This window comes from Tenrec ecaudatus, unplaced genomic scaffold, assembly GCF_050624435.1.
Source record: "Tenrec ecaudatus isolate mTenEca1 unplaced genomic scaffold, mTenEca1.hap1 Scaffold_251, whole genome shotgun sequence".
Lineage (NCBI taxonomy): Eukaryota > Metazoa > Chordata > Mammalia > Afrosoricida > Tenrecidae > Tenrec > Tenrec ecaudatus.
This window is the reverse complement of record NW_027458689.1, coordinates 221,680-365,858: the sequence shown is the minus strand read 5'-3', so window position 1 is coordinate 365,858 and position 144,179 is coordinate 221,680. Positions and strand designations below refer to the sequence as shown.

At 41.9% G+C, this 144,179-nt stretch overlaps 1 protein-coding gene across 5 annotated transcripts; it reads right to left on the bottom strand.

The window, feature by feature from the left end:
- Positions 1–56,590: 56,590 nt before the first annotated feature.
- LOC142436381 (uncharacterized) lies at positions 56,591–124,470 on the bottom strand. 5 transcript variants are annotated; one of them, XM_075540071.1, is made up of 7 exons: positions 124,313–124,470; positions 123,976–124,018; positions 79,095–79,295; positions 72,986–73,131; positions 67,849–67,960; positions 64,015–64,141; positions 56,591–60,043 (listed from the first exon to the last, which is right to left on the bottom strand). In XM_075540071.1, the coding sequence occupies exon 7, from the start codon at positions 59,776–59,778 to the stop codon at positions 58,681–58,683; it is 1,098 nt and encodes a 365-aa protein (XP_075396186.1). In that variant the 5' UTR covers positions 59,779–60,043; positions 64,015–64,141; positions 67,849–67,960; positions 72,986–73,131; positions 79,095–79,295; positions 123,976–124,018; positions 124,313–124,470; the 3' UTR covers positions 56,591–58,680. The 5 variants fall into 5 exon arrangements, with proteins under 5 accessions (XP_075396186.1, XP_075396187.1, XP_075396185.1 ...); XM_075540072.1 differs by having other exon boundaries at positions 79,095–79,221; XM_075540070.1 differs by lacking the exon at positions 79,095–79,295.
- Between the last annotated feature and the right edge of the window lie 19,709 nt (positions 124,471–144,179).

Sequence of the window (144,179 nt, the reverse complement as noted above, 5' to 3'; positions counted from 1 at the left end):
ATTAGTACTGTTGCTATCGCATATTATGTAGATTCCGTGAAGGCTGGTGTACCATCTCTAGAAACATTGCCAAGAACACACTGTATCAGCGAATGGACAGTCTAAAAGTCAATCACAATTCCATGTATTACGGTGGGTAAGACACACGGAGGAAAGTCAGTGTGAGTACAGATACGAACCGGCCATGCAGGGAGGGAGCTGTGTATTGTAGGGTGCTGTAAGGGCCTGAAAAGAAGGAAGCATTCTGACTCTGGAGCATTTGGAGAGGGAGTTTCAAGTCAGGTTTCTTACTTTGATCCAGGGTTCTTCATCTCATAGTTTCCCACTTGGAATCTATATTGTTTATGATTCAGTGCCTACCCTTAATGTTTGTGGATTCAAAGTTGTAAGAAGAGAAAACATTCTGTTGGAGAGGAAAACAAACAAATGAGCTTGTTCTACAGGGAGTGTATATTACTCTGTCAGGGGTGATCAGCATATGTCTTGAGGTCAGTATGTTAGTCTGGGTGGATTGTAGAAATCAATTCATAGGCACTTCTATGTGTATAGAAAGAGCTTTATAGAAGCAGCAATTGTAAATTGAGAAAGCATACCAGCCCAGGACAGATCAAACTTATAAGTCCAATAGTAGTCCATATGTCTGACACCAATCTGTAAATTCCTCTTGATTCATGCAACATATGCAACAACGCTGAGTACAGGCAGATCACAGGCTAGTTAGTGGGTGGAAGGTCTTGTGGATCCAGTGGCCTTGAAAGCATCTTAGTGCTAACATGGGTTTCCATGGGACTCCTCCAGCTCCAAGGCTCTGGCTGCTATTTGCGTAGCTCCATGTGACTTGTGAACAGGAATGCCTCGCATGGAGAGAATGTATGTGGCCTCTAGTGAGATGTTTATCTTATTTGCACCTCCAAATTAGGTCATTTAGCTGCAAACTGATTGACAGGCTAGAGTTCATTCCTTTGCAAGTTGACAGGAAATCACTTAACTGCCACAGTCGAATAGCTTTCAGGCAGACTCAGTGAAGTTCCTGGGTAGTGCTAACTGTTAAGGACTCAACTAATGGCTGTAAAGTTGGTGGTTTGAAAATTGGTGTCATTTATTCAAGTATAATATATTGAAAAAAGTTGCTTTTCACCCAAACTAAAAGTCTGCTAAAACTGATCATTTCCAACTCCTAGTAATCCTATAGGACAGATGAGAACTTCTCATATAAGAATACCAAGCCTGTAGTTCCTTATGAGGTTATTCTACCAAAAATTTCTCCCACAGAGCAGTTGCTGGGTCTGAATGATTGACTTTTCATTTAACTACTGGGCAAGTCACCACTGTACAACCATGGTAGGTAGTTCTTACCTATCCATTCAAGTGAAAATTTTAAAATATTATATTCTGTCAAATAATCATTATAGTTTAAAATTATATATTTCCGAAAGTCTTGCTGTTTTTCTTCCTGACTCTTCCCCTAGATCAAGGATCAGCAAATTTCTTTTTTGAAAAAGGCCTGAAAATCATACTTTATGATTCCACTGGTCATATACTCTTGGAGACTATTACTGAACCCAACTGACGGAGTGTGAAAATAGCAGCAAGCAGTAGAGAAGGACATAGCCGTGTGCTGATAGAATTTTATTCACAAAGAGAGACTCTTGGCCATGAGCCTGTTAACCAAAGCCCTATCTGAAGGTCTGCATAAGTAACAGACAACATTCTTCCTTAAAACAATTTTATTGGAACTTCATGTACATATGCTTCAATTCAATAATTCAGTCATATCAAGAATAGGTGTAGAGCTGTCTATCTTCTCTGCACCAAGAGCAACTCCCCTGACACTACTCCTCATCCCCTAAAAATGTATGCCTGCACCAAATTCATCTCCACCCTTTCCCTGGTCAGGAACACCTCCCAGTTGTTGACTCGACCCTTGTCTGTGTAGGTGCCGAAATAACTGGAGACACTGACAGATGAGCACTTCATCAGCTCGAGAGTCCCACATTCCCTGACCTCACTGATCCCTTGTCGAAGCTTCTAGTCAGCACCATCTCAAGGGACATTGACACAGCAGCCAAGCTCATTGGAGCCGGGACTGGAACAGTTGGAGTGGTGTCTCTGGAGCCGGCATTGGGACTGGGTTTGGGAGCCTCATCCTTGGTTATGCAGGAACCCCTCTCTGAAGCAGCAGCTATTCTACATCATCCTGGGCTTTGCCTTATTGATGGCTTTTAATGTAGGGGTTTTTAATATAATATTCACATGTAATACACTTACATAGTTAAATCACTTTTTAAAAGAATTGTAAATATATATATATACCTATATCATAACAAATTCTTATGTTCCCTCCCCCTCTTGCATTCATTGCTTGCTCCCCAAATCCCCTCACCCTCCTGACTCCTTTGCTCCCCACATGCCCCAGACCAATGTATCAGTTATTGTCTCTAAGTATCCACTCCTTCTGTGCTTAACACACTTGGAAACCCAATAGAAACAATAAAACACATAGAAACAATAAAACACAAAAACAAAACAGCAGGAAGAGAATAAAAACATTATAAAAATGAAAGTAAAGAGTAAGAAAGGAAAGTTCACCTTCAGTATTTTAAAGTCCAGAGGTGGGTGGGGATCTGTTGTAGAACAAGTGAGAAATACTTGACCCTAGAGCAAATTCAGGTTGGGTCAAGAGGTAGGTCAACTGACCAAGTATCATATTATGCCATGGTCTGATCCACTATGATCAAGTTTGCAGTCATCTCTGTCTGATAATAAAGCTTGTCAAGAGGATCTGCCAAAGGCCTAATATGACTAGATATTCTCCAGATGGACTTTGAGTTCCCACTGTCCACTTAGCCTTTAACAAAGTGGAGGTTCACAATTGTAGCTCTGAAACTTTTCCCTTCATCATATTTGTATTTTGTTGTCACCATCTTTGGATCACACAGGCTGATGTGCTTCTTCAGTGTGGACTTACTTGACGCCTCACTTAGACTGGTGCTTGTTTGATGACAAGACCTTTAAGACCCCAGATAATCGATAGCCTTGCGCCATTTGCTTTCTTCACCACACTTTGCTCTAATGCCCTTATCTTTAGTGATCTCCCCATGAAGGCGAGGATTGTGCAGAGCCATGTTATAAGATCCTGTCCTCAGAATAAGATCACCTAGAGCACTGATCTAGCTAAATCTTGTCACAAACCATGGGCACTTCTATCGAGTACCTGGAAAGTGACAGGTGAGACTCCACAACCACCAAGGTAGATGAGGAGGACGAAATGAGAAGTGGGTGCTCCCCCCTTTTTTGTATGCTTTATTTATTTATTTTTAAAATATTTTATTAGGGGCTCATACAACTCTTATCACAACCCATGCATATACATACATCAATTGTATAAAGTACATCTGTATATTCTTTGCCCTAATCATTTTCTTTCTTTTTGGTACATTTTATTAGGGGCTCATACAACTCTTATCTCAATCCACACATATACATGCATCAATTGTATAAAGCACATCCGTACTTTCTTTTCCCTGATCACTCTCAAAGCATTTGCTCTCCACTTAAGCCCTCTGCATCAGGTCCTCTTTTTCTTCCCCTCCGTCCCTGCTCCCCCCTCCCTCATGAGCCCTTGATAATCCACAGATTGTTATTTTGTTATATCTTGCCCTATCCGGAGTCTCCCTTCCCCGCCTTCTCTGCAGTCCATCTCTCAGGGAGGAGGTCACATGTGGATCCTTTTAATCAGTTCCCCCTTTCCAACCCACTCACCCTCCACTCTCCCAGCCTCGCCCCTCACGCCCCTGGTCCTGAAGGTATCGTTCACCCTGGATTCCCTGAGCCTCCAGCGCTATTATTCTATCTTTCTGTATTTGTTTATAGTTTCTGTTATTTGTTTCCTGTTTGGAGCACAGAAGAAGTGGATACATAAAGACAACCACTGAGGCAATGGTTTATCTGGAAGGGGAGGGAGAAGGTAATTGGGGAGTGATCAGAGGGTGCGGGAGGCAGGAGGAAACATTAGAGCTGATTGTGATGATGCATACGGAACTCTTTTTAGGTCTGGTTTAACAAGGGAAGTGTGAAAATTATATCAAGAAAATTATTTTTAAAAAGAAACCAAACATTTTACTGTGCGTGAAGGAGGAAGAATTTTTGCTTAGGGGACAGTGAATTCATTTTAATGGGTGTGTAGCAATTCACAGAAGAATAAAAATAATAGTTGTACAACATAAAAAGAATGGTCAGTGGCACCGAAGCACACATGTAGAAGTTGTTGAATTGGTAACTGCTTTCTTGAGTATATTTTTGCAAAATAAAAAGTTACATAAATGATAATGATTATGGGGGAGAAAATAATGTAAAATTGATTGTGGTAAGGATTATACAACCCTTTTGATATGGTTGAATTACTGAATTGTATATTATGTGGATAAATTATCAATAAAATGTCATTTTGTTATTTTTTAAGAGAAGTGGATGCTCAGAAATAGTCATCATTTTACCCTCACTTTACCCAATAGCCTGAATCTCTCATAGACTAACCTTGTCCTTAGGATAGGATGGAGCTACCAAGAAAGAAGGTCACCAAGGAAAATGGCATCCTCGGGAATTTCCTTCATTGTGGCTCACAGCTCAGGCCAACCACGTGCATTTCTACCAAACTGCCCATGGTTTTCAGGGAGGACTTGTTTGTCCACAGTCAGTGTGAATGATGAAGAGGAGAGATTGAATCACAGAACGCGGGTCAGGAACATCCCCTCCAGGGGCCATTGCTCAGCCTTTCCTACTCAGAGCCAACCTTCTGCTTCCACAAACACAGCACACGTGGATCACCTGCAGTGTAAAATATGGCAGCACAACTCAAACTCATATTCTTCCCATGTTGATCAGAGATACCTGTGGCGGTGACACCCTTCTGGATTCTTCTTGGTGATATGGATGTCTTACCCTGTGAGCACCTTGAACATCAAACACAGTGCTTTTCATCTTAGAACTCTTTTAAATTAGATCTCCTCTGTACTCCTAGGTGTAATGGTGCAGGTAGAGCTGCTACAGACCAGTGATGGGCTCAGAAAGCTTTCTCAGAGGGCTATGTCTCACTGCCATGTCTGCAGATAGCAAGTTTCTAGATCTATCAGGCTCTGGGAAACAAAGCGTGTGTTATGTGGCAAAGAAGCCTAGTGATGACAATTTTAGCAACAGCCCCGTCTTCAAAATCAACACACTGCAACCATGATAGCTCAGCCAGCTAAGCATGTTTTAGCAATAATCTGAAACCTGGAGACACTGGCATGTATTATGTGGGAAAAGTACCAGGAGGCACGGTGAAAGGAACGTGGACAAACATCTCAAGCGTCAGGAGACCAAGAGGGCAGCAGAAGGAGCTCAGGGTACAGGGGACACAGTTTTTGCCATGGGAGCAAGGACAGGGGTGCTGAGTGCTTGTTTCCTCTTGTGTCTAGACTTTCCCAATTTACCCAAGCCGAGAGCCTCTCCGGGAACTCCTCCGGAAGGGCAGTTCAAATATCTCTTATTTTCCTGCCCTGAAAATGAAAATCCATCGTTCTTCCTGAGAAGACAGGGAGAAACACATCAAACTTGGGATAAGTTGAAATCAATCCCAGAAGGCCCAGTGTTCTCTCAATGTCATTAAATTCTGCCCTCAATGTGCTTCTTTCAACACATTCCGTTTCTCTCCACTGTTGTATTTTTCCCCAAATGCCAGTTGGTTGAAACTGTATGTGTGCACATCTGACGCCAAATATCTTTTGAAGAGAAAACAATTCAAAACAAAGCATGATTTTACAATTCCTGAAATAATTTATACTTAAATTATTAAGTGCCGGGAGGCACTGAACTGCAGAGTGTCTGCTGGGAGAGAGGCGTAGTCTCAAAGTTTTTGGCATTTTCAGGGCCCCAGTTGGGAGGCGTGGTCGACCATACTGGTTAAACCCATTGGCTGAATCAAGCCCATCTGACCTAGATGGCGTCTCAACCAGGTGTGCCGGCTTCCTCTCACAAAGACCTGAATGTGAGCATGCCCTTTAGCCTTAAGCAGCTTCCAACTTCCTGTAAGGGTCGAGAGAGGCTTTGGCACGTAGAGTGACAGCCCATAGTTCTGCCTCACAGCATCAGTGTCTAAAGAAGACATGGGTGTTGGAGAGTGTGGGGCAATGATGATACTCTCGGGTGGACCTGATGGTTTCAAGGAACTCCATACTGCCCAGTCCTTGACACACAGGATAATTCCATACTGTCCAGTCCTCGACACACAGGATATACGGGAGCCTCAGTCAGGGCAGGAGCAATGAAGGCTGGAGGGAGAGAACACTGGGCTCAGAAATGCTGGGTTTTCCTTTGGCCATTCACACACACCTCTTAGGAAAAGAGATCTCTCATTGCAGCCTAACACACAAATAAGTTCAAAAGAAGAATTACCCTACAATGGCCTCAGAAGAAACAAAAGAACCTCTATTGATAAACACAGGGTTCCCTCCTATGCAAATCATTCTGCAGGCACTAGGTTAAAATCCCAGCCTTGGGTACTGAAAGCTATCAGTTCTCTTCTGACAGGGCTGTGGGTCCCTTGGGAAAGCAGAACTGTGGTCTAAAGATGCCATTTCTGTGAGTTCTGTGCCTGGTGACAGTTCCTCAACCTGAGGGTCTCATATATCAGTGTTGATTCTATGGGGATGGTTGTAACTGCAAGTGACTGACATATTCCAATTATTTTTATTTACAGGCGTCCTGTCCCAGGTGCCGCCTCAGGAGTCAGGGCCAGCACTGGTGAAACTCTCCCAGAAGCTGTCCCTCACCTGCACTGTCTCTGGTGTCTCCATCACCAGCATTGGTTACGACTGGAACTGGATCTGCCAGACCTGAGAGAAAGGACTGTGGTGGATGAGATACAGAGATTATGATGGTGGTACAGATTATAACCCGTCATTCCTGAGCCGACTTTCCATCACCAGAGACACATGGAGGAATCAGTTCTCCCTGCAGCTGAGCTCCGTGACTGCTAAGGACACCGCCATGTATTACTGTGCAAGGAACAGTGAGGGAAGTCAGTGTGAGCCGACACAAGCCTCCCCTGCAGGGAACACATTGGGCAGCAGGGGGCGTGCAGGACCCACTGAACACACACACCCAGTCCTAGACAGACACATGAATGACAGGGAGGATTTCCTGTTGAATGAGGGTTTCCTCTCTTACCTCTCAGCCACACCAGGGACAATTTTTTTTCTCTCCACTCACCTCTAAATTTTAATTTCCTCCCTGCATACTTGAACGGAGGAACAAATATTAAAGTTACTCTGATGCTTCATACTCATCTTGTATGACCGAGTTTCCTTCTCTACAAACTGATTATCATGGTCATTCTCATCCTAGCTGTTACTCAAAATCTGTTGACAATGAAATACAGGCATGCACAGATTCATGAGTGCAAAGCATGATTTCAAATGTCCTGAGCTCGCTGATCTATTACAGCCCGGGCAGGCCTCTGGAGTTCTTTCTACAATGCTCCCTGTGCACTGTGTGTGATAATTGACTAAAGATCTCTAAGTCTGAGAAAATAAATGGGTGACTTCTGGGGCTAAACTTGTGGCATATCCTTCATAATGCTTGCTCTCCACTGTCTCCCTTGATGCAAAAACAAGTGTTCCAGGCACAGAGGGGAACAGGTGAACTGGAATGAGCTGTCTGGTTCGCGGACTCCTTTGTAAGATTACTCATTGGAGTCCCAAGGAAGTGAACGCTTGTTGGAATGAAAACTTTGATTTCCAAAAGAAAGCAAATGTGTCATAAGAGGAGGACATTCCACACTCATATCTCAGAATGCTTTTTAGAACTGAGAATAGTGTGACTTCACACGTATTTTGAATCTGTGATCAGGGGAACTGGTTCCTAGAGAAAGGACATCCTGTTTGGTAGAGTGTCAGCAAAACAGAGGAAAACGCTCAGTTAGAAGCACAGACAGAGTGGCTGCAAAAATGGTATCAAACTTAAGAGCAAGTGAGGATGGTTCAGGACTTGGAAGTTTACTTATTTGCTGTAAGTCTTCATGAGTAAAAGTGACTCTAAAACACCCAGCATCTTTGATGGCCTGAGGTGCAGAATGGTCAGCTAAGTGTAATTACCTAAAATAATCTGAAACCATTTTTTAAAATTTTAAATGTTAAATAATTTTAAAATTATTTAACATTTAAAATTTAATAAATGTACCAGTCCTAATTAAATTACAGCTATATGTTTTTCAATCAGGAGAACAAAGTATAATAAATAACTAATATATAATATATGCAAATAAAGGTTATTTACAACTCCACTACCCTGGTGGCATAGTGGATTTCACATTGGGATGCTAAGTACAAGGTAAGCAGTTCAAAAGCATCAGCCACTCCAAGGGAGACAGATGAGGCTTTAAAAAGATTTACAAGGAATGTAAATTATATAATCCAAATCCAAAGAAGCCAATAGTATCAGAGCTTAAAAAACAAAACCAAAAATTTTTAAATAGTATCAGAGCTTAACTTGTGAGATTCTGGCATGCAGAAGGCCATGGATGACAGTGGAAGCTCAAAATACACTTGCAGGATCTCCACAGGGAATACACCTCCTGTGATTTCCCTCTGACCGTAACTGAGGGGTGGAAAAAGCTGGTGATCAGAGAGTATTGGAGAGATGACTATAGAATTTCAGAGTGACACATCTGACTTTGATGGTTAAAACTTTTCACTTGATCTCTCCTTTTATGAATTTTGTGCTGAATCTGGGTTTTAACATTTTATGTGATTTTTTACAAATTTAAGGGATTAATTCTGCTGTGTTTTGTTATTGTTGGTAGCACTTTTGATCCTCATATATTTTTATATGTTTCTTAATGTATGAAGCACAGGGTGGGTGACTCTACAGAATAAGGGTTCCTGGGGGTTTCAGCAAGAGAGATGGGGGAGTTAATAGGAGTTGAAGAAGGAAAAAACACGTTTTCTAACTCTAAAACACTGCTGGATACAATTTAACTGTAGAATGGGATGATGTCTGGATTAGGTCTTAATAAAAGGGTTTTTGTTTGAAAGAAATAAAATGTTAAAACATATTAGTTTTGAAAAAATGTTTTAAAATATTTTTATTTTGAATACTTTCAAAAATTATTTTAACAAAATAATATTGAAAATTAAATAAGAAATCTAACATCGATATAATATTATCTATTATATATTTCATAATAAAATTGCCAATTTCTCAATTAAAAAAGTTTTACAGTGCCTAAAACTCTAAGAGGCAGATTTACTCTACTCTAGACAGTCACTGCGAGTCAGTGCCAGTGAGTTACGTTAATTGTGTTTCCAATTTGAATCTTATTTTGGTTGCTTATGTCCATTAGTTTATTTTCTGTATTTTGTTTAAACATATTTAATACTATTGTCAGGAATTGTTTTTTTTCCCATTACCATGGTCTTCCTAGAATTTCCTACATTGTGTTTTTAGGTTAATAATCTCATCTTTTCTGTGACATCATTTATGATATTGTTTATATTTATTAACATGTTAATGGTTTTCCTTTTAAAGATATTTTTTCTGGTTGTGCTTCAATTTACAAAGTAGCTTGATAAAAATAACCTTATTCTTCCATCCATTTGCATTTTCCCCTTCTTTTATAGTGTAAGGACGACTTAACAGAATATTTCCGTTCAACCAATGTCTGAGGTCACCAGAAAAAGCACACCTTATTCACAGGCATTGGATGCAATAGTTTTCTCCCAGAGAGAAGAGACAGAGCCGGCTCATCATCAGGAATGGGCACCAGTCTCCACAGCCAGTGGTTTCACACTGTGGCCAGTGCAGGAATGGAGGTTTGCAAGCATCCCTCCTTTGTGCTGAAAGTGAAGAACAGTGTTCCCTCCTCAACAGCAGAGATAGAGAAATAAGGTTGTGCTATAAGTTGGAATCTACTGGAAGGCTGTGCTATAAGGTGGAATCTACTGGAAGGCAGTGATATGGTTTTGTTGTTTTGTATATTCCATGTAATGTATGTAACAATCAGTTTGGGGAAAGTTAGCTTATGTTCAGAAGAAGGTAGGTGTGTTGTAGGATGCCAGCTACTAAAGAGTAATTTTAGATCCAGAAGCCTTGGGAAAGGCAGTCAGACAGCAAGGTCATCACATTCCAGTAGCCAGCCTGACACATTTGGTCCTAAGCACACCTGGGTCTGTGATGGACTCTGGGGAAGGGCAGCAGACTGCACTTGGACTGCCTGCTTCTTCAATTTCCAATTCCTATTTGGGTTTATCTCAGATGTATTTTTGTCATGGGCGGTAACATTCTTGAATTTTTGTTCTTTGTTTATCTGTTTTACATTAGATGACACCCAGAATTGATGAACACATCGAGATAGCAAAGAGAATAAGAGATTCTGGGGCCTACAGTAGGGGGTGGCGGGGATAAAAGGGAGCTAATGCCAAGGAGTTCAAGAAGGAAGGGGGTGTTTTGAAACTGATTCTGGTAACAATTGTTCAATGCTGCCTGATGCACTTAAACTAAGAATTGATATGATTATAAGCACCAAATAAAATGGTTTTGGAGAAAAAAATGAGAAAATAATTAAATATTAAATAAAGACTATTCCATTGCTAACAATTTTTTAATTTCAAATTTCTGGCTTATATCATAATCTCTTTTCCAGTTCAATATTTTAGCTAGTGTTTTGAAGTGTTGTACCAGCAAGACTTTCCATCAGTTTCTGATTATGCATGAAGAAATTATCTTTCATTTTTAATTTATTTTTCTCATGGTACATGTATAGGCAACAAAATAAATTTTCAACAATTCTTTTCATGAATGATTCAGTGGCCTTAGATTATCATCATGTTCAACAATTGCCAACAGCTGTAAGCTTTCCTATCACACACATCACAGACACCCATCAAAAAGAATTCTGACTTGACAATTCCCTCCTTTACATGGGACAAATAACTTTTACTTTCTTGCTTCAATTATTTTGAATAGAAGTCTGCTTTAAGTATCTTTCTCTTCATGTGGAAAGAGTGAAGCCTACACTCTGTTCAATACCTTCATTGTCTTTCAGGCAGATTTCTTTCTTAATCAGTATTTTATTGCGGAATATATCTCAATGTAATATCTATATAATTATCTATATCTATAGATCATACTTCCTTCCACTGTACCCAATTCAGATTGTCTTCAAGTTGTAGCAATCTCTACCTCCAAAGTTTTTTACAGTGAGGGAGAGTCAGTGTGAGTCCAGACATAAAACTAACCTCAGGGAGAAAGCTGACCTGCAGGAATGCTAAGGACCCATCAGCTCTGGACCAAGTGAAGAAAGAAGTGAGGACAGGAGCCTGGATAAGGACTGCAGTGCCTGGTCAGCGAGAACTGCTGTGCTGACCACTGTGGTAGCTCTACTGCCCATGGCAGGAAACCTGCTGAGACAACTCCAGGTAACACTCCTGACCAATATCAAGAATACCTGGGACCAGAAAAAATGTTGCTGTGGTACCCACAGAAGTTGGAGGACAGTATGAGCCCAGGAAACACTCTCTTGTATGTGATGGGATGCTGCCAGCAGGGGACTCTCTGAAGACACTGAGCCCAACACCCACCCCCGGTACTAATTCATGGGAGGATAAATGAGCTTCTTCTTATTTCTTTGGTTTCTTTTAACCTCACAAATAAACCTGTTGTTAGGAAACAATTTCATTCCAACTCTAAATATTGCATACAACATTTAAGTGTCTTTTACTTTGTTCCAAATATTGTGAAATGTAATAGGGGAAGGAAGAATTTGGGATGATATTCACTTTTTTGTGTTCAGAGGTATGAGAATTTCAGGTTGATCTGATCTTGATTCCAAACATGGTGAGGATAGAGATTGTCTTTAATTTCAATATATCATTTGGGTACTTTTGATGGGAATGCACATAAAGTTACATTGAACATGAAATCTGCACCGATATGCACACAATTGGTAAAGTGGAGACATCAGAGGACTGTGTTCTCCCAAGGACTCCACCAGCATCGCTTTTCTAGTCTGAGTCCCAGAGCTACGGGCTCCATTTAGCCCTTTCCACCTTTAGATACAAGTGCACCTCCCACATGCAAATACCAGTCCCATGAAACCACAGCATGCATGTACTTAAATTCATATTTCTTCTTGCCCTGGAGAGCATTTTCTGGATGTCACAAATCTTATCCACATGAACATGAATTTTGTGTGGGTGTTCCTCTTTCTGGTGGCGACTCCGGGAGGTGAGTGCTTCAGAGATTCCTACATGAAGTCTGGAGATGCAGCATCTGAGCGCATGACTCCCTGTGTTTCTCTTTATCCCCAGGTGTCCTGGCCCAGGTGCAGCTACAAGAGTCAGGCCCTGGACTGGTGAAGCCCTCACAGACCCTGTCTCTCACCTGTGCTGTCTCTGGATTCTCTTTAACCAGCAATCATGTTACCTGGATCCGCCAGGCTCTAGGAAAGGGTCTGGAGTGGATTGGGGTAATATGGCATAATGGGGGCACAAAGTATAATCCAGCTCTCCAATCCCGGGTCAGCATCACCAGGGACACCTCCAAGGGTGAAGTTTATTTAAAACTGAGCTCCATGAATCCTGAGGACACAGCCATGTATTATTGTGCTAGAGACACAGTGATGGGAAGTCAGTGTGAGCCCAAACACAAACCTTAGTACATCAGGTCATGGTTTCAGCAGATGTGAAAGAGACAAGTCAACGATGTTTCCCATCAAAAGCTGTGGTTTCCCCACCTTGTCAGCACCTCTCTAGGGACCACCAAGCACAGACTCTAGGGAACCTTCATGTGTCTGAACTTGCCTTCTTTTGAGTGGAATGGGTTTTGTCTGTGTTTCACCGTTTATGCAAAGGCAGACTTCAAAGTAACAGGTATCGATGAAATCTCAGTTTACATTCAGGGTATTAACTAGTGCTATTTGTTGTCAAAGTTAGAAATATAAAACAAAACAAAAACAAACTCACTGTCGTCCAGTTGATGACAATTTACAGTGACGCCCTGTGGGTTTCTGAAATTTTAACTGCTTATGGGAGTAGAAAGCCCTGTCTTTCTTCTTTGCAGTGGGCACTTGCATACAGATCTCAGACCAACACATGACCACTATGCCACCAGCCTTGTTATAAAAATATTAGTGCAGGAAAAATTCTCATGTGAGCTTCAAATTTTCTCCAAGCCATCAGGTGGATGTTCAATGTTTTCATTCCAGTGAACACTCACAAGTCTACATTTATGTAGTAATTTTAACTCAGAATGACCTAAATAATATTGAACATGTTGAATTGTTGTTACCCTGGAATTGGCTTCAACTCCCAGAGATCCCATGTAGAACAGGATGAAATACTGCTCGGAACTGCACTCTGCTTACAATCATTCCTCCATTTGGACTCATCATTGCAACCTTTGTGACAATCCACCTCCTTGAAAGACTCTCTATTTTTCATTGACAGTCTACTTTACCAAGCACAGGACCAATCTCGGGGTTGTGGTGCTCCTAATGACATGCTCAAATAAAGGAAATAAAGGCTTACTTGAATGCTTCCAAGAAGCAGCCAATCGGAAGGACCTTGGGCCTCTACTCAAGCACTCCCTCAATGCATGAATACTTTCTTCTATTAAATTGGCATTCTATGATGCTCACCCTCCAGACACAACCGCTGAAGCCAAAGTGGGTGAACAAGCAAATGTGGTGAAGAAAGCTGATGGTGCCCGGCTATCACAAGAGATAGTGTCTGGGGTCTTAAAGGCTTGAAGGTGAACAAGCGGCCATCTAGCTCAGAAGCACCAAAGCCCACATGGAAGAAGCACCACCAGCCTGTGCGATCACGGGGTGTCAAAGGGATCAGGTATAAGGCATCATCAGAAAAAAAATGTCTTACCATAGTGAATGAAAGGGGAAGTGCAGAGTGGAAACTCAAAGCCCATTTGTCGGCTGCTGGAGATCCCCTCGCAGAGGGGTCTAGGGGAGGAAATGTAGCACCGATGAAGAATATAGCTTTCCTCCAGTTCCTAAATGTTTCCTCCCTCCCCCGCCCCTCCCCCCCCCAACTATCATGATCCGAATTCTACCTTGAAAGTCTGGATAGAACAGAGGATGTACACTGATGCAGATAGGAGCTGGAGGCACAGTGAATCCAGGGTGGATGATACCTTTAGGAGCAGGGGTGTGAGGGGCAATACTGGGAGGGTAGAGGGTGAGTGGGTCGGAAAGGGGGAACCGATTACAAGGATCTACATGTGACCTCCTCCCTGTGGGACGGACAACAGAAAAGGAGGTGAAGGGAGATGCCACACAGGGAAAGATATGACAAAATAATAATTTATAAATTATCAAGGGCTCATGAGGGAGGGGGGAGCGGAGAGGGGGGGAGGACTTGATGCAAAGGGCTTAAGTGGAGAGCAAATGCTTTGAAAACAATGAGGGCAAAGAATGTACAGATGTGCTTTATACAATTGATGTATGTATGGATTGTGATAACAGTTGTATGAGTCCCTAATAAAATATTTTTTTAAAAAAAGCAGCCAAGATGTGCTTATTCCAAGACAGACCTGCTTGTCCTTCAGGCAGCCCGTGATATATTTAATATTATTCTCTAACACCATAACCCAAGTACATCAATTCATCTTGGATATTTCTCATAGGGTATTTGACCTTTACTAGAGTCGCTCTTAGTTATCACAACTGTGGCAGCTGTTTCTGACACTACAGATAGTGTCCAGGGTTGCTACGGAAAACACACAATATATAGGACAGCATATTCTACATATACTACAGTGAATACTCACGGAACAAAAAATAGCAGTAGCACTGACGTTGAAGAAATCTATATGACGTCTTAACAATGGTCACCATGAAGAGAAATGTTAATCTTCAGAATGTAAAGGTAGATTCATGCAAGTTATACTCAGGAGAACTTGGACCACAAAGGTATGTGGCACAATGATTAAATGCTCAATTTTAGCAAAAAGATTGGCAGTTCAAAACCACTCAGTGATTCCGTTGGTTAAAGAACTGATAACTTTCTCCAATCAGTATTTCAGAAAAGAAAATCTATTCAGACGGTTCTCTTTCATGTTGGAGACTTCATTAGGAGTCTCTAACAACAATCCTGCGCTCATATAACCTTGGATGCATAAAGTTCGATTGATATGCAGACAAGACATGTGCTGCCAATAATTATCCAAGACACAGTGAACGTCAACATAAGAGCACTTATAAAGACAATGTATTCTGTTACATATTTCCCTTTGCTAGATGTGCTTTTCTGCATAAATCATATACCATTTCCCTAGCACTGTTATTCAACCCAGGAAGAATGTTGTGTATTTTTATTTCTTTTTTATTATGTTAAGTACCAAAGAGTCAGTTCCAATTCACAGTGATTGAAAATACAATAGAACTAAAAAACGTCTCCCTCAACACCATAATCACAATGAATATTTTTAGCTCATTGTTACAGCCACTGTGTCAATCTATCTCATCATGTACCTTGTTCTTCATTGATCTCCTACTTTATCATGGATGATGTCTTTCTCAAGGGACAGGAATCATAACTTTACATGAAACAAAGTCGCCCCATCCTTGATTCTGAGGAACTCTCTCACTGTACTCCCTTCAAAACAGATCCATTTGTTATGTTGCCAGTCTGCCCCACAGTACTTTCATCATTCTTTTTCAACATCACAAGTTGAAGGCCATCATTTTTTCTATGACCTTCCTTATTTATAGTCCAGGGTTAATATTTATATAATAATATTGAAAATGTCATGACTTGGTTTCTAAAAGGGACCTTTAAGAAACCCTGTAACATGTGCCTGTTGGTGCAGAGATATGAAGGGATATGGTGGTGCTGAGGGATAGGATATGGTTGCTCACCACAAGGTCAGGGATTCAAACCAGATAAGGAATCCTCCTGAGTAAGAAGTTGTCTATTCCTGTAAGTAATTACAGTCACAGAAAAGCCTAAGGAGCAGTTCTAACAAGTCTTATAGCGTTCCTATTAGAACAGATGCACTCACAGGGGGTTTGGTTTTGGAGGAAGAGCTTGTTCGTTTCCTAAAGCAGCTGCTTGCTTTCTTGGTTTTCCTTCAGTGTAGAAGAAGATCTGGTATGTTTCTAGCTCTCAGACCTAACAAAAAATAAATTAATTAATGAAATAGTAGAAGTATATGTTCACATCAAACAATACTGTACACTGGAACTCTGATAATTTTATAGTTGCAAATATTGGAATCTAAGGAGCCTACTGGTTTAAGGCATGCCTGTGGGTCACATCACTCCCATCTCTGTCATCCAACTTGTTTCAGCAACCAGCTCTGGAGACACTTTGTTGTGGAGCTGTGGTGCCTGTGAATTATCACTCTGATCATAGTCCCCACCTCTTATAACAGCCAGGAATACTCCTAGGGAAATGCCTGTTGTGGTTTCTTTCATAACGAGACCACCACCATCACCGCCCTGTGATAAGAGGATTCCAGAGCCTTCTGAGTAAGGGAGCTTTTGATATAGAAACGTCAGTCTCCTTTCTCTTCCGCCTGATAGTACTAGTTCTCCCATCAGGTCAGTGGCTGGGAGATGCAGAGGGTCACAGCAGATTCAAAGACCCATTGGTCCTTTAATGCTTGTTCCGAAGACTCCAGTGGTCCTGTACGAAACACAGGTTGGGTTGGGAAGACAGCATTGGGGTTCACACTGACTCTTCTTTACTGTTTATCTTGCACACTCATACAAAGTTGTGTCCTCAATTTCAATCCATTAATTTTCACAGGAAAAATATTTTTGAAATAATTTCTTTAAAAAAATCATTTCATTGTGGGCTCATATACTTCTTATCACAATCCATACATACATCCATTGTGTCAAAAAACATATGTACATTTGTTGCCATCATCCTCAAAACATTTGTCTTCTACTTGAGTCCTTAGTATCTGCTGCTCATTTTCCTCCTCCCTCGCCACTCCCCCCTACCTCATGAACTCTTCATCATTCATAAATTTTTATTTTGTCATATATTACACTGTCTGACATCTTCCCCCGCCTTCTTCTCTGCTGTCCATCCCCCAGGGAGGAGGCTATAGGTAGATTCTTGTAATCAGTTCCCTCTCTCTACCCCACATTCTCTCCAACCTTCAGGTATTGCAATTCTCACCACTGGTCCTGAAGGAGTCATCTGTCTAAGATTCCCTGTGTTTCCAGTTGCTATCTGTACCTATGTACATCCTCTGGTCTTGCCAGATTTGTAAGGTAGGATTGGGATCATGATAGTGGTGGGAGGAAGCATTCAAGAAGTAGAGGAAAGTTATATGTTTCATTGTTGCTACTGTGCACCCTGACTGGCTCATCTCCTCCCCACCACCCTTCAGTAAGGGGTGTCCGGTTGGCTACCAATGGACTTTGAGTATCCACTCTGCACTCACCCACATTTTCAATGATATGATTTTTTGTTCCTTGATGCTTGATACCTGATCCTTTTGACAGCTCGTGGTCACACAGGCTGGTGTGTTTCTTCCATGTGGGCTTTGTTGCTTCTGAACTAGATGGCCACTTATTTATCTTAGAGTCCTTAAGACACCACATGCTATATCTTTTGATAGCTGGGCACCATCAGCTTTCTTCGCCACATTTGCTTATGCACACATTTGTCTTCATTGATTGTATCAGGGAAGTGGGCACCCACTGATATGATTTTTAGTTCTTTGATGTCTGATAACTGGTACCTTCTGTACTTCGTGGTCAGCCAAGCTGGTGTGCATCTTCCATGTGGGCTTTGATGCTTCTCAGCTAGATGGCCGCTTGTTTATCTTCAAACTTTTAACACTGCAGATGCTATATCTTTTGATAGCCAGGCACCATCAGCTTTCTTCACCACATTTGCTTATGCACATGTTGTTCTTCAGCAATCGTGTTGGGAAGGTGTGCATCCTGGAATGCCAATTTAATAGAACAAAGTGTTTTTCCATTGAGTAAGTGCTTGAGTGGAGGCCCAACGTCCATCTGCTGCCTTAATACTAAACCTATAAATATATGCACATACATCTGTTTCCCTCTACTCATATAAAATATTTACATATGTACATTCCAGTCTTTAGACCTCTATAAATACCCTTTGTCACCTAGTTCTTTCCTCTATTTTCTTTTACTTTCCTCTGTCCCACTATCATGCTCAGCCTTCATTTGGGTTTCAGTAATTTCGGTTACCTTGCCCTTGCTGAATCCCTACCAGGTCACTCACACTCTCCTTGCTACTGAGTTTGGATCACTTATTGCTCCCCTGTCCCTGGGTTGGTTAGCACCACCTCCTTTCCCCCTCCTACTTCTCTCCAATGTCCCTCCAGAACCATTGGTCCCGTAGTTTTCTCTTCCAGACTGTTTATCCAGTCTATCATATTTAGATAGATCTGTAGAGATAATAATATGCACCAAAATCAAGTCATAGCAAGATAGGCGATGAGTGAGAAGACAGCTAGGACAACAAAAAAAGGAATCCAATTACCCATGCAAGAGTAAATTAATTAAAAGAAAAAAATTTTTAAAGGAGAGAAAAACCTGTAAATAGATCAAGGTCTGATTTTTTATCTCTAGGTATGTCCCCCAGTCAGGTCCAATGGGGTACCATGCTTTGGACCCGAGTCTGTCCTTTGTACTCCCTCGGGGGCTCCCTGCTCTGCTTCTACAGTTGCTCTGCAGCACACTTTTAGTGGTTTGTCACAGAGTCAGTCTTAGCCAGTCCTGGCCCTGAGTCTGCAGTGTTGACCCCTTAGGGCCCGGGCCATCAAGGGATGCTGTGTCTCTTAGTGGGATCAGCCATATTGTCCACTCAGTCCATTGGCTGCTCAGAGTGGGGATATCGTCCTCCAGGCATGATGGGCCAGGATGTGCTCCATTGTCTCTTCCTCCCCATTCTTTGCTCCCATTTGCTCTCATCAAAAATGCCCCTCTCCCCTAGGTGCAGCTTCAATACCGTCCTCTCAAGTAATTGAAATAATTTCTTCAGGTAATTAATCTGCCTGGATTAGTGAAACATTCTGCTGTGTGACCTTGGGCTTTATATATGCACCAATTTGTTCGAGTATCTTCTCTAGATTCTACCTAATTCACATCCAGAAAACCTGAAACACGAGTGTGTGTGTTTTTTGTTTTTCTTTTACTGGTGGACATTTCCAGAGAAGAGTGTCCTAGGGATTCGGAGACAAGTCTAGCAGTAGTCCACTTGAACTGTGATTGTCCTTTTTCCCTCAGGCCAATCTCAGGTGCAGTTGTAGGGATTGCCCCCCCCCCAAGAAAAAACAACAACACCGAATTTACTGCTGTTGAATCAATTAAGACTCATAGAAACTGTAAAGGACAAAACATCATTGCTCTTTTGAACTTCTGAGACTCTGAAACCTTCTATGATCAGAAAGTTTTATCTTTCTCCTGAGGATTAGATGGTGGTCTTGAACTGCAGAACTTGTAATTAATAGTCTATTGTGTAATTCACACCACCACTGGATTTCCTAAGTTTGGTTTGTGTGTGTGTAGCTTTGGCCTTTGTTATGACAGATATATTTCATTTTTTTAAATTAATGAGTAATTTCTTTAAAATTTGATCAGTAATAGATGCTTGGATCTTGTTCAGAAGTTAATTATAATGATAATAAAATTATAATTATAGATTAGTTAGAGTGTGTTGTTTTCACAAAGTTGAGTCTTCCTCTTCATAAACATGGTCTATTATTCTAATTATTTGCATTTCTTTTGGTATCTTGGAGTAGTGTTTTTCTTATAGTTTTCTTTATACAAGAATTTTGTTTCTCTGCTTAGGTTTATTCCATTTATTTTATCTTTTAGGTAGCTATTATAAATTGTATTATTTTCTGATTTAATTTGTAGAGATTTCAATATTATTCTTCTAGGGCTTTTGCATTTTCTATGTTTAGAAAATCATCAGCAATTATAGAGAGTTATCAGCAATTATAGAGTGTTTTATTTCTTTGATGCCATTTTGGATGCATTTGTTTTACATTTGTTGATTGATAGCTATTGTTCAGAGTTTGTGTTAGTCAGGATTAACTAGAGAAACAAATTCATAGACACTCAAATCTGTTTAAGAAAGACCTTTATATAAAAGAGCAGTTGTATATTGAGAAAACATCCCAACCAAATCCAGATCAAGTCCATAAGTCCTATATTAACCCATATGTCCGATATCAATCTACAAATTCTTCTTCAGACTCATGCAACACATGCAATGACCACAGGTCAGTAGGTGGAAAGACGTGGATCCAGTGGCAATGGAAGCATCTCAACACTGGCAGGGGTCTCTACAGGCTCCTCCAGCTGCAGGACTCTAGTGTAGCTCCATGTGTCTTATCAGTAGGAATGTCTCGCGGGGAGTGTGGAGGAAAAGCCATTCCCCCACAATGAATCACGGGTTTGATAGGCACAATCGTACAGTTGAAGTATATAATGATTATAATAATGTCATAGAGAATAAGGAGAGATAGAAGAGAGATTTAAATAATGGAATCAGACACGTTTCATGATAGCATGCTCACCTCAGTCCAGATTGATGGTCCACGTGGAGATGGTAGACATGAGGGCAGGAGGGAGGGGGAGGGGAAGGGGGACAAGGGGAAAGGAAACAGGGGAGCAAGGATGGTGGGATGGGGAGAGAGCCAGAGAGCGAAGAGAGAGAGCTTTTTACTGCTAACCCAGGCGTATATATCTTTTTTTTGGGGGGTGGTGGGCGCGGCGTGCAAGCCCCTAATTACAGATTAATACATAGAGGAAAAGGTTGTGCTATAGGTTATACAGTAATGGGAGGGCAGTGATCTAAGGGTACATACCTAAAGGAATAGGAGGGATTAAGGGTATATATGTGACAAGATGGGCAGATCCTAGGTTCAGGATGGCAGCCTAACTTTGCATGTCACCAAGCGGATTTGACCTGTTCTCTGGCTCTCCATGGAAACATTATCAGTAGGATGTGAACCCCACCTACAGTGGACCAGATTTCCTCACGGAGAATATCTCTAAACATATGACCTCCCACCATGTGCTGGAATATAGCCTCTAATGTTTGGCATATCTTTGGGGGAGACAAAGCTGGGAAGGCATTTGTATCCTACAAGGGAGTGAGTGTGGATCCCATCTCCAGCAAGCTATTTATTTCCATAGTGTTACCAAATGAGGTCATCAAGCTATCACCTGATTGACAGGCTAAATTCCACCCCATTCGCTATCAAAATTCTCAAGTTGACACCAGATTATGTAACTACCACAGAGTTTCAGCACAATATGAACTAAGATTGGTATTTAATGGTAGCCTTATCTAGTTCCAATTTGAAAGGAGAATGCCTTCACTTACTCTCCATTGAGTTCAATGTTTGTCATTGACTTTGCATTTTAGGGCCTATCAAATCAGTTTGGACTCACAGCAACATGAGAGAAAACAGAATGAAGCACGGGTCTTGCTTCATCCTCACAGCTGTGATTCATGAGGCCTTTGTTGCAGTTACTGTGCCAATGTATTGTGTTAAAGGTCAGCTTTTTAAAAATTACTTTATGCTTTATAAAGCATTAGGTCCTTATTCAAGCTCTGATTTTCCTGACATATGTCCAAAGTACTTGAGATGAAGTAATCACCTCACTTATTTCTATTAAGCATTAAACATCATCCAATATACAATTGTTTGTTGTTCTGGTGGTCCACCCTACCATCAAATTATTCACCAGTACCACAATTCAAGTACATCGTTTGATTTTCTATCTTTTTCATTAATTGTCTGACTTGCACGTGTATATGAGACAATTGGAAACCGCATAGTTTGGGCCAGGTACATCTCAGTCCTCAAAGTGTCATCCTTGCTCTTCAACCTGTAAGGAGGTCTGTGCAGCAGGTTTGCTCAACGAACTGCATCATTTAATTGACTGTGGCTTCCATGAGTATTGATTGCAGATCCAAGCGAGATGAACTCCTTCACGGCTTCAATATTATCTCCATTTATCTGATATTTTCCATTGGTCACATAGTGGAGAGTTTAATTTCTTTACATTGAATTTTAAACTAAAGGGAAAGCAGCAGTCCCGCTCTTTATCAGTAAGTTTTACAAGCCATGCTGCCTTACAATATGTAGTTTTGTGTCATTTGTAAATGACAGATCATTAACATGACTTCCTACAATCTTGATGTCGTAGTTTTCAGTTAGTACAGCTTCTCAGGTTATTTGCTGAGTATAGCATGTTTCTCAGAGAAACTACTGAAGTTTTCAATGATTCTATATTACTGTGATGTACACTGAAAATCCATGGAAACAGAAAAATACACCACAGATTGCATTGAAGGTATGTGTTTAAAAGAAGAAGAAAAAAGATTCCATGAAAGTACTAACAATGTTATCTGGGAAATATGGCCAGGTCCTCTCTAACTATTCCACGAAAAGATCTGAAAAACAAAATCAACCAAATAATAACAACACCAATGAGTAATGGAAGTTAACATATTTGTATGTGTATCTTTGCAACGTGAATGCCTCCTTTAGTCATGTATCTATTCATTTCTTTTGCCCATTTTGTGTCTCGAAACTGTACATGTACATTGTCTCAACTGGGCTGATTTAGATGTTAGAAAAAATAAAGAGGATTAAATTCTCAAGAGAATATTCAGAGAAACGAGGAAACACAGTAGAATTAATATCCACTGTCAATTGGGGGTTTTAATGAAATCAGAATTTCTTAACACTCTCTATGCTTTCTGTGTCCAGACATTTTCTCTGCTCTTCAGCTTAAGGACCTTGAGTTCTCAATAAATGGAGGCCAATCCCAGAGAAGATGAAGACATTACACTTTCTCTTTTCGGTTTTTGAGAAAAGACTGAAAGCTTCTCTACTTTTTCCTCCTGAGACTCTAACACGCAGATCACACCTTCAATTTTTGGGTTAAATTTCAAAACATGATGAAAGACATGACACTGTGGTCAGAGATCTCTACGAACTACCTAACTTGTCCATAAGTTTTTATTTTCTTTCGGATATTCTTTGGCCTGGTGGTTATGTATTTCTCACAATATCAAGATATTTTAAAATGGTTGATATAAAAGAGGCTCATATTAGTAGTCATCATGGATTTTTCTCCCTGTCCTGGGTGCCCTGTGACAGGTACACCATCAGGATTTGAGCCCAGGAGTGATGAATCCCTCACAAATTCTCCCCCTAAGATTTTCTGTCTCTTGTGGTTCCATATTTCTGGAGCTAAATCTACCACAACCTGCAGAAAAGTTTGCAGTGGTTGTAATCAATATGTTGATCAGCAGAAAACAATTACCCACCTCAAAGGAGTTGACTATCAAGCTCCAGAAGAACATCCACCAAGTCGTTCACCCCGCAATACTGAGCTCAATGACCACTGAGGGACACAGCTGTCCATTACTGTGTGAGAGGAACAGTGAGAGGACTCAGTGCCATCCCAGGCGCAACCTTCCCTGCAATAATGACCTCAGTCTATAGGGATCACATGGGCTGCACAGAGCATAGGAGCCAGACTTCTGGGCAAGGGCAATGGGGGAGGCAGAGGAGCAAGGAGCTTCCTCTTAGTATCTAGGGTTTCCTTTCCCTCCCAAATAGTTTCTCCAATAATCTTTGCTTCCTTAATATTTATTACAAAATCACACATCAATTTCAATGTTAATTCATTTATAAGTTGTATGCATAAACACAATTAAATATATGTACGCATGCACACATGAATCGTGAGGGTATAGTGGTTGCTCATTAAGCTGAGACTTCAAATTTCAGGAGATCTGAACCACCAGCTGTTCCACAGTAGAGAAATGGGTCTTGCTGTTCCCATAAAGAGTTACAGCTTCAGAAATGCTCACGGGCAGTTCTATCCTGTCCCCGTGAGTCACTGTGAGTCTGCACTGACTCATGGCAGTGAGTGAGTGTGAGTGACGAATACATGGATGTATACTATATTATTTGTATCATTAACATGAATGGTTGTACTGGGTTAAATGAAAATGAAATCACAATACAACAAACTGTGGGGTTTATCTGAAGAGAACCTAGAAGGCAGTTCATAACCACACACATTTGAATAGTGTGGAAGCAAAACTCTGAAATTGATTACCTCCATTTCCAATTAATGGACCTAGAAAAAGATGAGTATGCATAGGTAGTATCCATAGAATAGGTAGCAGAGGGGAGGAGGCAATATAAAAGGAACCAAGATAAATGAAATTATAGGAACACCATCAGTAAGCCAATGATATGAAAACTGACTCTTTTAGAAAATAAAGAAAAGTGAAAATTAGCCAGGTTTCCTGATCATGACAAAAGAAGGGGGACTTGAATCTCCCAGATCAGAAACCAGAGAGACACCATTCTGCATGTTTTGTGGACATGCCTTATGAACAGCTTCCTGTCCACGGGGTACAAATGTCACTGAAATGTGGGAATGCCTTGGAAGGCAAGAAAATCAGTAAGATTCCCACACAAGAAACATATAATTGAATGGCCACTATGATCATGTGTATCCACATCTTAAGGGGAATGAGAGAGGATGCATTGTGAGCGTTCATACCACAAAGTTAAAAAGTTTGTTTTGTATGTAATATAAAGTTTACAAATAGAAAACTACTTTATAAAATGTTGATAATATAGAACAATTAAAGCAATGCTTGATAAACAGTTTGTTAAAGTGCAGTTTTTCTTTGATAGTGTTTGTATTTCTCTGGGTCCGAGGGAGAATTATTGCCTAAATTTTCTACTCATCTGCTTCTAAATATCAGGGGATATGCAAATGCAACTGTCTGCTGATAAACCAGCCATAGTCCCTGATGTGGGCCTTCTCAGAAGACAGTCTGTCTCCGGGGTCTTAGTTACTATTTTGAACACAGGAACTAGTACAGAGGACACATAATGAATTTTATACCAAAGTTGGCTTTCATTTTGACAATTTTACATGGCAATTACTGAGAGCTTGCTGTATGTGTGTATAATTGCGATTGTCTGTGATTTTATGTGTGTCGTCTAATCACAGTGACTCTATGTTTAGAGGTGTCCAGTGTGAGGTGCAACTGGTGGAGTCTGGGGGTGACCTAAGAAAGCCTGGGGGTTCACTGAGACTCTCCTGTGCAGCCTCTGGATTCACCTTCAGTGACTATGGCATGAACTGGGTACGCCAGGTTTCAGGGAAAGGCCTGCAGTGGGGGGCAACCATAAGCTATGATGGTGGTAGTACATACTACACAGACTCTGTAAAAGGACGATTCACCATCTCCAGAGACAACTCCAAGAACACGCTGTATCTTCAAATGAACAACCTGAAAGCTGAGGACACAGCCATGTATTACTGTGCAAGTGACACAGTGAGGGGAAGTCAGTGTGTGCCCAGACACAAACCCCACTTGCAGGGAGGAGACTGGTCCCCAGGAGGCACTCAGGACCCTCAGAGCACAGGACTCAGACCCAGGAGTAGGTGCAGCGCGAGCTTCAACGCTAGTTTCCTGTTGTCATGTGTGGATTCTCTAAATTTTAGAGTTCCCTCGGGGAATCTCCGTCTAATTTAAAAATAATAATTCTGTGCCTACTCCTGTTATCTATATTAAAAAATTATATTGTAACAGGAAAAGATATTCTGTCCTACAGCAACAATCAACTTGTTAACCTTTAAGGACAAGAAATGACTCTGCCAGGGGTCCCTGCATCAGAGTTCTCATGACTTTCAGATAAATACTTTCCAATCAGACTCTAGAAACATTGTAGCTGGCAAAGTTGAATCTTAAGTGTTTGACTATTTGCTGAAAATTTCACAGCATGTTCTTCCAACACAATTTGTGAGGCATTCTGACAATCATCTAGCTAATGATGTAGTTAAAATCTAGGCAGTCAGCATGTTTTATGTTGAAATTATTCTTCACATGACACAGGTTTTGTTGCTGCTGTTGTTTGGTTTGGTTGTTTTCCTAATCTGGATGGTAGCCTACGTGTGTGTGTGTCTTTTCTGGAGCCCCATATGAAAACACACAAGCTCATCCATTGCATTTTATTATCTGTGTGCTAATATCTTGTGTTGATCTATCCTTCAGAACCTTCAACCCGTGATAATCCAGAGAGACACGAACTTATCTGTGCAAATTCAGTATTCAGGGAGATCTCTAGGGCCAAAAGGGATCATTCAGTTCTTCATGCTGGATGCTGTATCTTCACCTTCACAGCCCCACAGAATGTTGGCCACTCTTTCTTGTTTCACCCAGAGAGTCCATACCTGTCACTCTCCTTCTGGTGGCTTTGCTACTATTTTGTATTGGGATACCAGTAACATTCCCAGTATCAAGTGACATGCAACTTTACGTGAGGATTTTCGGATATTTCAGTATAAGAATCTGTATTAAATGTAAAATTAGGTGTGAATGACATTATTAACGATGACATTTTGTATGAGAAATATCTTCCTGTGACAAAGGTAAATTGCTTTACAGTGATATGTACTCTTTCCACAGTAGAATGACTCTTAAGTAGACATAGCAGTGTAGTTGTTGAAGAAAAGCTCTTTCTCTTTAGTGACTTACAAAAGCCATTCCTATTTACAGCAATCATTGAATTGGAGCCACTTTGGGAAGAATTCACTAAGATTGCTAGATTTAGCTGATCTTCTAACTTTTGAATAATTCTACCATAATCTAATGGAGAAGAGAAAATGTATATCTGACAGTTTAAATGTTCTTGGTTTTGTTATGTGTGTCTGATAAATATATAAGTTCCCGATAGTAGAGGACTACTGACTTTATTCCTAAAGTCATCCTCAATGCTAAGCCAAGTCTACCTCCTCAGCCATCTTCCCCATCACTTTCTGTGTTCTGGAAGAATGGGACCTTCGTCTTGGTGAATGGAAAAGTCATGGACAGGATTGTGTTCTCTGAGGATACAGTCAACAATCTCAACCCAGATGAACCCATTTTAAAATATATTAGAAAGCTACCAATGATATGCAAATCTCCAACCAGATATAGTTTCATGATGTATTTATTTAAATTTAGGTCTCATTCACTCTTTATAATATATCTCAGAACCATGGACCTCATTCCCAAGAATATGTCGGATTCGTCATATTGGGGCAGCTCTCAGAGGTGAGTAGGTCAGAGACTGAAACGAGAAGGTTTGGCAATACTTCATCTGAGCACCTGGATCTCTGTCTCCAGGCCAATGTGCTGGGGTTGGACCAATGTATAAAGTGTATACATTTTGTCTCACTATTCTGTCTCCTGATTCTCTTACATCAGCTACGAGTCAGCATATTATGGAGTGGTGTGTGCAGACTATACTCCTCCTCCCATATATCAAGTACACATCCCCAGTGACCCTGTTCATAGTCACATTCATTGAACACTGAGCTCCATTGCTGCGCAGGCCATTGCCGTGCATCCCTGTGAAAGGAGGTGGGGGAGAAGGCAATGTGACTCCTGAAGTCCAGGAGAAGAAAGGCGTATGAGCTGCATAATGCTACATGATCTCCGTTTCTGTGTATTCTTGTTTTTTCTTACACGTAATGTACATTATTGGATAGAATGTTCTTTATTTTCTATAGTAATAGTCTCCAAAAATAAATACCCACTTTATGTTTTTCTTTGTATCAGGTCATCTTTGTGACCTTGTTAACGATACTATTTATACCACATTTATTGACATTTTCCTGTAGATTTTTTATCATAATTTTAGAGTTTCATATTTAATTTTATAATACCCATCTCTGTGTCAATCATGTATCCCAAATTGATGTGTATCACTTACAACCGTTTCTTACTATTTTGTATTACCCATAATATTTGTGGATAGATGGGCATGTTCAATATGTCCATATATATCAGCATATTATGTTCTGTATGATGTTTTCTATTGAGGACTGATTATGACCAAAGTTCTGCTAGGCTTTAATTGTCAGAGTTTGTTAAAATATAGTCATGGATCCATTTGTAGTTAACTACAAACAATGTACATCACTGCTAACCTTGGTTTTTATTTAAAATACTAAAGGACTCAAATTCCTCTATAAAACTCTTTTTAAAATGTGTTTGCTTTGTGTTCACTTGCTCTATCACTAGAGAGAATCTCGATATTAACTTCCCTGATGCACCCTGCTGTTATTTTTACTGAGTGCGGGTCACTGTTGTGGCAGGGTGTGGGCCATGAGCATTTCTCTGGTCTTTTGACTGAGCCTCATTCCAAGGGGGTCCTCCTGGACCGGGCTCTGAGATGTGGTTTCTACCTGTTCCTTTTAGTCTGCGAAGGTTCTACGGATCTGCACATTCTGCCTACCCTTTCCCATTGGGCAGAGAACTTTTCTTCCAAGTTGTTCATTCCGTTGGTGCAAAGGTTTTCCCCAGTGCCTTCAGCTACTAATCATTAAGCTCTTCCTCTTCAGATGGAAGACTTCATGCCTAAATAGAGAGGTGGTCTGGGGCATGACTTTAGACTTGCCCTTTTAAAGATAGATTATTTTTTTTTGTCTTACGGTGGCTTTTATTATTATTTTTTTGACACTGTTTTTTAATTTTAACAATTTATTAGGGGCTCATACAACACTTATCACAATCCATACATAAACATACATCAATTGTATAAAGCACATCTGTACATTCTTTGCCCTAATCATTTCCTTTTTTTTTTTCCTTTTCTTTTTTTACATTTTATTCGGGGCTCATACAACTCTTATCACAATACATACATATAAAAACATCAATTGTATAAAGCACATCGCACATTCCCTGCCCCAATCATTCTCAAAGCATTTGCTCTCCACTTAAGCCCTTTGCATCAGGTCCTCTTTTTTTTCCCTCCCTCCCCGCTCCCCACTCCCTCATGTGTCCTTGGTAATATATACATTGTTATTTTGTCATATCTTGCCCTATCTGGAGTCTCCCTTCCCCCCCTTCTCTGCCGTCCATCTCCCAGGGAGGAGGTCACTTGTGGATCCTTGTAATCAGTTCCCCATTTCCAACCCACTCACCCTACACTCTCCCAGCATCACCCCTAACACCCTTGGTCCTGAAGGTATCATCCACCCTGGATTCCCTGTGCCTCCAGCCCCCATATGCGCCAGTGTACAACCTCTGCCCTATCCAGGCCTGCAAGGTAGAATTCGGATCATGGTAGTTGGGGGAGGAAGCATCCAGGATCTGGGGGAAAGCTGTGTTCTTCATCGGTACTACCTCAAACCCTGACTGACCCATCTCCTCTCCTAAACCCCTCTATGAGGGGATCTCCAGTGGCCGACACTTGAGCCTTGGGTCTCCACTCTGCTCATCCCCCTTCATTCAATATGGTATATATATATATATATATATATATATATATATATATATATATATATATATATATATATATATATACACACACACATATACATACACACACATATATATACATATATATCTTTTTTTTTTCATGATGCCTTATACCTGGTCCCTTTGGCACCTCATGATCGCACTGGCTCGTGTGCTTCTTCCATGTGGGCTTTTTTGCTTCTGAGCTAGATGGCCGCTTGTTCATCTTCAAGCCTTTAAGACCCCAGACACTATCTCTTTTGATAGCCGGGCACCATCAGCTTTCTTCGCCACATTTGCTTATGCACCCATTTGTCTTCAGCGATCCTATCATGGAGGTGTTCAGCCAATGATATGATTTTTTTGTTCTTTGATGCCTGATAACTGATCCTTTCGGGACCACTCAATCACACAGGCTGGTATGTTCTTCCAGGTGGGCTTTGTTTCTTCTGAGCTAGATGGCCGCTTGTTTAAAAGATAGATTTTTACCAATTGGTATTGAGCCTTAAAGTCATTTTGTTCTTCTCAGAGTCAGGAGTGGTGGATCTTGGTGCATGGGGCAGTGACTCTTCATCTGTTACTGTAGCCATGATCAAGGGATATAAGGAAATAAGGTTTTGTTTATTATCTGCAGCGTAAGGGATTTTTCTGCAAGAAAACAGTATTTTTTTAAGTCTGTGTTCCAGGGAGATGCTATTTACTTTAACCCAAGGAACATTTAACTGTTTCTTAAATGTTTCAGCCTAATCTTATTGAGTTTAAATATCATCCAAGACATCTTCTCCAGAGAAGGTAAGAACTTGCTCCTTTTCCTTCCTGATAGCAGCTCTCTCTCTCAAAATACGATGTTTGTTGTTTTAAGTGTAATGATCAAGGACCTAATATGAATCCCAGCGCTATGAAGACCATTTATAAGGAAGCAGGGACACATGTTAGTGCCCCATTTCAGGGCGTTCATACGCTGTCAAACACAGCAAAGGAAGTACACACAAAGAAGGCAACATAGATGAGAGTGATCTAAAAATCAGACATTTATGTGCATCAAAAGAGTTAAAAGGGAAATCAAGCAACAAATAAAAAGCAAAAAGCTCTTTCAATTTTAAGCTGCAATGTATATCTATTCCTTGTACAACAATAGACAACTGGAGCAAATATTATTGCATTTTCCTTAAGCCATATTTTCTATTATTTCCATCTTTCAGAATTTTGAGAGATGCAGTGCACCTTGATTAAGTGACTGACCAAGCCCAACCTCATGAGATAGGGGACTGCAAAAGAAACCCAGACATCTGAGTCTAGAAGAGTTCGATGTGTTGCTCCTTCAGAGTACAGGGAGATAGGAGATCATTGAGAACATGTGTACCAAACCTGTTAGGATAGTGATGTGTACATGAATAATGTCATGTGGTTGACACTTAAGAAGACCCCTACTAATCACTGCTATGAAATTATGATATGATCATGGCAGTGACCTGAACTAGTGTGCAGCTATGTGGTAGTCACCTAATCTGGTGTCAATTTAAGGACTGAGAGTGTAAGGGTGGAGTCTAGGTTGTCAATCTGAAGATAGCCAAAGGGACCTCTGTTGGCATGACCTTCTGAGAATTCCGATACTTCCTCTTTGGAGGAAGAAGACACCTCTCTCTCTCTGCTACTCCCTGGGAGACATTCCAGAAGACAAGCCACATGGACAGAACCAGACCACAGAAGCCAGAGAAGCCACAGAGACTTCTGCCAGGGCTAAGATATTCCTAATGATACTGGATCCAAAGACTTCCTACCCACTGGCCTGTGATCTTCTGCATTTGGCATCATTGCATGTGTTGTGTGAATCTCAAGAGGACTTTGCAGATTGATATCAGAAATATGGGCTAATATCGGATGTATGGACTTGATCTGGACTTTGCTGAGATGTTTTTCAATGTTCAATTGCTCTTGTATATAAATATCTTTTTTATACACATATGTGTGTCCATGGATTTCTTTCTCTAGTCTACCCAGATTAACACAAGCTACATCACGGTCTCAAGCTTGAATCGGTTAGACAAGCACCAAGAGCAAAGAGTGAGATGGGGGTTTGATGAAATGAACAGGATCAAGTGATGCTCTGCCAGTGTGCATATGAAAAGTGAACCAACTCAATGATCTCCAAATGAAAAATGCTAGAGTGTCCTGTGCTTTCACCCCTGGATTGTAGTGAGTACAATGTGTCTTCACTTTAAAGTAATTGATTATGCCCTTCAGCAAATTCTGGCACAAAGAAGTCCAGGTGACCAACACGTAGTGCTTGGATTTCCCCACCGTAAAAAGAAACATTAATTTGGAGGTGTACAGATTCTAATTAATCAGCAAATGAGTGTTGTCAACCCTCAGTCTGAGGAAAATATTTAAACTTTATGAGGAAAGAATCTATAAACTACATGTTTATAGATGTCACAGCTTCTATAGCCAATAATATGTACCATTTTCCAAAATTAGACAATCTTTGAGTTTAGGGAATAAATGTCAGGTGAGACCCATGAGCAGTTGTGATGTGGCTGTGCCCAGAGCACAAATGGAGAGGCTGTCTGTGGTTGGAGATGCTCACATTTCAATGGAACCAGAGTCCCAGGGCAAGGGACATTTACAAGAGTGTCTGTTTAATCTCTAAATGTCGAGGATCAGTTGGATGGATAGACCTAATTATAATGACGAGTGCCTCGTGGGTTTCAGGAAAAGGTCTTTGGTTTCAAAGTCGACAATATTGTACTTGACTCTTACTCTGAGCCTTTTCTTAAATGATTAGTTTTCATTTACTGGTTTTCTCCATCTTTGTACTTGAAATCATGACTCGACTGATTTTTCACTATTCCGGATATTCTAGCAAACAAGGGAGTGGTTTTCTATTCAGAATCTTGCATTTCTTAGAGGCTACTGAATTAAAATATTGTCTTGCCTGGGGCCCAACTTTTCCAGGTGTCACGTTCTTCCCTGAGACCCAGTAACACTTGAATCACTTTACTTACACTGAGGTTGACCTCGATCATTGGGCTCTGGGATGTAGTGTGGGTATTACAGGTAAGAGTAGTGGGGTTGGTGATGACCATGGCCCAAGTTTGGGAAATCCTGGCTGCAACAGATTAGCAGAGGGACAATGTTGACTGGAAACATTCTGCCTGAGGCTTCAGGTCAGATGTGTGCAAATAAACTGCAAAGCTGGGAGTGGAGCTTGTCCTTTGGGCACAGCATCTGGTTTACCCTTTCCTGAGTGTCAGAATTTGGACTGAACAGAACCCACCGCCACGTGATTCCTTTCCTCAAAATTTCATTAATTTCTTTTGGATTTTTCATTGATTCACAGAATCCAGAAACATAAGGGAATCTCCTCAAGAGTGGAGTAGGTGGAAATTGGAACTGAATGGCTTCATAGAAGAGTTGGACCTTTGGGATCTTATCAACCACAACTCCTTGGGACTAACGTGATATTCATGCTTCTCAAAGATGTCACTCCCACACAAGGAAAACTATTAAGGCTCTGAGGAGGTTAATTAAGAAGTTTCAGGGTATACAGGAAAAAAAGGACCTTGGAAATTGTGAGGTCTGAAGATGACTTGGGGTCCAATTGATGGTTTTAACAAACTATATTCTGCCCACTCTCTGGGGCACAGGATATACAGGAGCCCAAGGCAGGGCAGGAGCAATGAGGACCGGGAAGGAAAGAACACTGGGCTCAGAAATTCTGGGCACTCTTTGACCTCTCCCACACACCTCTTGGTAAAAACTTCTTCTGTTATAGACTAATATGCATATGAGTTCAAACATTTACCCTACCATGAGCTCAGAAGATAGAGGGGGTCTGGTCTCTATCACTTTCTGTTTATAAGGACAGGACATCCTCATATGCAAATTATATTTCAGGCACTAGGGTACAATTTCACCCTTGGGGTGGGAAAGCTATCAGTTCTCTTCAGACGGGGCTGTAGGTCTCTTGGGAAAGCAGAGGTGTGGTGTTAAGATGCTATTGTTATGTGTTCTCCTATGCTTGGTGACAGTTCCCCAAGGTGAGAGATACAGATATCTGACCTGGGTCTATGGGGATAGTTATGACTTCAAGTGACTGACATGGAATATTTGTTTTTGTTTTCAGGGGTCCTGTCCCAGGTGCAGCTTCAGGAGTCAGGTCCAGGACTGGTGAAGCCGTCCCAGAAGCTGTCCCTCACCTGCATTGTCTCTGGTTTCTCCATCACAAGCAGTGGTTACTGCTGGCACTGGATTCGCCAGACTTCTGGAAAGGGGCTGCAGTGGATGGGAGAGCTATGCTCAATTGGTAATACATATTATAACCCGTCTTTTCAAAGCCGACTCTCCATCACCAGAAACACATCGAAGAATCAGTTCTCCCTGCAGCTGAACCCCGTGACTGCTGAGGACGCGGCCATGTATTACTGTGCAAGGGAAACACACAGTGAGGGGAAGTCTGTGTGAACCCAGACACAAATCTCCCCTGCAGGGGAGACACTGGGCAGCAGGGGGCACGCAGGATTCATGAGCACAGACACCCAGTCCTAGACAGGCACAGATAGATGACAGGGAGGATTTCCTGTTGGAATTAGGGCTTTCTCACTTAACTCTTAGCCTCCCCTGGGACAGTTTTTTTTTTAATTTTGCCATCTTTTTTGTTTATTTTATATTGGGATGCAAAGTGCAAGGTCAGTAGTTTGAAACCACCAGTTCCTCCAAGGGAGAAAGATGAGGCTGTTTGCTCCTCCAAAAGATTAACAGTGTCTGAAACCCTACGGAGCAGTTCTACTCTGTCCGAGAGTCACTGTGATTTGGGATTCACTTGGTGCCAATGGCTTACAGTTATCAAATTTCTGAATTTGTATCTTGTTTTGTTTGTTTATGTCCATTAATTGCTTTCTGTGTATTCTGTATTTTGTTTAATCGTATTTGATATTATCAGGAATTGTTCTATTTTTTCCATCATCCTGGTCTCCATAGAACTTCATACATCGTGTTTTCATTTTAATTATATCATCCTTTTCTGTGACACCTTTTATGATATTATTTATAAAATTATTATTAACATGTTAATGGTTCCCTTTTACATATATTTTGCTGGTTGTGCTTCAATTTACAAGGTACTTTTATAAAAATAACCTTAGTCTCCCTTCAAGTTGAATTACTCCCCTTCTTGTGTACTGCACAAAATATAACTGTTGATTTCGGTAAAACCAGTGTGTGAGGTCACTGACAAAAGCTCAGCTCACACACAGGCTCTGTGTGCAACAGTAGTTTGCTCGCACAGAGAAGAGACAGGGCCGGCTCATCATCAAAGTAGGCAGCAGTCCTCACAGCCAGTGGCTTCACCTGTGGCCAGTGCAGGAATGGAGGTTTGCAAGCATGTCTTGTTTGTGCTGCAGTTGTAGAATAGTGTTCCTTCCTCAACAGCAAACATAGAGAAATAGGGTTGTGCTGTGAGCTGAAACCTCCTGGAAGGCAGGGAGTTGGTTGTGTTGTTTTTGTTGTTGTTGCTTGGTGTATTTAATGTCATGTGAAGGACAAGCCGTTTGCTTGTTCAGCATGAGCCACAGGGTGTGTTGCAGGATACCAGCTACTAAAGAGTGCTTTTGGTTCCAGAAAATCCTGAGAAAGGCGGTCAACTGGCAAGATCCTCACATTCCAGTAGCCAGACTGACACATCTGAAACACACCTAGGTCTGTTATGGATTCCGGGCAAGGGCCGCAGACTATACTTGGACTGCCTACTTCCTCAATTTTAAATTCCTATTAGAGTTTATCTCATGTGTTTTGTCATTGGGGGATAGCATTATTGAATTTCTGTGATATGTTTTTCTGTTTGACTGTAGATGAAAGCCAGAATTGATGTACATAAAGAGACAGCAAGTAGAATAAGGGCTTCTGGGGCTACAGTGGGGGGTAGGGGAGTGGAATAAAGGAAGATGATGCCATTAGTTGAAGAAGGAAGATGATGTTTTGAAGCTAATTGTGGTAGCAGTCATACAATACTGCTTGATGCACTTGAACTACTGATGAACATGACACCTGTATTTGCTCCCCAAAAAATGGTTTTGGAGGGGGAAAAAAGTGAGAAAATAATTAAAATATTAAATAAAGACTATTCCATTGCTAACAATTTTTACAAATTCAAATTTTGGGCTTATATCATAATCTCTTTTTGGGTTCAATGTTTTAGCTGGCTTTTTGAAGTGTTGCTGTACCAGCAATACTTTCCGTCAGTTTCTGATTGTGGTTGAAAAACTATGTCATATTTTAAAAGTTATTTTTCTCATACACGTGCAACAAACTAATATTTTCATCACTCTTCTCATGCATAATTCAATGGAGAGGGAGGTGGTTTATTGTACCAACCTGGTAGATAAACACATGTGGGGTCAATTGAGGGGCGGAGGGATAAATGACTCGGTGAGCCTTGCCTTTCTAGTTTTGGGGTCTCTTGCTTTCTGATGGTTGGAGCAGATTGCACATCCCTTACCCAGTGCCATGCTTGATCTGGCAAGGCTCACTTCCTGCAAGAACATCCCCAAGGACACACCGCATGTACCTACCCCAATGCAGCCCTGGGTGCTGGAATAGCTCTGTGGATACCCCTGCCAGCGCTGAGATGCATACACTGCTCACCGATCCAGTTTTCCTCCTGCAATCGGCCTCATTGCATGTGTTTTGTGACATGGAGGAGGACTTTGTGCATTAGTGTCAGACATATGGGCTAATGTTGGACTTGTGGACTTGGGTAGTACTTGGTTGTGATATTTTCCTGATGTAAACTTACCATTTATATAAAACTTTCTCTTATTCAAATGAGTTTCTGTGGACTCGTTTCTCTAATATACCCACACTAACACAAATGGAATTAGATTATCACTGTGTTCAACAATTATCAACAGCTGAAAATTTTCCTATCACACGTCACTGAAACCCATAAAAAGAATTCTGACTTGTCAATTTCCTCCTTAACGTGGAATAAATAACTCTATAACTCTCTTGCTTTAATTAATTTGAATAGAAATCTTCTTTAAGTACGTTTCCTCTTCCTGTGGAAAGAATGAAGCCTAACCGGTGTTCAATATTTGATTGTTTTTCAGGCAAATTTCTTTCTTGATCGGTATTTTATTGTGGTATATATCTCAATCTCAAAATCTAGATAAATATCTACATGTATATATCGTACTTCCTTTCACTGCAACCAATTCAGAGTGCTTGCAACTTGTATCACACTCTATGTCCAAAGTATTTTATAGTGAGGGAGAGTCAGTGGGAGTCCAGACATAAAACTAACCTCAGGGGGTGGGCTGACTTGCAAGGATGCTAAGAACCCACCCACTCTGGACCAAGTGAAGAAAGAGGTGAGCACGGGAGCCTGGATAAGGACTGCAGTGCCCGGTCAGCTAGAACTGCTGTGCTGACCACTATGGTAGCTCTATGTGGACTCATCGTTGCAGCCTTTGTGACAATCCATCTCATTGAGAGTCTCTCCCATTTTAATTGACATTCTACTTTACCAAGCACAAGACCATTCTCTGGGTTCTTGTTCCTCCTAATGTAATGCCCAAATAAGTGAGATAAAATCTTACTTGAAAACTTACAAGAATTAAACAAGATGTGCTTACTCTAAGACAGAACTTCAGGCAGCCCATGACAAATTTAACATTATTCTCTAACACCATGTGTTAGTCCAGGCAGACTAGAGAAGCAAATCCAGGGAGACACTCACATGTGTATAGGAAAGAGCTTTATATCAAAGAGTAACTGTATATTAAGAAAACATCCCAGCTCTGATCACATCTATAAGTCCAATATTAGCCCATATGTCTGACACCAATCTATAAATTCTTCTTCAGACTCACACAACACATGTAGTGACAAAGATCACAGGCTAGTGGGTGGAAAGTCTTGTGGATCTGGTGGTGCTGGAAGCATCTCAGCACTGGCATGGGTCTTCACATTGCCAGGGCTCCAGTGCCAGGGCTCTGGCTATTATCAGTGGAGCACCATGTTGCTTTGTAAACAGGAATATTTCAACAGGTAGAGATTCTATCTGGGTCTGGCTTCCAGTGAGCTATTTATCTCCTTTGCACCTCCAAATGAATTCATCAAGCTGTGACCTCATTGATAGGCTAGACTCCATCCCTTCCCAAGTTGTCAAGAGATTATGAAACTGCCACACCATATCCCAAATGCGCCAATTCCTTGATATGTTTTATGGGGTATTTGGCTATTATAGTAGTCACTCTTAGTTTGCACAACTCTGGGAGGTGTTTCTGGCACTGAAGATGGTGCCCAGGGTTACTATTAAAATCACACAATGCCTAGGACAGAATCCCATAGTAAATACTCAAGGAACACATAATAGTAACAGTACTTGCATTGAAGAACTCTACATAATGTCTTAAGACCAGCCATCATGCACAGAAATGTTCACCTGTAGAAAGTAAAAATAGATGCATATGAATTGTACATAGGTGAACCTGAAACACAGAACTATGTGAGCATAATTAAATGCTCAACTTCTAGCCAAAAGGTAGACAGTTCAAAACCTTGGCAATTCAGTTGGTTAAAGACCTGATATGGTTATCCAATTATTATTACAGAAAAGAAAATCCTTTCAGACAGTTCTCTTTCATGTAGGGTCAATACGAGTCTTTAACTGATTTTGCACCCAAACAACCTTGGATGCTTAATGTTCTATAAATATGTAGACAAGACTTTTGCAACCAATAACTAACGAAGGCACGGGGAACTTCAACATAAAAACAGTTATAAAGAGTGTATTCTGTTACATATTTCCTTTTCTAAGGAAAAGAAAACATATACCCATTCCCCCAGCACTGTCATTCAATCTGGGAAGAACATTGTGTCTTTTCATTTGTTTTGATGATGTTACGTGCCACAGAGACAATTGCAACGCTAAGTGATTCAATGTAAAACTGAACTAAATCATGCCTAGTTCAGTACCATAACCATAACGAATATTTTTAAGCTTATTGTTAGAGTCACTGTGTCAATCCATCACCTCCTCCTTCACTGATCCCATGCTTTATCGTGGATGATGTCTTTCTCAACAGACTGGTGTCATGATAGCCTGTCCAAATTACATGAAACAAAGTCTCATCATCCTTCCTTCTAAGGTATTCCTTGGCTGTATTTCCCTCAAAACAGATGTTTGTTATATTGATAGCCCAGTTTGTGGTGCTTTCAACATTCTTTTCCAAAAGGTAAGTGAATGGCCATAATTTTGGATATGGCCCCCCTTATTCATAGCCCAGAGCTCATAGTCACATAATAGTATTAAAAAATCACCACTTGGCTTCTCAATGTGACATTTATACAGCCCTTTATACGGGTTTCTTGGTGTAGAGATATATGAAGATATGGTGACACAGTGGGATAAGTATTGGATTGCTCACTGCAAACCAGCCCACTGTGCCTCCCGAGTAAGATGAGGTTGTCTTTTCCTGTAAGTATTTATGGTCAAAGAAGTTCTCAGGAACATTTATAATCAGTCTTATAAGGTTCCCATGAGACAGGATAGGTGCACTTGCAGTGGGCTTAGTTTGAGGACGAAATCATTCGTTTCTTAGCTCATTCGTTTCTTGCTTGGTTTACTGATTTTCCCTCCGTGCAGAAGACTGTCTGGTGTCTTCATAGCTCTCAGAACTCACAATGAATACAGTAATGCATACATTAGTGGATGCGTGTGTTCAAATCAAACAATTCATATACAATGGAACCCTGATAATTTTGTGATTGCAAATATTGGGATCTGGGCAGGGTAAAAATTCAGTGTATGCCTGTGGGCCACCTCACTCACATTTCTGACATATTTTTGCCATCCAACTTGCTTCAAGGCCCAGCTCTGGAGAAGCTTCCTTGTGGAGCTGTGACCCCTGTCCATTAGCACAAGCAGAAGACTGGTGTGGTTTATTTTCTCAAATGATATGAACACCCACCTTCACTCCCCTCAAGATTCTCCTCTGGAACCAGAATTCCAGAGCCTGCTGAGCCAGGGAGACTTTGATACAGAAATGTCTGTCTCCATCCGCTTGCTCGTTTTGATGGTCCTAGGTCTCCCATCGGGTCAATGGCAGGGAGATGCACTAGGTCACAGCAGATTTATGGACAGATGGGATATTCAAAGCTTGTTTCCTAAGACTCCTGGTGTCCTGTCCCAGGTGCAGTTTTAGTAGTCAGGCCCTGAGGTGGTGAGACCATCACAGTACCTCACTCTCATCTGCACCATTACTGGGGACTCAGTCTCCAGCACCAGTGCCACATGGGAGCAGATCAGGCAGCCCTGAGAGAGGCTGTGAGTGGATGGGAAGGAGCTTCTACAGGTCAGAGTGGTTTAGCGAATACACACCAAATCTCAGAGATCTAGTCAGCAACCCAGACACATCCAAGAACCAGTTCTCCCTGCACCTGAGTTCTGTGACCACTGAGGATCCAGCTGTGTATGGCTGTGCAAGAAGACAAAGAGAGAGAAGTCAATGTGAATTCCCACACAAACCACTCTGCAGCACAGGGGTGGGGTTGGACTGAAGGGAATTTGGGGCAATGGGTGTGCTCAGGCCCAAATAGCACAGGCCCAGGTTCCAGGAGCAGGTACAAGTGAGAGCACAAATAGGATGGTCTGCTGTGTTCTTTAGTTTATTTTGTTAAAACAAAATTTGGATTTTAGCAACAGATTTAGCAGGAATTTCAGTAGGAATCATTCTATTTTCTCTTAACTTAAAAAAAAAGATGACGCAGCAGCAGTAGTAGTAGTGGTAGTAGTAGTAGTAGTAGTAGTAGTAGTAGTAGTAGTAGTAGTAGTAGTAGTAGTCGTAGTCGTAGTCGTAGTAGTAGTAGTAGAACAAGAAGAAGAAGAAGAAGAAGAAGAAGAAGAAGAAGAAGAAGAAGAAGAAGAAGAAGAAGAAGAAGAAGAAGAAGAAGAAGAAGAAAAAGAAGAGGATTGCTGTAAAGCTTTAGAAAGGAAATAGTAGAGTAAGGTAAAAAGTTGTGAAAAGAGGAAAACAATTATATTCCATGAAATAAGTGCTAAAAAGTGGTGAGGTGGAAAACTGGAAAGACCAGGGGTAGAGTGTAGGGATGGCCTCATTGGAGTGGACAATGATTTCTCTTCACTACAGTTTGCTGGGTCATTCATGTCTGTGCCCTCAGGTTTCAATCCATTAATTTCAAAGGGAAACTGTTTTCAAATCTCTCTTGAGTGGTTCACCTGCCTTTGCTTTATGAAGCATTTTATGTTGTGTGACCATTGGCTTATATAGAAATACATCCTTTCCAGCCTCTTCCCTAATATCTGGTTGATTTACATTTAGAAAAATCAAAACACAGTGAGTCTATTCTGAGACGTTTCCAGAGGAGAGCGCCTGAGTGATTCAGACATGATAGTGTGTAGATGCTTCTCTTGATCACATGGCTCATTGTGATTGTCCTTGTTTCCTTGGGTCTATCTCAGTTGCAGGTATAGAGGCTGGACCCCAAACACCCAACTCACTGCTGTCCAGTCACTTAAGAATATTAGAAACCCTATAAGGCTCTGGTTCTCAACCTATGGTTCGAGACCACTTGCTGGGGGGGGGGGGGCAGGGGGATGAGCAAACGACATTTGAGGTATTTACTCGTGCCAACATGGCTGGTAAACACATGTGGGGTTAAATGAGGGCCTGAAGGATAAATGGCTCGATGATCCTCACCTTTCTAGTTCTTGGGTCTCTTGCTTTGCGATAGTCGGACTAGGGTGCAGCTGCCTTGGCCAGTTCCCTGTTTCAGCTGTCAAGGCTCACTTCCTGCAAGACATCCCCAAGGAGAAGCCACATAGACCTACTGCAGTGCAGCCCTGGGTGCTGGAGCAGCCGTGTGGAGACCCCCGCCAGCTCTGAGATGCTTACAGGTTCACTGATTTGGCTTTCCTCCTTCAGTCAGTGTTATTGCCTGTCTTTTGTGAGATATAGGAGGACTTTATGGATTGGTGTCAGACATATGGGTTAATCTTGGACTTGTGAGCTTGGGTAGCACTGGATTGGGATGTTTTCTTGCTGTGCACTTAACCTTTATATAAAACTCTCTCTTATACATGAATTTCTGTAGATTTGTTTCTCTAAAGTGCCCAGACTAGCACAACCCTTTCACAGTGATCACCTAAGATCATCAGAAAACACATTTTTCCAATGGTCTTAGAAATCAAGACACCACTCCTCCATCCATCTCCAGGTGGGTATGCACTCGTGCAGATACACCCACATATGGGTAACTGGTGTGATGACATCATCGCGCCTACCCCATACAAATACAAGTGTATGTGAACGGGTTGGCACCATAATGTGCTTAAGCGGACCAGTAACACATGTGTAGAGAGCAGCTACTCTGTAGAGATCAGTTGCTTTGTTGAAAGCAGTTAGCTACTCTGCTAAAAGCAGCTACTGTGTTGAAAGCAGTAGTATTGGAGGTAAAACGACACTTCATGAATTATAATTATTGGGTAAATGTAAAATCCTGTACCGTGAAATCATCAACTACTGCAAAAATATGGGATATCTGTACCATGGCAACTTAATCCTGATGCTGATTGGTCTTGTTAAATTCAGCTATGGTTGATATGAATACTACTCCCTTGTGAGAGTAACAGGTATGTAAAAAAACACAAACAAACCAAAACCACAGAATGGTAAATCACAGGAAACTTTAACGAACTCTATTGACTGAACTGTGCCATGTATCACCTTTTGTATTATTGAAGCGATTGTTTTATATTATTTTCATTAGAAAACCATGCCATGACAATGAATCATGTAGAGAAGAATGTTAACAAAATAAAATATAGCGAGGATTTTTTACAGTATGTATTTATCTCAATATTTACAGCAGGAATTGAGGAATCACAATGTGTTATTTGTTGTGAAGTTCTATCAGCTGAATATATGAAGCCAAAGAAACTATAACGCCATTTTGTTAGCAAGCATCTGTGTTTGCCAACAATTATACCAACTATTTTAGAAGCAAAGCTCATGGACTCAAGAAAGCCAGACTTGACACTGGTGGCAAAACCACAAACCAAACGTTAACAGCCAATGAAGCTTCATACTTGGTGGCACTCAGAGTTGCCAGAGCTATGAAACCTCACACCATTGCTGAGGATTTATTGTTGCAAGTGACCAAAGTCATTGTTTGAGTTATGATTGGACACAAACTTGTTATGAAATTGAGTCAATTTCCTTATCTAATGATACTGTCCGCAGAAGAATAGGTGACAAGTTTGCTGATATCCTTTATCAGGTCATCCCGGAAATTAAATCTGCTCCACTTCCAATATTTAGCATCCAGTCACTTCCAATATTTAGCATCCAGTTTGATGAATCTACAGACATTGCAACCTGGTCCCAGTTACTGGTTTACCTGAGGTATATTAATGATGGCAACTTTAAAGAAGAGTTTCTTTTTTGCAAACCTCTTGAAACAACAACTACTGCAGATGATGTATTTGACACAGTAGGTTCATTTCTGAAAGAGCATAAGATCTCTTGGGAAAAGTTTATGGAGTTTACTCAGATGGTGCTCCAGCTATGCTAGGATGCCTACCTGCATTTCAACGTTTGGTACTGAATGAGTCACTAAAAGTCAACGGACTTCACTGTATGATTCATCGGCAAATATTAGCAATGAGATGCTTCCACAAGAGTTACAAGAAATAATGAATAGTGTCATAAGTTCTGTCAATTTTGTAAAGGTGAGCACTTTAAACAGTTGACTGCAACTGCAGAACGAGATGGATGAGCACAATAATGCTCTGCTATTTAACACGGAAGTAAGATGGTTGTTAAGAGTAAACGTTTTAAAACGTGTTTTTGAGCTTTGTGATGAACTCAAAGCATTTTAAAATCAGAAGGCAACAACGCAGTTCAAAGCACTTTTCAGCGATCAAAGTAAACTACAGAAAATAGCTTACTTGGTTGACACATTTTCCATCTTGAATGAGTTAAATTGATCACTGTGAGGAACAAATGCAACATGACTTGATTTTCTGAAAAGATCTGATCATTCCAAATGAAACTTTAGCTTTGGCACAAAAAAAGGATGAAAATAAAATTTATATGTTGTATCTGCTTTTTTTGAGGAACATGACATTGAACCATACAAAAGAATGACGATGGTCATTCCTATGAAAGAACACTTGCACATGCTTGCAGATAAAATTTCATTGTACTTTCCAAATCTACCTGACATTCCATTTGCACTTGCTAGACACCCATTCACAGTCAAAGATGAAGATGCTCCGGAGACAGTTCAAGAAGTGTTCATTGAACTCATTAACAGTGAGTCAGCACAAACTGATTTCGCTACAATGCCAGTTACAAAATTCTGGATCAAGTGTTGGCAGTCATATACCTATCTGAGACCATCTTCTTCCATTTCCAACAACATATCTGTGAAACAGGGCTTTCCAGCTTTTTGGTTATCAAGTCTAAATACCAAAGTAGACTTCGTTGTGCTCTTGCAAAGACTGAGAACTTCTGATCTGGTGAGAAGGAAGGTTTCTCAGCATTTGCACGCACGCTGGCTTTTTATGCATACAGTCGCAAAAAGTAGCAATGCAGTTTATTATCATTATATTAAAGACTGTTAACCATGCTACACCATGCTTCAAGACAAAATTTCATTTATTTGTAATCAGAAATAAATATTTCACAATACATAATTACATATTGTTTTTGTGATTAATCACTATGCTTTCATTATGTTCAATTTGTAACAAAGAAAATGCATCCTGCATATCAGATATTTATATTACAATTCTTAACAGTAGCAAAATTACATTCATGAAGTAGCAAAGAAAATAATTTTATGGTGTGGGTTCTCCACAACATAACATGAGGAACTGTATGAAAGGGTCATGGCATTTGAAAGGCTGAGAACCACTACTATTGGACAAGGGCTAACTGGCCGTTTTGGATTTCTGAGATCATAAAACTTTTCAGGATCATCTTACTCCGAAAGAGTAGCTGGCAGTTTTTAACTGAGGACCATGCAGCTAGTAGCCCATTGTATAATCCACTACACCATCAGAGCTTCTAGGTATAGAATCTCTTCCCTTTCTTTTTCAACTTTTCAGAAAGATGCTGGGATCTGAATCAGAATTGCATTATAATTATAGATCACTTGTGGTGTGTTTGATATTTTCACAAAGTAAAATTCCCTATTAAAGAGTATGGCTAATTTTTCACTTTATGTCTTATGGTATCCTGTAGTACTGTTTTTAAGGTTTTCTTTGTACAGATGTTTGTTTTTCTGCCCAGGTTTTTTCCATTTTATCTTATAGGTGGCTCTTGTAAATGGTATTATTTTCTTGAATTCCTTTCCAGAGCGTTCTCTGTTGGTACACGGAATCCAAATGGACTTTTCTATATTGACCTATGGCCTGTGAAATTGCTGAACATTTCATTTGGATGCAATGATTTTCTTGTAGGGCCTTGGATTGTCCATGTTTAGAGTGATACCATCTCCAATTACAGTTTTACATCTTTGCTACCATTGTCAGCTTTTATTAGACACTTGTTGATCAATAACTGCCATAAAGACTTGCAGCATATTATTAAATAAAAGTGGTATTAAATGGTATCCTTATCAGGTGCCAATATGTAAAGGGAAAAATTTAATTAACTATGCATCAAGCAAAATGTTTGTCATTGGCATTGCATTTTGCTGTTTAAGTCAAATTAAATCATGTCACTCTCATAGAAATGTTAGAGAAAAAAAAGAATGAAACACATATGGGTCCTGCTTCCTTCTCACAGTTGTCAAGTTTGAGCTTAGTTGCAGTTACTGTGATGTTCTATGTTGTTGAAGTTCATCCTTTTTTCAATGATATTTTGCTTTATCGAGCATGATGTCCTTTAATGGACAGATCTCTCAACAAATTTCTAATATACTTAAAATGAAATTTTCATAGTATCCATTTATGACAAGCATTATAATTGTACAACTTCTAAGCTACAATTGACAGTGCATCAAACTATCAAGTTCTTCACTAGCACTATAATTAAAATGCATCATTTTACTTTTAAACAGCCTCATTCATTTTTCAACTTTCAGTGGCATATGAGACAATTAAAAATAAAATAGCTTGGATCTGGTAAATATTAGTTCTCAAATAGACACTGCTTTTTAAATGTTTAAAGAGGTCCTGGGAAACAAATATGCCCAGGGAAACACATCACTTGTCTATGGCTTCTGTGTATATTGATTGAGGTCCAAGTGAAATGAAATCCTTGACAACTTCAATGATATCTCCATTTTTCATGGTAATTTGTATTGGTCCTATAGTGAGGATTTTGGTTGTCTTTCATCGAGCTGTATTCTGTAGTTAAGGCACCAGTCTCTGATCTTCATCAGTACGTTTTTCAAGTCAGACTACCTTATGGCATGCAGTATTAAGGCATCTTCACACTACAGGGAATTAATAAGGCTTTCATAAATATTATTTCCGTGCTCTTCTATATTTAGGACAACTTCTTAGATTACTTTCTTTTTTTAACATTTTATTACTCATACAACTCTTATCACAATTCATACGTATACATACATCAATTGTATAAAGCACATCTGTACATTCTTTGTCCTCATCATTTTCAAAGCATTTGCTCTCCATTTAAGCCCTTTGCATCAGATCCTCTTTTTTCCCCTCCCTCCCTGCTACCCCTACCTCATGAGCCCTTAATAATTTTTAAATTATTATTTTGTCATATCTTGCCCTATCCAGCGTCTCCCTTCACCCCTTTTCTGTTGTCTGTCCCTCAGGGAGGAGGTCACATTTAGATCCTTGTAATCGGTTTCCCCTTTCCAGCCCACTCACCCTCTACCCTCCCAGTATCGCACCTCACACTCCTGGTCCTGAAGGTATCATCCACCCTGGATTCCCTGTGCCTCCAGCTCCTATATGCACCAGTGTACAACCTCTGCTCTATCAAGGTAGATTTCAGATCATGATAGTTGGGGGGTGGGGTGGAGGAAGCATTTAGGAACTGGAGGAAAGTTGTATACTTCATTGGTGCTACATCGCACCCTGACTGACTCATCTCCTCCCCTAGACTCCTCTGTGAGGGGATCTCCAGTGGCCGACAAATGGGCTTTGGGTCTCCACTCTACACTTCCTCCTTCATTCACGATGTTAAGTTTTTGGGTTTTTTTTTTGATGATGCCTTATTCCTGATCCCTTTGGCACCTCGTGATCACACAAGCTGGTGTGCTTCTTCCGTGTGGGCTTTATTGCTTCTGAGCTAGATGGCCGCTTGCTCACCTTCAAGGCTTTAAGACCCCAGACACTATCTCTTTTGATAGCCGGGCATCATCAGATTCCTTCGCCACGTTTGCTTATGCACCCGTTTGTCCTCGACAATCGTATCATGGAGCTGTGCAGCCAATGATATGATTTTTTGCTCTTTGATACCTGAAAACTGATCCCTTCGGGACCACGTGATCACACAAGCTGATGTGCTCTTCCATGTGGGCTTTGTTGCTTCTGAGCTAGATGGCCACTTGTGCACCTTCAAGGCTTTAATACCCCAGACGCTATCTCTTTTGATAGCCGGGCACCATCAACTTTCTTCATATTTACTTGTTCAAATGCTTTGGCTTCAGCAATTGTGTCGGGAGGGTGAGGATCATAGAATGACAATTTAATAGAAGAAACTATTCATGTATTGAGGGAGTGCTTCAGTAGAGGCCCAAGGTCCTTCTGCCACCTTAATACTAAACCTATAAATATAGACACATAGATCTATTTCCCCATCCTCATATATATATTTGCATGTACATGTCTTTGTCTAGACCTCTATAAATGCACTTTGCCTCCTAGTTCTTTCCTCTATTTCCCTTGACTTTCCTCCTGCCCCACTATCATGCTCCATCCCCACCTGGCTTACAGCTATACCTCTTCTTTAAGTAACCTTGCCCTTATCATTCCCTACCAGGCCAGCCACTCCCCACCTCGCCACCAATTTGAATCCCATGTTGCTCCCTTGTCCCTGGGTTTGTTAACACCACTTCTTTACGCCCAATCTCCCCCTATCCCAGGTACCCCCAGAACTGTCGGTCCCTTTGTTTTTCCTCCAGATAGTTCATCCAGCCTGTCTCATGTAGACAAACCTGTGGAGATAATAACATGCACAAAAATAAGACAGAGGAAAACAAAGCAACAGTATACAGCCAGACAACAAAACAACAACAAACCACTGACAAAGAACAAAACAAAACACATCAAGATAGAAAAGCTTGTAGTTAGTTCAAGGTTCGTTTGTTGGCCTTTAGGAGTGTTTTCCAGTCCAGTCTGTATGGGCACCACGCCCTGGCCCCAAATCCACTTTCAGCATTCCCTGGGGACCTTGCCACTCCATTCCCTTGCTGTTCCGCTGAACTCTCCCAGTGATTTGCCTCAGTGTGGTCGGATCAGGTCAGGTGCAATCTGCACACTGTGTCTCTGATGCTTTCTCCGGTAGTGCCATTGGTCACTGAGGGGTATCATGTCTTATAGTGGGGGCCATGTTGTCCTCTCTGTGGACTGGCTGCTCTAATCAGGAACATCATCCTCACGGCCTGGTGGGCAAGTCTGTGCTCCACTCTCTCCTCCTCCCCTTCATCTGCGCCCGTGTGCTCTGATCCGATATATCCTTCTGCCCGAGCTGTAGAATCAATGTCGTCCTTTGAAACAAATTCTTCTTGGGGGAGGGGCAGGAATCCACTTAATTTTTGGTGTTGGGGCCAGCCTCCCAGACCTCTTCACTGGTTCCCTACTCCACTCCGGAATGCTGCATTCACACCTCGCGGCACTGGGTGGAAGTCTGGTCCCACTTTCCCTGTGGAGATATAAACAATACCCTCCCCTTGGGTGGGTTAGTGCCCCATGCCCCAGCTCACCTTTTCTTCCTTATATTCATCCTTTTATTTTTCTTTCCCCACCTCCTCCCCAGTTGTCTACTATGTGCATCCCTGGTTTTGATCTGGTCTCTGCCATACTACACAGTCTTCAACCCAAAAATGTTAGTATATAGTAACTTTTTCCCCTATGCCACATTAGCATTTTTTTTAATATTTGCCTCAGCAGGATCATGTTTTACTTTTCCTTTTGTACCTGACTTACTTCACTTAGCATGATTTCCTCCAGTTCCTCCCAAGCCGGTATGTGCATCATAGTTGAGTTTCTTTCCCTGTGATCTATCTTTCTCAGAGTGGTGTGTTGAAGTCACCCACTATAATTGTCGGGTCTGTGATTTTTTCTTAATCTTTTGGAGTGTTTGGTTGACATATTCAGCTGGTCTCTCATTCAGGGAATATATGTTTACAATGCTTAGTGGTTCATTGTCTATGATTCCCTTGAGCATTAGATAGTATCCTTCCTTATCTCTTTTTATGGTTTGTACTTTGAGGTCAATTTATTCCGAGATTAGGATTGCAACCCCTGCTTTTTTTGTATTGCTGTGTACTTGGTAGGTCCTTCTCCAGCCTTTGATTCTCAGCCTATTTTTGTCTGTAGCCTTGAGATGTGTCTCCTGTAGGCAGCAAATGGATGGGTTGTGTTTTCTAAGCCATTCTGCTAGTCTCAGTCTTTTAATGCCTGCGTTCAGGCCACTGATTTCAGGGTTATTATCTCCATCTGTGGACTCTGTGATGCCATTTTATACCTTTTGTGTTGGGAGTTTTCCTACTTTCCTTTCTCATTAGTGTGTGTTTTTTGTGTGTATCATTCTTGACTTCTTTCCATCCTTAAACCAATGCTATCTTGGGGTCTCTTTTCTCCTTGTTGTGCTCTGGGTGAAGTTGTTCTATGTATTGGTCTCTTATTTGTGCTTGGTGAGTGTTGTTCATCTGCCCATACTGAGTCGGCGAGGATCTTTTGTAAGGCTGGGTTTGTTGTAATGTAATTTTTGAGTTTTTCCTTGTCTGGGAAGACTTTTACTTCTCCATCGATCTTGATCGATAATTTGGCTGGGTAGATATTCTTGGATTTGCGTTGTTTTCCTTCAATTTTTGGAGTAATGTTACTCCACTCTCTCCTTTTTTTCATAGTTTCTGCTGATAGGTCTGAGCATATCCTTATGTGGGAACCTTTATATGTGACTGCTTGTTTTTCCCTGGCTGCTGTCATGATTTTCTCCTTTTCCTCAAAGTTGGATAGTTTAACTATTATGTGCCTTGGTGATTTCATCTTGGGGTCCTGTCATGCTGGTGTTCTTTCAGCCTCCTGGATGGTTGCCTGGTTTTCATTCATTAGGCTGGGCAAGTTTTCCTCCAAGAATTCTCTCGCTATTGTAGCAGATGATTCTTTGTTGTGTCTTCCTCTGGTAGGCCAATAATTCTAATGTTCTGCTTCATAGCATCAGACATAGCTCTTAGGTTTTCTTCAGCTTCTCTGATGCTCCTGTTAGATTTTTGTTCACGTTTATTAAAGTCTGCTTGGCTGTCCTCCAAGACACTGATAGGGTTCTCTGATTCCTCCAATCAATTTTCAATGAACATGATTGTGCTATTGTTTTTCATTATCTCCTCGCTAAGCTCCTGTATCCTTTCATCCTTTTTCTGTATTGTTTCCCTCATATCCTGCATGGCTCCAAGCAGCATTCTGAGTTTCTTTGAGTGGCACCTCAATGTCTGCTTCTTCTATGTATGTTGTTATGTTCAGGATATCTTCTGCCTTTGTCTTTTTTTCTCCTGTTTTTTTCGTTGAAGTCGTTAGGGGTGATGGCTTTTTGCGTTGAGTTATTTTAGAGGGACCAGGTGCCATTTTCTAGTCTCTCTCTGGAAGACTTACAGGAATGCTTCTTCGAACTGCCTACAGCTGATTTTGCTATGGTATTAACCTACCACTTTATCTTCCTGTGGCTTCCCTATCAGGGGAGTACCCCAGATGGCAGGTCGGCTGCCTGCCCCAGTGTTGCACAGGCTGGGCTGATGTTCCTGTTATTGGTTTGAATGTTGAAAAGTGTTGGCTGAGCTGCCTTATGTCCCCAGGTACTCAGGCAGGAACTCCCTGGTGAGAAGTCTGAGGAGTATCCCCTAGAGAGCAAGCAGGCCTTTCCCTAGCCTTTGGCTATCTAAGCAGGGTGGAGCTCACCTAGCTGGGTGTGGCCAAGGCGCAAATGCCCTAGGGCAATGGGAGTGCCCCATATGTCTGCAATGGAGCATGAGAGAGCAGGGTAGGAATAAAGAGCAGGGGGAGAAAAATTAAAATGTTAGACTAGACTCTGCAGGGGTATAGGGAAGTGAGGGAAGCAAAAGCAACTATGTAGCTGAGTCCCACTCCCTGCCTGTGGAGCTACAAGGGCTTACTCCCTGCCCCAAGCCCCAGCTGCTATCCACAGCTGAGCCCCAAGAGTCGCAAGAAAGCTGCTGAGCAGCCCCCAAAGAAGTGGGGGGACACAGAGCAGAGATGTTAACAGATGCAGCAGTGTAGCTGAACCCTGATCCCTGCCTGTTGGGCTGTGGGGTGTTGGGTTTAGTCCCTGCTCAGACCACGTAGGCACCGCAAGCTGTGGCCATGACATGAAAAAGCTCCTGTGCAGCCCTCCACGGCTGTGTTGGAATAGAGAGCAGAGATATAAACAGAAGCAACAATGTAGCTGAACCCTGATCCCTGCTGGTGGAGCTGCCAGGGTCCTGTCCCTGCCCTGAGGCAGGCAGGGGAAAACTGTGGCTGTGTTTAGACCAAGCCCTGCTACAGGCTCCAAATGGCCCCGGCTCCGGCAGATACATTGGCTGGGCTCCAAATGGTCCCGGCTCCAGCAGTTACAGCGGCTGGGCTAAGGTCAAGCCCCCGGCGGCTTCCAGTGATGTAAGCCAAAACCCACAGCCCTTCAAAACCCAGTGGATATGCGCCTACTTATCTTTATGATGCACCTCCTGCGATCCAGCAGCGTTGAATTTCCCTCTAAGCAACTCTCCTGGGCTGGATTCTGCAGAGTCCCCCTGGCATGTGTCACTACGTTGCCATCGTCCTGTGGGCTCGAACTGATAGTCCTTAAATTGGGGATAGGATTTAGTGCAAGCCCCAAACCCATTCCTTGATCTATTACTTTATTACCTTTTATTTGATAAAATTAAAATTATTTAACTTGGCAACCACTGTATAGGTCATATTGTTCCATAGTTCAATTCTGTCCAAACGAATTGTGCAATTTCTTGCATACTCATACATGTTTTCCAAATGATAGGGTTCCTTCCTAGACTTCTTGAAATCATCTCCCTTTTTTCTCCTCCACCCTTCAAGCACCCTAAAACCTTGTTATGCTTTCTTTCCCTGTGGGCACAACATCCCTAGGTTTCATTTTCTGAAAAATAACCAAACAAATTACACTGCTTCAAGACGGTGAGCTCCAATGGCGGCACACCTGTGAGAAACAGCCTAATGTAGATGAGTATAAGCAGACTGCAACAGAACAGCCACACAGTTGCCAGGATAATACGTCTTAACACAGCACACTTGCCAAACCAAGACTTGTTTGTTAGACAACCAATAGTAGACAGCTCTTGGTACAGCTATTTTCTTCAACCCCAGACACCATGTGTTTTCCAGCTTAATTCCTCAGGTTACAGTGAGTCTGGGGTAGAATCCAGTTCCCCCAGTGGAGTTCCCATTTGGGGATCCCACAGAAGCAGCTCTGCAGCATGACTTGTACTCTGAGAGTCAGGATTCAGTTTCCCACTGTTCTGTGACATCTGACCTGGCTTCCCAGGTAACCCCAGAGTCCTAAGTCAGCTCTGCTCTCCGAGTGCAAGTCATGAAATACCCTCCCTACCTGTTGATCCGAAGAGCACCTGCAGTCTCTCCTTACTCCACTTGGCTGTCAGCTCTCCTTTCCCACACCCGAGCAGACACGCACTTACGTTCACCCAAAATTGACTGTTCCATCTCCCCTCTTCAGTGCTGCCCACGCCCTACCATCACTAAGCCTCACCCCTTTGAGAGGGCCACCACTCTCTCCAGGGGACCTCACCCCAGATCCATATTGCTACTACTCAGCATCCTGCCCCCTTTCCCCCACCAATGGATCCCAGCTATCAGGAGATCAGGAAGTGTCCTCTGGCCAAATGACCTCCACTATACTTACCTTGACCAGAGGATTTGTGGTTCATGGCACTGGTCCAGCTCTTTCCCAGGCGATCTAGCTCCTAGCCAGAGGGCCTGATGACGTGCAAACTTGAGCTTGTGCCCTTTCTGCGACTTTTTCCAAGTGGAGTGAACTTAAATAGCATTTGTCCTTTTGTGCTTGACTAACTTCACTAAGCATGTCTTCCAGATCCTTCCACGACTTGAAGTGTTTCAATGCTGCTTTTTAGGGATTCATATTATTTGTGTGTTTACATCAGAGTTGTTTTTTTAATGTATCCACTTTTCTCTTGATGGGAATTTAGGCTGTTTCCAGCTTCGTGCTATTGTGAACTGTGCTGCAATGATCATGGGGGAACACATGTCTGTTCGTCATCTCTTTCTTATTTCTTTGGGGTATATACCCAGTAATGGTATTGGTGAGTCAGATGGTAGTTCAATTTCCATATGTTTTAGGTATCGCCATATCTCCTTCTATAGTGGCTGTACATATTTACATGACTACTAGCAGTTGTACAAAAGTCCTTATCCCACCAGACCCTGTCCACCCTTTATTGTTCTGTTATGTTTTGTTTTTAAATTGGGATACATTACTGGGCTTTAGTTGGTATCACATTGTTGTTTTGATTTCCAATTCCTGAATGACTACAGACCTAGAACATTTCCACATGTGTTTATTAGCCATTTATCTATCATCTTGTATGAATTGTTTGTTCAGGTCTTTAGCCCATCTTATCAAAAGTTTTTTTCTTGCTATAACCTTGTAAAATTCTGTGGATCTTAATCATTAGTCTTTTATATGATGTGTCATTACTAAATATCCTTTTCCAGTCTGTGGGCTCTCTTTTTACTCTTTTATTAAATAAACTCTATTGATTTACACAAGTGTTTTCTTTTTCATAGGTCCCATTCATCTATGTTACCTTCTATGGAGTATGTTTCTTTTGTTAATTCTGCCAACCCATGTATTCCCTGGACTAATGATCCTGCTAGCTCTGGATTTTACATGTAGGTGTTTAATCCACCTGGAGTTATTTTAGTACATAGAATGAGATATTTCATTTCATTCTTCTGCAGGTGGTTATCCAGAGTTTCCAGCACCATTTATTGAGGAGGGCACCTGCTTCCCATTTAATGTCTTTTGGGCCAATGTAAAAATCAATTATATGTGGATGTTTTTATTGTTGGGTTTTCTGTCCTGATTCATTGACCTGAGAATATTGGTCTTTTAAAATAAATTTATATGCTGTTGGATTCTATTGACCAGGGCTTTGTTGAGGATTTGGGCATCTATATTCATGAGAGATACCAGTCTGTATTTCCAGAGGTTATTGTGGTTTGGGGCAAGGGAGGAGTATAACCAATCCACTACAGTCCCTTATGTACCCTGTGAATTATTTTTAGAAGAGTGCACTTTTATTGTGCTTATAACAGTGGTTTCCTAAACAGCTCAGAATTATCCGCTGTTTATGCGTGGTCCTGGGGTGTCAATTTTCTATTACAATGAATGGCCCAGGGAGGAGTGTACATTCAGAAGTGGATCAGGCTACAGTCTGGGCACCAGTTCTGAAAGGTACCTGGCCTGTGCAGGACAAGTGCCGGAAAGCTGGAAATACCAGGTCCTATTTCTACTAGCACGGTGAGGCATTTTGTGATTCCTTTCTCAAAGCAATATAGAAACACCTCCACCGACACCTAGCCCTGCACCTGGCAGATTCCAAGCACTCCTGTTTCCCCAGTGCTGAGACTCTCTCCACGTGGCTTGATCTAATCATCTGCAGGAAGGAGCTGGGCATAGCTAGGGATTATCACCAGTGGGAGCTCTCCTCCCTCTGCAGACCTTGTGGTTCACCATCAAGCCTCCAGTTGTCTCTGCAGGCTTCTGTGGGATGATCCTGAAGTATCAACAGTTCGGCCGGGAGTTGCCACAGCACCTGCAAGGGAAGCAAAGCACAGGAAGGTGCTGTGAACTCCGACGGCATGATTGAGAGCACAGCTGTGCTCTCTGTGGATAAACCAATTTAAAGGACACCTGGTATTATATCCCAGGCCCCAACCCAGCTACCTACCTGCAAATTTGGCAATCCCACAGCAGTGAGCTGTTCACAGGGCCGATCCAACACTTAGCTTTCCTTTTAAATATATTTTTTCACTTGCTTTGCTTCAATTTAAAGGTAGATGTACAAAAATAGCCTTATTCTTCCTTCCAATAGTATCCCCCTCTATTGTAATGTAAGGTCAACTTAACAGCATGAATCTGTTAAACCATTGTCTGCGGTCCCCAGCAAAAGCACAGTTTACCAACAAATACTGCATGCAACAGTACTTTGCACACACAGAGAAGAGATGGAGCTGGCTCATCAGTAACGGGTCTCACTACCCCCAGCCAGCAGTCTCACTTTGCGGCCAGTGCAGGGATGTTGTTTTGTAAGCATCCTTCGTTTGAGCTGCTAAAAGAACAGTGTTCCCTCCTCACCAGCAAAGATGACAAAATAGGGCTGTGCTATGAGGGAGAATCTACTGGAAGGCAGGGAGTTAGTTTTGTCGTCGTCGTTTGTATTCCTTGTAATATATTTAACAATCAGTTTGGGGAATGTTAGCATGTGTTCAACCAAAGGTAGAAGGGGCAGGCTGTAGGACACCAGACCTAAAGAGTATGTTTGAACACAGAAGCCCCTGGAAAGGCAGTGATCCAGCAAGGTCACCACATCCCAGGAGCCAGACTGACATAATTGATCCTAAACACAACTGGTTCAGTCCTGGACTCCAGGGAAGGACAGAAGAGTACACTTGGACTGCCTTCTTCCTCAACTTGCAATTCCTTTTGGGTTCACCTCAGATGTATTTTGCAATTGGGGGTAATTCTCTTGAGTTTTGTTATGTGTCTTTCTGTTTAACAGTATACGAACCCAGAATTGATAAATGTATAGAGGCAGCAAGACAAACAAGGATTTCTTGGAGATACAGTGGGGCAATGGGTGGGGTAAAAGGGAGCCGATATTAAAAAGTTCAAGAAAGATGTTTTCCTCCTGCTTGATGTGATGGAACGGTGGGATGATATGATATCTATGTTACTATGGGTAGACTAGAGAAACAAATTCATAGACACTCACGTCCTTGAGAAATAGCTTTATGTACAAGAGAACTCAAATATCAAGAAAACATCCCAGCCCAGTCCAGATCAATTCCTTAAGTCCAATCTTAGACCATATGTCCGATACGTATTTTTAAAGTCTTCTTCAGACTCACAAAACACATGCAATGATGCCAAATGCAGCAAGAGCACAGGCCAGTGGGTGGGAAGTCTTCTGGATCTGGTGGCATTGTAAGCATCTCAGCGCTCGCATGGGTCCACGTGATTTCTCCAGCTGAGAGCACTCACATAGTTCCACATGTCTTGTCAGCTGCAATGTCTCCCAGGAAGTCAACAGAAAGAGACAGAGAGAGACAGACTCCTACATTCAAGGAGGAATGAAGGAGTTCCCAGAATCCTCAGGAAGCCACTCCAACACAGAGGCCACATTGGCTATGATCTGATTAACTGGCTAGACTCCACCCCTTCACTCTTAATCCTGTGAAATTGACAAATGATTATATGACGACCACAGCTAACTATAAGATGGTTTGGGCAAAAAACAAATAATCAAATAAAATAATAAACATAGACTATTTCATTATGAAATTTTTTATTGTAAATTCAGTTATTGGTTTATATCACAATCCCTTTTCCTGTTCAATATTTTAAAGTTTTTGAAATATTGTACTGGCAAGAATTTCTGTCCGTTTGCAGCTATGTGTGCAAAACTTTCTATCATGTATTGGAACATATTTTTCTCATGAAACATGCAACAAAATACTATTTGCAACATTCTTCTCAGGTGTAGTTCAGTGGCATTAGAGTATTGTTTTCAACAATTAAAAACATCTGCAAAATTTCCCATCAAACATAACAGAAAACCACCCCCAAAATAATTCTGACTAGAAACTTTCCCCTTAACATCAAATAATTAACTAAAACGTTCCAGTTTCAATTATTTTGAATAGAAGCCTGATTTAAATACTTCCCCGTTCCTCTGTAAAGAAGGCAGCCTAAATCCTGTAGAATATCTTTGTCTTTGAGCCAGATTTTCGTTACCAGTATTTTTTGTGGCGTACATCTCAATATCAAAATCTGTATAAAGAGCTATGTCTGTAGATCATACTTCCTTTCACTGTATCCAGCTCACAGTGTTTGCAACTTGTAGCACTCTCTACCTCTAAAGCTTTTCCCACTGAGGGACCAGAGGTAAAAATAACCTCAGGGAGAAAGTTGACTTGCAGGGGTGCTTAGGCCCCACAGGAGCCTGGATACAGACTGCAGTTAGAGCTGCTGTGCTGACCACTATGGTAGCTCCAGTGCCCGTGTTTGGAAATCTGCAGAGACAACTCCAGGTAACACTCCTGACCAACAATCTGAATGCTTATGACCAGAGAAAATGTTACTGTGTGCCCCACAGAAGTTGGAAGACTGTGTAAGCCCAGGAAACACCTCTCCTGTATGTGATGGGTTGCTGTCAGCAGGGGGCTCAGAATACCCATCACCCACAGAGGGTACTAATCCATGGGAAGAAATATGACCTTCTTAAGACTTCTGTGGGTTCCTGTTTCCCCACAAATAACCTTGTTGGTAGGAAACACTTTTTTTCCAATATTAAACATGGACTATAACGCAGTATATTTTATCCTTTCCCAAATATTCTGAAATGTTATAGGGGAAAGGAGTTTTAGGGAGACATATACTTGTTTCCCTACGTGGTCAAAGGAATGAAAAGATTCAGGTAGGCCTAGTCTTGATTCCATTGCATGGTAAGCATAGAGATTGTCTTTAATTTCACCAGATCATCTGTGTACTTCTGATGGTAATAGATGTAAAGCTACATTAAACTTAAAATCTGCACAGATGTCCGCATGATTGGTAGAGTGAAGACCTCAAAGAGAGGGCTGTGTTCTCTCAAGGACTCCACCAGCATCACTTTTCTAGTGTGAGTCCCAGAGGCAGGGGCCCCATTCAGCCCTTTCCACCTTTACATACCATGCACCTCCCACACGCAAATGCCTGACAAGAACCCAAATAAAACCACAACATGCAAGGACTTAAATTCATAATCCTTCTCACCTGGAGAGCATTTTCTGGGTGTCACGAATCTTATCCACATGAACATGAAGCATGTGTGGGTTTTCCTCTTTCTGGCAACTCAGGGTGGTGAGTGGTTCAGGGAGTCAGACATGAAGTCTGGGAGTGAAGAATCGGGGCACATGACTCACTGGGTTTCTCTCTATCCCCAGCTGTATAGGCCCAGGTGCAGGTACAAGAGTCAGGCCCTGGACTAGTGAGGCCCTCACAGACCCTATCTCTCACTTGTGCGGTCTCTAGATTGTCTTTAACCAGCTATCATGTGACCTGGGTGCACCGGGCTCCAGGAAAGGATCTGGAGTGGATTGGGATAATATGGGAGAATGGGGGGCACAAACTATAATCTAGCTCTCCAGTACTGAGTCAGCATCACCAGGGATACATCCCAGAACCAGGTTAATTTAAAACTGAGCTCTGTGAATCCTGACGTCACGGCCATGTATTACTGTGCAAGTTACACAGTGATGGGAACTCAGTGTGAGCCCAGACACAAACTCAGTTTCAGCAGAGACAAGGGAATGAAGGCAGTGAGGCTTTCCTCTCAGAAGCTGTGGTTTCCCCACCTTGTCAGCACTTCTCCAGGGACTACCGTGTATAGTCTAGGGAACCTTCATGCATCTGAGGAAGAACATGCACTCTGTGGAAGTCTGGAAGGTCATCTGTCGCCAAGATGGTGGGCCATGTCAGTAGAGGGACAGCAACACAGAACACGGGTACCCATATGGTAAGTCACAACTGTCCGTTCACACACTTGGCCCAGGCCAAACTCCAGCACCTCTTCCTTTGTTTTGAAAGCTTTGTTACACTAACTCCAATGAAAGTTTTTCTTGTTGAAAATTTCTCATGATTAACGAGATCTGATGTCCACATATAAGATGTTCCACATTTAATTCATGCAAAGGGCTTTTTTCCTTTTGTCAAATCTCTGATGTGCTGTAAGGCATTGTGTCTGGCTGAAAGCTTTTCCACATTCATCACATATATGGGGTTTCTCTCCAGTATGAGTTCACTGATGAACAGTAAGAGAAGCCATCCAGATAAAGGCTTTTCCACATTCATGACATACACGTGGTTTCTCCCGAGTGTGAATTAGCTGATGAACAGTGAGAGAAATCTTCTGGATAAAGCCTTTGCCACATATATAGGGTTTTACTCCTGTGAATTTTTATATGAGTTTTGAGATTTCCTTTACGAATGAAGCTTTTGCCACATTCACTACATTTATGTGGTTTCTCTCCACTATGAGTTTGCTGATTAATAGTGAGAGCAGTCTTCTGGATAAAGCCTTTTCCACATTCACCACATACATGGGGGTTTTCTCCAGTATGAGTTCGCTGATGAACAGTAACTTTACTCTTTCTGATAAAAGCTTTTCCACATTGACTACACACATGGGGTTTCTCTCCAGTATGAGTTCGCTGATGAACAGTGAGAGCATGCTTCCGAATAAAGGCTTTTCCACATTCACCACATACATGGGGTTTCTCTCCAGTATGGGTTCCCTGATGAACGGTGAGAACATTCTTCGTGAGAAAGGTTTTTCCACATTGACCACATACATAGGATTTCTCACCAGTATGAGTTCGCTGATAAACAGTAAATTTACTCTTCTGGCTAAAGCCTTTGCCATATTCACCACATACATGGGGTTTCTCTCCAGTATGAGTTCGCTGATGAACAGTGAGAAGAGTCTTCCTGATAAAGGCTTTTCCATATTCACCACATATGTGGGGTTTCTCTCCAGTATGAGTTTGCTGATGAGCAGTGAGATCACTCTTCCTAGTGAAGCCTTTCCCACATTCACTGCATACATAGGACATTCCTGCCACATGAGGTTCCTGATGTCCCTTGAGGTATGATACACTGTGAAAATTTTTCCCACATTGCAAGCATTTTCCTAGCTTTTGTCCTTCATGACTTTTTTGATAATGTTCATTGAGTTTGAACATTTTCTTGAATATTTGCCCACACTGACTGCATTCGTAGGTCTTATCTAGTATACCAATAATCTGGTGTTCATAGAACACAGAGTCTTCAATGAAGGTTGTTCCACATTTATCGCCTGTGTGTAGTTTCTCAATTTCATCAGACTCCTGATGCTGAATGCACTGTGACTTCATGAACCTGGGTGGTTCACACTCAGGGAATTTCATTTCAGTATTAAATTGCTCTTGTTCACTGTGGAGAAAAGTTTTCTCATCTTCTGTATTTTGTTGCTTCTGTTCTGATTTAATTCCAGAATGATTAAATCTGATTTTACATTTTTTTCATGTAATCCAAACATCTCATAAGTTTCCTTTGGAGGAAAATTATTTTTATGCTGAGAATATGTATTACATTTGTAGCACCATTCCATTCTGTCAATGCATCTTTCACATTGCAAGTGCTCAAGCAAATGATCATCATCTTTCTGGATTTCTATAAAAGAACACAACATTGACTCTTTTAAATATCTTGGTTTTCAATGGACCCCATAAAATACACATTGATATAAAGTAGATCTTTAGTGACAACCCTCTTTTATGACTATAAATAAAACACTATGCTTAATGTTTATTGCCCATTGGACGAAATACAATCATGTAAACAATTCAAATGGTAAAAATAGTTACTATGGAAATCAGGTTGGATATGAAAGTGATAAATGGACACAGGTTTGATATTTGCTTAAAGAGGTACATGAATACATACAACAAACATAACAGAAGGAAGACATGAGACCAATAGACCACAGGAGTGATATGACTTGCTAATTCCATTTGGTAGAGGTTAAATGTATTCATTTAATCAATCTTTACTGAAAGACAACTAAGTGCTAGATAAAGTTGGGAATGCGAAACATGGCGAATATTCTACTTGGGAGAAAACCATTTTTACAGGTATATATGAAAGGGATTATGGTACAGAAACACATTCCTTATGTTTGTGGAGCCTGTATTTTAGCTCACAGCACTCCTCTTACAGTGCTGTCCTGTGGTGGCGTGCAGGTTGCTGTGATGCCAGAAGCACTGCCACCCAGTGTTTCAAATACAAGCAGGACCACCCATGGTGCACAGGTCTTAGTGGATTCTCCAGAAATAGGGACTGGGAGGAAGATCTGGTGATCGACTTCTGGAACATGAACCCCTCAGGTTTAATGGCAATGAAATAACACTGAACAAGTACTAAATCCTCAAAGTACAGTCAACCATAATGATGTAGATGGAGGAAAAGCTTTGGGGACCTTCAGTGCTTGACATGGCATGACTGAAAATGAGAAAAAATAGCTGCTAATATCCTCTTACTAGAGGATGGAAAATGGCATACATGCAATATTGTCATGAAAAATTGCAAGTTGTCAAAACAAAATGGAATGGTAAAAATTGATAGTGTATGCATTATTCAACTTTAATAGACTGGTACTGGCTATTTTTAATTAGATAATCAAGTGGTTTATAAGGCTGAGATCGACAAATTCAAGAAGATTGGCATCATATTCATTATCCAAAAGCACACTGCAATATCTTCCCTGATGTATAATTTTGTCAGTGGTAGGCTAATATTCATATGCCTGCAAGCAAGACCAGTTAGTACAAGTGTTATTCAGTTTTGTGCACCAATTAAAGCAAACATAGAAGCATTCACAAAGTTGGAGAAGAGTCCCAGTCACATACTCTTAGTTAAATATCATCGCCACACTATCCTTTCATTGTAGTGCCACCTTAATGATACCTCATACAAGCGCATGGCTAATTACTATCTGCCAGCAGCTTTAACGACAAGAGCAGACATGTTGTTGTTATTGTTCTCCCCGCTCAGGAGACAATTACTCCACTCCACCTACCCTCAGCACTGGTCTTAAGTTGCTCATCCAATTATTTCAGGGATCCCGAGGCTAAAGATCCTGCCTACCTTGTTAGGTAGCTAGGTGTCTGCCTGTGTTTGTGTGGGAGGCGGGGGAGCTGCATGCCCTGAGATTATATAAATTGGTGAAAGAATGCAAAGCCTTTTTATTTCTGCCCTTCAATTACACACCAGTCCTTTAGGACCCATCCAGTGGGCATTTAAGAGAGAAAGAGATAATTGATTCCTTAAGTGACAGCAACAAAGGGAACCTGATTGCTTTCAAAGCTAGGCATCTTTCAGCTGAGAAGCAAGAAGTCAGGCACCTGTAGCAGCTGTATACTAACATCTTCCTGGAGGGCAGTTGGGGGGAAATCTCTGTCTGGAGATTGCTCATTAGCAGTTCTAGCTTTGGGACTTGTGGGGGTTTTCTTCCAACACTAGAACTGGTCTTCCAAGCCCTGTGGTCAGGAGTACAGATATAAGGCTGCTGCTCACACTTTCATCCAGGTTCTGTTTACCACCACAATAATGAAATTGAGGGGAGAAGGGATAAAGGAGAGCTGATATCAAGGAATTAAAGAAGAAAAAGTGTTCAAACTGTGGTAGCTATTGTACAGGACTGCTCCATGTAACTGAACTATGGGAAGTTATGATATCTATAAGAGCTCCCAATAAAATATTTAAAAATATATATTGAAATTTTCACATGAATTTTTCAGCCTGACATTGATCAACCAAACAATCATACACACTGATAAGTGTAAAATTTGGGGAAAGTAGCAGTAGTTGGAAAATGTGACCTTAGTAACAGAAATGACACACAGGTTCACTGATAACATTTTGAGACTAATGATGAATTCATAGCAAATTCCTTATTAAACACCAGAAATGGAAACTACACATATGGATTTTCCGGAATGGAACAAATGAAAATCAAATCAACCACATCTACAGAAAGAAATGGTGGAGAAGCTTATAAGTCAAAACACGCCCAGGGGTTAACTGTGGAACAGATCATAAATTGCTCAAATCCAAGTAGAAGCTAGCCAAAGTAGCTAGAGCACAGCTTAGAGACTATGTAAAGAATAAACATGAGGAATAAAAGTCTGACTGAAGACTAATGACAGAGACCAGATGAGATGTGGGATGACATGAAAGGCAACTTACACATGGAAACCAAAAGGCTACTCAAGAGACAGAAAAGAAAAGAGAGCAATATTGAATGTACTATGCATTGTTTGAATAACAGCAATAAAACCTATTGGAATATACTGCAAAAATGTTCTTTAGAAGCAGCAACAGTCATCTTTCGTGTATTGGACCTGTTAAGAAGGGGTGGGCCTAAGGAAGGGACACTACATAGTAAGAAATATATAGCAGACATTGCTTAATTAAAAAAAAAACATGCCCTTTCCACTTACAAAAATTATTGGAGGAACAGACAACTTAAAAAAATCTTACAGGTAGAAAAAAATGTAAGGTACAGTGCTAAAGTATACTTTAAGCTGATAATTTTCTTGCTAGGAAGATGATTTTAGATACCTGGAAACAACAGAAGTCATAAATATATTTCACCAAAAGGAGTAAAATATGGGGAAATATGTCTGTTAAAGAATTCCAACAGAGAAGGCAAATTGACCATCTCTCTAAGAAAACAGAAAGAACTGACATCACCTGCATGAAGAAAACTTTAAAGGAACAGGACACCAAATGAGAATATGGACACCAAATCTTTAGAGAAACTCCAAGGGGGGAAGCTAAGGAAGCACAAAGGAGACCCGTTTATGGTGGGAGCTCAAGATGCAAGATGGTGCTGCATACTGCAAATGGATATCCATTCTTACTCAGTAGGGGAGGAATGTGCTGTATTCAGAGGACAGTTACTAATTCAGAGTTCTCTGTTTGGAGAGAAGCGTGCAAGACAGATTTTCATAGTAAAGTGGAAACATAAAAGAAGGGAAAATTTCAGAATGTTAAAGAAAATTATGGAAGCAAACACACTTAGTGTAAAACAAGAAAATGGAAATCTAATCTCATAAGAGCTACAGGTGTACTTCCCTCAACATCTTGGACAAGTGAACTCTCACATACAAAGTAGCACACACTTTTATGCATTTTCTGACACCTTTCATAGATATGAGGCCTTCTCCCTGTTCAATCAACTACCCCAGCCAATTCCCCTTAAGGTGTTTTGACCATGCATCTGAGAAAATTCCACTATAGCTTGCTTCTAATACCAAACACAGTTCTCTTGTTCCAATTGAGAGAAAGCTTCTGGGGTGACAATTAGATAACCTGTTTAAGGGAAATTACAGAATCTTGGACACACCAAAATTAACGTAAAGTTTGTAAAGACTGCAGTTTTGTATTTCTAGAAAAATAATGTTCAAAGGAACAAAGTAAATAGCATTATTTCAAGGGTAGAAGACCTAACCCACTAACCTAGGATCAGAAAATGCAATGAGAATCTACCTCTTTGAGAATACCACAAACACCGCAAAGTTTTTAACATATAAGACAGGAAAAGCCAGTGACGAGGTCAATGACTTGAGAATTCTCCTCACCAATGGAAACCAGGTTGTGATAGTTCTCCAACATCACATCCTGATATAGGGTTTTCTGAGCAGAGTTCAGGAGCTACAATTCCTTCCGGGTGAACTTTACAGCCACATCGTTGAATGTCAGTGGTTCCTGTAGTAAGAGGGGTCTACTTAATGAAGTATTTTCCATTTGAAGATTTTAAAAAAATATATCTTACAGTAAAAAAAGGAAAACAATAATAAAAACTATTGTGGTAGTTCATTCCATAATGCGTCATTAACTGAGGACTTGGTACAAAATATTTTACCTTATTTCTACATTCACGACCATCAGCCGAGAAAACTAGCCCTAATTTTAGAAAGATCTCCAGTGTTCTGAGAAATAAATGTTTTCAAATACATTCTCCAGGTCAAATACAGTGCCCCCACAATAGCTAGCTCCACATTAAGGAGCAGGCTTAAAGGAGCTCCCATAGTAGAGGAATCATTTGTGTACCTGGCTACTTCACTATGCCTGAAGGTTATCTGTATATCTGAGCAATCAGGTTCTAGAGCCAGCCCAACATAAATGTAGCAAACACCTGGGGAGGGCACAGGGCCGGTTTGAAGTCAACTAACACTAGGTCAAGATGGTAACTCAGCATCTTGCTTGTTTAGAATTTTACCCGCTTATGATATGACCCATTAACTATGTACATGCTAACTGCATGACACGAACGCCTTATGGAAAGACCTGTAAGCTCCATTATATATACCCACTGGAAAATATATTCACTCTCTCAGGCCTGACATGGGAAGAGAGCCCCTGTGTCCAGCTGTCTGCTCTCTGTCTTTTAATATTTTCACAATTGCAATGTCACTCCTGAGGATCACTTTTGGAGTGTTGGGGACCGCAGTGCCTGAAAATAATGCACCCACTCTTAACATTAGAATTTTGAGTTCCAGTGACATTATCTGAATGTTCTAGAAATAGCTCAGCTTTATAATCACACAAGGTAGATAAAGACCTATTTGTTATTAAATGGCATTAGGGTTTCTACCAGCATCACCATTATTAGAGGCTCGGTACCTTCAGTGGCAATAAGTACTGGGAACAGTGCAGATGGGGGAGGTCAAACATACCTCAACTCTCCAACACTTTTTGTCAACTCTAAAACAAGTCAATCCTTCCACACCACTCTGTCTCACTTCTGGGTTTGATAATCTGTTGCTGTGGTCACACAACACTCAATAGATCAAAGTGGTCTATTAATGAACAAGGTACAACTCGGGATCAGGAACAAGAAGCTATAAGTCAGAACCAAGATCAGAATGTTCATAGACATTATCTCCCTTACTGAGTGCAGAACAACTTTCTAAGCTCTTAAAGGCCACCTTAGGACAAGCTCCTCTTGACAACCTTAGGACAAATTCTCCTCAGCCACCTTTGGAGTGAATTATCTTAACTTTAATTGCAAGGTCCTCTTGAACTTGCCATCTTTCACCACATGCTCTCCAAGGCGCCCCCAGCCTAATTCTGCTGGGTGGATCTCTGGAGCCTTCCTAATCTTGCCTAGGCAGGGAAGATGCTGGGTTGGCCCAAGAAGCCATCTTATTAAGAGGGAGAGAGAGAACTGCCTGCAGGCATGGTTTGAGAGGAGACAGTGAGGCATTATCCTGTCATCTGAGCTGTTGATTTGGGTTTATTAGCCCCTGCAGCCACACAGTTCAGAATGAACCCATGGATTAGGGATTTGCAGCTTCCAAAAAATTAATGTGGCATTTCCTTGAATGGCAACTATGAGCTGCCTGTGTGACCTGACTTGAGAGCTTCCTCCACTCTATGAGCCATTAGCTTGCTGTCTGACCTTCCAATTTGGGTTCCTCAGCCCCTGCAACCTATTAGCTGACCAGATTCAACAACTTCTCTTTGTGAGGCAGTGGACTGTGGTCTGACCTGATGATCTGGTTCATCAGCGTTTATAAACAAATCAATGAGGAAAAACCTACAGACTGATTCCTGACCTTTATATAGATCTGGAACTCACCAGCTTCCACATCTTGAAGAGCGATTTATTTACTTGTTGACTTTTGAGTTTTGTGAGATGTTGCTGAGCAAATCATGGACCATCTTGAACCTCTACCACATAGGGATGGGTCTACTGCTGCTCCTGAAAAATGAACTGTACTATTCATGGGTCAAGAGCTGCACCAATGGAGACAATGACCAGGGCAGAAGGGACAGAGTGACAGAGCCAATGGTGTCAGGTCCAGAAAGGGCTTTTCAGCCAAGAAAGTGGGACAGGCAGGCAAGATCAAGAAGAGGATATCCAAAAGTAGTTGAGAGGACCATATAAAGATGGAACTAAGAAATGAGCCTATCTTTAGAAGGAAAAATGTCTGATAGGGGACAGGGAAAACAGGCCTTCCCTGAAGAAGAGCAAATGTGCCTACATGGTTCTTTAATATGAAAGTCAATGTGTAGCCTACTAATTCTGATACCAAATTATACTCTGTTACTGAGTAAAACTTGTACCTGTGACTCTGGACTGTAATTAGTCCATGGCCACTGCAAAAAAAAAAAAAAAAAAAGAATAAGCTGGGTAGGAGAGGAGTGTGGCAAAGATACTGGTGTCAGACTGGAAAACCATTGGAGGGTACAGGTCTGTCTAAGCTCTGCCTCATATGAATCAGAGCTGATGTTGACAGTTAATTCTCTCTCCTGCATCTCTAGTTAGAGGAGGTGAGATGCTGTCTCATTTTTAAACCACTAATGCAACAAGACCCATTTTAGATGCATTGATGAGAATGCTGCTGTGTGGGAGAGTATTTAACATATCACCTTCAGAAATAAGCATTAAAGAAAGTTACTCAAACAAAAATCCCATGGACTACTGAACTCTCCTAAAGAAGTGATTTTATTTCTCCTTAAAAACCATGTATAGCATATAATTTGAAAGATATGCTGGCCATAGAATAATAAATTATGAGCTGGAAGATAATGTTATCCAAAGAATCCTCAGTGCTATATTATGTTCAATGTCAATAGTTTATTGTTAATCCTATGATCAATATATTCCTAATCTTCTCCAGCCAAATGTTGAAATCAGAGTAAAAGTTTAGCTCTAAGTTCTACTATTTCAAATTTCTGCTTTTCCAATGAACTGAATCAGTATTATACAGGCTCCTACAATTCCAGTAGAAAATACAGAAAAGGATAAAACACATCAGAAGCACCTGAGCCTTGGCCATTTTCTTTGGTCCTTAGGACACTACAGGCAACTGGGATGCTCTGTCTTATCTGGATCAGCTCTAATGATGCTCACAAATTTCAATCTCTCGTGAGGAAATCCCAAAAGTAATAATACAAGGCACTCTTCCTCCTTCCTCTAAGCTGCTGGTGATGCACCATCGGCAGGCTGATGGGAGAATACAGTGTAACACATAACCAATAGGTCCAGGTGCTGTTACTGTTCTTTCCTTCTTCTAAACACCCAAAGTCCCCAATACTGTTAACGGTGCCCTTACTGAGTAATGGGAAACATGCTTATACCATGAGCAATAAAATCTAAAACTCATAATGTTCACACATGTGAATAAAAGATTATTTTATAACAAATAGAGATTGGGCAATCAAATATAAATATAAAAAAATAAACAAAGAGTTGGATCCCTACCCCACAGCATACAAACTACCAATTCCTTGCTGTGTGACTCTCAAAGAGAATGACAAATCAATGAACCTTTAAGATGATTATGTTAATTAAAGCATCTGGAAACATTTTACATGGGATATATAAAGAGCTATTATAAACTAAAGATTATTTTATAGGAGAACTATAAATTGTAAAATAACTTTAGAAACACTTTTAAACTCACCATCAAGTAGAGTTAGACATATAAGCTGCAGATAGGACACAGGAGAACTGCTGTACAGAGCTTCCAAGATTCTAAAGCCATGACAGGATGCTAATGGGTGTGTACCTCTGACCTTGAGGATAGAAGTCCAACACTTAACACATGTCAAAAACAAGGCTCCATAATAAACATTTATATGACATTTATTAGATTGAAATTTATATCTATACATATATAAATTACATATAAATGTAAATGAAGAAGTATATATCCCCCAATAATGAGTGCACTTTTGAATCCCAATATAGATAATGTTTTTAATATACCATTATTTGTAGTACCTAATGCAGTTAGATCAGTGGTTCTCCACCTATGGGTTGAGACCCTTTTGGGGGTTGAAGGACCCTTTCACAGGGGTTGCCTGATTCATAACAGTAGTAAACTTACTGTCATGAAGTAGCAACAAAAGTAGTTTTATGGTTGGAGCTTCACCACAACATGAGGAACTGCATTAAAGGGTCGCAGCATTAGGAAGGTTGAGAATCACTGAGTCAGACAGGTGGTCTATACAAGTACACAGTCTAGCTATGCCCCCTTAACTTCCTCCAAATTATTTACCTGGGTTTGTCGCCTGCCAATGTGAACGAGGAAAAGTTGTCCCTCATAGTGGTTACTGTCAGGCTGCTAATTGCAAGGTCAGCAATTGGAAACCACCAATTTCTCCTCGAAAGCATGAGTGACATGGCTTTTTACTCCGTTATAAAGTTACAGTCTCATATAAGACAATCGGGCAGCTTGGCCAACAATACATTGGTCCCGTTGTGCCTTGTGGTTATGTAAATAAACTGTCTGAAACCTAACCTACAGATTAGTTACTTTGGAATTCATGTTACAACTAATTGAGTTATTTCAGAGACAGAAATTGGGATCTCACTACCAACAAAAAAGAAGAACCAGGGGGACTTCCGGCAAGATGGCGAAGGAGTAACAAACACCAGAGGAACTCCACAGAATTCAAGCTAGGAGAGTTACTTAGAGATAACTGAACACTGCTGGAATGCAGGAGGAGCATCATAAAGACAAGTAGGCACAGACCCATGGGGTTTTGAGGGGCTGGGGGCTTTTGGTTTACTTCAGTGGAGGCCGGCTGGGGCTTGACCTTTGCCCCGCCACTGTCTCTGCCAGAGCCAGGACCATTTGGAGCCTGTAGGGCTGCTTGGTCTCAACACAGCCACAGTTTGCCACCACCTGCCTTGGGGCAGGCACTAGACCTTTGCATCTCCTCTCTGTCACCCTATCAGTCTTGGAGGGCTGTGCAGCAGCCTTTTCTCAACACAGCCACAGCATGCTGCTACCACCTCCGAACAAGGATTAAACCCTTGCAGCTCCTCTGGCCTGGATAAGGGCTCAGCTACATTGTTGCTTTCTATCCATCTCTTCACTATATTCCCCCTCCCCCGCCCCTCATGGGCACATTTGGCTTGCTTTTTAACTTTTTTTTCTCCTCTTTTCCTCTTTCTTGGTCTCTCACACTCTACTGCTAACCTCCAGACCACTCCCTTAGCTTAGGGCATTTACACCTGAGCCACATGCAGCTAGGTGAGCTCCACCCTGTGTAGTTAGCAGGCTGGAAAAATCCCTGCTGGCCCCCAACAGGGGATACTCTGCTCAACTTCTGACTGGGGAACTCCTTCCAGCCTTTGTGCCTGTGGGGCATAAGGCAGCTCGGCCAACACTCCTCAACAAAAGTTACTGCAGGAGCCTCTGCCCAACCTCTGCAACACCAAAGCAGGCAACCCTTCTGGGTCACTCCCCCGAGAGGGAAGCCACAGGAGGACAAAGTGGTAGGTTAATTCCATAGTGAAATAAGCTATAGGCAGTTCAAAGTCTCCCAGAGAGAGCCAGTGCTCTTCGACTCCCTGGAAAATGGCACCTGGCTCATCTAAAACAACGCAACACAAGCAGCCATCAGCCCCAAAAACCTCAACAAAAAAAGGAGAGGAACAAAAGGCAAAGCCAGAAGATGTCCTGAACATAATGCATGCATAGAGGAAGCAGACATTGAGCTGCCACAGAAAGAAATTTTCAGAATGTTACTTGGAGTCAGGGGATATGAGGGAAACAATACAGAAAAATGATGAAATGATAGAAAAGGTAAAAACCATAAATCAAAGAGAAATACAGGAGCTTAGGGAGGAGATAACAAAAACCAGTAGCACACTCATGGACCTCGACAAGCAACTGGAAGAATCAGAGGCCCGCATCAGTGACTTGGAGGACAGCCAAGCAGACTTCAACAAACGAGAACAAAAATCTAATAAGATCATCAGAGAAGCTGAAGAAAACTTAAGAACTAAGTCTGATGCTATGAAGCGGTACATCATTAGAATTATTGGCTTACTGGAGGAAGACACAACAAAGAAGTCATCTGCAACAGTAGTGAGAGAATTCTTGGAGGAAAGCTTCCCCAGCTTAGTGAATTAAAACAAGGCAACCATTCAGGAAGCTGAAAGAATCCCAGCAAGACTGGATCCCAAGAAGAAGTCATCAAGGCACATAATAGTTAAATTATCCAACTTTGAGGAAAAGGAGAAAATCATGAGAGCAGCTAGGGGAAAACAAGCAATCATATATAAAGGTTCCCAAATAAGAATATGATCAGACCTATCAGCAGAAACTATGAAGAAGAGAGAGTGGAGTAACATTTTCAAAAAATTGAAGGAAAACAATGCAAACCCAAGAATACGCTACCAAGCCAAATTATCAATCAAGATAGATGGAGAAGAGTCATTACATTGCACGCTCATCTCGATAATATGATCACTGAAGACAGATTTGTGCATAAGCAAATGTGGTGAAGAAAGTTGATGGTGCTCAGCTATCAAAAGATATAGCATCTGGGATCTTAATGGCTTGAAGGTAAAAAAGCGGCCATCTAGCTCAGAAGCAACAAAGCCCACATGGAAGAAGCATACCAGCCTGTGCAATCACAAGGTATCAAGGGATCAGGTATCAGGCATCATCAGAACAAAAAATCTTACCATAGTGAATCAGCGGGGGAGTGTGGAGTGGAGACCCAAAGCCCATTTGTAGGCCACTGGACATTCCCTTACAGAAGGGTCTTGGGGAGGCGATGAAACAGTCAGGGTGTGATGTAGCAACGATGAAAAATACAACTTTGATCAAGTTTCTGGGTGCTTCCTCTCCCCCTCCAACTGTCATGGTCTGAATCCTGACTTGCAGGTCTGACTAGACCAGGGGATGTACACTGGTGCAGATGGGAACTGAAAATGCAGGGAAGCCATGGCAGATAATCCCCTCAGGACTGGTGGTGTGAGTGGTGATATTTGAAGGGCACAGTGAGGTTGGGTTGGAAAAGTGGAACCTATTTCAAGAATCTACATGTGACCTCCTCCCTGGGGGACATACAACAGAAAAATGGGACACAGAAATATATGACAAAATAACAATTTATAAATTATCAAGGGTTCATGAGGGAGGAGGGAGTGAGGAGGGAGAAGAAAAATTGAGGACCTGAAGCCAGGGGCTTGGGTGGAGAGCAAATGTTTTGAGAATGATGAGGGCAACGAATGTAAAAATGTGCTTTACACAATTGATATATGTATGGATTGTATTAGGAGTTGTATGAGTCCCTAATAAAATGACTTTAAAAAAAAAAGAACCAGGAGTAGGGGCCTTTAGATCCCAGATTCTTTCACAGAAATTCTTCAATCCAGCAGACAGGCAGCTGTGACACAAGAGTGGACATGAAGGGAAGAAGCAGCAACAGAGACATGGTGGCAGCAGAACCAAGAGCCTGAGACAGAGCAGTGGCATTCCCAGACCACAGAACAAGAGAGCTAAGTGCCTTTGGGCAGGAGGTTAGAGGTGAAATAGGGGTACATTTGAGTTCTTATCTGGGGAACTAGATTTGCCAACCCACATAGAGCTAAGTGTGTCTGGTATAAGGCTAAGGTGCAGAGAGAGAATTTATCCGCAGAACTAAGAGAACTTTGTAATTTTTGTACATTTAGGACAGAAGCCAGGGGGTTGTAGGGCCTGACCTCACCTGCAGGTACGGCTGTCAAGATGCTGTCCCAGAGAACTGTACCTTGAGGCACTGATGATGCTAAATTGTGTGTTAGGGTGGAAAAGTGACTTCTTTGTCAAACATAATTTGAGGAGAGCATTTATTGAACTTTAAGAGACAACAAAAGATACGCACACACATCATATGGATAAGGGAGGCCATTAGCAGTTCAAATGCAACTGAGGATTCAGAGTCGGGACCCTAGATAAATAGGACACAGAACAAAAGGCCATGTCACAGATCATGATTGGTGGCAAAGCAATACATCAGATACAGGTGGGACTGCAGCAGCAGGAATGGGACCATAATTGGGACATGCACATTATTAGATAGAAAGACTTAAAAGATTGGTCCAGGGCCTTCAAACTGAGGCAATCAAGGCCAGACTCATAACAATGGCCCCTGTGCTGTCCTCGCTTAGGTGAGCTCCATCAAGGATACATCTAGGCAGGCCCTTGGAGGGGGATGGATGGAGAGGAGTGCAGGCAATCTATTTTGTAAGGCATTTTCCGCAAGGGTAAGATGATCTACATTCTTGGCTAATTATCAAAAGGAATTCAATGGAGGCTTAATCAAACTGGGGAGGCAGCAAATGGACAGAGTTGTCACTGTCATCAGCAATGCAAACCTTAAACCCAACTCAGTGCCACAGAGTGGATTCTGGTTACAGTGACCCTTTAAAGGGAGGTGGAATGGCCCCTTGTGGATTTCGGAGACTATAACTCTTACCAAGATTGGAAACCTTGTTTTTCTCCTCAGGGGTGACTTGTAATTCTGAACTGCTGACCTTGCAGTTAGCAGTCCAATCTGTAACCACTATGCCACCCGCCTTTTGCAAACTGGAGTGCTCACAATTTAAGTTCTAATACAATTATACATGGTTACATTATCAGCAAATTCTATCATTCCGGGAGATGCGCAAATTGCTCGGACCCCGACCAATGGGGCAGCCTGGGTTCTTGTACACTGGTGTTTCCTGGGTTCAGACCCCAGAAAGCTCAGATCCCTCCTGCTTCCCCTCAAACTCCTCTGCCCAGTGCTGACCCCAGGAACCCCAGGGATGCTCACCCTGCTTGGAGTCAGGTGAATGGATTTGGTTCACGACCCAGTCAGAAGTTGAAGTCCTTCCTTGTCATGCTTCAATGTGCAAGACACTAGTACCAGATTTCTAGCTCCCTAGACTGGACTGTATTTCTCTGTGGCAAATCTTTGTTCTGAAACAGAAGAGGAGGCAATGTTGAAAAAGGCATATCACTTTCTTGGCCTGTACTTCTTGCGCTAAATAGTGACCACCCCCACCACCTGGGATCAAAATCCTGCTCAAAGCTGAGGGTTTGCATTAAACAAGGGTCCACTCTATCTTTGCAGAGCAATTTTACTAATTTCCCAAATATCATGATCAACTTTGGATCCACAAAGTGGAAGTACTTAAGGCCTCAAATTTCTCAAGCTCCATTGAAGGTAAATATCTTCTTTTCACCAGCAATCTAACTGAAGAACGGAATATTTTATGAAGAATGTTCTTTAAAAGCCCATAACGGAACCTCAGACCAAAACCCTTGACATATCTGGTGAAAGTGATCAAGCTGAATCACGCTCATATCTGCCACTCCAACTCAGGCTGAGCTTCTCATTAAGTAAAACCTACTCCAATCCCCTTGCATCCTGGGTATTCTTTACAATATCTATTGTGTGAAGAAATCCCTATGGTTGGGTAGCCCATTTATGCACAATAGTGTAGTAACTAGAGAAAGTTTTTGTACAGGTGGACAACAAGAGACAGAGCGACACCAATAGCACATCCTAGAGGTACCTTGGCCAAGATAGAGATATTCTAAACAAGAAAACAAGCCAGGGGAATCCTTATTTGCTACTCTCTTAAGCTCTTGTGTTTACAGATGTCCGATTTTAAAGCCTTTGGGAAAGACTGCAGCTTACAGTCATGGAATGGCAAGGGGTCATGGTAAGAGCCAAGGTGAGGGAAGATGCTTAAAAATGCAAGATGTATCCAGAAAAGAGATGACTGATCAAACCATTTTGTCATCTTGACCTAAATTCTGGATTCCAAGCTTTCTAGGTAATGCTGACTGATGGCAAACAACACACACTGTAGTAGTGGGCTTATTGGCTTGGGTTCAAGGATGTCCCATCCATAGTCTCAGGTGTGAGTGACGATTTGTCCCGTCAAGAGGGGTGTAAATCATTTATCACTCTAGAGGATCCAGCCAGAGCAAGTGATCTATGAGAGTCGAGTGGGTTTCAGGATGTTCAGAAAGTTTACAATCAACTGAATCACAATTCAATTCCATGAGAAACTTCAAGGCTAACTGTAAGACAGATTAAAGTTGAAGATTCTGGCAGCTAGACAGGAGAGTATTCACGCAATATGAATAGACGCTTTATTCTTTTTGTCTAAGTTCACGTTATTGGGTGAAACATAACAATAATTGTCAGAGTAACCTTATTAATATTTTCTATGAGACCAGTAATAACCTGTAAACAAGGTCAGATAATGATACTTCAAGAAAACTGTAGAGCAATATTGATAATGGATCTACATGAAAAAGTTCTTGAAAACATTGGGAATAGAGTCAGAAAACACATGAAAATAATTACACATGATAATTAAGTAGAATCTATCCTAGAGTTGATTTAATATAAGAAAATGAGCACTGTAATATATACCAATTAATGTAAAAAAGAATTAATAATCTAAATAGACACAAAACTTACTAAACAAAGTCAAAGACTTTTCATGCTAAGGAAAAATAACTCTACAAATCTAACATAAAACAAATATAGTTCAAAATGTTAATATGCTAATATACATTCCTAAAAAGAAAAAGTCATACTTGAAAAAACATCACCCCACGTCAGAAAAAGGACAACCATAAATGTCCACTTTTACCAGTGATATTAAAAATTGACTGTATGTTCTAACTAGAGCTACCAGGTTCACTATTTTTTAAGGAAGAGGCTTCCAAAAAGACATAAAAATTCCTTTAATCATAATTTAATTATCACATCCATAAAATATTCACGATATGCCATGAATAGCTAATAAATGCTAAAACATTGTAGGCTACATTTAAACACGCTGAAATAACTCTTGGTACTTAACTCCCTAACTATTAATTGTTAATCAGAAGTGGAAGGGGAAGGTGGGGGGAGAAAGAGGGAACCTATCACAATGATCTACGTATAACTCCCTCCCCAGGGGGATAGACAACAGAAAAGTGGGTGAAGGAAGACATAGGGCAGTATAAGAGATGAACAAATAATACTTTACAAATTATCAAGGGTTCATGAGGAGGGGGCAATAAAAATGAGAAGCTGACAGCAAGGGCTCAAGTAGAAAGAAAATGCTTTGAGAATGAGTATGCCAACAAATGTACTAATGTGCTTGACACAATGGATGGAGGTGTGGATTATGATAAGAGTTCTACAAGACCCAATAAAGTGATTTAATAAAAAAAGAAATACAGCATGATCAAAATTATAGCATTTATCTTACAGAAAAGGAAGTACAAATGTATTCAGATTAAAACCCTGAAACAGGGAATTTGTTTCCACCCATTCTGTGATGAAAGCATGAATTTAGAGTCCTGTAGTTTTCTGTAGTGTTGAAGGTCCTCATATACTGATGAATTAATAAACTAAACCAAGGCATTCGTGTGCACATATAATATTAGAGTGACTATATAGACACACATATATGTATGTGATACACACACATATATGTATGTGATACACACACATATATCAAGCTGGACAACAGATAGGATTGATGCTCACCCAAAAACTGAAGTTTGGGGACTTGAACACACTGAGCCATGGATGCTCTAGGTAGCATTGGACCCATGGGCTTCAGTTGGACTGGGCTGGGATGTTCTCTTGATGAAAAGCTCTCTCTTATGCATATGTCAGTGTCTATAGTTTTATTTTTCTAGAGAACCCAGCCTAAGGCAGATCCCCATCACATTAGTGTCATATGAGGGCGAAAAGGTGTACCTGACATGCTGCTCTTGGAGAAAAACACATCACAAGGAAAGTGTGAAAAGATAATCAACAATTCCCTGACACTGAGCCAGTCCTATGCTCCTCTAGGTCTGTGGAATTTTGGTGGATGAAAATCTATTTATAACAAAAATATCAGAGGGGCCAGCCCCAATCCCAACTAAGAGGACAGCTGCCCCTTCCCCCAGAAGAATTTACTTCAGAGGACAACACTGAAGCTACAGCTCAGGGAAAGGGACATGTCTGATCAGAGCACACGGGAGAAAATGAAGGGGGAGGAAGAGAGAGTGGAGCACACATCCTGGCCCACCAAGCTTTGAGGACAATATGCCTGCTCTGAGCAGCCCATGCAAAAAGAAGCACTATGGCTGCCCCGACTATGAGTCATGACATCCCTCACTGACCTATAGCCCTATAGGGGACAACACTGGAGACAGTTTGGGAATTGCATCTGATCTGACCCCACCACACCCAGGCAAAACACTAAGGGTGTTGTGCAACAGAACAGCAAGGGAAGTAGAGCAAGGAAGTCCCAAGAGTACCAAAATTAGACTCGGGGGCCAGGGCGTGGCACCCCATCAGACTCCACAGAAAAGCACTCCTAAAGGTCAACATAGAGACCTCTAACTTTTTACAGGCTTTTCTCTTTTTTCCCTTTTTTTCTTGTTGCTGTTGTTTTGTTTTCTTTTGTCATTTTGTTTTGCTCTTTTGTGTGTATGTGTGCTTGTGTGTGTGTATGTGTGTGTGTGTGTGTGTGCATATTATATCTGCACTTCTAACTAGATAATATAGGCCAGATAAACAATCTGGAGGAGAAAGCAACAGGATCCATGGTTGGGGCGGGGAGCATGACATGGGAGAAGGGGAGGTGGGGGAAAGAAAGTGGTGTTAACCAACCCAGGGAAAAGGGAACAATCAATAAGTGATCCAAAATAGTGGGAAACAGAAAGATTTCTCCAAGTCATCTCCCCCAAATATATGTTAGACTTAGGACACTGCTCACAATTAATGGTAAATAATTGTCAAGTTACCTCCCTGAAGGCAATCAGCTGTCAGAGGACTGTCTAGTCCCACCACATATAGGGCCCATCCCTGCTGTTAAGGACAATGGGATACTTCCCCCTAAAGGCTTCAATTTAGACCCTGCAAGGTGGGTTTACAGTACACCTTACTGATAATGATTTCTACAGTGAACCAGAGAACAGGTCAAACCTGCTCAGTGACATCCAAAGTTAGGCTGCCATGCTGAATCTCGGGTCTGCCCATCTTGTCACATGCACACCCTTACTCCCTCCTCTTCCAACAGCATATGAACCCCTACAGCATCCCACTCCCATTACTATATTACCTATAGCACAACACTTTCCTGTGATGGATTTCTTCACCTGTAATTAGGGGGCCTGAACATCCCCAGATGATATAAAAGCCTTGGTTAGCAATAAATATTTCTCTCCCCATGTGGACCACCAAGTGAGGCTGAGGTGAACATGCAACTATGAAATGTGTCTGACTCCATTATTTCAATCTCTCTTCTATCTCTCATGCTCCCTATGACTTTACTATAATCTTTATTTATTATCACTGTACAATTGCACCAACCGACCCGCTGTGATGTGTTAGGGTCTGGCCTTTCCCCTGACACAAAATAAGTGGCAAGGAGGGTGTAAGATGCCTGGTAGGGATTGATCAAGGCAATGTAACTGAGAAGAATTACTGAAACCCTGAAATTACTGAACTACAGACAGAGCATGATAGTGGGACAAGAGGAAAGTAAAAGGAAATAGAGGAAAGAACTAGGAGACAAAGAGCATTTACAGAAGTCTAAATACAAGCATGTGCATATGTAAATATATTTATATTAGGGTGGGGAAATAGATCTAGGTGCATATATTAATAGGTTTAGTATTACGGTATCAGATGGACATTGGGCCTCCATGCAAGTGCTCCCTCAATGCAAGAACACTTTGTTCTATTACCTGGCATTCCACGATGCTCACCTTCCTAAGATGATAGCTGAAGCCAACTGTGTGCAAAGAAAATGTGAAGAAAACTGATGGAGCCCAGCTACCAAAAGATATAGCATATGGGATCTTAAAGGGTTGAAGGTAAACAAGTGGCCATCTAGCTTAGAAGCAAGAAAGCCCACATGGAAAAAGCACACAACCTATGGATTGATTACAAGGTGTCGATGGGATCAGTATCGGGCATATTGTGAATGAAGGGGAGTGAAGATTGGGGATCCAAAGCCCGTCTGTCAGCAACTGGACAGCCCCTTACAGAAGGATCATAGGGAAGAGACAAGCCAGTCAGGGTACAGTGTAGAAACAATGAAAATACAACTTTCCTCTACTTCCTAAATGCTCCTCCTCCCCTCCACTATCATGAACCTAATTCTCTTACAAATCCAGCTAGACCAGAGGATGCACACTGGTACAGATAGGAACCTGAAACATAGGGAATCTGGGACAGAAGATGCCTTCAGGACCAGTGGTGAGAGTGGTGCTATCATGAGGGTGAAAGGAAGGTGGGGCAGAAAGGGGGGACCCATTACAAGGATCTACATAAAACCCCCTCCCTGGGGGATGGACAACAGAAAAGTGGGTGAAGGGAGACATCGGACAGTGTAAGGATGAAAAAATAATAATTTATAAATTATCAAGGGTTCATGATGGAGAGGCAGTGAGCAGGGAGGGGGGAAATTGAGGAGCTGATACCAAGGGCTCAAGTAGAAAGCAAATGTTTTGAGGATGATGAGGTAACACATGTACAACTGTGCTTGACACACAATGGATAAATAGATAATAAATAGATAAAGCTATCATGTTAACCTTGAAAAAACACAGAGCTCTTACAAGGCACAATGCACACATAGCCTCTCTGCACCAAAGGTCAACACTCACATTTATAACACGTAAGGAAACTTAGTAGACTCATAGTCACACTTGATATAAGAAATCAGTATAACACTAAGAGCCTTATATTCATGGGGAAACATGACATCATGCTCCTGAGAGGAAAGTACTACACTTGTTTATATAACAAAGTATTCCCATTACTCAGCTCACATACTGCAATAGCATCACTGAGTATGAAACATACACAAATATACATATACACACGCACGCACACATCTTTCCGTTTTTAATGAAAATATTCATACCTACTGAGGCCAGGTTTCTAAAAGTTTCCATCATCCCGTGTCTCTATAGTTTCCTCTCAGAAAGGTCCAGCAATGCCCATTCTTCCTCGGAGAAATTCAGAGCCACCTCCTCAACAGCCACAGTGTCCTAAAACATCCCGTATATTCTGGCTTGGCAAGGTACCATGCATTCCACTATGTGAAAGGATGAAGAAGACAGTCCTGGGGAAACAGAGACTTCACATGGGCATTAGACACAGGGGTCTTGCTCTAAGGATTTCCATCAGGGTTTAGCTAACCCACTTCACCCACTAGATCAGCTGTTCTGAACCTGTGGGTTGCAACTCCTTTGGGGGTTGAACAACCCTCTCAAAGGGTTCTCCCGTTCATAACAGTAGCAAAATTACAGTAATGAAAATAATTTTTTGGTTGGGGGGTGAGCACACATGAGGAACTGTATTAAAGGGTTGCAGCATTAGGAAGGTTGAGAACCACTGCACTAGACACACTCCCTCACTAATTACATGTTATCCCAAGGACTGCATGCTTCTAGCATAATGAGTTTATCTCTGTACAGTTTGTCTGTGACCAACTGCAGCCTTATTTCTATCTAGCTGTTTCAGAATAGAGAACAGTCAGAACACATAAATCAGATGAATGATCAAAAATAAAAGCCTCGATTCCAAATTCATATCCTCTCTTCCATTGGAGGGAGGATTGAAATTAGAATATTTATCAGAACAGGAAGCACAGGGTGAAAGGAAGATGACAACTAGGAAACACTGCAGAATTTGTGCTTCTCCCTGTCGCCCCTCCTTAGCCATTGGAGAGCTGCTGGTATGAACTAACAAAGTAGGGACCCAAAGCCCTGGAGTCATGGTATCCTCTTGGAGAATTCTACGTGATCAAGAGCTGACGTGTTACCTGGTGATAGAGATGATTATTTGGGGAATTATGAAATTTTCTATAGAGTGTCTATGTTACTCGCCTACTTTCCAGTCACTCTGCAGTTGCACGCTTGTGTATTTTGTATTTTCAATGAGATAGGACAAGCTATTGAAAAGGGAAACCGGGCAAGAGTGAAAGGTAACAATAGAATATAGATACCCTCTGTACACTGGTACAGATAGGAACATGGAAACAAGGAATCCAAGGTGGATGATCCATTCAGGTCCAGTGGTGAGAGTGGCGATACCAGGAGGATGGAGGGAGGGTGGGGTGGAAAGAGCGAACTGATTACAAGGATCTACATATAACCTCCTCCCTGGGGGATTGACAACAGAAAAGTGGGTGAAGAGACATTTTGGACAGTATAAGATATGACAAAATAATAATTTATAAGTTATCAAGGGTTCATAAGGGAGGGGGTAGTGGGGAGGGAGGGGCAAAAATGAGGAGCTGATGCCAGGGGCTTAAGTGAAGTGCAAATGCTTTGAGATTGATAATGGAAATGAATGTGCAAATGTGCTTTACACAATTGATGTATGGATTGTGATGAGTTGTAATATAATGATTAAAAAAAAGAATATATGCAGATATCTTGAAAATTTTCCCACTGAGACAAAGCTACTGTCATGTAATTATTATGGACTGCTCCCCTCAAAAAATACTGGATACGCACATCAATACACACTAAGCTCATAGGATATACTGACAAAAGAGCACAATATATTCAGTATCATAATAGCATGTCCTTTTTGCTGATTGGGAAAATGTACTTAGGTTCCAATTTTCTTATAAGTTGACTGAACTTCAGTGCATTTCAATGTTAAACTGTTAGGATACTAGGACTTACATACCAGGCTTTGAGATGTTTTTCACATTTTAGATTTTTAAAGATTTTTTCACATTTGCAGATCATGGAAGGACGACTAGCTGAACATGATGACCACTAGCATTCTCTCAGCTGTGGGACTGGCCTCCATGACTTGTCATACTTTTGTTCCCGCATCTTTTCAGGAGAGACCAGTCCCTGGAGAAGGACATGGTGCTTGGTGAGGGAGAGAGAGGCAAAGAAGAGAAAGGCCTTCACCAACATGGATCGACACAGGGGCTGTCGCAATGGCTCCAACGTGGGAACATGTGAGGATGGTGCAGGACAGGGCAGTGTGTCGCGCTGTTACATAGAGGGCTTTAGGGGCTGGAATGGACACGAAGCCACCTAACAACAACATAGAAAAGGTTGCACTTTATGCTAAGATTTCACAGCATGGCCAACTAGCTATGGCATAAAGTCGCATGAGCTGTCACGGTCACTCCACAATTCTGCTACAACAGTGTAACCTAGTGTCGATCCAATAAGCCTTTCAAAATCTCATCCATAGCAGTGCATCGGGTGCCGGGTTTTAAAGCCTTCCCATTCCTTCATGATGAACCAAAACCAAATGGACTGCGGTCAAGTACATTTTAACTCATTTTGACCATAAAACAGGGAGTGGAACTGCTCGCTAGTGTTTCCAAGTCTGTAAATCTTCACGGGCCCACGCAGCCTCCTTGGCCTCCCTTGATGGGCCTGGAATGCTGGAGCCACAAAGGGTCTGGCCAGCGGCATCGATTAAACCAGTGAACCACTAGGGCCTCTTTCACACAACATGTTCATGATAAAACACTGCATTTATTCAGCAACCACGATTCTGAGGCAATTTCCAAAAAGATTTGGCCACATTGGCTCATTTAGTCCTCTTGTCACTCACTTTTAAGCAGATGTTGCTCCCAATGGGATAGAGCTGAAGTCACCAACATTACTCACAATTTCAGTATTGCTCAAATGAAAACTTGTTGAACCAGGTCAGCATGCAGGTCCATGTGTGTACAACTAAATGCCTGGCAATTACATTTCTGTTCATATGCCCAGAGCTTTTTATTCTGTCAGTCATCAGTTACAGAGATGATCTGGATCTTCTGTGTAGTACAAAGAGGAGACGAAGAAAACAATCTATTCAATTCAGATAACTGGAACGCATTGTCCTGGAAAAGCCAGGACCCTCAGACAATACTGCTTACCTCAGGGCCGTACAACTGGCTCTTGCATATAAGAAATTATTAGATTGATTGAGCAAATAAAAAACCATTGAGCAAATCAGAACAAAACCAGACCAATGTGTTCTGAGAGGGCACACCATTCCAAAACCAACAGTTCAACCCTGGACACATGAGGTGGCTATGAGTTGAAAACACTCCACAGTAAATAACAAGAACAAAAGCACAAGGCCAAATGATAATAACTCGTATGAGAAATGCAACAGAGGTGGAGTCTAAGCATTAACACATACATATTTACATTTCGTGAGCTAGTGTAGGGAGAAATAAAATGATCACTTTAGGAAACACTAGCCAGAGAACCCTGGCATGATAAGGAAATTCTAACAACATGGGAAGGTTCTGTGATGAATTTGCAAATGCTCAGTTCGATTTCCGTTTCTCAAACATACAGGCTAAGGAGTCAAAGAGCACCCAGGTCTTCAGGGGCCGGAGAGGGAAGCTCCATGGTCAGCCACTAAATGAAAAGCTCGTTAGCAATAAGCATTCATGGAACTTCCCACACTGGAAAATACGTGGAGCATGAAGAAGCACCAGCAAGAAAGTAAAACAAAAGAGGCAATAGTTAAAAGAAATGCAAATGAGGACGTTCAGGTTTATGACCAATATGTGAAGAGCTCTAAGTCACCATTCCAGTCTCAGAGATAAAAGCTGACCATGTTGAAGTCAGAGTACGGAGGTCACAGGGCATGTTTTTCTTTCTGGAGTACATTTTTTTAAAAAATTACTGTCATTGAGTCAATTCTGACTCAAAGCATCCCCACAGAGCAGAGTAGAACAGGGCCTGCGCGTTTCTGAAACTGCAACTCTTTAAGGGAGTAGAACGCCTCATCTTCTACTGTGGACCAGTGAGCGGTTTTGAATGGCTGAACATGTGGGTACCAACCCAACGCATAGCACACTACATCACCATGGGTGCACAGTGTTGTAATAAATTGGAGAAAACTAGATGGTAACTAACAACAAGAAAAGCATCCTTTTAAATGCCTCTAATTAATTACTCTAGTTAGGACCCAGAGCAAACATCTGTCCTCAATACAGAGGGGCGGTGAAAACAGGTACTCTCTCAGCTGATTTCATTGTGAAATCATTCTGTGTACCTGCCTATGGGGCCCTTTTGTTTACAAGTGGTTTTCCTTATCTGCCCTTAGTAGTCTAATCAATTGCGTTCATTGAAAACAGTGATTTGAAGGATGTGATGGGATTAACTAATGGGTAGTCCAAAAGAGTTTGTTCCTAGAGGAGAAAATACCAGACCACAGGGTATTAGGAAGAAATGTACTTGCTATGTTTTAAGGATAGTCAAAGCCCAGGTTGAACAAATACATTTTTATAAGGATAAAGGAAGTCAGAAAGGTGTGTCGTTGGGATTTCAATGAAGAAATGCAAAAAGATTGAAATCAATAAAAAAGTAGCATGTTCCAAAATTTCATACCATTGTGTGCTCACTTTCCCTATAAGATCACTAAAGACAAATGGGGGATGAACAACAGAAAAGTGGGTGAAGGGAGACATCGGACACAGTGGATGGATGTATGGATAGTGATAAGAGTTGTCTGAGCCCAACGTAAATGATTAAAAAAAATAGCATGTTCCAAAAAACTCTCCTCCACTAATATATCAGTTCCCAAAACTGTCAACAAAAAATATTCTATTTTTTGCACTTCACAAGAGTCCACAAAAAATGTGAATCAAATTGCATTTAGCCTCAAATAGCTAATAAGGGGTCAAGAACAAGGGTTGGCATTGTCCGCACATAACTCCCTGCCACCACATCTGGTCCAACTCACAGCAGAGCTATCACAGAGCAGAACTCCCTGTAGGACTCCCACGCCTGCACATCTTTAGTGGAGCAGGCAGACTCATCTTCTCTGCACATTTCTGGTGAGTGTGCACAGCTGCCCTTGCAGTCAGCAGCCCAATATTTAACCCACTGGACAAAAGGACTCCTTTGTTCACGTGTCCCACATACAATAAAGTATCATTACAGGAACTCATGAAAGACCTACAGAAAAAGAAAAGCAGCTCCAGAAAGGCCCACCAATTTGTAAGGGAAGCTAATTCCTGACACATCAGGCTACACAGGGCTCTGCCTGCAAGCACTCACACTTCAAGATGCAGGTCCCTAAATGGAGTCCCTGAGTAGTGTGAGCAACAGAGTGCTCAGCTACCAAACAAATGATTAGAGACTGAAGGCAACCTTAGAAGAAATCAACAACTTCTGAAGTTAGCCAATGAAAATCTTACGGAGCATAGTTTTACTCTGAAACCACATACGGTCACCATATGGAACCCAATGGTAGGCAAAATGATTGATATTTAACAAGTATTACTTAATTGAGATACAAGGAGCTCATTGGTAGCCAATCCTTCATGCCATGAATGCACAAGGGGTTTTTGAAAAAGGCCATGGGAAAATGGAATAAAAATAATGGAATTTTTCCATTTGGAAGCTACTGCATATCTTTTCCTAATAGATTATGCTAAACAGTGCAAAATTATGCTAAATAGAATAATGTCATAAATCTTTTTTAATTCCTCAAATATTGTACATCTTAAAAGTATTTAGGATCCCTGTTCATCTTCCATGATAATTCAGAAAGAATACTAAGCTATTTACATATAGCATCTCTCTTAAAGATCTATTAAAGCTATTAATTTTATTCTCTATCTATGGTAAAGAGACCAGTTAGGTTACCGTATATATGTACGATACACATAAAAACTTGAGAGCTGAAAATTTACAGAATGACTTTATTTTTCTGGGTCCTGCAAATTTTACAAATTCAACTGTGTGGTTTTTCATGATATAGTTAGAAACTCAATCTCCTTGTAGTTTTGAATTTTCCTTCTTTGATAGACTGCCAGGTTTCATAGGTTCTGGCATGTGTGTACATACACACATGTGTGTCTTGCTTAGTTTTTTATGTCCCTGAGCATGATAATGGTTACCATGGATAGGTGTTCATGGAAAGGCTGGAAGTTTGTGTCTACTCAGTCTCCAGGGAAGAAAGCCTGGGTGATGCACTTGAGAAACCAGTCACTGAAACCCCTCGGCAACATCCCTGCACTCTGACTCACATGGAGTCCCCAGGAGTTGGTGTGGGTTTGATGGCAGATGCTTGATTTGGTTCATTCCTTTGGGGGAAAAATGAATTCTGGTATCATTTGCTACTCTGCAGGCTGGCAGTTCAACCTCACCAGCACATCTGCAAAAGGAAAATGAGGCTGGTTGCTTCTGTATAGATTTTGTTATCAGATACCTATGGAGGAACACTATGAGTCAGAATTGACTGTGTGGCAGTGAGTTTGTTTTGGGGGGTGGGACAAAGTTTCTAGGTGGCACAAACAGCTTGCACTAGACTGTTCCCCTGAGGCTTGATGGGGGTAAACAGCCCGCATTACTGTGGAAGAACAGGAGATCTGCTTCCACAAACATGATGCTCCAGAAAAACTATGGAACAGTTCTGCTCTATAACACATGACATAGCCATGAGATGGAACTAACTCCATGACACCTAACCAAAGGGGAAATTGAACATGATCACATATTCTTGTCTATGTATACACATGGATATTACATTGAAATTATGACTAAATCAAAAACAAATATAATTCCCATTAAGAATCACCATGTCTGCAATGAATAACATGTCAGTGTGGCCCATCTAAATTAGTCCGTGAAGAAGCCCCACTGCTCCAGTGGTTAAAGGACTAGCAGCTCCATGAAGTGGCCATCTGGTAACGCATGATTATAGCCTAGAAGCCCCAACGAGGAGTGGAAGGTGCTGTGACATCACTCACAGAATCCACTGTAGCGCAGTGGACAAAACAAGCCTCTTATCAAGAACGCGTGGATAAAAGGCTAGAACATTCAAGCATTACCATGCAGTGGGGCACAGAGAAAATAACATGCTATCTTACTATATATAACAGTTATATATCTGGAGGTTGCCTTCTATTAGAAATAATCATGACACAAATTTTAAAAGGAGGAGCTATTAGTAGGACTCTGTTCTTGAACAGCAAATGCAAACAAATTGAAGAGCTAACATATGAAAAAAAAAGTAAATCAAAAGATTAATCAGGGCCACAGGGAAAAGGATCAAATGCAAAGCTTCACTGGAGCTGGCCGCCAGGAAACAGCTGGCGCTCAATCCATCGGGCCCCAAGCGCACTACTTGAACTCTGGTTTATACAGCAAGAAACCACGAACGGGCGGGAATACTTTTCTCCTCTGATCACAACTGTACACGCTGACTAAGGGGGGTGGAGCAGCTAGGGAACTTCCTGCTGATATCCAACATGGGCATGGGCAGCAGCCCACTAACATTTTGAATCTGGTGGGTCCGGGGACCAATGCAGAAATAGCAAGCTGAAGCAATGGAAATATAGAGGCGAGTGTCAGCAGGTTAGCAAATGAGACTTAGGGTCGTTCAGTCACAGTATGCAGCCATTAGGATGTGGATGTATGTCCACTATTAATGATTTCAAAATAAATCATGTGGGGAGAGGGGGTTGGGGAGGATGGGGACCAACTCAAGCATAAGCTGGAAAATATAGAAGCTAAATTCATCTGGTTAATTAATAAACATCAGGATATTTCAAACGCTTTCTGTATCCAGTAGGATAAATGATGGATTTCAATCTATGTCACTGTGAAAATAAAATAACTGAAATTACCAAAAAGTGCTGACCTTGACCACATGTGCCACTAACTTACATCAATTCTGACTCACAGTGACCCCCGAGGACAGAGTAGAACTGCCCTGTGGATTTTCAAAACTGAAACACTACAGGGGAAGACCTATTATTTCTCCACATTAATATATAAAATGACTTGAAAATAAGTAAGTAAAATAATTGCTGGGTCCTGCAAATCAAAAGGATGTAAAAGGAAACCAAAACTCCCTATTAAAAATATGAGTGGATATTAAATCTGGGCCAGCAAGCTCTAAGAGCCAAGAAGGATCATAAGAGGGTGGCGGCAGGGGGGAAAGTGGCAGTTTAAAGAGAGATGAGCCATCAATGCAACCAATCTCTGAGATGAGGCTTATAGGGGAAACATCCCCCCCTGGGGCTCTTCACACTCCAAGTGGAAAAGTCCAGCATCCGCAGACACAAATCTCAGGAGCTGTATTAGAGATTAAAGTCTTAGCACTCCAGTGAGTAAAGTGCTATAGGATAGATGGCTGTAGATTAAGCCTCCATTGAATTCTTTCTGATCATCAAGCAAGGAAATAGATTAAATTGGCCCAGGGACAGAGGAACTGGGAAGGTGAACACCATTCACTGATCTCCAGGTAATGCAGAGGGTCCTATAGTCAGGAGCCCAAAATGCCTTAGCAGTTGAGCCCTGACTGCCTGGGTCAGAAGGACTTGGAACAATCTTGTAAAATGCTCTATCTGGCAATGAAGGTGGCTCAGTTACAGTCCTGTCCCTGCTTCTGTAGTCCCATTTATAACATGCTGTACTGATGCTCCACCAATCAGAAACGTGTGACCGTTTCCTCTGTTGCAATCTTATTTCATTCGATTCCCGACTTGACTGTTTCCCTGAACTGCACTATGATCTCCATCCGGTGATGGGTCCGCGTCTTTGTATTCTCTTTGTCTCTTTTAATAATTAATAAATGTTCTCCGTAAATTATATTTGAGATTGGAGTTCCTTTTGTAGTCCAAATCAGAGCACAAGCTAGTTTTTGATGGGCAGAAATGGTTAAGAACATGCAGTAGAGTAAAAAGGAGACCGCGTTTTAAATATAGTTTAAAGAGAACATCTATTAAATCTTATGAGACAAAGACAGCACAAGGGCACAAACACATCATCTGAATGAAGGAAGCCACCAACAGGAGGTGGAAATGGCTTCCAAGGTTCACAACTGAGATGTGAGCCAAAGAGGGTGTGGGGGAGGGGCGGGGCAAAGGAAACTCACAAAAGCATGCATCTCAATGGCAGACATTCCATCCTTAGATAGCAGGCTTACAAAATGGGTCCAGGGCCTCCTGACCAATGCAGTCAGGGAAAGGCTAAAAGCAAGTGGCTCCTGACTAGGAGTCCCCTGGACTGTCTCCAGTTTGGTGACCTCCATCAAGGACACACACTCAGGCAAACCTCCAAGAGAAACTGCTTCTCCATGGGCTGCCTGCAGAGGTGAAGCAAAGCCACCTTGCAAAGCCTGATGGTCAGATTACCTACTACCTTGGTTCCTGGGCAGAAACCACTCAATAGAGGCTCACTCCATGTGGGGCTCTGCAATCTATGCAAGGACCAGATCTGTGCGGGGATTTGGGGCTGTCACTGCTCTGGTACCCCTTTGCAAAGCAGGGTGCTGAGAAGTTAAGCTCTAATACAGACCTCGGTCATCAGTGGGGTGGCCTGATGACTGAAAGGCTGCCTCTCCTTTCAGTAAAGGCCACTCTGGGGTCCCCATGCTCTCATGCCCGCGACCTGACACGAAGGGACAGGCCCCAGGCAACCCCCCCCCCCAAAAAAAAAAAAACACGCAATCGCGCCTTTCTGGACGGAGGAGCTCTGAGCAGAGAAAGCGGCCAGAGTATTCCCGCGCCCGAAGGCAAAGGCCTGCAACCAATTCAATAAGGATTTAACTGGAAATGTCCCAGGGGGTCGCGGCGACCTGGAACACTGTTGTATGGGCTGCGGGAAGTGTAACGTCCACGGGAACCCGGACACAGCTGGGACTCCAGGCCTGCAGGGGATTCCGCGCCAGGGATCAGCACAGAAACACAGAAACTCACCCACAGAAGCTCTTGGGCCGCACTCTTGGATCCTTCTCACTCAGAGGAAATGGGTTCAGCAGGAAACTATCACCTGGGGAGGGGGTGGGGTGGTCTCTGTGGGAAGGGGCGGGGCCTGGAGGTAATGAGGGTGTCGTGGAGGGAGGTTCCTGGAGGTGAGGCTCAGGGCCTGGCAAGGCAAAGGATTCATTCTTAGTAGTTTCTTCTTAGTCTGGAAGCCCTGCTGAAATCTGAGCACTTTGGGTGGCCCAGCTTGCATTTGAAAAGCATTTGCATTTGAATCCCAACACCACACAAGTCCAGGCACAAAGACAAACTGAAAGAAAAGTGATGGGTGGAAGGCATGCTTCCCAAGTGGGAATTTCCCCAAGAGACACTCCAGCAGCTAGGGCCACAGAGACACACACTTGACAGCATCTGCTGCCATCTGCTCCACCTGACCACATCTCTCCTGCTTTTCACCTGGACGCCTCTGAAACTCAGACACTGATTTCAGGCTCTGCTCCCTGTGCTTCAGGCTCTGCTCCCTGTGTATGATCAGGTGAGCATCAAGATGGGGAATCCCTGAAAATGCCAGTTATCCTGTTGTCTTCTTCTCCTCCCTTGCTCTCTCTCTCTCCCCGCACTGCTTAAGATTTATTTCCCCCCAATCTGTGGGTTCTTATGTTCACATAGGTTTTTATGAAACCTTTCTATGTGAACAAGTGTCTATTTCGACCAAGTTACAGTCAACTAATTGTCCTACACAGAATGTTTCCTTTAATATATTTCATGTGTTGAGGTCTCTCCTTTCTATTTCTATGTTATTGAGGGTTTTTATCAGGAATAGGTAGTAGATATTGTCAAATGCCTTTTACGCATCTATTAATATGATATGGTTCTTATTATTTGTCCTATTTATGTGGTTGGTTACATTAATTTTTTCTAATATCGAAACATTCTTGTATCCCTGGTAATAATCCCACTTAATCAAGTTGAAATATGAACTCAAAGTCAGGGATAGGCGCTCTCTAACTCAATCCATCCCATTTCCACAAATGTAAAGATAAACTGGTCTGATGTATGATCTACTCACTCACCTAAACCAATAGTTATGTAATCATCAAATATGTTCCTTTATTGTTAAAATATTAGTATAATATATTCTGTTGTAGAGTGTATTTTATAAATAATTTTACCCCATATTCTCTGTAGTCATAAAATTTTCTTTTAAAGTTTCTCATGCATTAATAAAAAGGTTTCTTGTACAAATCTATATTTATTCAATTTTGTCCTTTACTATTGATTCATATTGCAGGTATACATATTAAAACCATGATTATATTTTTTTTCAACAAGATTCTGGAATGATTATTACTTTACTGCTTATTTTAAAAAGAAACACTCTAACATTTCAGTACTTATTGTACATACAGTCCCTGTACAAGAGAGGTTGTTAGGTGTCACTAAGTTAGTTCCAAATCATAGTGACCATATCACCACAGGGAGAAACACTGGCTTGCCCTAAACCGTCCTCATAATTGTTCTTATATTTGAACCCATTGTCTCAGCCTCTTTCAATCTAAAAAGTTTTCCTCTTGTTTACCAAGCTCCATGGTTGAAGTGATATATCTCTTGTTTTTGCCTCCGGTTTGCAAATACACAAAACTCTAAAGGTTTTACATATATGGAATAAGAAAATACATTTAAAAGAAGAACAATAAAGTCAGAGCTGTTGTGTGAATTCTGACTCATAGAACCACAGAGAGCAGAGAAACAGCTCCTTAGGCTTTTGTGTTTTACATTTTATAGAACATGTTTCATCTTTACCACAGCAAGTAGTGTCCTTATAGACAATAGTCCAAAACTAGACAGGTGATGCAGTGGTTGATTTTCTCAGTCTCAGACATGTATAAGCACCACCTGGAAGTTAAAATGTACTCGACTATCCAAGAGCTGAAGAACATATTCAGTTTATTTTGTATACAACTGTGTCGATATGGTAGAAGTGTATTGTTAATTGTTTTATGAGGCCCTGAGCACAGCTGTGAGATTCTGGTTGTAAGAGAATGACATCCTGACCCACTATCACAGTGACTCAGGCGTCACCTTTTCCGATGTGGATACTGAATGTCACAGGTTGGTGCTTTTAGCTCAGTGCTGTATGGGATATGTGACTTTGATCATACATGTAATACTAATCTAACCGTTTTTCAGGATAAGAATCTGGTGGGGGGGGTTTTCCCCACTAACACCTACACATTGCATTATTTCCAACTCATCTGAATTATTTCCTGTATGGTCAGTGTTATGAAGAACAAACTTTCAGATACGTTGGTGGGAATTTAAGCACCAGGAACTACTGTTTTTGATGTCTCTGCCACATCCATATTAACCTCTACCACATCCATATTTTCCTGAATATCTGTGCTTAATATAGTCTGTCCTGACTGAATTTTCACTTATGTGTTTCCCAATCACACCCATGACTATGCTTCTCCTATTCCGGGTCACGCTGAGACAGGACAGAAGTGGCAGTGTCCTAGCCGGAAGTGAGGGTCATAGCTAGGTTCCTACTTGCTGTGCACGGTGTGGAGCCAGAGAAGTGTTGCAGCCTGAGCTCTGTGTAGTCGGCGCGCCCACGTTGGGGTCGTGTTGGTGACCAGTTGGGGTGACCTTGCCGCACACAGCAGCCTGGCTCGGGTGCAAGCACCCTTCTCCCCTCACCTCCTCTTATCCAGTACCTCTCCCCTTGTACGGTGAGATGTGGGAGGGTGTCCCAGAGACTGGTCCCATCCCCCTGTTTGGGGATTGGTTGGAATTCCTTGCGAGAAACCTGTTGGAGAAAGGGGGATCCCAGACTGGCTTTGGGCGTCTGTGTTCCCGATTAGTCGCTTTGCAGGTCTCTCCTAAGCCCCCTGCATTGTCTCCATACAGTGTGCCACCTCCCCGAGACTCCTGGAACATCTTCAGCTCAAAGATGAGCCCCGGGTCCCTTTCTTCTCTCGCTATGAAGAAGTGAACGCTATTCAGGAAGCGAGTGGTTGCAGCTGGTGCACAGAACGTTAGGGCTTCCTCCTGAGGTTTGCCCAATGTTGTGACCTGTGCAGTAACTTTCCCCGGGGAGCGGGGCGCGGGGAGAACCCAGGTCTGGAAATGCCCTGGCTCCTTGCCAGCCAGTAGGGTGTCTGCGGGGAGTACACCCACCCTTGAGGTTGTTGAAGTGATATTCCAGCGCACGCACGGCGCACTGAGACATGATTGGCATTCCCAGGTAGCTGGGCTAAGTCCTTCCAGGACTGGAGGCCTCAAGCGAGGTGACCCAGGTTGGTGGCTATCAGTCAACAGTCTGGCAGGTGGCAAGTAAAAGGAGAAAGAGACAGGCCCAGCTGTACAAAGATGGGGTTCAGTGAGCAGGAACTCAGCCAAAGTGAAGGCCAGTCTTTCTTTGGGAAAGCGTATTGGTCTCGATAGAAGGGCAAGAGCCAAGTACGGAAGATCTCCCTTCCCACATACACTCTTCAAGAATTTTGCGTTGTTTCTTTAATTTTTACAAAGCCGGGGGAGTGTGGGAGCTGCTCCTGCTTATTTATTGCCCAAAGGTAAATTTCTGTTTCCTCTGAAGAAGTTTCTAGTAGCTTGTCCTATGTTTAGACTTATGCCGACTCCATTTTAACTGTGTATTCCCACCTGGAGTCATTTTATCTCTATTTTAATTCCCTGAGTGTGTTGCTTTGTTTGGGGACATTTTTTTAAAATTTGTTTTTATCTTGCACACTCATACAAGGTTGTGTCCTCAATTTCAATCCATTCATTTGCATAGGGAAAGTATTTTGAAATCATTTCTTGAGGTAGTTCATCTGCCTGGATTTGTGAAACATATTCTGCTGTGTGACCCTTGGCTTTATATATGGATCAATCTGTTCTAGTATATTCTCTAGAAACTAGCTAATTCACATCCAGAATACCTGAGACACAAGTGAGTGATTTTTTTTCCAGGTGGACATTTCCAGAGAAGACTGTCTTAGGGACTCAGAGACAAGTCTAGCGATGATCCACTTAAACTGTGATTGTCCGTTTTCCCATAGGTCAATCTCAGGTGCAGTTATAGGGATTGTCCCCCCACCCCCAAACACCCAACTTAACTGCTGTTGAATCAATTAAGATTCATAGAAACTGTACAGGACAAACCATCATTGCCCCTTTGGATTTCTGAGACTGTAAAACCTTCCATGATCAGAAAGCTTTGTCTTTCTCCTGAGGATTAGATGATGGTCTTGAACTGCAGAACTTGCAAATAGTAGTCTATTTTGTAATCTGCAACACCACTGGATCTCCTAGGTATGGAGTGTCTGTGTAGTTTTGGCCTTTTTATGATGGATTTGTTTCATTTTTTTAAGTTGAAGAGTAATTTTTAATAAATCATTTTATTGGGGCTCATACAACTCTTATCACAATCCATACATACATCAAATGAGTAAAGCATCCTTATACATTCATTGCCCTCATCATTCTCAAAATTCGCCTTCCACTTGGGTTCCTGGAATCATCTCATTTTCCTTTTTCCCCTACCCCTCCCTCTTTTCTCCCCCCTCCCCCATGAACCCTTAATAGTTTATAAATTATTATTTTATCTTATCTTACACTGTCCGGTCTCTCCCCTCACCTTCCTTCCCGTTTCCCATCACCCAGAGAGGAGGTTACATGTAGATCCCCTAGATCGGTTCTCCCTTTCTATACCCCCTTCCCTCCAGGTGTCGCCACTCTCACCGCTGGTCATAAGGGGTTCATCCGTCCTAGATTCCCTGTTTCCAGATCCTTACTGCACCGCTGTGCATCCTCTGGTCTAACCAGGTCCCCAAGGCAGAATTGGGATCATGAGAATTGAGGGGAGGAAGCGTTCAAGCACTAGAGGAAGGTTTTGATTTTCATTGTTGCTACACTGAACCCTGAGTGACTCATCTCCTCCCATTTCTTTTAAAATATGGTCAGTAATTTCCATGTCCTTGAAGATAGACACTGGGATCTTGGTCAGAAGTTAATTATAATGGTAATTGCATTATAATTATAGATTGCTTAGAGTGTGTTATTTTCACAAAGCTGAGCCTTCTGCTTCATGAACATGGTCCATTAGTCTCATTATTTGCATTTCTTTTGGTAACTTGGAGTAGTGTTTTTCTTATAGACTTCTTTCTACAAGACTTTGGTTCTCTTAGGTTTATTCCATTTATTTTATCTTTTAGGTAGCTATTGTAAATGATATTATTTTCTGATTTCCTTTTCAGAGCTTTCAACAATTTTCTTCTAGGGCTTTTGGATTTTCTATGTTTAGAAAATCATCAGCAATTACAGAGAGTTGTCATCAGCAATTATAGAGAGTTTTACCTCTTTGTTGCCATTTAGGATGCATTTGGTTTTCATTTGTTGACTGATAGCTATTGTTCAAAGTTTGTGTTAGTCAGGGTGGACTAGAGAAACAAACTCATAGACACTCAAATCTGTTTAAGAAAGACCTTTACATAAAAGAGCAATTGTATATTGAGAAAACATCCTATCCAAGTCCATACGTCCTATATTAACCCATATGTCCAATACCAATCTAAAAATACCGCTTCAGACTCATGCAACACATGCAATGACCCTGGATACAGGAAGATCGCAGGCCAGTAGGTGGAAAGACTTGTGGATCCAGAGGCAATGGAAACTCTCAATGCTGGCAGGGGTCTCTACAGGATCCTCCAGCTGCAGGAATCTAGTGTAGCTCCATGTGTCTTATCAGCAGGAACGTGTCACAGGGAGTGTGAGGTAAAGGTCAGCCTCCCACAACTAATTGCAGGTTTGATAGGCACAATAGTACAGTTGAGATATATAAAGATTATAATAAAATCCTAGAGAATACGGAGAGATTAGAAGAGAGATTGAAATAATGGAGTCAGACACATTTCCTGGTAGCATGCTCACCTCAGCCCCACTTGGTGGTCCACGTGGAGATGGGAGACAGGAGGGCAGGAGAGAGGGGGAGAGGAAGGAGGACAATGGGAAAGGGAACAGGGGAGCAAGGATGGAGGGAGATGAAGGGAGAGCTGAGAGCCAGGGAGAGTGAGGGGAGAGGGCTTTATATTGTTAACCCAGGCTTATATATCTTCTTTTGGGTGGGGCATGTAAGCCCCCGAATTACAGGTAAAGACATACATCAGAGAAAAGGGTTGTGGAATAGGTAATACAGTAGTGGTAGGGGGGGTGATATAGGGGTACATACACTATAGGAAGAGGAGGGATTAAGGGTTTACATGTGATAAGATGGGTGGATCCTAGATTCAGGATGGCAGCCTAACTTTGTATGTCACCAAGCAGGTTTGACCTGTTTCCTGGCTCTCCATGGAAACCATTAACAGTTGGGTGGGTACCCCACCTAGAGTGGAACAGATGCCTGCAGGAGGAATATGTCTAAGCATCTGACCTCCCACCATGAGCTTTCAAATAACCTCTGTTTGTCAGAAATTTGTGTGAGACAAAGCTGGGGGGCATTTTGTATCCCACAACTAGAGTGAGTGTGTATCCCTCCTCCAGCAAGCTATTTATTTCCATAGCATTACCAAATGAGGTCATCAAGCTGTGACCCGATTGACAGGCTAAATTCCACCCCTTCACTTTCAATATTCTCAAGCTGACACCAGATTATTTAACTACCACAGTTTCAGCACAATACGAATTAAGATTGGTATTTAATGATAGCCTTATCTGATTCCAATTTGAAAGGTGAATGCCTTCACTTACTCTGCATTGAGTTCAATGTTTGTCATTGACCTTGCATTTTGCTGTTTTAAGTCCTATCAAATAAATTTGGACCCACAGCAACACTAGACAAAACAGAATGAAGCGTAGGTCTTGCTTCATTCTCACAGTTGTGATGTATGAGGCCTTTTTTGCAGTTACTGTGCCAATCTAGCTTGTTAAAGGTTACCTTTTTTAATAACCTTATGTTTCATAAAGCATTAGGTCCTTATCCAAGTTCTGATTTTCCTAACAAATGTCCGAAGTACTTGCGATGAAGTAATCACCTCCTCCCTTCTTTCTATTAAGCATTGCACATCATTCAATATACAATTGTTTGTTCTTCTGGTGGTCCATCCTACCATCAAATTATTCTCCAGTACCATAATTCAGGTACATCGTTTGATCTTTCATCCTTTTCATTCATTGTCCGACTTTGACATGCACATGAGACAATTGGAAACCTCATAATTTGGGCCAGGTACATCTGAGTCTTCAAAGAGACTTCCTTGCTCTTCACCTTTGACGAGGTCTGTGCAGCAGGTTTCCTCAACTAAATGCAGCAGTTGATTGAGTCAAGCTTCCATGAATATTGATTGTAGATCCAAGAGAGATGAACCTCTTCCAAATTTCAATATTATCCCCATTTATCCTGATACTTTCCATTGGTCCCATATTAGGGAGTTTAATTTTCTTTACATTGAATTTTAATCTAAAGTGAAGGCAGTAATCCCTGCTCTTTATCAGTAAGTTCTACAAGTCATATTGTCTTACAACATGTAGTTTTATGTCATTTGCATGTGCCGGATTATGAACCTGGCTTCCTTCAATCTTGATGTCATAGTTTTCAGTTAGTACAGCTTCTCAGGTTATTTGCTCAGAACAGCGTGTTGCACAGAGAAACTACTACAGCTTTCAATGATTCTGTATTACTGTGATGCACAATGAAAATTCATGGAAAAAACAAACAAACCACACTACAGGTTGTATTAAACATATATGTTTTAGAAAAAATATTCCGTGAAAGTGCTTAAAATGTTTTCCAGAAAATATGGCCAGGTATTCTGTAACCATTCCAAGAAAAGATCTCAAAAACAAAGTCAACCAAATAAACAATAACACCACCAATGAGTAATGGGAATTAACATATTTGTATGTGTATCTTTGAAATTGAATGTCCCCTTTAGTCAAGTATCTATTCATGTCCTTTGCCCATTTGCATCTCAAAACTCTGTACATGTCCACCATCACAACTCGTGCTAATTTACATGTTAGGCTAAAGAAAGAGGACTGAATTTTCAAGAGACTATTCAGAGAAATGAGAGAACACAGTAGAAGTAATATCCACTGTCAGCTGGGGGTTAATGAAATCAGAATTTCTTAACACTCTCTAAGCTTTCTGTGTCCAGACATTTTCTCCACTCTTTGGTGTAAGGAACTTGAGTTCTCAATAAATGGAAGCCAATTCCAGAGAATATGAAGACATTAGACTCTCTTTACGGTTTTTTGAGAAAAGATTGAAAGTATCTCTACTTTGTTCTCCTTGGGCTCTAACATGCAGATCACTCCTTCAATTTCCAGGTTAAAGTTCAAAACATGGTGAAAGGCACCACACTGGTCACAATTCTCCAGAAACTGTATAACTTGTCCGCAAGTTTTTATTTTCTTTCATATATTCTTTGGCCTGGAAGTTATGTCTCTGGTAATAGCAAGAGAATCCAAAAATGGGTTAACATAAAAGAGACTTACATTAGTTGTCAGCATGGATTTTTTTCCTCCCTGTCCTGGGTGCCCTGTGACAGGTACAGCATCAGGATTTGAGCCCAGGAGTGATGAATCCCTCACAAATCCTCTCCTTAAGATTTGCTGTCTCTTGTGGCTCCATATTTCTGGACCTGAATCTACCACAACCAGCAGAAAAGTTTGCAGCACTTGTTATCAATATGTTTGAGCATCAGGAAACAATTACCTGCCTTAATGCAGCTGACTCTCAAGCGCCAAAAGCATATCCACCAAGCAGTTCTCCCCGCAGCTGAGCGCAATGACCACTGAGGGCACAGCTGTCCATTACTGTGTGAGAGGAACAGTGAGAGGACTCAGTGCCATCCAGGCACAACCTTCCCTGTAATAATGACCTTAGTCTATAGGGATCACATGAGCTGCACAGAGCACAGGAGCCAGACTTCTGGGCAAGGGCAATGGGGGAGGCATGGGAGCAAGGAGCTTCCTCTTAGTATCTAGGGTTTCCTTTCCCTCCAAAACATTTTCTCTGAGAATCTTGTCTTCCTAAATATTACAAAACACCACATCAATTTCAATATTCATTCATTTATATGTTGTATGCATAAACACATTTAAATATATGTATGCATAAATGAATCCTGGTGGTGTTTTGGTTACTCATTAAGCTGCGACCTGAAATTTCAGGAGTTCTTAAGTACTAGCTGTTCCACAGTAGAAAAACAGGGCTTTCTTCTCCCTAAAGAGTTACAGTTTCAGAAGTGCTCAAGGACAATTCTACGCTGTCTATAGGGTCATGATGAGTCTGCACTGGCTCATGGCAGTGAGTGTGAGTGATGAATATATGGATATATACTATATTATTTGTGTCATGAACATGTGTTTAATGATTTTCACATCCTGGATGGCTGTACTGGATTAAATGAAATCACAAGACAACAAACCGTGGGGTTCATCTGAAGAGAACTTAATGAGGAATTCATAGCAACACACAGTTGTATAGTGTAGAAGTAAAACTCTGAGATTGATTACTTCAGTTTCCCACTAATGGAACTAGAAAAAGGTGAGTATGCATAGGTAATATCCATGGCATAGGTAGCACGGGCCTGGGAGAGACAATAAAAAAGTAACCAAGGTAAATGAAATAACAGGAACACAACCAGTAAGCTGATTATATGAAAACTGACTCTTTTAGAAGATGAAGAAAAGTGATAAATAGCCAGGTTTCCTGATTATCACAAAAGCAGGAGGACTGGAATCTCTCAGATCAGAAACCGGAGAGGAGACACCATTCTGCATGTTTTGTGGACATGCTTTATGAAGAACTTCCTGTCCACACTGTACAAATATCACTGAAATATGGAAATGCTTAGAAGGAAAGAAAATCAGTAAGGTTCCCACACAAGAAACAGGTAATAGAACGGTCCACTATCATCATGTGAATCCACACCATAAGGGGAATCAGAGAGGATGCATTGTGAATGCTCATACCACTCAATTAGAAAGTTTGTTATGTATGTAATATAAAGTTTACAAATTGAAAACTATTTCTTAAAAAGATTGATAATTGATAACAATTAAAGCAATGCTTGATAAACAACCTGCTTAAGAGCTGTTTTCTGTTGGGAGTGCTCGTTCAGTCTGAGGGAGAACTCTTGTCCATATTCTCTACTCATCTGCTTCTAAATATCAGGGGACATGCAAATGCAGCTCTCTGCCTGCTGATAAAACAACCACAGGCCCTGATGTGGGACTTCTCAGAGGACAGTACCCGTTTCTGGGATCTCTGCTGTTAATATTTTGAAAGCAAGAGCTAGTCCAGAGGACACATAATGAATTTGGTACCAAACGTGGCTTTCATTTTGGCCATTTTACATGGTAATCATTGTAGAGCTTGCTGTGTGTGTGTATAATTGTGAGTGCATGTGTTTGTATGTAAGTCATCTAATCAGAGTGTCTGTTTGCAGGTGTTCAGTGTGAGGTGCACCTGGTGTAGTCTGTGGGCGATCTGAGAAAGCCTGGAGAGTCTTTGAGACTCTCTTGTGCAGCTTCTGGATTCACCTTCAGTGACCATGGATGAGCTGGGCCCGCCAGTATCCAGGGAAGGGCCTGCAGTGGGTCGCAGGCATTAGTACTGGTGTTAGTACATACTATACAGATTCAGTAAAGGGCCAATTAACCATCTCCAGAGACAACGCCAAGAACACGCTGTATCTGCAGATGAACAGCCTGAAAGCCGAAGACACAGCCATGCATTACTGTGCAAGAGACACAGTGAGGGGAAGTCAGTGAGAGCCCGGACACAAACTTCCCCTGGTGGGAGGATATTGGTCTCCAGGGGGTGCGCAGGACCCACAAAGCACAGGACTCAGACCCAGGAGCAGCTGGAGCTCAAGGCTGGTTTCCTGTGGTTATATGTGGATTCTCAGAAATCTCAGTTCCTTGTGGGAAATCTCTAATTTAAAAAATAATACTTCTGTGCCTACTCCTGGCATCTGTGAATTCAAAGTTATATTGTAACCAAAACTATATTCTGCCCCACAGCAACAATCCGCTTCTTAACCTTTAAGGACAGGAAATGACTTTGCCAGCGGTCCCTGCATCAGAGTTCTCAAGACGCTCAGATAAAATATTTTCCAATCAGACTTCAGGAAAATGGTGCCTGGGTAAAGGTATCTATTAAGTGTTTGAGTATTGGCTGAAAGTCTAACAGTATGTTCTTTCAGCACACTCTGAGGAATTCTGGCAATCATCTAGCTAATAATTTAATAAAAGATAGGCAGTCTGCCTATTTTATATTGAATTGTTTCTTCAAATGACACAATTTTTGTTGTTGCTGATTTTTGCTTTTTTTGTTTTCCTTTTTTTTACCCCAGGGTAGAGTGCGAACGCAGGGCTCTACTACCACAAATTATTCAGTCAAGTTTCCAACATTTGGGGAAATCTCAGGGGTCAGGACAGCTTTGGTTGTTTTTCCTAACCTTTGTGGCTGTGTGTGTGTGTGTGTATCTTTTCTGGAATCCCATCTGAAAATACATAAATTCGCCAACTGCATTTTAATATCTGGGTGTTAATATCCTATATCAGTCTATCCTTCAGAACCTGCAGCCCATGATAGTCCAGGAAACACACTACCTTTTTGTGAAAATTCAGGATTCAGGGAGAGCTTAGGGCCAAACGGGATCATTCAGTTCTTCATGCTGGATGTTGTATCTTCACCTTCACAGCCCCAAAGAATGTCGGCCACTCCTTCTGGTTTCACCCAGAGGGTCCACATTTGTCCTATTAATGAGCTCATCCTCCTCCTAGTGGCTTTGCTAGTATTTTGTTGTTTGATACCGGTAACATTCCCAGTATCCATTGACACACAACCTTAAGTGAAGAATTTCAGCTATTTTGGTATAAGATCCTGTATGAAATGTAAGATTAGGTGTGAATAACTTTATTAATGATGACTTTGTGGATACTACATGTCTTCCTGTGTCAAAGGTAATTTTTTTAGTGTTGCATGTACTCTTTCCACACTAGAATAACTCTTGAGTAGATGTAGGAGTGTAGTTGTCAAAGAAAAGTTCTTCCTTCTTAGTGACTTACAAAAGCCACTCCTATTTACAGCACGCATTGAATGGGAGCTATTTTTGGCTGAATTCAATGAGATTTCTAGATTTAGCTGACCTTCAAATATTTGAATATCTAATTTTACATAATCTATTGCAGAGAGAAAATGAGTATCTGACAATTTAAATGCTCTTGGTTTTGTTCTGAGTATCTTAGAAAGATATAAGTCCCTGAGAGGAGAGGACTACTGCCTTTATTCCCAAAGCTGTTCTCAAACTTAATTTGTGTCTCCCTCCTCAACCATCTTCTTCATCACTTTCTGTGGCCTGAAAGAATAGGCCTTGTTCTTGAAGAATGGAGAAGTCACGGAAGGGAATGTGTTCTATGAGGAAGCAGCCAACATTCTCATCTCAGATTGACCCCTTTTAAACTTTATTACAAAGTTACCACTCACATGCAAATCTGCACATAGTCCATTGGATATAGTCTCATGATGTATTTACTCAAATTTAGCTCTTATTCTGATTTAATACACCTGGGAAAATAGGCCTCATTGCCAATATGTCAGTTTCTTCCTCTTCTTGGGGAAACTCTCAGAGGTGAAACGCTCAGGGATTGAAGCATGGGGTTTTGTGACTGCTTTATCTGTGAATCAGGCTCATTCTCTCCAGGAGAAGCATATGCAAATAAAGGCCCTCCTTATGCTGATAAAAAAAAAACACCCCAATCCCAACAAAACAGTTCTTGGAGAAGATCCTCAGTACCATGATCTACAAGAGTCGCTGTTCTGAAATTTTATGAACACAGAATCATCATGGAGTCTGTACTAAGCTGGGTTTTTCAGGCAGCTATTTTAATAAGTAATGCTATTGAGAGCAAGTGTGTGTGAGTGGGTATGAGTTGCACACAGTTGACATGTGTGATCGTTTTCATGACCGGTATATACTTTGTTTGAAAATGGCAATTGCAATGTGCAACTGGTTGAGTCTGAAGGAAACTTGAGGGAGCATAAGACATTTTTGAGATTCTAATGTGCAAACTCTGGATTTACATTTAGTAACTTTTCCATGACCTGTATGAGCCAAGTTCCAGGCCTGCAGGGTGTCTTATTAGTACTGTTGATATCACATATTGTACAGATTCCATGAAAGCTGGTTTACCATCTCCAGAGACATTGCCAAGAACACACCGTATCAGCGAAAGGACAGTCTAAAAGTCAATCACACGTCCATGTATAATGGTGGGGAAGAAACACAGAGAGAAGTCAAAGTGAGTACAGACACAAACCTCCTATGCAGGGAGGGAGCTGTGTTGCAGGGCTCTGTAAGGGCATGAACAGAAGGAATGATTCTGGATCATGTGCATTTGGAGAGGGAGTTTCTAGTCTGGATCTCTATTGTGATCCAGGGTTCTTCATCTCACTATTTCACACGGGAATTTATGTTTTGTTTTCTTTTTATGATTCAGTTCCTACCCTTAATATCTGTGAATTCAAAGTTGTATTGTAAGAAAATAAAACATTCTCATAGAGAGAAAAACAACCAACCAAAATGAGCTTGTCCCATAGGGAGTAGAAATTTTCCAGGGGTGATCAGCGTGTATTTTGAGAAGGTCAGTGTTTTAGTCCTGGTGGACTGGAGAAACAAATTCATAGACACTCCTATGTGTATAGGAAAAAGCTTTATATAAAGAGCAACGGTATATTGAGAAAACACCCCAGTCCAGTGCAGAATAAACCCATAAGGCCAATATTAGCCCATATGTCTGATACCATTCTGTAAATTCCTCTTCAGACTCATGCAATACATGATACAATGCCAGGTGCAAGAAAATCACAGGTTAGTGGGTGGAAAGTCTTGTGGATCCAGTGGCATTAGAAGCATCTTACTGCTGGCGTGGGCCTCCACGTGACTCCTCCAGCTCCAAGGTTCTGGCTGCCATTAGCATAGCTCCATGTGGCTTGTCAACAACAATGCCTCACAGGGAGAGAGTGTATCTAGCCTTCAGTGAGCTATTCATCTCCTTTGCACCTCCAAATGAGGTCATTAAGGCGTGACCTGATTGACAGGCTAGACTGCACCCCTTCGCAGGTTCACAGGAGATCATGTAACTGCCACAGTCTGAATACCTTTCAGGAAGACTCAGTGGAGTGCTAACCGTTAAGGCCTCAATTAATGGCTGTAAAGTTGGTGGTTTGAAACGTGGTGTCATTTATTCAAGTACAATATATTGTAAAAAGTTGCTTTCACCCAAACTAAAATTCTGTTGACATTGATCAGTTCCAAGTCATAGTAATCCTAGAGGACAGACTAGAACTGCTCCTACAAGATTTCCAAGCCTGTATTTCCTTATGAGATTATTCCACCACAAATTCTCCCACACAGCAGTTCGTGGGTCTGAATGACTGAATTTTCATTTAACAGCTAGGCAAGTCATGACTGTCCCATTAGGATTGGTAGTTCTTACTTATCTATCAGTTATTTTTTAAAAATATTATATCCTGTCAAACAATCTTCATAGTTTAGAATTATGTTTTTCATCAAGCCTTGCTGTTTTTCATCCAGATTCTTCCCCTAGATCAGGGGTCAGTAAATTTCTTTTTTCAAAAAGACCTCTGAAAACTATAATTGATTATTCCATTGGTCATATAGACTTGGAGACAATTATTCAACCTTACTGATTGTGAAAACAACAGCAGGAAAGAGAAAAGGGCATAGCTGTGTGCTAATAGAATGTTATTCACAAAGACAGGCACTGGGCCATGAGCCTGTTAACCAAAGCCCTTCAATGAGGGTCTGTGTAAGTAACAGATGATCTTCTGTTTCTTTTCTAAAACAGTTTTATTGGAATTTCATGCACATGATATAATTCAATCATATCAAGAAGAGGCATATACCTGTCTTGATTTTCTCTGCAGTAGGAGCAGCTTGCCTGCCACTACCCCTCATCCCCTAAAAATTTTTGCCAGTGCCAAATTCTTCTCCACTCATCCCTTGGTCAGGAATGCCTCCCAGCTGATGAGGTGTCCCATCTGTGGCGCAGAAACATCCTAGACACTGACAGAAGAGCGCTTCAGCAGCTTGGCATCCCTACATTCCCTGACTTGATTGATCCCTAGTCACAGCTTCCAAACCAGCATATCTCAAAGGACATTGACACAGCAGCCAAGCTCATTGGGGCTGCCACAGTTGGAGTGGCATCTCTGGAGCCCACATTGGGACTGGGTTTGGGAGCCTCATCCTTGCTTATGCCAGGAACCCTTCTCTGAAGCAGCCGCTCTTCTCCTATGCCATCCTGGGCTTTGCCTTCTCGAAGGCCCTCGGGCTTTTCTGCCTGATGGTGGCCTTCCTCATCCTTTTTACCATGTGAAGGAGCCATATCTACCCCCCACATTTCTCTGTCCCAAGTCTCTCTGCCCAAAATTTCCCTTCCCTGCACCTCCCCGGACAGCCTGGGGAAAATAATTGGCTCAAGGTTTGACAGAGACAAATAAATACTGTATTAATAAAGATGCTTCTTTTTTTAAAAAAAAGTGGGGGGCATACAATCATCATCACTATCGATTAAATTTTTTCTTCCTTTTGTTCATATCATTACATTTTTGGCAAAATGTACACAAGAAAACATTCTCCAATTCAACCACTGTTATATGTACAATTGAGTATCTTTGATGATACTTTTCATGTTTACAACCATTATTGATATCCTTTTCAAAATTATCCCATCACCAATAATATAAACTGAATTCCCCCTAAGCAACAACCATTTCACCTTCACCCATGGTAACCATTGGTCAAGCTCTGTTTGTTTTTATATAGTTTTAAAAATAGATGTATATAATATTCACATATCAGGCATCAAAGAACAAAAAAATCTTTATAATTGGGTGCATACCTCCATGATACAATCACCGAGGACAAACAGGTGCATATGCAAATGTGGTGAACAAAGCTGATGGTGCCGGCTATCAAAAGAGATAGTGTCTGGGGTCTTAAAGGCTTGAAGGTAAACAAACGGCTATCTAACTCAGAAGCAACAAAGCCCACATGGAAGAAGCACACCAGCCTGTGTCATCAAGAGGTGTGGAAGGGATCAGGTATAGGCATCATAAGAAAAAAAAAATCTTACCAGAGTGAATGAAGGGGAAAGTGCACAGTGGTGACCCTAAGCCCATTTGTTGGCCACTGTAGATCCCCTTGCAGAGCGGTCTAGGGGAGGACTTGAGTCAGTCAGGGTGTGATATAGCACTGATGAAGAATACAGCTTTCCTCCAGTTCATAAATGCTTCCACCCCTCCCTCCACCCCACCCCACCCCACTACCATGATCCAAATTCTACCTTGCAAGTCTGGATAGAGCAGAGGATGTACACTGGTGCAGATAGGAGCTGGAGGCACAGGGAATCCAGGGAGGATGATACCTTCAGGACCAGGGTGTGAGGGGTGATACTGGCAGGGTAGAGGGTGAGTAGGTTGGAAAGAGGGAACCGATTACAAGGCTCTACATGTGACCTCCTCCCTGGGGGACAGACAACAGAAAAGGGGGTGAAGGGAGACTCTGAACTGGGCAAGATATGACAAAATAATAATTTATAAATTGTCAAGGGAACATGAGGGAGGAGGGAGCTTTGAAAATGATGAGGGCAAAGAATGTACAGATGTGCTTTATACAATTAATGTAAGTATGGATTGTCATAAGAGTTGTCTGAGTCCCTAATAAAATGTTTTTTAAAAATAGTATTCATTTACATAGATGTTTAAAATGTTGTACTATATGTATATATGCATATATATAATAATGAATTCTTTGGTTCTCTCCCCCTCCCACATTCATTGTTTGCTCCCGAAAGTTCCTCACCCTTCCTACTCCTCTACTCCCCTAGGGCCCTATAGACCATTGCATCAGTTATTGTCTCTAGGGATCCGCGCCTTCTGTGCTTTACAAACTTTGAAACCCAATAGAAACAACAAAAAACAAAACCAAAATAAAACAGCAAGAAGAAAATAATAATAATATAAAGATAAAAATGAAAATGAAGAATAAAGAAGGAAAGACTACCATCAATATTTTAAAGTTCAGCAAAAAAAAAAAAATCCTGTCATGGAACAAGTGAGAAATGCTTTACCTTAGAGCAAGTACAGGTTGGATCGAGAGGTAGGTCAACTGACCAATTGTCATATTATGCCATGGTCTGATCCACCGTGATCAAGTTCGCAGTTATCTCTGTCTGAGAGTAAAGCTTTTCAAGGGGATCTGCCAGAGGTTTAATATGACTAAATATTCTTCAGATGGATTTTTTTGAGTTCTCACTGTTCACCTACCCTTCGACAAATTGGATGTTCATAATTTGAGCTCTGAAGGTTTTTCCTTCATCACATTTGAATTGTCACTATCTTTGGGTCACACATGCTGGTGTGCTTCTTCACTGTGGACTTCCTTGACACCTGACTTAGATGGCTGCTTGAAGACAAGCCATTTAGATCCCAGATAATTGATACCCTGGTACCATCTGCTTTCTTCACCCCACTTTGCTGTAATGCCCCTATCTTCATTGATTTTTCAATGAAGGTAAGTATTGAGCAGAGCCATGTTAAGATCCTGTACCCAGAATATGATCACCTAGAGGATGGATCTAGCTAAATCCTGTCATATACCATGGGCACCTCTAACTAGTGCCTGGAAAGTGAACATGTGAAACTCCACAACTATGTTAGTCTGGGTGGACTAGGGAAAAAAATTCACAGACATTCATATGTGTACAAGAGAGAACTTTATATCACAGAGAAATTGTACATTAAGAAGGCATAACCGCCCAGTCCAGTTCAAGTCCATAAGTCTGATATTAGCCCAGATATCTGACACCAGACTATAAATTCTTCAGACTCATGCAACACATGCAATGATGCCGAATGCATGAAGAGCACATGCCAGTGGGTGCAAAGTCTTGTGGATCCAGTGGAGATGGGTGGAAACATCTCAAAGCTGTTAAGAGTCTCCACGTGGCTCCTTCAGCTCCAGGGCTCTAGCGTAGCTCCTTGTGCATTGTTGACAGGAATGTCTCATAGGGCATGAGACTGTGTCCTGCCTCCAGCGAGCTATTTTTCTCCTCAGTGCCTCCAAATGATGTCATCAAACTGCACCCAGATTGACAGACTAAACTCCATCCCTTCATCTTAAGTCTCAAATTGACAGCAGATTATACAACTACCACAGCAACCATGGAGGCAGATAAAGAGCAGGACAGGAAAAGCGAAGTAGGTACCTTCTCTATTTGTTTTGTACTCTACTCTTATTTGTATCTTTATGTCATTATAATTTTTCTTTATGTTTAATTATATCTTTGTTATTAATTGTTTTTGTTATTATCTCCAAGTTTGGAAGTAAAGGAGTGGATGAATAGAGACCATAACTGAGGCAATGGTTTATATGGAAGGGGGAGGAGTAATCAGTGGATCTGTGAAGCAGGAGGGAGCATTAAGCTTATTTTGAAAATGGGCATACAACTTTTTTTTAGAAGTGTTTTAAGTATGGAAATGTGAATGTTATATCAGGAAAAGAAAGAAAGAAAGAAAGAAAGAAAGAAAGAAAGAAAGAAAGAAAGAAAGAAAGAAAGAAAGAAAAAGAAAGAAAAGAAAGAAAAGGAAAGAAGAAAAGAAGGGAGGGAGGGAGGAAGGAAAGAAAGAGAAAGAAAGAAAGAAAGAAAGAAAGAAAGAAAGAAAGAAAGAAAGAAAGAAAGAAAGAAAGAAAGGAAGAAAGAAAGAAAACGATCTATGGTTACCATGTGTGAAGTGGGAAGAGATTTGGCTTAGGGGGGCATTAAATTAAGTTTAACTGCAGTGAAACAATATGCAGGGGGATAAAAATAATGGTTGTACAACCTGAAAAGAATACTCAATGGCACTGAATTACACATGTAGAAGGCGTTGAATCGGTGAAAGTTTTGTTGCATACAGTTTTGCAAGTATGTGAAATATATTACATGAATAATGATTACAGAGGGGGAGAAATTGTTCTATAATTGACTGTGGTAAAGATTATACAACTCTTCTTGATATGGTTGAAGTATTGAATTATATAAGGGGGAAAGTTCTAATAAAAGTGTTTTGTTTTGAAGTGGATGCTCAGAAATGTTCATCATTTTACCTTCCACTTTAACTCAACAGCCTGCACATCTCATGGGCTACCCTTGTCCTAAGGGTAGAACTGGGCTGCCCAGAGAGAAAGTGGAACATTCCTAGGAAAATAGTATCCCCAGGAATTCCCTTCATTATGGCTCACACCTCAGGCCAACTGTCTGCATTTCTACAAATCTACCCATGGTTTTCAGGAAGAAATTGTTTGTCCACAGTCAGTGCAAATGATGAAGGGTAGAGATTGACCTCACAGAACACAGGTCAGGAAAATCCCCTCTAGAGGCCATTACTGCTCCTCCTCAGAGCCATCCTCTTTCTGCTTCCACAAGCACAGCACACGTGGATCGCCTACAGTAAAATATGGTAACAGAGCTCCAAGTCACACATGAAAGTCAGGTATCTTAGGCCTTCATCCTTACCATGTTAAACAGAGATGCCTGTGGAGGTGACACCCTTCTGGATTCTTCTTGGTGACATGAATGTCCTACCCTGTAAGCACCTTCATGTCAAAAGCAGTTCTTTTCATCTTAGAATGGTTTTAAATTATATTTCCCCCCGTATTCCTAGGTGTGATCGTGCAGGTAGAGCTGCTACAGACCAGTCATGAGTTGGGAAAGCTATGTGCTATGTCTCAAAGTGCTATGTCTAGCTTCCAGGTCTGAAAATATCAATGTTTCTAGATCTAAAAGGCTCTGGGAAACACGACCTGTGTTAGGTGGCACAGAAGCCTTGTGATGAGTCTTAGCAACAACTCAGTTTTCACATATTGATGCATTGCAACCACTATAGCTCAACCAGCTGCATGTGTTTTAACAATCTGAAACCTGAGGACACTGACATGTAAAATGTAGGAAACGTACTAGGAGACACAATGAAGGCTTAATGGTCAAACATCTCAAGCATCACAACCCTAATTGGGCAGCAGAGGGAGCTCAGGGTACATGGGACACAATCTTTGCCACAGGAGCAGGTGCAGGGGGTGCCAAGTGTTTCTTTGCTCTTGTGTCTGGAGTTTTCCAATTCACCCATGTGGAAGACCACTTCAAGGAACCTTCAGCAACTAGGTTCGCATGCCTCTTATTTTCCTGGAGGGCAGATCCTAAAAATTAAAAGCCCATATTCTTCCTCAGAAGACAGGGGAGAAAGAAATCACACTTGGGACAAGTTGAAATCAATCCCAGAAGGACTGGTAGTCTCTCTATGCCGTTAAATTCTGACCTCCATGTGCTTCACTCAACACAATCAGTTTCTCTCCATCCTAATTATTTTTTCCAAATTACTTTAGGTTGAAATTGTATGTGTGTGAATCCCAGCCCAAGTATCTCCTGTGAAGAGAAAACCAAACCAAACCTGATTTTACCATTTCTGAAATAATTGACAGTTGTATATTATTTTTGTCAATATTTATTATTTTAATAGGTAATTATTCTCTTGAGAAAAACATATCCTTTAACCAGGATTTGTCAAATTATTTTTTTACATTTTATTAGGGGCTCATAAAACTCTTATCACAATCCATAAATATACATACATCAATTGTATAAAGCACGTCTGTACATTCTTTGCACACCAGCCTGTATGATCATGAGGTGTACACGTGATCATGTATCAGACATCAAAGACCCAGAACAAAATAATATCTTTGTGAATGAAGAGGAGTGTGCAGTGGCGACCCAAAGCCCATCTATAGACAATTGGACATCCCCTTACAGAAAGGTCACAAGAAAGAGAAGAGCCAGTCAGGGTGCACTACAGCACCGATGAAACAAACAACTTTCCTCTAGTTCTTTAATGCTTCTCTCCCCACTATCATGGCCTCAATCCTACCTTATAAATCTTAGTAGACCAGAATATTTACACTGCTACAGATAAGATCTCGCAACACAGGGAATCCAGGACAGATAAACCGCTCAGAACCAACAATGAGAATAGAGATATCAAGAGAGTAATGGGAAGGTGGGAGTAGAAAGAGGAAATCAATCACAAGGATTGACATAGAACTCCCTCCCAGTGGGACAAACAGCATAAAAGTAGGTGAAGTGAGACAGCAGACAATGCAAAATATGAAAATCATAATTTATAATTTATCAAGGTTCATGAAAGAGGGAAAGAGGGAGAGTGGGAGAGGGAGGGGAAAATGAGGAACTGATATCAAGGGCTCCAGTACAAAGCAAATGCTTTGAAAATGATGATGGCAGCATATGTACAAATGTGCTTGACAATGGATGAATGCATGAATTGTGATAAGAGCCCTAAGAGCCCCCAATAAAAGTATTTAATAAAAAAGAAAGCATTAGTATTGTAAAGCATAATACCTAGATTTGGAGAGCACAATCAACTCCTCAAGCATGGGAGACTTCCTCTAGTTTTTGGAAGATGCCCTGGAAACGTCCCGATGTGTTATGCAAATTCACAGATAGCATTGGCTTCTCTGGGTATGTAGAGACCTTCAGCATCTACAGAACTTCTAAGTTTAACTCAGTACCTTAAAATTCTTGGTGTGCAAAAGATTTGTGAAGGGAAGGCAAGCTTGATTCAAGGCAAGACAAACCTGCAGGGAAGGAGCGAGACTCAGGAGCCGCTGTCATATTCAGCTCAAGGGGACAATTAAGGGAAGGTCTAGAAGGGGCTGGGGAGGGTTTTACTTTTAGCATATGAATTTTCTTTTCCAAAAGATAATTTAAAAGAGAATTAGACAAGGGAAGCTTGTGTCAGATTAAATATATATTTCTAGGGGAATATTTATTTAACTGCATCAAGAAATGAATAAGCACCACACTTAAGGGGTGGAGAGGAGGAGGGCACATTTCAAGGCACTGTCTCTAACTGTAGGTTGACATTTCCATTAAGTCAATTCTTTCTCTTAACAACCCTATAGAATAGGGCTGCCCTTGTAGGCTTCTGAGTCTATAAATCTTCATGGGTGTGTAGAGAATTCTTCCCCCTGCAGAGCCATTGGAGATTTAGAATGACTGACCTTGCATTTAGCAGCACACTGCATAATGAACCCCACACGCAGGGCTTTCCAAGATATCTAGAACATTCTTATCTACTCTTGGAGTGACTCTCTTAGAAGTCATTCAACATTACTTATGACTATATAGGCAGAAGGTATGCAAATAGACCCCTCCCCTGCTGAGGAAAACCATCCAAGTCCCAACTCTGAAGCTCTTGGACAGTTGCTCCACCTCTGGAATTCCAAGGTACCCCCATTCAAGACTGAACAAATCAAGTCACAATGGAATCTCTATTGAGCTCAATTTTCCTTTTTGGAATTTCAAAAGATGCTTTGATGCAGAGAAAGTGTGCATGAGGGGGCATGAGTGAGAGGCAGTAAATATGATTTTCAGGATCAGGATGTCTGTGTGTTTGCAGGTGTCCAGTGTGAGGTGGAGCTATGGCATCTGAGGGAGGCTTGAGGCAGTCGGAGGCTTCTCTGATATTCTCCCGTACAGTCTCTGCATTCATTGCCTGTATTTATAATATACACTGGATCTGCCTAGCCCCAGAGAAGGGGCGGCAGTGGGTTTCATACATGAATAGTGTTGGTAGGACTCTCCGAAGGGCCAATTCACCATCTCCAAAGACAATGGTAAGGACATACTATAACTTCAAATGGACAACCTGAACTTCAAGGACACAGTTTTGTATTTCTGTGCAAAAGATGCACAGTATGGTAGTTACATAATCTGGTGTGAATTTGGGACTTCAGAGGATAAAGAGGGAAGGGTTGGGGTCTGTCAATTGGATCATAGCCAATGAAGCCTCTGCGTGGGCATGGCCTTCTGAGAATTCTGGGAAATCCCGTATTCCATCTTGGAGGTGGAAGAGAGACTCTCTAATCCCTGGGAGACACCCTACTGACAAGGGTGACTCTCTGTGAGACATCCCTGAATAGAAGCCACATGGACCTACCCCATGCAGCCCTGGGTTCTGGAGAAGCCATGTAGAGACCCGTCTCCACTGAAAAGCTTACAATGCCACTGGATCCAAAGACTTTCTGCCCACTGGCCTGTGACCATCTTGCATTCTGGATCATTGCATGTATTTCATAAGTATGAAGAGGAATTTATACATTGGTATCCGACACATGGGCTAATAATGGACTTATGGGCTTGGACCTAACTGGGGTTAAGATGCTTTCTAAATGTACAATTGCCCTTTATATTAAATCTCTTATACACAATATACGTGTGTCTATGGATTGGTTTCTCTAGTCTACCCAGACCAACGCACACAGTGAGGAGAAGTCAGAGTTAACCCAGACATGAATGTACCCTAGTGGAAGAGGTTAGGCTGCAGGAACCCCTCAGGATCTGCAGAGCACAGGACTCAGACCCAGGAGCAGGTCCAAATGGAGCTTCACTACTGGCTTCCTGTTGTGTCTGGGGATTCTTCTCCTTCTCAGCATCCCTCAGGGAATCAGTGCATCTCCTCCCGTCTTTCTGAAACACTCACCCAATCTCCCTCTGATGATAGGATGATTTCAAACTTAGCTTGTTTCATTTTTCCCTTGAATTGTCTCAAATTTCCCATGTAATTGGTAATTCCTGCATCTAGGACAAATTCTGTTCAAATCATCGGCTTCATCAAAAACTTTATCCCTTGCTTTCAATAACCCTCCTGTATTCCCTCCTTCCTCGGGATAACAGTCCCTGCTGTGCAAAGGATCTCACTTTATTATCTTTGTATGTGTGTGTGTGTGTATATATATATATATATATTTCCACACAACATACTACATGAACTTACCACCAGTAGCCCAATCCTAGATCAAGTCACCTTTCTCCATTCATCCAAACGGAGACTTTCTTCTCTGAGTTCATTCATTTTATTCATTCACAGCTCCTGTCTGTCCTTGTCCACCACAGGCTAATTTGAAAGTCAGTTTTTTTTTCTCCAAAGGCTGTTTAATTTAGCAGTTGTGCATATTGATACAAGAGTAGGAAAAGGGAGATAAGACACATTTTATGCTTAGTCTCAACATGCCTCCCCAGACCTCACCTCCCTTCCTGCCCTATGTCCCCTTGTGCATGGGCTATAAGCATCCTATTCTGTACAGGGCACCCACAGGTTCCCTTCAAGTTCTGTCAGAATATCCTTCTCTAGAGACATGCCCAGGGACTGATTTTCTGTCAATCAGTACTGTGACTGCTGTAGTTATGATCACATATTTCTGAGTCAGGCACACACAGAGGGAAAGGCTATGGGAACCCAGACACATACACCCATACAGGGAGAGGGCGGGGCTCAGGGGTCACTCAAGCCCACAGATAACAGGGACCCTCAGGGGAGAAATGTAGAGGAGCCTAAGAAGGATTAGTTAAATTAGGTACCTATTTCCTCTACCTGCAGAGAAAATGTCTCTGCCACACACCTCCACATTCTTGTAGCTCAGTGTGTATATTCTTGTATGCACTTTGTCTGTTTTTTTGTATGTGCTAGTACACATGAACTACTCTGTGCCTTAATATGTTATACTATGTGACAGAACTTGTAGTCTGTTCTGCATTGATTCTATTATTATAATTCTAGTATATTTTAGTGTGTCTTTGTGGGTTTTTTTCTTAAGTAAATGCATGTATATTTATTAATCTGAGGGTATTGTATGAAGATTTGTTAGTTCTAGTATATGTGCTGATTTGTTCATAGTAGGCATGTGTATGTTAATATGACTGTTAAAACACAAATGTCATTATGTGAGTTTCCTGCTTGCGTGTGTTCAGTCCAACCCATGTGAGCTCTTCAAACTTTATGAGCTCACATCTCCTTGAATAAAATACTTTATTGAGTGTTAAGAAATTACTAAGCTTGGGGGAATCCATTAGAGGCCCATAGTAATATGCACAGCAGAGTACGCTAATCAGTGAAACTTCTTTTTAAAGTGGACAATAAGAAACAGAAGGACATGAACAGCAAATCCTAGAGGTGAACTAGTCAATGCAGAGACATCCTTAACTAGGAAACAGGCCCAGAGGGATGTTTATTTTCTCCTCTCTGAAGCTCTTGTGTTTATGGATGGCAATGATAAAGCCTTTGTAAAAGAATGCACGCTACACTCAAAGGATGTCTAGTTGTAGGTACATGGGTGATGCCAAGAGCCAACGTGAATGCAGAAGTTTAAAGGTAAATGAGATGGATCAAGGAAAAGGATGACTTATCTTCCATCATCTTTGCCCAGAGAATGGGGTTCAAGCTCTCTAAATAAGGTTAACTGATGAAAAATAACACAAACTATTGGAGAGGGCTTACTCCTATTCCTTTCAAACAGCTAAAAGAACTCAAGGTTGCTTGTGCCCAATATGGCCCAACTGCCTCTTTTACTCAATCTTTATTAGATACACTGTCCTTCGAGGTGCTTCCCGCCGCAGAATGGAAACAATTGGCTTTTGAAAATGCAAATACTGCCTGCCAGGCAGCGCTGAGACCTTTTGGAAAAAAGGGCAACCTGTCCGATTATATCAGACTATGCTCAGACATTGAACCTTTCTTTACTCAGGGGCTTGCGATAGCAGCTGCTTTGTAAGGAAAAACAGTAAAGGAGGGTTAATGATACTATGGAACTTATGGGAGCCCTGCAGGCTGGGCTCCCTTCCCCCTCTGCTATTCCAGCCAATACATATAAGTTCATTTTAGATTTAAAAGATTGTTTTTATACCACGCCCTTGGATCCAAAATATTGTAAAAGATTTGCCTTTAGTGTCCCTTCCACCAACTTCAAAGAGCCTATGAAGAGATATCATTGGCTTGTTTTGCCTGGAGGAATGGCCCCAACCCGCTATTATTATGGGGAGGAGGGCATGTTTGGGTTTTTACACAGGATGCTGATGGAGCATGGGGGCTGCCTGAATGGTTGGTGCAGTTTGCAAACCATGCAGATGGTAATTTGCCTCAGAGTGCTTCTGGGGACATGGCTCAGTGAGAAGTACTAGGCTTAAGTTTCTGATCCACCACTCTTACTTCCTGCTGTCTGGGAAGGTCTGGAAATCAAGATGTGGGTTAATGACTCACGCCCTCCCTGTACAAAGTGAAGGAAATGTTATTCCACCCACTCCACAGTCTTTTTCCTCATGTAGACTAGAGATTCAAAAGAATAATAAAACCATATTGTGGAGATCATGTCTCACAGACAAGCCCATCAGGTATAACGTCACAAAAGAGAGATATATCATCGATTGGTCTGTCAACCAGTACAATACTCAAAAAAAAAACACTGCCAAATGGGAAAAGGGGCTGTCTGCAGGGCTTTGGTGGTCAGATTTGGGTTTTCCACAAACTCAGTGGTGGAAAATAGGGGCTGCTTAGGGGGACATGAAGCTTATGGGCCCTACCTCCAGACCACAGGGAAATGTTACTGCCTGCGTACCATCGCCTTATGTACTTTTGGCAGGGAATATTACTATAGATCATGATGACTCTAAGTTTAACAGGTCTTGTAATAACTGCAATTTGTCTAATTGTATTACCTGGTCCCCTGAAGGTATTGTCATCGCCATTTTATATCAACCTTCTTTTGTTATGCTGCCAGTGAATATTACTGGGCCTTGGTATTCAGAAAGAGGGTTACAGGTATTAGAAGAGACTGAAAAGGCATCAACCAGATTTAAGTGTTTTGTAGGTTTGCTTATAGCAAGTATTTTAGCTATATTAAGTTTAGTTGCTACTGCTACTACTGCAGCAATTGTACTTTCACAAATCTTACAAACTGCCCACTGTGGAAATGAATTATCCAAAGATGTGACTAATGTTTTGGGTACTCAAGAAGATATAGACAGGAAGTTAGAACAAAAAGTAAATGCTCTTTATGACATGGTCATGTATTTAGGAGACGAGGTGCAGGGGCTTAAGGCCAGGTCTAGTCTACAGTGCCATGCTGTACATACATGGATCTGTGTTACACCTAAATAGTACACTAACAGTCAGTATAGCTGGATTAAAGTGTAGAATCATCTTCAAGGTACTTGGCACAATGCTAATGAGTCTTTAGATTGATTACAACTCCATCAAGAAATATTAGCCATAAAAGATGCTAAGTCTCTTTATTTTGATGTCGACAAGGTTGCTGAGGATTGGCTCCAGCATTTTCAAGATTCTTTCCCTTCGTTAGGAAATCTCAGAGGCCTACCTCACATGCTTTTTCTCTAGTCACAGCGGGAGTGTGTGTATTGTTTATCTTATGCATACTCCCTATGATACTGCACAAGGTTATGGTTGAATTATTGGCTTTAGGAACAAAATTACAGGAAGTACACCTGCATACTTCACTCCCTCCCCAAACAGGAGTATAAGGCAGAGGCTGGTTAGTCAGACGGGTAAAATCGAGTCTGAGTATTCCAACCTAAGACAGGTCATAGTCTCCTGCAGACAGTGACTGATGACGGGTAAGGGCGATTTCAGGACTTCACAACCTAAGACAGACACAGTGATCTGCTGACGTTTTGAGTAAAGACGTCTTCAGTAAATAAAAAAGCGGGGGCTGTTGAAGGCCATTAAGACTCAGCTTTGAAACAGCTGATAACTCTCATGAACTATGTGTCAGTGTTTGCTGATTTCTTCTGTGACTTTACGTTTTGAACATACTGTTAAGAACAAGAACAACAAAAAAAAAGAACAAGAAAGTATGCAAAGTCTGGGAAGATACGTTGTTTAATTTTCTCAGGGATGTCTGCCTTGGCAGAAGACAAAATTGCTATGTGTAGCAAATGTGCTTGCTTAACAATGAGATAATAAACCCCGGGTTGTTTCTGCATGGATAAAAGGAGTATGTAAAACAAACCCGAAGCTTCAGTATTCACTGTTGCCCTCCCAATACTTTTAATCTCTTCTTTTTACCCTAATAATCATTCCCCCTCTTTCAGGACGGTTTGACTCCTGAGCTGGCTACGACAGCCCCTCCTTGATCAAAATTCTTAATCTAAAGCTTGAGTAAATTTTAACTCCTTCCAGAAAAAAATTGGTTGGTGTATAGAAAAAAGACCAAACAAATATCCTGAATACTGAAAGTATAACAGTCAAGAGATCAATCATTGCATTAGATAAATCTGCTGAACAATGCCTCTTTAGAGTATTGAAAGGAAAAGATATTACCTGGAGGACTGGTTTCACCTGACCAAAGCAGGCTATTGTCAATTGACTCTTGTGCATTTGAAAGATGAACAAAGGAAGGCTGAAGAAGAATGAATATATTAGAATTGTAGTTCTGGACAAGAATGTCCCACATACCATGGACATGCAAAGGACAAACAAGTCTGTTTTGGAAGATGTAATGTCAGAGTGCTACTTAGAGGCAAGGATGGTGAGAGTTCATATTATATACTTTGGACATATATCAGAAAAGATCATTCCTCGAAAAGGATATTTTGTTTGGTAAAGATGACGGGCAGTGAAAAACATGAATCCCACTACCAAATGGATTAACAAAGTGACTGCGACAAATGGTTCACCAAACCCGAAGAATGATATTCCTGCTCAAATTGCCTAATGCACAGAGAGGACCATAGGGCCATCCCAATCACAAGACACGGCATCCCTTAATGACCCACAGCGCTATGAGGGACAACACTGTGGCACACTGTGGGAAATGTGCTCGATCTGACTTCACCACACTGGGGCAAAACTCTAAGGGCATGCAACAGAGCAGCAAGAGGAGCAAAGCAATGAAGTGCCCGGGAAATACAAAAAAACAGACTGAGTGGCCAAGGCATGGTACCACATCAGACTCAACCAACAGTAAAATACTCCTAATGATCAACGAACAAACCTGGAATGATTCTTAAGTCTTTTCTCTTTTTTTCCGGTGGTTGCTTCCTTTTTTGTTGTTGTTATTTTGCTCTGTCTTGTTTCTGTGCTTATTATTGTCTCCGCATGTCTATCTAGATAAGATTGGCAGGATAAACACACCAGAGGAGACAACAATGGGGCTGATGGTTCTGGGGGGGGGGGGGATAAAGGAAACAGGGAAGTGGGGGAAAGGAAGTGGCTGTAAGCCTGGGGTCAAGGGCACAACAAGTGATCTAAAATCGACGTTGAGGAGAGTGTAGGATGCCTGGTAGGGCATGATCAAGGGCAATGTAATGAGAGGAATTACTGAAAACTGATGAAGGCCAAACATGATAGTGGGACAAGAGGAAAGTAAAAGGAAATAGAGGAAAGAAGTAGGAGACAAAGGGCATTTATAGAGTTCTAAATACAGTCATTTACATATGTACACATATATATGACAAAAGGGTAACATATCTATGTAAATATATTTAAATTTTAAGTATAAAAGTAGCAGATAGACATTGGACCTCTACCCCAGTACTCTCTCAATGAAAGAAGACTTTGTTCTAATAACCTGGCATTCCATGATGCTCAGCTTCCTGACACAATCGATTAAGACAAAATGGTGCAGAAGCAAATATGGTGAAGAAAGTTGATGCTGCCTGGCTATCAAAAGATATAGCTTCTGGGGTCCTAAAGGCCATCAAACTGAGAAGCTACAAAGTCCTCATGGAAGAAGCACACAAGCCTGTGTGATCATGAGGTGTCAATAGGATCAGGAATCTGGCATCAGAGACACAGAACAAAAAATCCTATCAATTTGAAAGAGGGGTAGTGTGGAGTGAGACCCAAAGTCCATCTGTAGGCAATTGGACACCCCCTTACAGAAGGGTGTGTTACACAGAAACAAAACCAGGACACTTGTGAATATATATAGATATGTGCATACATACATCTATTACATATACAATATATAATCATTATATATAAAACCATTATATATAATCATTATATATTATTATATATTCTATATAATGGATAGACATATAAAGCACAAAAGAATATAGCAGCTAATTTGTTCACACAGCTGTCCAGAGTGCTCAGTTCAACTCACTTTCGTGAAACATTTAATATACTGGAAGTCCTTCAACTCATGAGGGCCACTGGGTCCAAGGTCAAGGAAGCAGACAGGTGAGTCTTATGTACGGCAATGCAGGCAGTCTGGACACAGGCAGCAAACAAAGGGCAGATCATCAACAAAGAGCAAGAAGATAGGATCCAACAGTCCCAAGCTCAAGTGATGCATACATCAGCAACATGATGAAGCACTTCTCAAAGGAACCTCAAGCTCTAGCGACATGATCCACAGGTTGTTAGGCCAACACTTAGTGTAGCTCACAAGTTGTGGCAGAGAACTAGCAGGCGCACCCTGATCTGATGAGAAGAGTGCAAGAGAGAGAGAGGCACGGTTTGCCTAGCCATTTATCTCTTTGCCCTCCAATCAAACTGCAACATTATTTATACCATGTTCCTATGAGCCAGGTTGGCACAATAAACTAACCTATCAGAATGGGTCACAAGGATGAGCCAGTTAGGGTTCAGTATAACACCTATGAAACATACAACTTTTCTCTAGTTGTTTAGTGCTCCCCCCACCCCACAATCATGACCCCAAATCTACTGTACGAAACTGGCTAGACCAGAGAATGCACATGGGTACCGAAAAGAGCTAGAAACACAGGGAATCAAGGGCAGATAAACCCATCAGGACCAATAATCAGAGTGGCAATACCAGGAGAGTAAGGGGTAGGTGAGGGGTGAAAGGGGAAATGAACACAATGATCTACATATAACCCCTTCTCAGGGGGATGGACAACAGAAAAGTGGGTGAAGGGAGACATCAGACAGTATAAGACACGAAAAAGCAATAAAAAATTATAATTTATCAGGGCTTCATGAGGGAAGAATAAAATGAGCTGATACAGCGCTCAAGCAGAAAGAAAATGTTTTGAAAGTGATGATAGCAACATGTACAAATGTGTGTAACACAATTGATATATGCATGGATTGTAATACAAGCTGTACAAGCCCCTGATAAAATGAGTTAAAATAAATAAATTTTTTAAAAACATGCGTTCATCCTCAATTATGAGGATGGCACAGGAGAGTGCAATGTTTTGTTCTGTTGTGCAATGGGTCCCAGTGAGATGGCACTGACTCAATGACAGCTGATATGACAACAGTCTCAGAAACCACAAATATACACCCAGCGCAAACACAAAGACATTAGTGTTTTATGTTTACAAAAGATATTATTTCTCTCATGAAAAAAAGGGAAGAGGTTTCTTCAGTTAAAAAATGTTGGAACAAACAAGGTGACAACAAAATCACTGAGGCATTTCCACCCCTCATTAGTCCATTCTTTTGGTGAGCTGAAGGCAGTTCTCTAAGGGCCTCACAGCATGCCAGGTGGCAGAGTACTTTCAGGAACATGGGCTCTAGTCTAAAACAACACACTCACTAAGTGGTGAGCAGCTATTTGTCTGTCTGGGAAACTGTAAATCATGCAGTCCTGTACACTGAGGGTTCAGCTGGAAGTTCAGAGGATCCAGCAGAGCAAGAGACTGACAATAATTACTCACTGGATTGCAGGATGCTTAGAAGGTCTATAATCAATTGAATCAAAATAAAATTTCTTGAGAAACTTCCAGCCTAACTGTAAGATAGATGAAAACTAAAAATTCTGGCAGCTAGAGTAGTCACATAAGATTAAGAAGCACTTTTTTACTGTTTTGTTGCTTAAGTTCAACTTATTGGGTTCCAACATAACAATAGTTTTTAGAGCACTTAGTAACATTTTCTATGAGACAAGAAATAACCTGATACCCATGTCAGATGACGATATTTTAAGAAAACTATAGACGAGTGTTGATAATGGATCTGAATGAAAAAGTTATTTTTAAAATAGGAAACTGAGTCAGACAATATATTAAAATAAGCATGCATCAAGATTAATTCTAATTCATCCCAGAATTGATTTAACACAAGAAAATGAACACTCAAATATGCCTAGTGATGGGGGAAAAGTCAATTATCTAAATTGACACAGAATGAATAATAAACAAAGTAAAAAGCTTTTCATGTTAAAAAAAAAACAACTACAAATCTAACATGAAATAGGTAAAACTCAATATGCTAATATACATTCTTGTAAAAAAAACTTTGAAAATGTCACATGTAAGAGAAAGAGAAAAAAGTTCACCCCATCGCAGAATCAGGATAAACATACATATCCATTTTCACCACTCATATTAAAAATGATACTAGCTAGATTGATCAGAAAAAAAGAATTAATAAAAAGAAGAAAATGACTTCCAAAAAGAAGAAAAGAAAATTCCTTATTCATCATAAATTGAAGATGTCATGTAAAAAAGTTGCCAATTGAAGGCAAACAAGCGGCCATCTAGCTCGGAAACAACAAAGCCCACAGAGAAGTGCGCAACCTAAGCGAATACAAGGTGTTGAACGGACCAGGTGGCAGACACCAAGAACAAAAACCATCATTGTGTGATGACCTTCCTCTAATCTCTGGGGGATGGGCAATGGGAAGGTGGGTGAGGGGAGAGGCCTGGAAGTATAAGATAACATAATAATTTATAAACTATTAAGGGTTCATGGGGGAGGGGAGAGCGGGGAGGGAAGGGAAGGGATAAAAAGGAAAACGAGCTGATTCCAGGAACCCAAGTGGAAGGAGAATTTTGAGAATAACGAGGGCAACTAATGTATAAGGGTGCTTTACTCAATTGATATATTTATGCATTGTGATAAGGGTTGTATGAGCCCCAATAAAAAGATTTATTAAATTTTTTAAAAGTTGCCAAATAGGTCATAAATACTATATATAGGTAGTAAATGTTAAAATGTTCTAGGCAACATTTCAACACACAAAAATACTTGGTACTTAAATCCCTAATGATAAACTGCTAATCTCCAACTCCCAAACCATTAACCCTTACATATTAAGATGCTGACCATCTTTCAAACACACCTATACCCTTCTAAAACACAAGAGGAGGAGGAGGTGATGCTGTTTGCCAGAGAGCAGGGAGAGCCGGCCAGCCTGCCTGCAGGGCTAAAATGGGCAAAAGCAGTACTAGGAGATTTATATATGCAGTTAGCAGGTAGCACACATTTTGCCCTAACAAAACTACTGGTAAACATCCTTAGTTGTTATCAAAAAGGATACTACAAAAACATGTGTATGGTACACACACATGCACTTATGTACACACCAAAATCACATAAATAATGAAATTGAAAATAGATTTTTGTGTGTGTGAAACATTTTGAAACAATGATAAGATCTACAAAAATAAAATGGGATCCAACTCAACTATTCAAGTTTGTGAGACAGGTGGGAAAGCCTGGGGACCCCAGGGTGGGAGAGTGCCGACAGCGGGCCAGGGATCCAAACGGCATGCTGACACACAAGTGCACAATGTGAGCATCTCCAACCCATTTTCCTAACAGGACCTCCTCATTGACCACCTAGGTAGTGTCGAGAAAAACAAGTCCCCACTCAGTGGCTGGCCTACACACCTTTTCCAGCAGGTGGCTGCCCGGGGTTCAAGGCTAGGGGCGATCAGGGAGTGTGGAGGCAGCTCCAATCATTCCCTCTCACCTCCTTCCTCTCTCCTGTCCTCCCTCCTCTACTCCTGCCCCTCACCCCTCCACCCCCATCTTACAAGGAAGATTAGATCAAATCATCCGACATTGAAGGATTAAAAAGTGACATCACTATGAACACTTGGCCACCACAAGCCAGTTATCCCTGTGGTAACTTTTCCAACACTTCCTGCTGAAACCCCAACAGGTCAGAGGGATCTAGAGGTCCTTCTTTCATGGTCTAAATTCCTACTAAAAATCAAGATCCAGTGAGCTTCAACAATTTCTGCTCCAGGGGAGGTTTCTGTCCTCCCTCAGCTCGCCTTAGGACACCTACATTACCTTTACCAGGTGTACCGTCCCAGTCAAACAACCCACCTGACCCTGCTAAGTCCCTGCCTGCTCCAGGGAGGAGTCCCAAGGAGGCTGCAGCTAAGGCTCAAAGGGAGCACAGCAAGAAATGCCAATGCAGCGGCAAGGAGACCTACTGTGTGTTATGTGCACAAGATGCTCCAGTAGGTCCACTCAGACTCCAGTATCTCGTTCAGGGCCATGAGCGTTGTGCACTCGTTGATCAAAGACACCTTTGGGCACATCGCCGACCAGGCATCTCAACTGGCACATTCCAAACTACTCCACCATCACAGCCTGCGACATCCTGGTGACCATGAGCCTGCTGCTGCCTGGACAGCTGGCAGAGGCGCCTTGGCCAAGGGCCCCAGGGCCAACGCCCACTACACCAGCACCAAATAAATTGTCCTTCAGCCTCACAACGTTCAAACGCCAAGGGCCCATTTCAGGGTCACTTCCAGTTTCATCCCCCAAATAGAGGTTGAACACCTTAACATTACCTTGTTTTTGGTTCCTTTGTTTCAGTTTGGTTTTTGATTCTTCTGTGCATAGTTTAGTTAGATTACTTTTGTGATGGAGAGCATCTTTCTTTCTTTTTAACATGTTTTGGGGCACTTAATCCACATATCCCACATAATCCCACAATTCAGCCATCTTAAGCATTCCACAATCATTACCACAATCGATTTCACATCGTCTATTTTCCCACTATGATTAAATCGCCTTTAAGCAGACTTATTAGTCACCTTCAGTTGTAGTGTTCAGTCCCCTCAATCCTTCATTCTTACTCCCCAAGTCCCCTCACCCTCCCCAACTCCGCCAGCGACCCACCCCGACCCCACCCAGGCATCCTTACAGACACTCGCATGTTATTTCATCTCTAGGCATCCACTCCTTTTGTGCTTCACAAACTGAACCCAACAGAAACAATGAAGAATAGAAAGGAAATGAAATGGGAATGATTTTTAAAACCTTAGTAATATATAGATAGAAATAAAAACAAAGAGTAAGAAGAAAGGGCGGCCACCAATATTTTAAAGCCAGGGAAGACGTTTCTGTCACGGACCAGCAAGAGATCTTGCGCCTAGAACAGACTCTGGTCGGGTCCAGAGAGAGGTCAGCAGAACAAGATCCCGGGCTCACCTTTGAGCTGAGGAGGCGCAAGGAGTCTCGGGAGGAGGCATCGCTGTGCGGAAGGAAACAAGGGAGGGGGGTTAGGAGACCCGCAAAGAGAGAATCAGGGAACCCCGAAGCCCCAAACCCCAGCCGGGATCCCCTTTCTCCAACAGGGACTCCCACCATGAACCACAACCAATCTGAAAGCAGGGAAATAGGACCGGCCTTGGGGACACCCGCCCACCTCTCACCAAGAGAAGCGCTGGCAGGGTTCCTGGGGGAGAGAAAGGGCGCTTGCACCCTAGTCAGCTGGACTAAAACAGCCTCCGCCCACATACATGTCCCGGAGCCCAGAGCCTCCCACCTGGGAGCGCCGGCAACAGGGTGCTCAGGCTGTGGGCGCTTCTCTGGCACCGCAAGCAGAGCACCGACAGTGGAATCCTTGCAGTGAGTTGCAGTTCAGAATAAGACACCGCCACTTCCGGCCCTGTCTGGGCGTGACCCGGGGTGGGAGGAGCTGGCGGGGTCAGAGAGGGGTAGGGGTCTGCCTTCACTTCCTCTCAAGGCAGCTCTTTCCCCGCCCATTTCTGCTGAGATGCCAGCACAGGCGCCTGGTGAGGGGGTGGGCGGGGCCTGGCCGGCTTGGGGCGGGGCTCGGGGAGGAGCCAGAGAGGAGAGAGGCGGTCCACGCCAAAGGGTCCACACCTGTGGCTGAAACTCCAGCGGCAAAGACTCAGATAACAATGGCTGAGGCACCAGTAATTTGGCCCTTTGCAGAGGGAGTGCATGGGTGACATGGTTGAGATAGAACCATGTACGTTGGGTGTGGATGTGTATCCTCCTAACAAACTGGAAACACCCAACCCCCCAACTCTGCCAAAGTGTTAATGGGGCTGAAGCAAGAACTGAGGGTCCCTGCTTAACATATGAGTTCAAACAGTTACCGTACCATGGGCTCAGAAGATAAAGGGGGGCCTGGCCTCTATCACTTTCTGTTTTATAAGGACAGGACTCCCTCATATGCAAATTATCTTTCAGGCACTAGGGTACAATTTCACCCTTGGGGTGGGAAAACTATCAGTTCTCTTCAGACAGGGCTGTGGGTCTCTTGGGAAACAGAGCTGTGGTCTAAAGATGCTATTGCTGTGTGTTCTGCTGTGCCTGTGACAGTTCCCCAAGGTGAGAGATTCAGATATCCGACCTGGGTCTATGGAGATAGTTGTGACTGACATGGAATTTTCTTTTTTTAATTTGCAGGCGTCCTGTCCCAGGTGCAGCTTCAGGAGTCGGGTCCAGGACTGGTGAAGCCGTCCCAGAAGCTGTCCCTCACCTGCATTGTCTCTGGTTTCTCCATAACAAGCAGTGGTTACTGTTGGAGCTGGATCCGCCAGACCTCGGGGAAGGGGCTGCAGTGGATGGGGTGCATAGATTATGGTGGTAATACAGGTTATAACCCGTCCTTCCAAAGCCGACTCTCCATCACCAGAGACACATCGAAGAATCAGTTCTCCCGGCAGCTGAGCTCCGTGACCGCTGAGGACACGGCTACGTATTACTGTGCAAGGAGCACAGTGAGGGGAAGTCAGTGTGAGCCCAGACACAAACCTCCCCTGCAGGGAAGACACTGGGCAGCAGGGGGCGCAGAGAACCCAGCCTTAGACAGGCACAGATGGATGACAGGGAGGATTTCCTGTTGGAATTAGGGCTTTCTCACTTAACTCTTAGCCTCCCCTGGCACAGGTTTTCATTTTGCCATCTTTTTATCTATTTTACATTGGGATGCAAAGTTCAATGTCAGTAGTTTGAAATCACCAGCTCCTCCAAGCGAGAAAGATGAGGCTGTTTGCTCCTCCAAAAGATTAACAGTGTCTGACACCCTACGGAGCAGTTCTACTCTGTCCTAGAATCACTGTGATTCGGGATTCAACGGTGCCAATGGCTTATAGTTATCGAATTTCTGAATTTGCATCTTGTTTTGTTTATTTATGTCCATTAATTTGTTTTCTGTGTATTCTGCATTGTGTTTAATCATACTTCATATTATTATCAGGAATTGTTCTATTTTTAAAAATTGTTCTATTTTTTCCATCATCCTGGTCTCCACAAAACTTCATATATCGTATTCTCATTTTAATTATATCATCCTTTTCTGTGACATCTTTTATATTATTTTAAAAATCTTTCTTAACATGTTAATGGTTTTCCTTTTAAATATATTTTTCCTGATTGTGCTTCAATTTACAAGGTTCTTTTATAAAAAATAACCTTATTCTCCCTTCAAGTTGAATTACTCCCCTTCTTGTGTACTGCACACATATAACTGTTGATTTCTGTTAAACCAGTGTCGGAAGTCACTGACAAAAGCTCAGCTCACACACAGGCTCTGTGTGCAACAGTAGTTTGCTCACAGAGAAGAGACAGAGCCGGCTCACCATCAGAGTAGGCAGCAGTCCTCACAGCCAGTGGTTTCACTCTGTGGCCAGTGCAGGGAGGGAGGTTTGCAAGCATCCCTCCTTTGTGCTGCAGTTGAAGAACAGCAAACATAGAGAAATAAGGCTGTGCTGTGAGCTGAAATCTCCTTGAAGGCAGGGAGTAGGTGTTTTTTGTTGTTTCTTGCTGTATTGAATATCATGCATATGACAAGCAGTTTGCGTGTTCAGCATGAGCCACAGGGCGTGTTGCAGGACACCAGCTACTAAAGAGTGCTTTTGGATCCAGAATATCCTGAGAAAGGCAGTCAACTGACAAGATCCTCACATTCCAGTAGCCAGACTGACACATCCGAAGCACACCTAGGTCTGTTATGGATTCCGAGGAAGGGCTGCTGACTGCACTTGGACTGCCTGCTTCCTCAATTTAAATTCTTATTGGAGTTTATCTCATGTATTTTGTCATTGGGGGATAGCATTCTTGAATTTCAGCGATATGTTTTTCTTTTTGATGGTAGATGAAAGCCAGAATTGATTAACATAAAGAGACAGCAAGTAGAATAGGGGTTTCTGGGACTACAGTGGAGTGGTGGTGGTGGTGGAATAAAGGGAGATGGTGCCACTAGTTGAGAAAGGAAGATGATGTTTTCAAGCTAATTGGGGTAGCAGTTGTATAATACTGCTTGATGCACTTGAACTACGGATGGATATGACAACTGCATTTGCTCCCAATAAAACAGTTTTGGAGGAAAAGTGAGACAATAAATAAAATATTAAATAAAGAATATTTATTCCATTGCTAACACTTTTTATAAATTCAAATTTCTGGCTTATATCATAATCTCTTTTCTGATTGAATATTTTAGCTAGTCTTTTGAAATGTTGTACCAGCAACACTCTCCATCAGTTTCTAATTGTGAGTAAAAAATGAAAACTATGTCATATTCTAAGTTATTTTTATCATATATGTGCTACAAAATAATATTTTCAACATTCTTCTCATACATAATTCAATGGAGAGGTACATAGTTTATTGTGCCAACCTGGCCGATAAACACTTATGGGGTCAATTGAAGGGCCGAGGGATAAATGGCTTGGTGAGCCTCGCCTTTCTAGTTCTAGGGTCACTTGTTTTCTGATGGTCAGACAAGGGTGCAGCTGCCTTAGACAGTTCCCTGCTTCATCTGGCAAGGCTCACTTCCTGCAAGAACATCCCTTAAGAGAAGGACCTACCCCCATGAAGCCCTGAGTGCTAGAACAGCTGAGGGGTGACCCTGCCTGTGCTGAGATGCTTACACATTCTCTTACTTGGCTTTCTTCCTGCCATCGGCCTCATTGTGCATGTTTTGTGAGATGGAAGAAGACTTTGTGGATTGGTGTTGGGCATATGGGCTAATGTTGGAGTTGTGGGCTTGGGTACCACTGAGTTAGGATGTTTTCTTGATGTGCACTTTACCTTTATATAAAACTCTCTTATACATATGAGTTTCTGTGGATCATTTATCTAATGTACCCAGACTAACACAAATGGCATTAGATTATTATTGTGTTCAACAATTACCAACAGCTGCAAAATTCCCTCCCAAACGCATCACAGAAACCCATAAAAAGAATTCTCACTTGACAATTTCTTCCTTAACATGGAATAAATAACTCTATAACTCTCTTGCTTGAATTACTTTGAATAGAAATCTGCTTTAAGTATGGTTCCTATTTCTGTGGACAGAATGAACCCTAACCTCTGTTTAATACTTTGATTGTCTTTCAGGCAAATGTCTTTCTTGATTGATATTTTATTGTGGCATATATCTCATAACAATATCTATATAAATATCTACATGAATCGATCTCACTTCATTTCACTGCAACCAATTCAGAGTGTTCGCAACTTGTATCATTCTCTATGGCCCAAGCTTTTCACGGTGAGTGAGAGTCAGTGTGAGTCCAGACAGAAAACCAGTCTCAGGGAGAAAGCAGACTTGCATGGATGCTAAGGACCCACCAGCTCTGGACCAAGAGAAGATAGAAGTGAAGACAGGAGTCTGGGTAAGGACTGCAGTGCCTGGTCAGCTAGAACTGCTGTGCTGACCACTATGGTAGCTCTACTGCCCATGGCAGGAAACCTGCAGAGACAACTCCAGGTAATACTCCTGACCAAGAGTCTGAAAGCTCAGTACCAGAAAAGAATGTTGCTGAGGTACCCACAGTTGTGGAAGACAGTGTAAGTCCAGGAAACGCCTCTTGCTGTTAGCAGGCGCCTCTCAAAATACACTGAGCCCAATGCCCACCCTCGGTAATAACTCATGAGAGGATAAATGCACTTTTTCTTATTTCTGTGGTTTCTTTTAACCACACAATAACCATATTGTTAGGAAACCTTTTATTCCAACTCTAAATCTAGAAGATAGGGTTAAAGTATTTTTACTCCTTTCTAAATATTCTGAAATATCATAGGGCCAAGGAGCTTTATGGATGACATACTCTAGTTTCCCTATGTGTTCAGATGTATGGAAAGATTCAGGTAGGCCTGGTCTTGTTACCTAAATATCGTGAGGATAGAGATTGTCTTTAATTTCAATAGAACATCTGGGTATTTTGATGGAAATGACATAAAGCTACATTAAACATGAAATCTGCACAGATGTTTGTATGATTGCTAGAGTGAAGACCTCAGGGAGAAGACTGTATTCTCCCATGGCTGTCAGGGTAGCCAGCGCCTCACAAATCATCCCAGGTCTGGTAGGCACAATTGTACAGTGATAATAATTAAAGATTATAGTAAACTCATAGAGAAATACAGGCGATAGAAGAAAGAGTAAAATGATGGAATCAGACAAATTTCATGTTAGCATGCTCACCGTAGCCCCGCTCGGTGATTCCCATAGAGATGGGAGACCTGAGGGCAGGAGAGTGAGGGGAAGGAGAACAAGGGGAGAGGGGACACGGAAGCGAGGACCGCAGAGGAGAGCACCACGGGAGAGAGATTCTTTATTTCTAACCAAGATTTATATACCTTTGAGGGTGTGCAAGCCCCCTAATTTCAGGTAAAGACACACATCACAGGGAGGGGTCATACTATAGGTAATACAGTAATGAGAGGATGAAAATCTAGGGGTATACAGGCAATAGGAAGGGGAGGGATTGGGGTATACCTGTGCCAAGATGGACGGATCTCAGATTCAGGATGGCAGCCTAACTTTGGATGTCACTGAGCAGGTTTGACCACTTCTCTGGCTCTCCATGGAAACAATTACCTCCCACAATACGCTGGCAAATAGCCTCTAATGTTTGGCATATTTTTAGGGAAGACAAAGCTGGGGGAAAGTCTTTTTAGATTACACACTTGGACACCACCATTCTGCCCTTTCCACCTTTTTACATACAACCGCACCTCCCACATGCAAATACCTAATATGCATTCAGATGAAACCACAGCATACATGTACTTAAAGTCATATGCCTTCTCACCCTGGAGAGCATTCCTTTATCATGAATCTCAGCCACATGAACATGAATTGTGTATGGCTTTTCTTGTTTCTGGTGGCAACTCTGGGAGGTGAGTGCTTCAGAGATTCGTACATGAAGTCTGAGATTACAGCATTTGAGCACACGACTCACTGTGTTTGTCTTTATACCCAGGTATCCTGGCCAAGGTGCAATTATGAGTCAGGTCTTGGACTGGTGAAGCCCTCACAGACCCTGTCTCTCACCTGTACTGTCTCTGGATTCTCTTTAACCAGCTATGGTGTGTACTGGATCTGCCAGGCCCCAGGAAAAGGACTGGAGTGAGTTGGTGATATACGGGGTGATGGGAGCACAGACTATAATCCAGCTCTCCAGGCCCAAGTCAGCATCACCTGGGCACCTCCAAGAGCCAAGTTTATTTAAAACTGAGCTCTGTGAATCCTGAGGACACAGCCGTGTATTACTGTGCTAGAGACACAGTGATGGGAAGTCAGTGTGAGCCCAGACACAAACCTTAGTACATCAGGTCATGGTTTAAGCAGATGCAAGAGACTTAGGTCAGTGATGCTTTCCTCTCAGAAGCTGTGGTTCCCTCGCCTTGTCAGCACCTCTCTAGGGACCATTGTGCAGAGTGTGATTCTAGGGAATCTCCAGGCATCTGACCATACTTCTTTTTATAGGGATGGCCTTTATTTACCATCTACCCAAAGGCAGACTTCACAACAATATGTACTCAGATCTCAGTTTACAATTCAGGACACTAACTAGTGCCATTTGTTGTCAAGTTAAAAATATTAAAAGAAAACCAAACCCAAACCCACTGCCATTATTTCAATGCCAATTTATAGTGAGTTTCTGATTTTTACTGATGTAGAATCCCCTGTCTTTCTTCCATGGAGTGGCTAGTAGTTGCAAACTGGTGAATGCAAATCTTAGCACAATGCATAACCACTATGCCACCAAAACTCCTTATAAAAATATTAATGCAGTATAAAATTCTTATGTGAGCCTCAAATTTTCTCCAATCCATCAGCTGCATGTCCAATATTTTCCTTCCAGTGAATACTCACAAATATATGTTTATGTAATAATTTTAACTTACAATAACCTGCATAATATTTTGTTAGGGATCTTTAAGTTGGCTTAAGTTCACAGTGATCACATGAACAACAGTGAGGTGGTTAGTTTATTGTGCAATGTAGCGGATAAACACGTGGTGTTAATTGAAGGGCAGAGTGCTAAATGGCTCGGTGAGCCTCATCTTTCTAGTTCTCGGGTCTCTTGTTTTCTGATGGTTGGACCAAGGTGCAGCTGCCTTAGCCAGTTCCCTGCTTCAGCTGGCAAGGGTTACTTCCTGCAAGACATCCCTGAGAAGAAGCCACATGAACCCACCCCAATGCACCCTAGATACTGGAGCAGCCATGTTGAGACCTCTGCCAGAGCTGAGATGCTTACACATTAATTGACTCAGCTTTCCTCCTGCAGTCGGTGTCAATACATGTATTTTTGAGATGGAAATGGACTTTGTGGATTGGTGTTGAACGTATGGGCTAATGTTGGACTTGTGGGCTTGGGCAGCACCGGTTGGGGATGTTTTCTTGATGTGCACTTGCCTTTATATAAAACTCTCTTATACATATGAGTTTCGTTGGATTTGTTTCTCTAAAGTACCCAGACTAATACAAACAGGATGAAATACTGCCCGAAAGTGCGCCATCCTTACAATCATCCCTCTCTTTGGACTCATCATTGCAGCCTTAGGACAATCAGTCCCATTGAAAGTCTCTCACATTTTCATTGACATTCTACTTTACCAAGTACAAGATCATTCTCTGGGTTCTGGTTCTCCTTAATGTCATGCCCAAATAAGTGAGTTACAATCTTATTTGAATGATTACAAGAATTAAACAAGATGTGTTTACTCCAAGACAGACCTGCTTGTCCTTCAGGCAGCCCATGACAGATTTAATATTATTCTCTAACACCATGTGCTATTCTGGGTATACTAGAGAAACAAATCCAGGGAGAAACTCACATGTGTGTAAGAAAGAGCTTTATATCAAAGAGTATTTGTATATTAAGAAAACATCCCAGCTTAGATCAAGTCCATAAGTCCAATATTAGCCCCTATGTCTGATATCAGTCTATAAATTCTTCTTCAGATTCATGAAACACATGCAATGATGTAGATCACAGGCCGGTGGGTGGAAAGTCTTGTGGTTCTTATGGTGATGGAAGCATCTCAGCACTGTCATGGGTCTGCACATGGCCCCTCCAGTTCCAGGGCTCTAGCTGCATCAGTGTAGCTCCATGTGGCTTTGTAAACAGGAATGTCTCAACAAGAAGAGATGCTATCTGGGTCTGGCTTCCAGGGAGATATTCATCTCCTTTGCACCTACAAATGAAGTCATCAAGCTGAGATCTCATTGACAGGCTAGACTCCATCCCTTCCCAAGTTGACAAGAGATGATGAAACTGCCACAACATAACCCAAATGCATCAATTCCTTGATATGTCTTATGGGGTATTTGGCCATTACAGGAGTCACTCTTAGTTTTCACAATTCTGGGAGGTGTTTCTGGCACTGAAGACGGTGCCCAGGGTTACTACTAAAATCACACAATGCATTGGACAGAATCCCATATTAAACACTCAAGGAACAAATAATAGTAATAGTATTGACCTAGAAGAACTCTACATAATGTCTTAAGACCAGTCAACATACACATAAATATTCACCTGTAGGAAGTAAAAGTAGATACATGTAAATTATATGTAGTAGAACCTGGACCACGAAACTATGTGGGCATGATTAAATGCTCAACTTCTAGCCAAAAGGTTGGCAGTTCAAAACCACATGGTGACTCAGTTGGTTAAAGACCTGATAAGGTTATCCCATCATTATTACAGAAAAGAAAATCCTTTCAGAGAGTTCTCTTTCATGTAGGGTCACTAAGAGTCTTTATGTTCCTGCACCCAAACAACCTTGGATGCTTAATGTTCTATAAATACGAAGACAAGACTTTTGCAACCAATATTTAACCAAGGCAAAATGAAATTCCACATAAGAACAATTATAAAGAGTGTAGTCTGTTACATATTTCCTTTTGCTACGGAAAATAAAACATATATCCTTTCCCTAGCACTGTCATTCAACTTTGGAAGAATATTGTGTCTTTTCATTTAATTTTGATGATGTTAAGTGCCACAGAATCAATTTCAAATCTCAGTGATTCAACGCAAAACAGAACTGAATAATGCCTAGTTCAGCACCATTATCACAATAAATGTTTGAGCCCATTGTTACAGCCACTGTGTCAGTCCATCACCTTCTTCTTTACTGATCCCCTTTATCATTGATGATGTCTTTCTCAATGGACTGGTGTCATGATAACATGTTCAAGTACATGGAACTAAGTCTCACCATCCTTCATTCTAAGGAACTCCCAGGCTATGTTTCCCTCACAAGAGATCTGCTTGTTATATTGATAGCCCAGTCCATGGTACTTTCAACATTCTTTTCCAAAAGGTAAGTGAATGGCCATAAATTTGGTTATGGACCCCCTTATTCATAGTCCAGGGCTCATATTCATATAATAATATTGAAAGTATCACCACTTGGCTTCTCAAAGTGACATTTAAAAAGCCCTTAATATGGGCTTCTTAGTATAAAGATATACAGAGATGTGGTGATGTAATGGGATAAGTATTGGGTTGCTCACCACAAACCAGCCAACCATTCCTCCTAAGTAAGATGAGGTTGTCTTTTCCTGTTATTATTTACAGTCAGAGAATTTCTATGAGCAGCTTTAATCAATCTTATAAGGTTCCCATGAATCAGGACAGGTGCACTCGCAGTGGGTTTAGTTTTTGAGGAAGAGATCATTCATTTCCTAGCTCAGTTGCGTGGTTTACTGATTTTCCCTCAGTGCAGAAGAATGTCTGGCGTGTTCATAGCTCTCAGAACTCAAATGAATAAATTAATGCACACACTAGTGGATGCATTTTTTCAAATCAAACAATACAAGGTACACTGGAACTCGGATAATTTTATGATTGCAAATATTAGGATCTGGGAGGGTATAAATTCAGTGTATGCCTGTGGGCCACCCCACTCTCATTGCTTACATATCACTGCCATACAACGTGCTTCAAGAACCAGCTCTGGAGAAGCTTCCATGTGGAGCTGTGAGCCCTGTCAATTAGCACACTCTTAATAGTCATCCTCTGACCCTCTGATAACAGCCAGTAACACTCATAAGCAAAAGCCTGGTGTGGTTTATTATTTAAATGATATGAACACCCACCCCACCCTCAAGATTCCCCTCTGGAACCAGCAGAATTCCAGAGCCTGCTGTACCAGGGAGACTCTGATACAGAAAGGTCTGCTTGCATTCTTTTTCTCATTTTGATGGTACTGTGTCTCCCATCGTGTCAGTGGCAGGGAGATACAGTAGGTCACAGCAGTTTTAATGACAGGTGGGATATTTAATACTTGTTTTGTAAGTCTCCTTGTGTCCCGTCCAAAGTGAAGCTGCAGGAGTCAGACCATGAGGTGGTGAGGGCATCACAGACCCTCACGCACACTTGCACCATCACTGGGGACTCAGGCTCCAGAACCAGCGCTATTTGGGAGCAGATCAGGCAGCCCTGGGAGAGGCCCTGGGTGGATAGGAAGGAGCTTCTACAGGTAAGAGTGGTTTAGCGAATACACATCATCCTTCAGAGATCATCTATTCATCAACCCAGACACATCCAAGAACCAGTTCTCCCTGCACCTGAGCACTGTGACCGTGGAGGACCCGGCTGCGTATGACTGTGCAAGAAGACACAGTGAGGGAAAGTTAATGTGAGTTCCCATATAAACCACCCTGCAGCACAGGGTTGGGGTTGAACTGAAGGGAATTCAGGGTAATGGGTGTGCTCAGGCCCCAAAAGCACAGGCCCAGGATCCAGGAGTAGGTGCAAGTGAGAGCACAAATAGGATGGTCTGCTGTGGTTTTTAGTTTATTTTGTTCAAACAAAATTTGGATTTTAGCAACAGATTTAGTAGGAATTCCAGTAGGAACCATTCTATTTTCTCTTAATGTAAAAGAAAACGAAGATGAAGCAGAAGTAGTAGAATTAGTAGAACAACAACGAGAAAGGGATTGCTGTAAAGCTTTAGAAAGGAAATAGTAGCATAAGGTAAAACGTTGTGGAAAGGGAAAACAAATATATTCCATGAAATAAGTGCTAAAAAGTGGTCAGGTGGAAAGCTGGAAAAACCAGGGGTAGAGAGTAGGGTTAGCCTCATTGGAGTTCACAATGACTGCTCTTCACTATAGTTTGCTGGGTCATTCAAGCCTGTGTCCTCAGGTTTCAATCCATTAATTTGCAAGGGGAAACTGTTTTCAAATCTCTCTTGAGTGGTTCATCTGCCTTTCCTTTATGAAGCATATTATGATTTGTGACCATTGGACTTATGTAGAAATAAATTCTTTTCAGCCTCTTCCCTAAAAACTGGTTGATTTATATTTAGAAAAATCAAATCAAGTGAGTCCATTCTGGGAGCTGTTTCCAGAGGAGAGTACCTTAGGAATTCAGACATGAGAGTGGGGAGATGCTCCTCTTGAACACATGGCTAACTGTGATTGTCCTTGTTACCTTGGGTCTATCTCAGGTGCAACGCTAGAGGCTGGACCCCAAACATACAATTCACATCTGTCCAGTCACTTAAGACTGATATAAACCCTATAGAGCACTGGTTCTCAACTTGGAGGGTCGATACCCCTTTGAAGGTCGAACTACTCAAGGTAATTAGTTTATTGTGCCTACCTGGCCGATAAACACATGTGGGATTGTTTGAAGGGCCGAGGGATAAATGACTCGGTGAGCCTTGCCTTTCTAGTTCCCAGGTCTCTTGCGTTGTGATGGTCGGACCAGGGTGCAGCGGCCTTGGCCAGTTCTCTGCTTAAGCTGACAAGGTTCACTTCCTGCAAGACATCCCCAAGGAGAAGTCGCATGGACCTACCCCAATACAGCCCTGGAGCAGCCGTGGCAGACCCCTTCCAGCACTGAGATGTTTACATGTTCTCTGATTTGGCTTTCCTCCAGTCATTGTGTGTATTTTGTGAGGTGGAGGAGGACTTAATGGATTGGTGTCAGACATGAGGGTTAATCTTGGACTTGTGGGCTTGGGTACCACTGGGTTGGTATATTTTCTCGATGTGTACTTAACCTTTATATAAAACTCTCTCTGATACACGAGTTTCTTTGGATTTGTTTCTCTAAAATACCCAGACAAACACCGTTTTGCAGGGATCGCCTAAGACCATCAGAAAACACATATTTCTGATGGTCTTAGGAACCAAGACACCAATCCTCTATCTGTCTCCAGGCAGATCCTCCCACATGCAAAAAACACCCACATATGAGTAACTGGCATAATGATATCATAACTCCAACCCAATCACATACACCCCGTACAAATGCAAGTGTGTGTGACAGGGTTAGTGCCATAATGTGCTTTTGCTTACCAGTAACACATGTGTAGAGAGCAGCTACTTTGTAGAGAGCAGCTGCTGTGTTGAAAGTATCTAGTCTGTTAAAAGCAGCTATTGGTTTGGAAGCAGCAATACTGGAAGTAAAACAACACTTCATGAATTATAATTACAGGGTAAATGTAAAATCATGTACTGTGAAATCAACTACTGCAAAAATATGTAAACATCTGAACCATGGGAACTTAATTTGGACGCTGAATTGGAAACTCACAAGGGCAGTTCTACCCTGTCCTATAAGCATCCCTCTGAGTCCATATTGACTCGATCGCAGTGATTGATTTTTTTGTTTGCTTGTTTTATTTTTTTGACAATTCATGATTTATCCATGGGGGCAGAAAACCTCACATGAAAGCAGGTGTAGTAGTTACATAATTTCATATTCACCTGATAAATTAGTCTAGGGGTGAAGGTTAGCCTGTCATTCATGTCACAGCTCCATGATGCTTCCTGGTGGGCTTGACCTTCTCATGAGAATTCTGGGAACTTCCACTCTTTCTCCCTGGAAGTTGGCCAACTTCTTTCTCTCTGATTCACCTTCACACTGTTCAGAGAGCCAAAAGAGCCACATAGAGACCTGAGCCAGCACTAAGAAAGTCTACTGCCATTGGATACACAAGAATTTTCAGCCACCGACCTGTGATCCTTCTGCATTCAGCATCATTGCATGTGGTGCATGAGTCTGAAGAGGAATATATGGACTAGTATTGGAGTAATGGGCTAATATCAGACTTATGGACTTGGTCTGGACTGGGCTGAGATGTTTTCTTGATATCCAATTACACTTTGATATAAAGCTCTTTCGTATACATTATGAGTGTCCCTGGATTTGTTTCTCTAGCCTACCCAGTCGAACAGGGCAGGTATTTCAAGAGAAGTCCCCTTTTCTTTGCAAAATCTAGTCTCTGTTTCCCAAGATTTAAGGATATGGCGAGTCCATCAGAACTGGCAACATAAATCAGTTTAATTCAGTAAATATTTGCTGATAAGTGACTTTTTTTTTGATTCCTTATAAAGTTAGGCGACAGTTTTCCATCGTCTGTGGAATGATCTCACCAAATTGGGAAATGTAACAATATTGAAATACTTGTATCTCCATTTTCAGCCAGCAACTTTGGAATCTGACTAGAACTTTCATAATGAAATTATCTAGTATAACAGCCATAAAAGAAGCATAGTCTTTATGGATGCAAATTAATAGGGACATGCTTCACTTTGATCTGTCCCATAAGCACTTGTTGTGAGAGACCCAACAGACAAGAGTTACTTGGAGGAATTAAATTTAAATTCCAGACCTCGCAATTTGGAAGAGTCTCTACAAATATTCTGCCCATGCACTTGAAACCATTGGATTGATAGAACCTCTGGTGAGTGATAAATTAAATTAGCAGAGTGGGGAAATCATGATATGCATAATTGAATCGAACTGTCATGTTTAACTGCCCCAATAGCATTCAAGCAAAATAAAACAAGATAAAAGTACAAACTCCAACTCTAAGGACAGTCAAGTTTAACAACTCCCCTCCCCCTTCTCCCATCACGTTTTAGTGCTCCCGCTTGTTTTATATTTAAATTTTGTTACTCTGACATAAAATTTACCTAGAGCATTTGATGGCAGCTACTTCTTTTTTCCTAAAGGCAGTCTTCATACATGACAATGCTTTGGGGAGCAGAATGGCCCTTCACCTCAAAGGTCATTAGTTTCGGTTCTTGCGTCAGCACCATTAACACCGTGGCAGGGTTGAATGGCTGGATGGTTCATGTTAGTGAGGAGGATGCCCCATCTGGGGAATCTGATCACAAGCTTACACAGTCCACGTACGTTGTACATCGTTTTATGTCTCCCATGCACACTCTCGGTGCTGGGAGAAAGTACCGTTTCTGCCCTCAGGTGACTTGGCCATCATTATCAAAGTCTGAGGGCCCATTGTTGCGGGAGGACTATCACTGGCTCCTCCCCGCGCCGCCCCAGGCCCCGCCTCTGGCCCCGCCCCCAGCCTAAACAGCACTCTGGTTCTTCCCTTCCCCAGACACCTGGGTGTGTGCATCCAAGCCAATGGTCCGGTCCAGAACCGCCTCAAAGGTGAAGTGAAGGCAGAGACCAACCCCGCCGGCTCCTCCTAACCCGGGTGCTCAGAGATGGGGTGGAAGTGGCGATGTCCCAGCCGGAAGTGTGGCTTATTGGGCGCGTCCTAGCGTCCTACTTACTGTGCGCTGCATGTGGTGAGAGAGAACCTCCTGGTACCTTAGCTCTGCGTAGTAGCCAGCGCTCCCAGGTGAGGGGCGCTCTGTCCCAAGTATGTGCGTGTGGGCAGCAGCCAGTTTGGGGTACCCTGGTGCACACAGAAGTCCTGCTGGGGTGTAAGCGACCTTTCTCTTCTCCTCACCTTCCCCAGGGGACGCTCCTCTCCTGGTGAGAGGTGAGCTGGTGTCCCATCCGCCAACTTTTGGATTGGTTGGGGTTCTTGGTGGAAATCCCTGTTGGAGAAAGGTAATCCCAGGCTGGGGGTCTTGTCTTCGAGGTTCCCAGGTTCGTTGCCTTGTGGGTTTCTGCTCACCCCCCTTTTCATTGTTTCCATACATCGATACCTTCTCCCAGAGACTCCTTGCACCTCATCAGCTCAACGGTGAGCCCTGGGGTCTGTTGTTTCTCTCACTACGAAGAAGAGCACGCGTCTCCAGAAGCTAGTGGCTGCAGCTGGTGCGCAAAACATTAGGGCTTCCTCCGGAGGTTTGCTAAGACTTGTCACCTGTGCGGTACCTTCTTCTGAAGCAGGGCCGGGGGAGAACCCAAGGTCCAGTTCTAGAAACTCCCTGGCTCTTAGTGCCAGCTGTTGTGTGGCCGCAGGGAGCCTCAGCCTTGTGGGTGTAGAAGTGGTATTCCAGTGCAGCCACCATGCACTGAAACTGATTGGCATTCCCAGGTTGCTGGGCTAAGCCCTTCCAGGACTGGGGCCTCAAGGAGATGGCCCAGTTCGGTGGCTCTTAGTGAACACCTTGGCAGCTGGCAGGAGAAGAAGAGACACACCCCGCCCTAGAAAGATTGGGTTCAGTGACCTGGAACTCAGTCAAAGGGAGACCCAGTATTTTGGGGAAAAGCTTATAGGTCTCTAGAAGGGTCAGAACCCTTCTAGGGTTCGTTGGAAGCCTTTACTAAGGAAAGCATAGGTTTCTTATGTTTACAAAGCTTCCTCCATCTATCTTGCCACCCAGCTGTGTTGTCAGTCTGTGGAAGCTGGCAGCCAGTCCATTGGAGTTATCCAGACCACCCACAAAGATGTGGGGGAACCCTCCTATCAAAAAGAGTACAGATATCCCAAAGACTTACACACTCAAATTGAGCCTGGATTGGATTGGGCTCCTTCTACCCTCCTGCTGCTCTGGCCTCTTTTGCTCTCACATCTTCTCTCTACCTGTAAGGCTGGCTCTCCCTCCCACTTAGATTCTTTCTGCAGGTTCTGCAGCAGACATTAGAGCTGTTTAACCCCTTCCTCACCAATTCTACTGTAGTTCTTTCATGTTCTCTTATGTAATAGTGGGTCTCATTGATTTTACACATTTTAATTTAGCTAATCCTCTGGCTTTAGACGAAGGGCCAGCTCTAACCTTTTTTACCTAACTATTCTAAACCCCTATGATTTCCTGTTCCCTACAAACCACACCTCCCTCAATAAATCTATAAATTAAAGGTCTCACTCTGTCTCTTATCTCTGTAAAACCTGAGATATGGTGGCCTGCACGGGGGAGGTGGGGGGCTGTCGAGGCTAGGACTGGAGTGGCACTTTCCTTTCCCTAGCCTCTAAAGTTCCCAGCAGCCTTCCTGGACCCCCTTCAAGCCAGTGAGCCTAACAGAGGGATCTCCACATCTTCAGCTAAAGACCCTCTGACAACACATTGGTGAGTGTTAAATCCAAAGCTCCCTACTTCAAGGTCATCTGCTCATTTTCTCTTGGCCTTTCTGAAAATGTCCACGTACCAGAAAGCTTTGCTCAGTCAGATTGTCTTCCCAGCCCCGGGGGCTTAGGTGGTAATTACCCAGTGTAAGGATGCTCTCCTGTTTTACTACCTCATATAACAGAGCTCACATTTTCACTCAGCATTTTAAAATGGATTGTAAGAATGCTCAGTGTGTTAGTCCAGGTAGGCTAGAGAAATTCATAGAAAGTCGTGTGTATAAGAGGTTTATATAAAGAGAAATTGTACATTAACAAAGCATTCCCACCCAGTCCAGTTCAAGCCCATAAGTCTGATATTAGCCCATATGTCCGATACCAATCCATGAAGTCCCCTTCAGACGTAAGAAACACATGCAATGATGCTGAATGCAGGATAATCACAGGCCAGTGGGTAGAAAGTCTGGATTCAGTGGTGGTGTAAGCATCTCAGCATTGGCAGGGGTCTCCATGTGGCTTCTCTAGTTCCCAGGGCATGGGGTCTATCAGCATAGTATCATGTGTCTGGTCAGTAGAGCGTCTCTAAGAGAGTGAGCCGAGAAAGAGAGAGAGAGAGAGAGAGAGAGAGAGAGAGAGAGAGAGAGAGAGAGAGAGAGAGAGAGAGAGACTGGCTCCTGCCTCCAAGAAGGAAATTCCGGAATTCCAAAATTGTCAGGAGAAGGCCGTACCCACACAGGGGCCATTGGTTATATTTTGATTGGCAGGCTGGACTCCACCCCTTCAGTCTTAATCATCAAATTGTCAAATGTTTATATAACTACCACACTAAGCAATGGCATAAAATACTTCTAGTTTGTGTACTGGCAAACTTCAATTCACTCGGTCTTAAATCAGTTATTCATAGGGGAAAATTGATTTTCTCATGTAATAATGCATGACTGCAGTACAAATTGGACAACAATTCAAGATGGTCACCAGGTGGTATACTTGATTTTAAATTTTTTCAAGATCTCAATAATTTCTTTTTAATCTACAAAATATATTCTGATATTCCGTATATCCAAGTTTTCTCCTTTGTGCTCAACCTCATTTATTTCAGAATTGTTCCACTATGCAAGTCCTACTGGTTCAGGAGAATGTTCCTCTCTCAGACTAAGAATCAGTCTGTGATCCTTCTGTTCATGATATGCCGCCAATTTCAGTGCCTATTGTCTCTGACCAAACTGCAGCTGTGCCTTCTTTCTCCCCTCCCCTTTACAACCTCCTTCAGGTTTCTCCAACCCACAGGATGCTGCTACATTCTCCCAGTTGCCAGACTGTAACCCTATATCTCTTGCTATAGTGTCTCATTCTTCTTCAGCCTTCCTCCTCACCACCTCCTCCCACTCCTGCCTTGTTTCAACACCCTCCCACCACCTCTGAGCCCACACTCTGTAATCCAGTATCCCCTACCCTGTTACCTCATACACTTTCTACCCAAACTCCTCCCTTGTCCATACCATGATTGTCCAGTCCTCCCACCTCTCTGTCACCAGTTCCCCTCCCACCCTTGCCATGTTATAAGACATCTGACACCTGTCCCCTACTGCCAGCACCATCTCCACCTCTCATTCTTTTATGTCCAGCCCTCTCCAGCACAAAGACAGCTCCTTCAAATCCAAAGCATCCATGCTCAATCCTATCCCCCCTCAGTACCCTCTGTGATGTTGCAGGAGCAGAGAGGCTAGTAAAAATTCAGATCCCTTTTTTGTTAAATTATTTTTCAGGCTTAGGAAAACATCTTAGATGCTATACATTGGACCCAGACACTTACATTAAAGAATTTAAATATCGGCTTTGCAGATGCTGCTGCTTGGATTTTTAGGGTTTCTGGTCCAGCCACGGTCACCCCTACTGTGTTTTTCGACATAGCTGTCAATGGTGAGCCCCTCGGCTGCATCTCTTTCAAGCTGTTTGCAGACAAGTTTCAAAGACAGCAGAAAACTTCCGCACTCTGAGTACTGAGGGGAAAGGCTTTGGTTCTAAAGGCTCCTTCTTTCACAGGCGCATTCCAGAGTTCATTTGCCAGGGTGGTGATTTCACATGCCATAATGGCACTGGTGCAAGTCCATCTATAGAGAGGAATTTGAAGATGAGAACTTCATCCTGAAGCACACAAGTCCTGGCACCCTGTCTATGCAAATACTGGGCCCACTACGAACGGTTCCCAGTCAGTTATCTGTCCCGCAAAGACTGAGTGGTTGGATGGTCTGGTGAAAGAAGGCATGAATATTGTGGAAGCCATGGAGCGTTTTGGTTCCATGAATGGCAAAACCAGCAAGAAGATCACCATTGCTGACTGTGGACAACTCTAATTAAATTTGATCTGAATTTTCATGTTTTATCTTAAGCACCAGACCATTCCTTTTGTAGCTTGAGAAATCACCCTTCTGTTCCCAATGTGATTGCAGTATCGTTTAATCTTGTGCTCTCCCTCCAGTTACTCGGGTTTCCTACTTTCCTTATTTCTCCTGTGTCCAGCTGGAAAGCAGAGTTAAGTTTATGATTATGAAATAAAAGATAAACAATAAAATAATTTAAATATGTCACTCAGTCATATGATCTTACCTGCCATGACATCCATATGATTTTAACAACTACCTTGACCCCTGAAGATCGGGAGAGAATCTGGATAGCTGCACAAAGAGAGCTGATGAAGGGTATGCCCAGACTGGGTTAAGCCCGTGGACTTCAAGGCAGTTCCCAAGCACAACCCTAATTAGAATTATCAGATGATCATGAGCACCCAATTCTTCAAAATGATATGATTTTCATCTCATTGAGGGCTTGCCAAAAGCCTCAAATAAAGCAGCCAATTATGACAAAATTAGGGAAATCATTTAGGAACCAAATGAAAATTCTGCCAAATTTCTGTCACATCATCTTCCAGAAGGTTTAAATACATGAAAGTAGACCCTACTACACCAAAAGGGATCATTGTACGTCACTCAAATTTCATCTCACAATCAGCTCCAGACATTAAAAGAAACCTTAAAAAGTTAGACTGTGGACCCCAGACTTCACAGCAAGATCGCAGTGCAGCATTCAAAGTTTTCAACAGTAGCGAGGATCAGGAAAAGTTATATAAGCTATCAAGACTTAAGGTTAAATTTCAAATGTTAGCAAGTGCCCTCCAGGACCGAGTGGGTGTATCTAAACTAGTTATTGGGCCGCCCACGAGTGAACCATGAGCACCCTGCTTCAGATGCTCCCACTCGGGGCCATGGGCAAATGTATGTCCTAATTTGTTACCTCCAAGAAAGTAATGTCCATAGTATGAACAGAAAGGTTGCTGGGGAAATGACTGCCCCACTGAACACAAAGTGTGTGGTACAGTTTATTCCACTACACCTCCGGAGCAACCTGCTCAAGATGCCTCAGTAGAAGAGCTGCTTGGCTTGGCCTTGGAGGATTGATGGTACCCAGGGTATAAGGCCCCACTGAAGATCACCCACCTCAAGTCCAGGTAACTACCATTGCCTGAAGTAAGCCCATTTCTTTCCTTTTAGAACCTGCATCTGAGATACGACTTTCTCGTTGTTTCTTTCCTCCTGCAAAGGTTGAGAAGCTGTGCCTGCCCTTTCCTTTTTCCCTTGTTGAAAAATATTTTCAGCTACAAATGTCTATGTTCCTCTTGAAATGGAAGACTTCATACACAAACAAACTGAAGAGTAACTTCTGGACATAATTTCAGATTTGTTCTTATCTGTGTCAGATATAGATTTTTATGAATGTACACCTAGCCTTTCAGTGATTTTATTCTGTTGAGTTTCAGGAGAGGTAAGTTTGGTTGCATTTTGTCAGTGATTACTCTCCTGCTACCCTAGCCACCATCAAGCGATTAGAAGGAAATCAATTTTGTT

Bases quoted from the DNA above. Each gene is read 5' to 3' on its own strand.
- LOC142436381 (XM_075540071.1), bottom strand. From the start codon at position 59,778: ATGAAATTCCCTGAGTGTGAACCACCCAGGTTCATGAAGTCACAGTGC.